This window comes from Panthera pardus, unplaced genomic scaffold (genome assembly GCF_024362965.1).
Source record: "Panthera pardus isolate Hobbes unplaced genomic scaffold, ASM2436296v1 HiC_scaffold_2, whole genome shotgun sequence".
Classification (NCBI taxonomy): Eukaryota; Metazoa; Chordata; class Mammalia; order Carnivora; family Felidae; genus Panthera; species Panthera pardus.
Window position 1 is genome coordinate 149525967 of NW_026526765.1, and position 137975 is coordinate 149663941.

The window sequence follows — 137975 nt, forward strand, 5'->3', positions numbered from 1 at the left end:
GGGGGAATGAAATTTTTCCTGAAGTCAATTCATTAATTTTGGCTTCTTCCTTAGTGTGGAGATTCTGTCTATGCCCTGAGCTCATTATGAGCTGGATTAGGTGTCCTGAAACATCTGATATGCAACTAGAGATATAAACCTGGGACATGAGCTCATTGTCAGTTTTATGAGAAACAGAAGAACATCTTGGATGGTTAGTTCCATAAGTTTTTATTTTGGGGCCTTGGAGTTTGGAGGAAAGTGTGTGTAAAGCCTTTCCCAAGCCACCATTTGGTCACACATTGCCCTAAGGATTAGATATTTGCATGGTTCTTGGGTCTGGCACATCTCAGCTGAGATTCACAAGGTGGAGCAGAAGGTGAACTGTGGTGAACTGAATGGGGTTGGGAGGTGCTGAAGGGTGTGAGGGAAGACCTGACAGATGAGATACTAAAAGTGACCAAGAAGTGGGAGAAGTTCTTCTGACTTCAGTCTTCAGCCTAGAGACTTACACTGGACACAGATACCTCCTTGATGTCAAGTGACAAAAGTTGTTGGCATCAGAGACCAGATAGATGGTAATCTAGTTTAACTGGGCAAAATTGTGTCCTTGTTTATCCATTCTCTAGTCTCTGGACTGAGCTCCACAGTCAGCAGGCAGACCTGTTGACCCTTCCCACACATGTGCCCATGCCACTCTGGTGACTGTGGCTATGTTCCTTTTCTGCCTGTGCTGATCTTGGAATCTACATCCCTGAGATGTGTTCTGGCTCCGTTTACTGGAATGTCTCTGTAACTTGCTATGTCTTATGACTTTCCTATCTACTGCCATGATCTGACTCTAGACAGCTTTCTCACCACTTCCAAAATAAAGCCAGAGTTATGCACACAGATGGCCCTATTCCAGTGCATGTAAACCTATTTCCCCATCATAATCACCTGGAAGGCTTTTCAAAATCCACATATAAGGGACCTTTTTCATACTCAGTGACCCAGAGACCCAGGGGTGGTATCAAGGCATCTTTACTTAATAAATAAATTTTAAAAAAGGATATCCCCTGGAGTTCCACCATTTCTGGAGTGAGCACTGGCTGTTCCTTCATTAGTAAATTCAGTAAGAGTGTCTTAGAATATTCAGTGGTTCTAATTAGCTTAGTACTTAACCTAGGTTTGGCACTATGTGAAGTGACTGGTGTACAACCGGGAGATAGGCATATTCCAGTCTCTTCTCTACTTTCCAAGGAAGAGAGTGGTGGATATGTCCAGAGAGGCATCATGAGATTCTCATGATACATTTGACATCAATATTCAGCTCTGTTTCAGTACCTGTATTGGAGAAACACAATAAGTAAATCACATAAATAAATAAGGAAACAAACAAACAAATAAAATGAAAATCTTCTTCCAACATAGAAAACATTTTTATTGTTGAACAAGCATTAAACCAGAATGTGATGCCCATTACTGAGGTAATCTGCTGAGAGAATGCAAAACAGAAGAAATATCACCCTTTTATAGACAGGCAGTAACAACCCATTACAAATATGCTTTTGAGATAAACAAGAACTGGTCTTCAAGTAAGAGGATTTGACAGTACCATTTGTGACACGTAGCTCATCTTAGATTCACCTGGTAAATGGGGTTGCAATCTGTGTTAGTTAATTGGATTTATCCAAAGGAAAAATAAACTTCTCACACTTTATGACAAGAGGTGGTTTTGCCACTTAGAGCATGGTGCCTGCTGAATTAGGGTCCTACTCTCCCACAGAGCCTGGGAGATAGGGGCACTACCTTCCTTGATGATTACATTTCAAAGAGATGGATCCTAGGTCCTTAAGAAAGACATTCCTTGATCAGAAAGCTGGCAAGAAGCTTACTTAGTTTTTAAAAGTTTTAAATAAAAGGCAGAAACAAGGAGGTTACAATGAGAAGTTTTCTAAAGTAAATGCTCTAAGAGGGGGTAATCACTTCTTTTATTTTTTTATAAATGTTTATTTATTTGTTTCTTTTAATGGGGAGATGGGGCATAATAAGAATCCTAAGCAGGCTCTTCAGTGTCAGCGCAGAGCCCCCAACGTGAGACTCAATCCCACAAACAGTAGATCATGACTTGAGCCAAAATCAAGAGTTGGGAGCGTAACTGACTGAGCCACCTAGGTGCTCCTAATTTTTAGTTTGCATTTATCCTTACACCTGTCATCCCTTTTCTCTCCTCCTTTCTCTTTCTTGTCTCCCAATACCTCACTTCCCCTCTTAAACCCATGTCTTAAATCTACAGCTATTCACCTGTCATTTAAGCCCCTTATCTCTATCCCTTGCATTCACTGGCTCCCTTCCTCTGGGGTTCTGCTCCTTGTGTTTTGAGAGAAGTAAGGATAAAATCTTGGTACATAAGGATCTGAGGGAAGCTGAAGAAAAAATGGATTTTCACTGCAGGAGGAAAGGGTGGGGCCATGTCAGAGGGTCAGGCTCTGTCTTTTAGAAGAAAAAGGAGAAATATGGTTATTTGGAGATGCCAGATTAGTAGTTTCATTTGTTTGCTCCTTTGTTTGTTCTCAGCATCTCAGCCATAGATCTCTGGAGCCGCACCTCCATATCAGACTTCATCCTTTTGGGACTGTTCAGTTACTCAACATGTGATTTCCTCTTTTTTTTCCCCTTATCCTTCTGGCCTTTGTTGCTGCCCTGGTTGGCAACATCTTTCTCCTGCTCATCCAGGCTAATAGGCACCTGCACACTCCAATGTACTTTTTCCTCACCTAACTCTCCATCATGGATCTGATCATGATGAACACAGTGGTTCCCAGATGGCAGCTAATCTCTTGGGCCATAAGTTCATCTCTTGGGGTGGCTGTTCTACTCAGGTCTTCCTAGTGGTCATGGTAGGAGGAGCAGAGTGCTTCCTCTTGGCAATCATGGCCTATGACCGGTATGTGGCAGTCTGCCACCCCCTGAAGTATCCTGTGCTTATGAACTGGCAGGTTTGCTCCCTCCTGGCCCTGGCATCCTGGATGGGTGGGGTGGCTGACAGTGTTATGGATGTGGGCATGGTCTTAAGTTTCCTCTGCTGTCACTCTCTGGAGGTGGATCACTTCTTCTGTGAGGTCCCTTCCTTGCTGCACCTCTCATGTGTTGACACCTCGCTCTTTGAGGATCTCATCTATGCTTGCTGTGTGGTCATGCTGCTGCTGCCGCCCCTTGGTGTCATTGTGGCTTCCTATGCCCTCCACTGAGGGTAAACAGAAGGCTCTGACCACTTGTTCCTCCCACCTGGCCGTGGTGGGTCTGTACTATGGAGGAGCCATGTTCAGCTACATGCAGTGGGCCTCCACTAAAACACCAGCGAGAGAGAGACCAAGCCACCTCCATCTTCTACACCATCCTCACTCCAATGCTCAACCCACTCATTTACAGTCTGAGGAACAGGGACTGTTTTAAACAGGGACTGTTTTACTTTTAAAAGTAAAAACTCTGATTTGAATTTTGGCATGACGAATCACCCATGGTCTCTTGCCCTTTAAGGAATACCTGGCTCCCTTTTTCTGGTCCGCAGGGCCTCCCAGTCTGGCCTCCAAGCCACCTCCAGTCACGTATTGTACCCCAGCCCTGCTGCAGTTTTCAGGTTTTCAAAGGATTTCTTGCTTTTGTTGCATGAACTGTGCCTTTTCCCACTCTGTGGTGCTTTCTTCTGGGGATCGAGCTAACTCCTCATCTTTCAGGCCTCTTTCCTCCCAGAGACCTTCCTTGTCCCCACCTTATCCCCTGCTCAGGCAGGGACCCCATCATACACCCACTTCACTCCACAGTTTCTCAGTTCCCAGCCCTCATGCTCCTGCTACATGTAAGTGGTCGATGCCTTTACTCCCTGCTAGGCCATAAAATACAGCCCCTGGTGCAAGGCATGACACCTTCTAGGCTTTAAGCACATTGGCCATATCCACAATGGATGACTTTACCAAGCACCTGATGCCAGGTGAAGCTTCTTGTTCTCTGAAAAAGGGACCACAATGGTCCCAGTCCCAGTCCACCTGAGCTTCTGCTCTGTCTGAGGTCTATGCAGTTCAGCACCACTCCATGTCTGCCCTGCCTGACTTTTACAGAGGTCTTTTGCTACCACGTGGGTCTCTACTGTTTCTTTCTTTCTTTTTTTTTTTTAAATTTATATCCAAGTTAGTTAGCATATAGTGAAACAATGACTTCAGGGGCAGATTCCTTAATTCCCCTTACCAATTTAGCCCATCCCCCGCACAACCCCTCCAGTAACCCTCTGTTTGTTCTCTGTAGTTAAGAGCCTCTTATGTTTTGTCCCCCTCCCTGGTTTTTCTATTATTTTTGCTTCCCTTCCCTTGTGTTCATCTGTTTTGTCTCTCAAATTCTTCATATGAGTGAAATAATATGATATTTGTCTTTCTCTGACTGACTAATTTCGCTTAGCATAATATCCTCTAGTTCCATCCACGTAGTTGCAAATGGCAAGATTTCATTCTTTTTGATTGCCGAGTAATACTCCATTGTATATGTATATACAATATGTATATGTGATATATATATGTCACATCTTATTTATCCATTCATCCATTGATGGACATTTGGGATCTTTCCATACTTTGGCTATTGTTGATAGCACCGCTACAAACATTGGGGTGCATGCGCTCTTTTGAAACAGCACACCTATATCCCTTGGATAAATACCTGTTAGTGCAACTGTTGGTCATAGGGTAGTTCTATTTTTAATTTTTTGAGAAACCTCCACACTGCTTTCCAGAGTGGTGGCACCAGGTTGCATTCCACCAGCAGTGCAAAAGAGATCCTCTTTCCCTGCATCCTTGCCAACATCTGCTGTTGCCTGAGTTGTTAATTTTAGCCATTCTGACAGATGTGAGGTGATATCTCATTGAGCTTTTAATCTGTCTTTCCCTGATGATGAGTGATATTGAGCATTTTTTCATGTGTCTATTAGCCATCTGGATGTCTTCTTTGGAGAACTGTGTATTCATGTCTTTTGCCCATTTCTTCACTGGATTATTGGTTTTTTGGGCGTTGAGTTTGATAAGTTCTTTATAGATTTTGGATACTAACCCTTTATCTGATATGTCCTTTGCAGATATCTTCTCCCATTCTGTTGGTTGCCTTTTAGTTTTGCTAATTATTTCCTTTGCTGTGCAGAAGCTTTTCATTTTGAATATGTCCCCATAGTTCATTTTTGCTTTTGTTGCCCTTGCCTTTGGAGACATGTTGAGTAAGAAATTTCTGTGGCTGAGGTCAAAGGGGGTTTTGCCTGCTTTCCCGTCTAGGGTTTTGATGGCTTCCTGTCTTATGTTTGGGTCTGCCATCCATTTTGAGTTTATTTTTGTGTATGGTGTAAGAAAGTGGCCCAGGTTCATTCTTCTGCATGTCGCTGTCCAGTTTTCCCAGCGCCAGTTGCTGAAGAGACTGTCTTTATTCCGCTGGATATTCTTTCCTGCTTTGTCAAATATTAGTTGGCCATACGTTTGTGGGTCCATTTCTCAGTTCTCTGTTCTGTTCCATTGATCTGAGTGCCTTTTTTTGTACCAGTACCATACTGTCTCAATGATTACAGCTTTGTAATACATCTTGAAGTCCAGGATTGTGATGCCTCCAGCTTTGGTTTTCTCTTTCAGGATTTCTTTGGGTATTTGGGGTCTTTTGTGGTTCCATACAAATTGTAGGATTGTTTGTTCTAGCTCTGTGAAGAATGCTGGTGTTATCTTGATAGGGATTACATTAAATATGTAAATTGCTATGGGTAGTATTGACATTTTAACAATATTTATTCTTCCATTCCAGGAGCATGGAATATTTTCCCCTTTTTTTGTGTCTTCAATTTCTTTCAGAAGTTTAATATAGTTTTCAGTGTATTTATTTTTCACCTCTTTGGTTGGGTTTATTCCTAGGTATTTTATGGTTTATGGTGCAATTGTAAATAGGATCAATTCCCTGGTTTCTCTTTCTGTTGCTTCATTATTGGTGTATAGGAATTCACCCCATTTCTGTGAACTGATTTTATATTGTTATTTTGCTGAATTCATGGATCAGTTCCAGAAGGTTTTTGGTGGAATTTTTGGGTTTTCCATATAGAGTATCATGTCGCCTGCAAAGAGTATCTTGCTGATTGTCTGACTGCTAAGGCTAAGACCTCCAATACTATGTTGAAAAACAGTGGTGAGAGTGGACATTCCTGTCTTGTTCCTGACCCTAGGGGGAAAGCTCTCGGTTTTTTCCCCATTGAGGATATTAGTGGTGGTTCTTTCACTTATGGCTTTTATGATCTCGAGGTATGATCCTTGTATCCCTACTTTCTTGAGGGTTTTTATCAAGAAAGGGTGCGTATTTTGTCAAATGCTTTCTCTGCAGCTATTGAGAGGATCATGTCGTTCTTGTCCTTCTTTTATTGATATGATGTATCACACTGCTTGTTTTGCAGATATTGAACTGGCCCTGCAACCCAGATATAAATCCCACTTGGTGGTGGTGAATAATTCTTTTAATGTACTGTTGGATCCGGTTGGCAAGTGTCTTGAGTATTTTTGCATCCATGTCCATTAGGGAATTTGGTCTGTAGGTCTCCTTTTTAGTGGGGTCTTTGGTTTTCCAATCAAGTTAATGCTCGCTTCATACAATGAGTTTCCAACTTTTCTTCCATTTCTATTTTTTTGGAACAACTTCAAAAGAATAGGTGCTAACTCTTCCTTAGATGTTTGGTAGAATTTCTCTGGAAAGCCATATGACCCTGGACTCCGGTTTTTGGGGAGATTATTGTTTACTACTTGATTTATTTTTTTTAAATATGAAATTTATTGTCAAGTTGGTTTCCATACAACACCCAGTGCTCATCCCAACAGGTGCCCTCCTCAATACCCATCACCCACCCAACAATTTCTTCTCAGTTTTTAAGAGTCTCTTATGTTTTGGCTCCTGCCCTCTCTAACCTTTTTTTTCCTTCCTCTCCCCCATGGCCTTCTGTTAAGTTTCTCAGGATCCACATAAGAGTGTAAACAGATCCACATAAGAGTGAAAAGTCTGTATGACTTTTTTCAATTAACATAACAGTCTTCAGTTCCATCCACATTGCTACAAAAGGCCATATTTCATTCTTTCTCATTGCCAAGTAGTATTCCATTGTGTATATAAACCACAATTTCTTTATCCATTCATCACTTGATGGACTTTTAGACTCTTTCCATAATTTGGCTATTGTTGGAAGTGCTGCTATAAACATTGGGATACAAGTGCCCCTGTGCCTCAGCACTCCTGTATCCTGTGGGTAAATTCCTAGCAGTGCTACTGCTGGGTCATAGGGTAGGTCTATTTTTAATTTTTGAGGAAACCCCACACTGTTTTCCAGAGTGGCTGCACCAGTTTGCATTCCCACCAACAGTGCAAGAGGGTTCCCATTTCTCCACATCCTCACCAGCATCTATAGTCTCCTGATTTGTTCATTTTAGCCACCCTGACTGATGAGAGGTGGTATCTGAGTGTGGTTTTGATTTATATTTCCCTGATAAGGCGCGACGTTGAGCATCTTTTCATGTGCCTGTTGTTGGCCAGCTGGATGTCTTCTTTGGAAAAGTGTCTATTCATGTTAACTTCCCATTTCTTCACTGGATTATTTGTTTTTCCTGTGTGGAGTTTCGTGAGTTTGTGGTTCCATATGAATTTTAGGATTGCTTGTTCTAGCTTCGAGAAGAATGCTGGTGCAATTTTGATTGGGATTGCATTGAATGTGTAGATAGCTTTGGGTAGCATTGACATTTTGACAATATTTATTCTTCCAATCCATGAGAACAGAATGTTTTTCCATTTCTTTGCATCTTCTTCGATTTCCTTCATAAGCTTTCTATAGTTTTCAGCATACAGATCTTTTACAACTTTGGTTAGGTTTATTCCTAGGTATTTTCTGCTTCTTGGTGCAATTGTGAATGGGATCAGTTTCTTTATTTGTCTTTCTTTTGCTTCATTATTAGTGTATAAGAATGCAACTGATTTCTGTACATTGATTTTGTATCCTGCAACTTTGCTGAATTCATGTAGCAGTTCTAGCAGACTTTTAGTGGAGTCTATTGGGTTTTCAACGTAGAGTATCATGTCATCTGCGAAAAGCGAAAGCTTGACTTCATCTTTGCCAAATTTGATGCCTTTGATTTCCTTTTGTTGTCTGATTGCTGACGCTAGAACTTCCAACATTATGTTAAAAAACAGCGGTGAGAGTGGACATCCCTGCGGTGTTCCTGATCTCAGGGGGAAAGCTCTGAGTTTTTCTCTATTGATGATTAAAGTAGCTGTGGGCTTTTCATAAATGGCTTTTATGATGTTTAAGTATGTTCCTTCTATCCCAACTTTCTCGAGGGCTTTTATTAAGCAAGGATGCTGTATTTTGTCAAATACTTTTTCTGCAGAGATTGACAGGATCATATGGTTCTTTTCTTTCCTTTTATTAATGTGATGTATTACATTGACTGATTTGCAAATATTGAACAAGCCCTGCAGCCAAGGAGTGAATCCCATTTGATCATGGTGAATAATTCTTTTTATATGCTGTTGAATTCAATTTGCTAGTATCTTATTGAGAATTTTTGCATCCATATTCATCAGGGATATTGGCCTGTAGTTCTCTTTTTTTTTTTGCTGGGTCTCTGTCTGGTTTAGGAATCAAAGTAATACTGGCTTCATAGAATGAGTCTGGAAGTCTTCCTTCTCTTTGTATTTTTGGAACAGCTTGAGAAGGATAGGTATTATCTCTGCTTTAAATATCTGGTAGAATTCCCCTGGGAAGCCATCTGGTCCTGGATTCTTTCCTTGGGAGATTTTTGATGACTGATTCAATTTCTTCACTGGTTATGGGTGTGTTCAAGTTTTCTATTTATTCCTGTTTGAGTTTTGGAAGTGCATAGGTGCTTAGGAATTTGTCCATTTCTTCCAGGTCCAGTTTGTTGGCACATAATTTTTTATAGTATTCCCTGATAATGGCTTGTATTTCTGAGGGATTGGTTGTAATAATTCCATTTTCATTCATTATTTTATCTATTTGGGTCCTCTCCCTTTCCTTTTTGAGAAGCCTGGCTAGAGGTTTATCAGTTTTGTTTATTTTTTCAAAAAACTAACTCTTGGTTTCATTGATCTGCTCTACAATTTTTTTTAGATTCTATATTGTTTATTTCTGCTCTGATCTTTATTATTTCTCTTCTTCTGCTGGGTTTGGGGTGTCTTTGCTGCTCTGCTTCTATTTCCTTTAGGTGTGCTGTTAGATTTTATATTTGGGATTTTTCTTGTTTCTTGAGGTAGGCCTGGATTGCAATGTATTTTCCTCTCAGGACTGCCTTCACTGGATCCCAAAGGGTTTGGATTGTTGTATTTTCATTTTCATTTGTTTCCATGTATTTTTAAATTTCTTCTCTAATTGCCTGGTTGACCCACTCATTCTTTAGTAGGGTGTTCTTTAACCTCCATGCTTTTGGAGGTTTTCCAGACTTTTTCCTGTGGTTGATTTCAAGCTTCATAGCATTGTGGTCTGAAAGTATGCATGGTGTGATCCCAATTATTTTATACTTATGAAGGGCTGTTTTGTGACCCAGTATATGATCTATCTTGGAGAATGTTCCATGTGCACTCGAGAAGAAAGTATATTCTGTTGCTTTGGGATGCAGAGTTCTAAATATATCTGTCAAGTCCATCTGATCCAATGTATCATTCAGGGCCCTTGTTTCTTCATTGACCGTGTGTCTAGAAGATCTATCCATTGTTGTAAGTGGCGTGTTAAAGTCCCCTGCAATTACCACATTCTTATCAATTAGGTTGCTTATTTTTGTGATTAATTGTTTTATATATTTGGGGGCTCCTGTATTCGGTGCATAAACATTTATAATTGTTAGCTCTTCCTGATGGATAGACTCTGTAATTATTATATAATGCCCTTCTTCATCTCTTGTTACAGCCTTTAATTTAAAGTCTAGTTTGTCTGATATAAGTATGGCTAGATACCCCAGCTTTCTTGTGACTTCCAGTCAGTAGCATGATAGATAGTTCTCCATCCCCTCACTTTCAATCTGAAGGTGTCCTCAGGTCTAAAATGAGTCTCTTGTAGACAGAAAATAGATGGGTCTTGTTTTTTTTATCCATTATGATACCCTATGTCTTTAGGTTGGCGCATTTAGTCCATTTACATTCAGTGTTATTATAGAAAGATATGGGTTTAGAGTCATTGTGATGGCTGTAGGTTTCATGCTTGTAGCGACATCTCTGGTACTTTGTGGTCTTTGCAACATTTCACTCACAGAGTCCCCCTTCAGATCTCTTTTAGGGCTGGTTTAGTGGTGATGAATTCTTTCAGTTTTTGTTTGGGAAGACCTTTATCTCTCCTTCTATTCTGAATGATAGGCTTGCTGGATAAAAGATTGTTGGCTGCATATTTTTTCTCTTCATCACATTGAAGATTTCCTGCCATTCCTTTCTGGCCTGCCAACTTTCAGTAGATAGGTCTGTGACTACTCTTATGGGTCTACCTCTGTAAATTAGAGCATGTTTATCCCTAGCTGCTTTCAGAATTTTCTCTTTATCCTTGTATTTTGCCAGTCTCACTATGATATGTCATACAGAAGATCAATTCAAGTTATGTCTGAAGAGAGTTCTCTGTGCCTCTTGGATTTCAATGTCTTCTTCCTTCCCCAGATCAGGGAAGTTCTCAGCTATGATTTGTTCAAGTACACCTTCAGCCCCTTTCTCTCTCTTCTTCTTCTTCTTCTGGAATTCCTATGATATGATTATTGTTCCCTTTGATTGCATCACTTAGTTCTCTAATTCTCCCCTCATACTCCTGGATATTTTTTATCTCTCTTTTTCTCAGCTTCCTCTTTTTCCATAATTTTATCTTCGAATTCACCCATTGTCTCCTCTGCGTCTGTGCTGTGGTCGCCTCCATTTTATTTTGTGGTCGCCTCATTTGTAGCATTTTTTAGCTCCTCCTATTACTTAGTCCCTTGATCTCTGTAGCAATAGATTCTTTGCTCTCCTCTATGCTTTTTTCAAGCCCAGTGATTAATTTTATGACTATTATTCTAAATTCTTGTTCCGTTATAATGCTTAAATCGTTTTTGATCAATATCTTAGCTGTCGCTACTTCCTGGAGTTTCTTTTGAAGAGAGTTCTTCTGTTTAATCATTTTGGGTATTCCCTCGGGTGGCTCCAAACTTCAGGGCACTTCTCCTCTGCTGTCTGGAGTTAAGTTGTGTTGGTGGGCGGGGCCGCAGTCAGACCGATGTCTGCCGCCAGCCCACTCCTGGGGCCACAGTCAGACTGGTGTGTACCTTATCTTCCCCTCTCCCAGGGGCATGGCTCACTGGAGTGGTGTGGCCCCTGTCTGGGCTATTTGCACACTGCCGGGCTTGTGGTGCTGCTTCAGTGGGATCTGGCGTATTAGCCAGGGTGGATCTGCAAGGTGCAAAGGGGCAGGAGGGGCAGGCTTAGCTCGTTTTGCCATGGGTGGTCCCCTTTGAGAGGGGCCCTGCAGCACCATGAGGGAGGCAGACCCATCAGAGGGATGGATCCAGAGAAGCACAACACTGGGTGTTTGCGCAGTGCAAGCACATTTGGTGATGGGAACTAGTTCACTTTGTGGTTTCAGCTGGGGGGTGGGAGAGGGAAATGGTGCTGGCCAGCACCTTTGTTCCCCTGCCAAGCAGAGCTCTGTCTCCCAGGGCTCAACAACTCTCCCTCCTGGTGTCCTCTTGCCCTCCCCGCTCTCCAAAAGCAAAGCTGTTGACTTTTAACATTCCAGATATTAAGTCCGGCTGGCTGTCAGAACTCACACAGTCCAGCCCCTGCTTTTGCAAGCCAGACTTCATGGGCTCTGCCTTGCCAGGTGGGCTGCCTCTCCACCGCCCTGGCTCCCTCCCACCAGTCCGTGTAGCGCACATGGCTTCTCTGCCCTTCCTACCCTCTTCCATGGGCCTCTTGTCTTTGCTTTGCTCTGGACAGTCCATTCTGCTGGTCTTCTGGCAGTTTTCTGAGTTATTTAGGCAGATGTGGGTGGAATCTAAGTGATCAGCAGGACGTGGTGAGCCCAGCGTCCTCCTACGCCATCATCTTCCCTTCCTCCATCTATTTTTTTTATTTTTTTAAATTTACATCCAATTTAGTTAGCATATAGTCAAACAATGATTTCAAGAGTAGATTCCTTAATGCTCCTTACCCATTTAGTCCATCCCCCCTCCACACCCCCTCCAGTAACCCTCAGTTTTTTCTCCATATTTATGATTCTCTTATGTTTTGTCCCCCTCCCTGTTTTTATATTATTTTTCCATTGATGGAAGAATGGATAAAGAAGAAGTGGTATATATATACAATGGAGTATTACTCGGCAATCAAAAGGAATGAAATCTTGCCATTTGCAACTACATGGATGGAACTGGAGGGTATTATGCTAAGTGAAATTAGTCAGAGAAAGACAAAAATCATATGACTTCACTCATATGAGGACTTAAGAGATAAAACAGATGAACATAAGGGAAAAGGAACAAAAATAATAGGCTATGTTTTTTTGTACCTGAGGTTCCCTCCCAAGGTTGCCAGCAGAGGGAGTTAATTTAACTTAAATAATCCATTTTCTTGTATTGACCTTGTTTAGCTTAATACAGTTGGTCCCTTTTCTTTCTTCTTTGACATACTGAGGACAACTTGTCCATCAGGAAAGTGACAGTTTAAAAATGTGGTCAGTACCTGATCCTACAATGAGGTTGTGAGCTCCCAGGTTAGTAGATGTCAGATGACAGATGGGCCCCCGTCTGTGTGGGGTTCACACTTCCAAAACCAACTTCAGGCCAAAAAAAAAACCTCTCATCAGTGCCCCCATGCTAACCAACTCCACCCACTACTTCTGTTTCCAAGTTCTAGGTCTCTCCCAAATCTCTTGCTGACCAACTCTTTTCCAAGATCACTTTCCAGGAGAGGTTTGGAGAACATATCAGGGAGGCAAGCAGCCATGACAGATACACACAGCCCCACAATGGCATGGCTTTGGGCCTTGGTCTACAAAATCATCTCCAAATTGTTGCTGGGAGAGAGGAAGACAATGAGAGTTCCTCAGCCTGATGCCAATTGTGGCAGCCAGTACACAGGGGTCTGCTGGCTGGAGGAAGAGCCTCCCAAGTCTCCTCAGTGTGTGGAGGGGCCATGAATCTTGGTGTGTGTGGGAACAAGTTCCAAGCCAGGACTTTGGAAGCAGGCACAGTCACCAGACACAATGCTGCCTGGATCCAGAGTGGAGGAGCCAGTGGAAGAGCCTGGGAAGGAAGCACATGGAATGATGGGAATGGGGTGAAGTTCAGACCCAAGGTTGTGGATACCAAACCAAAGACCCCCATGATGGAGTTAAGTTGGGAGAATGCCAGCATCGTTAAGTTTGCAATAATCCCTTTAAATTATTTTTGAAAAAAAAAACCTTTTTTTTTTTAACACTTAAGAGCCAGATGGTTACATTTGGAATACTTTCTGTAACAGTTAGATTTTACATGTTAGAAACTAGTACTGCAGCCAGAGAGGAGGCTTAATTCTGGAAAATATATCTTTTACAATAGTTTCAATATAAAAAGCATTTTTAAAAACAAATTTTGGCTCATGTGTGAACACATAATAATAAGCTTAGGCTTTCTACCTCTGATGTGGCCATAGTCTTTAAGGGGAAGAACAAGCATTGCTATCCTCTGAAACAGCATCTACTGGATCTTATGTTGCTGTGTGTGTATGAATGAACCTGCTTTTATGCTTGTATTTTTTGTGTTGAATACTTATTTTGAATTTTAATATTTATGCTTTGATTACTCATTATAGAATTGATTTGCATTGACCATAAACTAATTTAAAACGTGTGACATAAATAGGTGGCTAAAAGAGGAGCTCATTTGTTTTGTGTGGGGCAGAGAATGGGAAAGATACTGGAAAGGGGTAGTCACCAAAGCCTTAGGAGTGGAATGTTCATGGTGAGAGGCAATTCCCTATCCTCCATGGAGAGGAGGGTGGGGGTACTTGCCACTCTCCTAGACCAACCCTACAAAAATTATATATAATTTTGTGGTGTGTACCACCCAATGTTTTGCATCTTACGTGATGGGATTGTTGGTCTGCCCAGAGAAAGAGAAAACTGAAGGGCATGGTCCTTGGAAACAGCTTGCCCAACTCCTGCTTTAACACAGCACACACACACAAGGTGTGTGTTTCCTCTGTCAAAAAAAATATCTGGAAAGCTATCTAAATTGAGCCAATTTGATGCACTATCCATCCCAAGAATGTAGTCTCCAAGTGAGCGGACCCAATATCACAGGAGCATTGGTATATCCTGGCATGAACAAATGGAGCAGAGGTTAGGGATTCAGCCCAAGCTGGGACAACTGAGGAATGGGGAGGACCCAGGGGAGGTATGGCTGCACTGTTTCCTTCATCTCTCCTTCTTGCCTCATTATTGAGAGAACAGCAAAAGCTGTCAGAGGGAGGAAGAGAAGGTCTCTAGAAGCAGAACAGCCCCCTCCCAGAGCAGGCACACAACCTGTCAGATGTCAGAGTTGGATAGGAGACCAGAGTTTGCAAACTGGACACATCACTTAATAAAGTTATATGAACATTGTGGGCTCTGCCATTGAGGAACAAGAAAGAAGGGCTCTATCTACAGAGGCAATCAAAGGCAGTGATTTGAAAACTATGACAGACACGAAAACATGTCATGTCACTACCTTGTAGTGTTAAGACTATCCAAGCAGATGGTTTTGACTCACAATTATATATTTTAAAAATATTTTCTTGTAGGGGCACCTGGGTGGCTCAGTCAGTTAAGCGTCTGACTTCAGCTCAGGTCATGATCTCACAGTTTGTGAGTTCGAGCCCCGTGTCAGCCTCTGTGCTGACAGCTCAGAGCCTGAAGGCTGCTTTGGATTCTGTCTCCTTCTCTCTCTGCCCCTCCCCACTTGTGCTCTCTCTGTCTCTCAAAAATAAATAAATGAAAAAAATTTTAAAAATGTTTTCTTGAAATTGTTTCCATTTGCATGAAGCAGATGGAAAAAAGCATTGGCTTACTTTTTAAATTATAAAAGCAATAACACACACCCCCTGTAAAATTTATGGTGCAACAGTACCCATAGCATATACAGACCATTTTTATCTGTTCTCCTAGTAGCAAGTATGTGGTATTCCACCCTTGTTTTCACTGCTGCAGTGAACATCCTCTTATATATTTAGGTGCTGGTATGAATATTTATGTAGATCAGATTCTTGAAATGGAACTTTTCAGTCAGAGGATGCTCACATTTAGAAATTGGTAAACATTAGCAAAATTGACCTCAAAACTTTCCAATTTATAAACCCACCAAAATGTGTTGAAGTGCTCAATCCATGGGAATATGTGTTTCCCCTGTAAGATTCCCACAGTGCCAATAATAACTTTATTCCCATCCTCTGTTAAGGTTAAGGCCCTCTCTCAGCTCTGCCCGCACTTGTGAGTTAGCCAGGCCTGGGCTGTCTCAAGCAAGGGAAGCCTCACTTCACAGTTGTATTTTTACACAGCATTGGGATACACACAGAAGTTCTGTGTTCACTATTTCCCAGTTTTGAGGAATAGCTACATGAAAAATGTAAACAGTGGACAGAACTGAATATATCATGTCCTATTTTTAGAAACTTTCAAGAGGGTCATGGTGTTTGACTGGAAGGAGACTTGGGTTTCTACTCTGAATATTCCAGCCTCTCAGGTGGCCTCCAACATGGGCTCTATGGTTCACAAAACATGTAGCTGACTGTCTAAGATCCCTTTCAACTTTAAAGCTAGGCTTCCCCATTACTGAAAATGCACTGGTAGAGCTATCAGTTATTTAAAAATAATTTAACTTGCCTTTTGTATCAGCTGTTTGTTTTTATTATTTAATGCATAAAAACAATATTAAAGGAATGGATAATCATTGTATACAGTCAAGGAACATACTTCTAATGTTATCATACAACATTTGTGAGTAGGACACCAAAATATTTGCACACTAATACAAATGATTATACATAACCAATTTTTTCTGAATATCATACGTAGTATGTTAATAAGGCTATAACTTTTAGAAAGTTTTTACTTTAATTCTGGTTAGTTAACATACAGTGTTATATTAGTTTCAAGTGTACAATATAGTGATTCAACAATTCCATACATCACCCAGTGTTTATCATGACAAAAGCACTCCCTGATTCCCATCACCTAGTTAATCTATGTCCTGACTGACCTCCCCTCTGGTAACCATCAGTTTGTTCTCTACAGTTAAGAGTCTATTTCTCTTTTTTAATTATGTTTATTTAATTTTTTGGAGGGGAAGGGGCATAAAGAGAGAGGTGGGCAGAGGATCCAGAGTGGGGTCTGTGCTGACAGCAGAAAGCCAGATGCAGGGCTCAAACTCATGAGCCCTGAGATCATGACCTGAGCCAAAGCCAGACACTTCTTAATCAGTTGAACTACCAGGCACCCCAGGAGTCTATTTCTTGATTTGCTTCTCTCTCTCTCTGTTTTTCCCTGTTTCCCCATTATTTCTCTTAGCATTTTTTTAAGTTTTTATTTTATTTTTAAGTTTATTTTTAAGTCTTTATTTAAATCCAGTTAGGTAACATACAGTGTAACATTAGTTTCAGGTGTACAACTTAGTAATTCAAAACTTACCTACAACACCCTGCACTCATCACAAGTGCCCTCTTTAATCCTTACAATTTATTTTACCCATCCCCCCACCTCCCCTCTGGTAACCATCAGTTTGTTTTCTATAATTAAGAGTCCGTTTCTTGGTTTGTCTCTCAATCTCTTTTTTACCATTGCTCCTTTGGTTTCTTAAATTCCACATATGAGTGAAATCATATGGTATTTGTCTTTCTCTGACTTATTTCACTTAGCATAATACTCTCTAGCACATCCATGTCATTGCAAATGGCCAGATTTCATCCTTTTTTATGGATGATTAATGTTCCATTATCTATATATCATCTATCTATTTGTCTATCATCTATCTATCTATCTATCTATCATCATCATCTCACTCTCTCTCTCTTCCTTATCCATTCATCACTCAATGGGCCCCGGGCTGCTTCCATATCTTATTGTAATAACGCTGCTATAAACATCAGGGTGCATGTATCCCTTTGAATTAGTGTTCTTGTAATCTTTGGATAAATACCCAGTAGTGTGATTTCTGGATCATAAGGTAGTTCTATTTTTAATTTTTTGAGGACCCTCCATACTGTTTTCCAGAGTAGCGGCACCAGTTTGCATTCCGACCAACAGTGCAAAAGCATTCCCACATTGTCGCTGACACCTGTTGTTTCTTGCATTGATTTTAGCCATTCTGACAGGTGTGAGGTGATATCTCACTGCAGTTTTGATTTGCATTTCCCTGATGATGAGTGATGTTGAACATCTTGTCATGCTTCTTGCTAGTCATCTGGATGTCTTCTTTGGAAAAGTGTCTATTCATGTCTTCTGAACAAGGCTATAATTTTATAATAACAGGTAGCCAAGCATTTTCATAAACTCAAAAATGAACTTATTTGATTTTTTAGAGAAACAGTCACATAGATGACCAAATGCTCTATGTAGAATCACAGAAAATCAGTGGTATGCTGGAGCTGGTGGCTTGAGAGCCAGTTGTGGGCATTTCTTCCCAAATCCATCACTGATGTCGCATCAATGGCTTGAAATCAGCCATAGTAGTATTTACACCATGGAAATGAACAAGTGTTACAGTTTCTTCTTCCCAGAAAGCCAGTTATTTAGCACTTATATGATACCACTGCATTCATTTATCATTCTCTCTATATATTACTCTATTGCATTAGCCATCCTCTGTCTTTAGTTTCCTTCTATCTGAAATAATTCTTTAGTCTTGCCTTGTTTTTAATGACCTTGACAGTTTTTAGGAGTATCAGCCAGCTTGTCTATTTCTTCATGATTTATGAATTTTGGGGGCAGGAATACCTCAAAAGTGATGCTGTTGTTCTCTCTTCACTGCTTTGCATCAGGAAACACATGGTATAAATTTATGTCATATCTGGTGATGTTAACTCTTGTCACTCTGTTATTGTGATGTCTGCCAGTCTCCTCTGTAAAATCGGCAAGTGTATTGTGCTTCTAAATTAATAAGTAATTACTATTTTGTGGGAAATACTTTGAAACTTCTGTTGTAGAGTTGAATTTTCTCTTCTCCCCTATTTGGGTATTCATTTATTTATGTATATCAGTGTAGATATACATATGCTTGGATTCCTATTTTTACTTATTTGTAAGTTCCATTAATTACTGTGATCAAATTTGGCTAGTAGAGTTCCTTTAAGCTGACTTTTATGTCAAATTGACATCTCCCCTTCATTCTTTTTTTTTTAACAGAAGCTCTGTGAGAGATTCTTTCTACATCTGTTAATTCTCAATTGCCTTCAGCTCAAAATAATTTTCATTCCAAAGTGGCAGATATTGGGGTGGCATATTATAATCCCCTTCAGTGTTGTTCAAAATTTTGTTTTTTGGGCTGAAGGGTAGCCAAATATGCCACCCCAAAATATGCCCCTTTGGCATGCAGATCATTCTGAGCTGATTTTTTTTCTTTCTCAGTAAACTTTATTTTTTTAATATGAAATTTATTGTCAAATTGGTTTCCATACAACACCCCAATTTGACAATAAATCCTCTTCATTCTTTGAGTACTTCCTTACTTTCTAGTACAAGATCTTTTATTTATTTATTTATTTATTTATTTATATTTTTAATGTCTATTTATTTTTGAGAGAGAGACAGAGAGTGAGCAGGGGAAGGACAGAGAGAGAGAAGGAGACACGGAATCCTTAGCAGGCTCCAGGCTCTGAGCTGTCAGCACAGAGCCTGACTTGGGGCTCGAATTCAAGAACCACAAGATCATGACCTAAGCCGAAGTCAGATGTTCAACTGACTGAGCCACCCAGGCACCCCCTAATACAAGATCTTTTAGACCCATCTGGTATATTTTTTTGACACCAAGCTGTTAATTCTGACACTATTTACCTAGAGATAGTGTCATATTCCAAAAGTTAAGGACTCAGTCCTATAAGACTGCCCCTCATTTCACACACCCTTGCAAGTCCAGGTTGTTACCTGTGCTTCTGACAGCTATAAATTGGAGGTTCCCACAACCTTCAGAGGTTTAGTAATTTGCTAGAGCACCTCACAGAGCTCAGGAAAACAGTTTATTTACTAGATTACTGGTTTATTATAACCCAGGAACAGCCAAATGGAAGAGATGCAAAAAGCAAGGAATGGGGTAAAGTGTGAGGCTTCCATGCTTTCTGGGTGCACCACTCTCTCTCCCTCTTCAAGAGTTCACCAACCTGGAAGCTCTTTGAACCTGGTCCTTTTGAGTTTTATGTAGGTTTCATTACATATATTCTGTTGATTAAGTCATTGGCAATACTGGTGATTGCACTTAATCTCCAGCCTCTCTTCACTGAGTTTGGAGGTGGAGGTTGGGAGATGGGTCTAAGTTTTAACCTTTTAATCACATACTTGGTTCCTCTGATAACCAGCCCCATCCTTAGGGGGCTTTCCAAAAGACCTATCATTAACATAAATAAGATATGGTTGAAAGGTGCTTGTTATGAATACCAAAAGCCACCCTAATAGCTCTTACCATTTAGGAAATTCTAAGGGTTTCAAGAGCTCTGTGTGAGAGTCTAGGTGGAAGAGCAAATATATACTTATTAATCATAATATCACACCTATTTTGTGTTTTCCCTGCCTCAGCCCTGGAGTCCACCATTTCTCAAAGGAACCTTCATTCCTTTTGTGGAAAACAGTACTAAAAGCTAAATTCTGGGTTCTAAGTATGTTATTGTTTCTAAGCTGTCAAAACTGACAGAGCTAGGAACCATATGCATGCAGACACACATCTATCTACTTACCTACATACCTACCTACCTATACCTATCACATGTGTGTGTGCTCCACATATCTGTACATATTAAAAAAAAACGTGAGTTCATAGAGTTACCTTTCATTTTCTTCTTTCCTTTTTCTGCATTTTTGTATTTATTTTCTGACTGAGAAACCTCTCGGCACACTTAGGGAATTTTCTTATTTGCTCAATTCCTTGTTGATCAATTCTTGTCATTATTCATTATAATGTTCAAGCTGTCTCATAACTGGCTAGTGGAGCCTCTTCATCCTAGTTCCTATGTCCCCATCAGTTTCTGAGCACATTTGAATACACAATGTTCCAGATTCACCTGTACTTTCTCCGCTCCAACCCTGGAATCAGCCATTTCTCCAAGTTCATTTCAGTGAGAAATGCCATTTAACACTGGGATCTAAGCCCTAAGTGAACTCATTGCTTATGAAGTGTCATTGCTTCTAGACATTTTAGAACTAGAAAACATACACAAAAAGTATAAAAAATATACAAGCTAACAGATTTTTCTTATCCAGTCCAGTAAGATTTCCCTCCATCTTTCCTCCATTCCAGTTTCTTTCTGGTCTTCCACAGTGCATACTGTGGCTAATGACAGCATGAATTTATTATTATTCATTTGCTTTTTCTTACCATCCACACAAACAAGCTTTGGAATTGCCTCTTTTTCTTAAAGAAAATCGTGTGTGTGTGTGTGTGTGTGTGTGTGTGTATTTATATGTATATATGTGTATACACACACATATAAACAAAGGTTCCTCTTTTTGTTCCCTTTCTGCTGTGCTGAGTCTTTAGCCTTTGCTGACATTTTTGTGATGCTTCCTCCGTAAAAGGGGGAGAGCAAAAAGTATCCAGGAAGCCGCCAAAGACCCAGACCCGCAGGCAAAAGAGTGCCTCACTCTAGGCCCAGGGTGGGATTTGTGGGCTCATAGGGCTGTAACCAGGTGTCACGGTCATCCTCTTCCAGGTCTTGTGTCCCCCTAATAGGCAATGGACAGATGGTTAGGGGATCCGGGTGTTCACCACCGTCGTGAGCTCTGGGCCTGAAATACGCACAGAGCGTGCCTGAGAAGGTGTCGGTAAAGGTGAAGATGTGGGAGCCGTCGGACACGTTGAAGAAGGACAGTTTTCCTGCCTCCCAGTCCAGGAAGATGCCCACACGCCGGGGCGGCACGCGCAGGGTGAGCGCGATGCGGTGTGGGTCCAGGACGAAGTACTCACAGTGGTTCCACAGCCCCATCACCCAGTAACCGCTGGCCGGGCTTAGGCGCACTGGCCCCAAGCGGGGAACTGCAGCCAGACACACACCCAGGAACCAGCGGCTGCGCCGTCCCACATACACTTCCCAGTAGTGTCGGCCAGTTGAGAAGCGCTCACAGCTCAGCACGCACGTCTGCTCAGAGAACCGCTGCTGGTCCCCCGCCACAGAGCCGGACACTGCTGCGCAAGAGGACACGCTCTTGCCATCCCCGGAGACCTCCAGGCTGCGGTGCGCCGAGGCCGGATCAAGGGTTACATGCACTGTGCAGAGGCACGGGTTTAAGGTTTGTGGAGGACGGTTCTGGGCCCTGCCTGTCCCCTTCCCTGACAAGTAAACCGTAGTGCTCCTGGTGGTCATTCCCACCCTAAAACCACCCCTGTTTACTGAAGCAGCTTGCAAGTCACTCCTGAGCACCTGAAAGCCGCAGGAGGAATCATATTTCTTTCCTGAAGCTTCCTGAATGCCATACTAGGTGCCACGGAGAGCAGAGATAGAAAACAAGATAGATTCGTGGAGATGGAGGCAGGCTCACTTCTCCCAACTCCTGGTCAAGGTGAAGAGGCTCCTGGCTGGTCCAATTCCTGGATGCCACCACTCTGTGTGACCTTGAGATCATCATGTGAACTCTGAGCCTCAGTTTTATAGCAATGTTAGGATTTTAAAATGGAAAGGGACCTCTGAGATCATCTGGTCCAGTGCCCTGCACTTCAACACCTCACCCCTCAAAGCACACCCATTTGATAGATGAGAACCTTAAGGATCTCTTCTTTCAGATAAGAGGTTCCTACAAACAGGCCCTAGCAGCCTTCCTGCCAGATGAAAACAAATCTGGTAAAACACAGAAAATGATGTGCTTTTAAAGAAGATATGCGCATGTATGAGTATAATGTGCATGCACAAAAATGTGCATGTGTGAGTATAATCAGATGTGCACATGCAGTCATGTGTCATGTCGTATGTGTGCAAAGGTAGGATTATGCTGTATGTGTGTGTGTGCATGCAGGCTCCATACTTGGCTCTTGGACAGACCCTTCCTCTAATCTCAGATCTCTCCACCTCCCTTGTGTTTAAAATCCAGCCAACCCAATCACAAGTTACAGTCCCTTGACTTCAGTTACCTGCATATTGTTGGGCTGCTCTCCACTCTGAAACCAAGCAGAAAGGAAAACAGGTTTAGAGATCTGAGCCAGTAACTCTAGAACGTTGAGGGAGACTCAAGATACATGAGAAATGACACAAACCCAATGATCTCCTTCCTACTGTGACAGGTAGAGTCCAGACTGGTCTGGGTTCACCATGGCATTTCTCTGGGAATTTAGAATTGGGTAGGTGGGTGGTGTCAGTGCTGGGTTATACCAAATCCGTATGCAGTCTAACCTTGTGCTGAGAAAGGCAGGAGAACAAAGGATGTAGGCAAAGAGAACCAATACAGGTGGCTGAGATGCCCTGAAAGTTGCACATGAAGTTTCAATCTGACCAGCAGGCTCAGCCCAAGGGGGCCTGGTTGAACATGGCTCCTGTCCTAACATGTCCTTGAGACATTCTGTCTTGCATCCTTTCTTAATATGAACAATTCTGAGTTGATTTCTGTTTTGTTTTATCTTATTTTGCTTTACAACAGAGAAATCAAATCACAAAATAGCAAAAGTAATAGAAGTTTTCAGAGATTCATAAATTTATAGCAGGGCCTTTCAAACCTGTTTTTACATCAGAATAACTAGTAGAACTTTATTTTTTTTAAGTTTATTTATTTTGAGAGAGCAAGCTAATGGGGGAGGAGCAGAGAGAGAGGGAGAGAGAGAATCCCAAGAAGGCTCAACACTGTCAGTGCAGAGCCTCATGTGGGGCTCGAACTCCCATGATGTGGGACATCATGACCTGAGCCAAAGTCAGACGTTTGACTGGGCCACTTAGGCACTTTGGATTTTTTAAAAGGATTTTGTAAATTTAACCTAAAATTTAAAATGGACCTAAAAATGTCCGTTCACTTTTAAAAATGTCCATTCACTCCCAGAAACGGAGAATAACTTGTACTTTTGGGTACAAAAGCCATAGCAGTGAAAACAATGAAGTAATAGGTGGTCAAAATATAGTCCTATCTACACATGGGAACCAAATATTAACTAAGAGCAATACCCACATCAATGGGGAAATCACAGATGATGTAGTAGATGGCAACCTTCAGATGGATTAAAGACATACACATAACACATATAAAGTGAACAGAAGAAAGCGGAAGAGAGTATCTTTGTGACCTAAGTGTGAGGAAGTTTTCCTTCAGTAGAATTTCAAAAACACCTGACATAAGGTAAAAATTTGATGAAGATATATCTGCATAAGAATATTAATCCCTCACTGGTATTAAACATTGTAAATTCCTTCTTTAATCTGTCACCTGCTATCAGCTATGTCCATGGTTTCCTACTGAAAAGAAATCATTAATTTTGATAAAATCTAATTCATCAAATTTTTATCTTATGACTTGAGTTTTTTAAACTTTGTTGGTGATATGAGTATGTATGTACACATGTCTCCTTGAATCAATAAAAGAGAGATAGTAACCTCATACTAAAAATAGCCAAAGGACATGAACTGGCAATATTAAAAAAAGGAAGCCCCGAAAGTCATCTAGCATATGAAGAGATGCCCAAACTTCTTAGTGTCCAGAGGAGGACACACTGAAAGAACAATGAGCAATCACTCATCTCCATTGACAAGCTAACTTAGAAAGCTGGCTCATATGGGATGTAGCATGTGGAACCTCCATGCACTGCCAAGGCAGGATGATGATACTGCCTTTGGGGGATCCCTCTGTCCCACTTAGTGACATATCCCCTCCCCCATGGACCAGCAATTCCCTTCCTGGGTACACATCCCAGAGAAATATCCACATAAAGCCAGAAGGCAACACATTTGAAGCTATTCAGTCAGCAATCTGTGTGGTGGTATGGAGTTAGAGGCAGGCTGGATGTCTGTTCCAAGAAGGTGGCTGGCTAAAATGGAGTACTCCACAGCAAGGAGACACAGACCAGATGTGGTGGCAGGGACGGGTATTAAAACACAGTGATGAGTGAAAAAAGCAAGGAACAGCACAAGACTGTAAATATCATTTACAGAAACTAAAATGCTTGTGCACAAAGAAGAAATTCGCCTTTTGCAAGAATACACACAAAATAAAGCTACACATTAGACTGCTTTATGTAGGGAATGGAAGAAGGTATAGGGGAAAATATTTACATATAGGTCAACATGCCCATTCTAGACCCACAAGTCACAGTCTTTGAGGGTCGGTACCAGGATCTAGATGATTCTGATGTGCAACCATAATTTTCACCAATGGCTTACAATATGCTTACACCTCAGGACGATATGAAAGAGCAAAACTAGAATATAACTTCTATTAAGTGACATACATTAATGCATGCCATGTGCCTGTGGAATAAACCAGAATGAAGCGTGGTTGGTTAGTCAGAGTGAGTGACTGGGATGTTGAGATGTAAAGTGGACAGTGCGAGGGAGACAGATTTCACTCACCAGCCTGGCCTTCAGCCCTTCTCCAGTCTGAAGCAGTCATGGAAAAATGGAATCAGAACATCAGGTCAGTGCTGCTTCCCTGCTCACACACTGCATTTTGCACCCACCCCTGCCATTCTCCCCTTTCTCCTGACACCCACATTGCTATCAGCATTTTCTCCCGCCACCCACATTGCTATCAGCATTCCATACTGGGCATCATAGTTGGTTGGGATATGAAAAGAACATACATGGAAAATCAGATGCTAAAAGATAGACAAGAAGAAATAATCCCAAAAGGGGTCACTTACCAAGCTCTTTCTGAAGCTTCCCTGTAAGCAAAACACACAGAGAAAACATCAGTCTTTGGGTAAGGGGAACTACCTTCCCAAGGTAGTTAGGCCACTGGGAAGAGGTTTCTTAGTCTTAAACCACTGCTCACCACATCTCATCTTAGTCTCTGTACCACCAATCTACGGGATTCTTATGCTTCATCCTATTCTTTGCTTTAAGGCAAAAATCTGCACAAGGCTGGAAAAGAAAAACAGGTCCTGATACTAAGGGGCTTCTTTCCAGGGCTCATGTCTGGTTTGAGGGACTACTGCTCTTTTGCCCTAAAATCAGAAACTTTTCCTAGGGAGGAGGTCCTTCATAAGTCCAGGCATTGAACACAGCCTGTGTAAGCCTCAGGGTCACTTACTAGGTACACTATTTAAAAGACTGGGAAGACATCACACTCAATTATTTCCCCTGGCCAGATATTAAGACCTTGATATTTTACCACTACAAATGCATTCCTTTGACTTCTCCACCTTATGTCTCATTTTAAAAGTAAATCATTCTAGCAAGAAGCTTGGGAAGATGGCAGAGGTGGAGGACCCTGAGTTCACCCCATCCCATATTTTCAACTAGACATCATCTACATCAAAGTTAATAAACTGGACAGCAATCTGAAGACTAGCAGAACAAACTCCACAACTAAACACAGAGATGAAGCTGCATCTGAAAGGTTAGGAAGGTCAGAAAGGTAAGGGAGGCTGTCTGTAGGAGAGAAGGAGCTGCACACATGGAAAGAGCAGAGAAATGGGCCCTTACACCAGGGTGTTCACACATGGAAGAGTGAACCATATTTTAAATATTTTATTTATTTTTAATTTTTAAAATATTTTATTTTAAATTAAAATATTTTAAATATTTTAAAACCATAATATTTGGTTTTAAAAACCAGAGTGACTGAATTCTTTGAGTCTGTAAAACCAGTGGGACTTGGAGTCTGGAGTTTTAAAAGTCAGCTGACTCAGTTCTGGGCAAGTCCAAGGGTGACTGATAGTTGGGTCACTGACCTTAAGGAGACAGCAGCCCACACAGAGAGGCAACATAAAAATCACAGTTTACACAACACTGGAGACAAGCAGGAGACAGAGCTGTTCATACTGATTTCAGAGCATGTTAGGGGACTTCAAAAATGAGAGAGCTGGAAGATGCCATTTTCCTTCCCCAAACCCCAGCATAAACACAGAGCCACCTATGGGAGACAGGGCTGCACACTTTCTATAAAACCCACTAGCAGTATGCCATGTCCACAAGTTCTCCTGGGGACTAGCACACACCAACCAACTTACTAGCTTTGATCCTGGGCTCAGGGAAAATTTTGTTAAGCCATGTCACCTCCAGCCATACATCCCCAACCACTGTTGAGCACAAGTACCAGCCATGCCCAGCCATCCTTACTCTCTTGCCCAGGCTTTTGCCCCTCGAAACCCCATAACATAGCCACCAGCCCCTGGAGTGTTTCAGGGCATCTGGCATAGGATTAGTGATCCAGCACAAACTTTGCTAGCATTGTCACCCGGCTCCCAAGTTCCCCAGCAGTCATGCCCCCTTAGAGTTGACCTGCCTGGGTCCTACTAACATCACAGAGAGCAACAACAGCCCACAACAGGCAGCTAATTAGAGAAGACAACTACACTGAAAGGAAAAGTGACTCAAGACACAACAGCAGGACATAAACAACACATATTGGATACTCTCATGAACTGCCAGGTGTGGTGAAGAGGGGACAATGTACTGCAGGACACTCCAGGACCCCTTCTTCATAAAGTCACTACTTCCAAATTCAGAAGACACAGTTGAATTTCTTGAATAGAAGGAGAGATAAAGAATCTCCCAGACACACAAAAACTAAAGGACTTATGGCCACTAAACAAGTTCTGCAAGAAATATTAAAAATGAATCTTTGAAGATGTGGTATATATAAAATGGAATATTACTCAGGCATAAAAAGTGTGAAATCATTTGCAATGACATGGATGGAGGTGGAGGGTATACCATATGATTTCACTCCTGTGTGGAATTTAAGAAACATAACAAAGAAGGAAAGGGAAAAAAATAAGAGAGATAAAGGCAAACCAAGAAACAGATGTTAATTATAGAGAATAAACTGATGGCTACCAAGGGGAAATGGATGGAGGAGGGGTTAAATAGGTGATGGGGAATAGGGGATGTACTTAATATGATGACCACCAGGTGTTGTATGGAAGTGTTGAATCTGTTGAATCACTATATTCTTCAGCTGAAACTAATATTACAACATATGTTTACTAACTGAACCTAAACAAACACAAAAACAAAAAGACATAAGATGACAGAATGGTTAAAAAGGAAGACCCATCTGGGGGCATCTAGGTGGCTGAGTCGATTAAGCATCTGACTTCAGCTCAGGTCATGATCTCATGGTTCATGGGTTCAAGGCCCATGTTGGGCTCTGTGCTGACATCTCAGCATCCATGTTCATTAGGGAATTTGGTCTGTAGTTCTCCTTTTTAGTGGGGTCTTTGGTTTTGCAATTAAGTTAATGCTGGCTTCATACAATGAGTTTGCAACTTTTCCTTTTATTTCTATTTTGCTATTTATGCTTTGCTGTGCAGAAGCTTTTTATTTTGATGAGTTCCCAGTAGTTCATTTTTGCTTTTGTTTCCCTTGCCTCCATAGATGTGCTGAGTAAGAAGTTGCTGCGGCCAAGATCAAAGAGGTTTTTGCCTGTTTTCTCCTCAAGGATTTTGATGGCTTCCTGTCTTGCATTTAGGTCTTTCATCCATTTTGAGTTTATTTTTGTAATACACATTCTTTTCAAGTCCGCACAGGATATTCTCCAGAATAGATCACATATTAGCCCACAACACAACCCTCAACAAATTCAAGATTGAAATCATACCGTGCAACTTTTATGACCATAATGCTATGAAACTAGAAAACAACCACAAGAAAAAATATGGAAAGACTGCAAATACATGGAGGTTAAACAGCATGATACTAAACAATGAATTTCTGGTCAACCAGAAATCAAAGAAGAAATTTAAAAAGTACATGGAAACAGATGAAAATGAAACCACAATGGACCAAAACTTCTTGGATACTGCAAAACTGGTTCTAAGAGGGAAGTTGAGAGCAATACAGACCTACCTCATGAAGCAAGAAAAAGCTCAAACAGCCTAACCGTGCACCAAAGAGGTTAGAGAAAGAACAACAAACAAAACCTAAAACCAAAAGAAGGAAATAAATAATAAAGATTAGAAAATAATTAGGTGATATAGAAACTACAAAAACCATAGAACAGATTAATAAAACCAGAAGCTGGTTCTTTGAAAAAAAATCCATAAAATTTATAGCTCTTTATCCAGACTTATCAAGAAAAAAATAGAAAGGACTCAAATAAATAAATCACAATTGAGAGAAGAGAAAGAACAACCAACACCACAGAAATACAGTCATAAGAGAATATAATGAAAAATTGGACAAACAACAAATTGGACAACGTAGAAGAAATGGATAAATTTCTAGAAATATATAAACTACCAAAACTGAAACTGAAGGAAATAGAAAATTTGAACAGACTAATAACCAGCAAAGAAATTGAATCAGTGATCAAAAAAAATCCCAACAAATAGAAGTCCAGAACCAGATGGCTTCACAGGAGAATTCTACCAAACATATAAAGAAGGGTTGATTTGGCCATACTTTTGTGTGTCCAATTCTGGGTTCTCTATTCCATTCCATTGGTCTATGTGTCTCTTTTTGTGCCAATACCATACTGTCTTGATGATTACAGCTTTGTAGTACAGGCTAAAATCCGGAATTGTGATGCTTCCAGCTTTGGTTTTCTTTTTCCACATTACTTTGGCTATTCAGGGTCTTTTGTGGTTCCATACAAATTTTAGGATTGCTTGTTCTAGCTCTGAGAAGAATTCTGGTGCTATTTTGATTGGGATTGCACTGAACATGTAGATTGCATTGGGTAGTATGGACATTTTAACAATATTTGTTTTTCCTGTTCATGAGCATGGAATGCTTTTCCTTTTCTTTGTGTCTTCTTCAATTTCTTTCATAAGTTTTCTATAGTTTCCAGGATACAGATCTTTTACATCTTTGGCTAGGTTTATTCCTAGGTATTTTATGGTTCTTGATGCATTTGTAAATGGAATTGGTTCCTTGATATCTCTTTCTTTTTTTAATGTTTATTTATTTTTGAGAAAGAGAGAGACAGAGAGCAAGCAGGGGAGGGACAGAGAGAGAGGGAGATACAGAATCTGAATCAGGCTCCAGACTCTGAGTCATCAGCACATGCCTGATGTGGGGATAGAGCCCACAAACCATGAGATCATGACCTGAACTGAAGTCAAATGCTTAATTGACTGGGCCACCCAGGTGCCCCCCCCCCTTGATATCTGTTTCTGTCACTCCATTATTGGTGTACAGAAATGCAACTGATTTCTGTACACTGATTTTACATCTTGAGACTTTGTTGAATTCATGTATCAGTTCTAGCAGTTTTTGGGTACAGTCTTTCAGGTTTTCCTGAAATGTAGAGTATCATGTAACCTGTGAAGAGTGAAAGTTTGTCTTTTTCTTTGCCAATTTGGATGCTTTTTATTTCATTTTGTTGCCTGATTGCTTAGTCTAAGACTTCCAACACTATGTTAAACAAAAGTTATGACAGTGGACATCCCTGTCATGTTCCTGATCTTAGGGGGAAAGCTCTCAGTTTTTCCCCATTGAGGATGATATTAGCTGTGGGCCTTTCATATATGGCTTTTATGATGTTAAGGTATGTTCCTTCTATCACAACTTTCTTGAAGGTTTTCATTAAGAAAGGATACTGTATTTTGTCAAATGCTTTTTCTGCATCTATTGATAAGATCATATGGTTCATATCCTTCTATTAATGTGATGTATCACATTGATTGATTTGCAGATATTGAACCAGCCCTGCAGCCTAGTAATGAATCTCACCTGATCATGTGCTATCAACAACAGTCAAATTATGGAAAGAGCCCAAATGTCCATAAACTGATGAATGGATAATGAAGATGTGGCATATACATACATACAATGGAGTACTACTTGGCAATAAAAAATAATGAAATCTTAACTTTTGCAACAACATGGATGGAACTGGAGGGTATTATGCTAAGTGAAATAAGTCAGTCAGAGAAAGACAGATATCATATGTTTTCACTCATATGTGGAATTTGAGAAACTTAACAGAAAACCATGGGGGAAGGGAAGGAAAAAAATAGCCACAAACTGAGACAGGGCCAAACCATAAGAGACTCTTAAATATAGAGAATAAACTGAGGGTTGACGGAAGAGGGTAGGGTGGAGGGTAAAATGAGTGATAGGCATTGAGAAAGGCCCTTGTTGGGATGAGCACTGGGTGTTGTATGTAGGTGATGAATCATGGGAATCTATTTCTGAAGCCAAGAGCACACTGTATATTCCGTATGTTAGCTAACTTGACAATAAATTATACTTTTAAAAAAGTAAAAAAAAAAAGAAGAGTTAATACCTATTCTTTTCAAACTGTTCCAAAAAATATAAAAGAAAACTTCCAAATTCATTCCATGAAGGCAGTATTACCTTGATGCCAAAACCAGATAAAGACACCACGGAAAAAAAGAGAGAGAGACAGAGACAGACGGAGAACTACAGGCCAATATTTCTGATGAACATAGATGCAAAAATCCTCAACAAAATCCTAGCAAACCAAATCCAATAGTACTTTTAAAAAATCATTCACCATGATCAAGTGAGATTTATTCCTGGGCTGCAAGGGCGCCATATTCACAAAGCAATCAATGTGATACATCACATCAATAAGAAAAAAGATAAGAACCATATGAGCCTTTCAATAGATTCATAAAAAGCATTTGACAAAGTACAACATCCACGCATGACAAAAACCCTCAACAAAATAGGTTTAGAGATAACATGCTTCCACATAATAAAGGCCATCTATGAAAAATCCACAGCTAATATCATCCTTAATGGGGAAAAATTGAGAACTTTTCTTCTACGGTCAGGAACAAGACAGGGATGTCCACTCTCAGCACTGTTATTTAACATAATCCTGGAAGTCCTAGCCTCAGTAATCAGACAACAAAAAGAAATAAAAGGAATCTAAACTGGTAAGGAAGTAGTAAGACTTTACCATTTGCAGATGACATGGTACTCTATATAGAAAACCCAAAAGACTCCACGAAAAAACTGCTAGAACTGATAAAAGAATTCAGTAAAGTGTCACAGTGTAACAAATCAACACATAGAAACCTGTTGCACTTCTATACACCAAGAATGAAGCACCAGAAATAAATTAAGGAATCAGTTCCATTTATAATTGTGCCAACATCAATAAGATACTTAGAGGGGCATCTGGGTGGCTCAGTCAGTTGAATGTCCGACTTCGGCTCAGGTCATGACCTCACAGTTTGTGGGTTCGAGCCTTACATCGGGCCCTGTGCTGACAGCCCAGAGCCTGGAGCCTGCTTCCGATTCTGTGTGTGTCTCTCTCTCTGCCCCTCCTCTGCTCATGCTCTGTCTCTCTCTCTCTCTCTCAAAAATAAATAAACATAAAAAAATTTTTAATAAGATACTTAGAAATAAACCTACCCAAAGAGATAAAAGAACTGTATTCTGAAAACTATAAAACACTGATGAAAGAAATTTAAGATGACACAAAGAAATGGATACACATTTCATACTCATGGATTGGAAGAACAAATATTGTTAAAATGTCTATACTACCCAAAGCAATCTGCACATTTGATGCAATCCATGTCAAAATATCAACAGCATTTTTCACAGATCTAGTACAAACAATACTAAATTTTGTGTGAAACCATGAAGAATAGCCAAAGATATCTTGAAAAGGAAAAGCAAAGCTAGGTGAATCACAATTCTGGACTTCATGTTATATTACGAAGCTGTAGTAATCAAAACAGTATGGTATTGGCACAAAAATAGACACACATAGATCAATAGAACAGAACAGAAAACTCATAAATGAACCTACAACTATATGGTCAGTTAATCTTCAACAAAGCAGGAAAGAATATCCAATGGGAAAAAAACAGTGTCTTCAACAAATGGTGTTGGGAAAACCAGACAGCAACATGCAAAAGAATGAAATGGACCACTTTCTTACACGATACACAAAAGTAAATTCAAAATGATTGAAACACTTAACTGTGAGACAGGAAACTATTAAATTCCTAGGAGAACACAGGTAGTAACATTTTTGACATTGGCCACGGCAATTTCTTTCTAGATACATCTCCCAAGGCAAGGAAAACAAAAGCAAAAATAAACTATTGGGACTTCAGCAAAATAAAAAACATCTTCACAATGAAGGAAACAATCAACAAAACTGTTTCGTGAATCTGATAAATTACTCACACTTCCTTGCAAATTAGTATCCAAAATCTATAAAGAACTTATAAAACTCAACAACCCAAAACCAAATAAACATGAATAGACATTTTTTCCAAAGAAGACCAAGACATGGCCAAAAGACACATGAAAATATTCTCAATATCACTCATCATCAGGGAAATACAAATCAAAACCACAATGAGCTATCACACCTATCAGAATGGCTAAAATCAACAACTTAGGAAACAACAGGTGTTGGCAAGGATATGGAGAAAGCGGAACCCTCTTGCACTGTTGATGGGAATGCAAACTGGTGCAGCCACTCTGGAAAACAGTATGGAAATTTATCAGAAAGTTAATAGTATAGACCAATTATGATCCAGCAATTGCACTGCTAGGTAGTTATCCAAAGAATACAATGAATACAAAGAATACAATGCTCATTATTGCAGCATTATTTACTATAGCCATGGAAGCAGCCCAAATGTCCATCAATTGATGAATGGATAAAGAAGAAGTGGTGTGTGTGTGTGTGTCTGTGTGTGTGTGTGTGTGTAATGTAATATTATTTAGCCATAAAAAGAATGAAATCTTGCCATTTGCAAGACATGGATGAAGCTGCAGAGTATGATGCCAAGCAAAATAAGACAGAGAAAGAGAAATACTGTGTTATTTCACTCATATGTGGAATTTAAGAAACAAAACAAACAAGCAAAAGGTAAATGTAAGAGAGAAAGATAAAGACAAATCAAGAAATAGACTGGAACAAACAGAGGGGAGGTCGGTGGGGGTGGGTTAAATAGGTGATGGGGATTAAGGAGTGCACTTGTCCGTATGAGCATTGGGTGATGCATGGATGTGTTGAATCACTATATTGTACACCTGAAATGAATATAACACTATGTTAACTAACTGGAATTAAAAACTTTTTAAAAAAGTAAATCCTCCTAAGGGCGCCTGGGTAGCTCAGTCAGTTGAGCATCTGACTTCAGCTCAACTCATTATCACCCAGTTCATGGGTTCAAGCCCCACATCGGGCTCTGTGCTGAACTCTTGCTCAGAGCCTGGAGCCTGCTTCAGATTCTGTGTCTCCTTCTCTCTCTGCCCCTCCCTTGCTCGTGCTCTCTGTCTCTCAAAAATAAATAAATGTAAAATTAAAAAATTAAAAAGTAAATCCTCCTAGGAAAGGCAACACTATACACTAATTTAGACCAGCGTGTTAATTACTTACTATAGTTGCCCTTCCACAGGACTAGGTGGACTACAACACAAGATTCTGGAACCTCATAATTTTGCCTGGAGTTTTATTGCAGCATGCAAGGTGGTTCCTGAGGTCTTCCCCCCACCCACCCACCCAATCCCCACACCTATTGTGGCTTTCTCCTCCATCTCCCTCTTCCTTTGGATTCACTCTACCCTCCTCTGTTCAGGCACACAGCCCATGGTGCTGAGTTCCTTGGGGAGAAAAGTGAATCTGATAAATTACCCACACTTCCCTGCAAATTAAACGTGCCTCCTTTCTCAGTATCATTTGCATTAAAAAGAGAAAGATATCCTAGGAAGATGAACGTTTAATGGTGGAATTGTAACCGAATCCTATAATTTGCAGGAGAGGGGCTGGCAGGGTTTGTCTGGGGGCGGGTCTGAAGTCAGACATACTTCACTGCTGCACGCGAGTTATTTGGGGGTGGAGAGGTGGGCGGAGCAGAAGGATGGGTTTAGAATTAGATTGTTGCGGTCCATCACTCTCCACAGGGAGCCTAAACTACTGAACACCTTCCACCCCGCACGCATCGGGTTACCCCACTAGTCGGTAGCCTCACTGTGGGCGTGGTACCCAGAACTTACCCAGCTCTTCTGTGAGTCTCCCTAGAGAAAAAACGAAGAAAAGAGGAAAATCTCAATTGATGTACACTGAGGCTTCACTTCTCTAAAGTGCACAGACTCGGCCCCAGTGCGTTCTGAGGAACCAAGATGGGCTACACGCGAGGGAGGAGCGGGCTCCGTGGCAGGGGAAGTGGCAAAGCAAACCTCCGCCACCACGTTTCTGTCTCACTTCCAAGCGCCCCGGGTCTTAAGTACTCGCCTTCCTGAACCAGCAAATTCCCCCTGTCCCCACCACCTTCAGCTAGTTAAGGGTGCGGGCAAAGAGCGCGCCTCTTTCCGTGCTTACCTTTGTCCTTCTCAGCCTGCTCCTTCAACTTTTCTGAAAAGAGGAAAGAAGGGGAGTGCACGTGACGGTACACACTCGCCTGCTGTTTCCAAGGCCCACCCCAGCCCCGCGTTTTCGCAAGACCGCACCTCTTCGGTGCCCTCTCAGCGGGCCTCCTCCTCCACCTTCCTTCCAGCAGAGCCTGAGCCTGGCGGGAGGCCCCACCCTGCCCCGTACCTTGGGACCTACGTTGCTTCTGAAAGAAGTACAGGGCCAGCGTCGAGAGAAAAGCCAGGAGGAATGGCAGTCCCACCAGAGACCCCAGGAAAGCTCTCTTCCAGGGTGAGGTTCCGGGTAAAAATGCATCTGGAAAACACCCCACAAGGAGTTGTTTCGCTTTAGGCACCACTAAACACTAAGTGAGAAGACTATTCTGGACCCAGCGTGCCGGAAATCCTTCCAAGTTGGCAGGCGTTAAACCTTCTGGGCAGCACCATAGCAATCTGTGAAAACGGGCATCGACAGCGGCCACACCACGCTCTCCCCAGGTAGGACCCTGAGGAATAGTGGCCAGCTCGAACTTGCTTAGTGGAAAAGGGAAATTGAAGGATGTGGAAGGGAGGTAGTGATGGACCCCACCTACTCTCCCAGCTTAGCACTTCTGTGACCATGGCTCTGTCCTCCCTCTACTCTCCACAATTGTCTTATATCTGAAGAACTTGAAAATCCAAGGTGTTGGTATCCAAAGAACAGTGAATTATTGCTCTCTACTGCTAGGGTCAACTCCACAAGTCATTTCATTTTGCCAACTTCTTACAAACACTTGCTTTTACTTCTCATCACACCTTTGGAAGAAATGTTAGCAAAATTGCTTAAGGGTTGACTACCAGTTCCCCCTTGTCCTCCCCAGGCTCACTGAGGAGGCTCTGCCCTGAAGCAAGATGTGGCCCAGGCCCACTCAGACAGGGGCTAGATGGCAAAGAGATACATGAAAAATGGAAGGTAACTCTTTCAAAATTTTTGTGGCAATTTAATGGAATAATTTGGTGTCTGTTAAAGATAATTATTTTTCAAGTGATGATTTTAGTTCAGTGGTCTTTTTAAAAATACACTTTTTTTTTATTGTGGTAAAATGTATAACATAAAATTTACCATCTTAACCATTTTTGAGAGTACAATTCAGTGGCATTAAGTTACTTTCACATTATTGTGGATCATCATCATCATCCATCTCCACAACTCTTTTCAAATTCCCAAACTGAAATTCTACTCGTTAAATACTAACTCCCCATTTACCAGCCACCCCAACCCAGTCTCTGGCAACTCCTATTCTACCTTCCATCTCTAAATGAATTTGATGACTCTAGTCACCTCACTGTAAGTGAATCAAACAATATTTGTCCCTTGGTGTCTGGCTTATTTCACAGCATGGAGTTTCCTCAAGAGTTAAAAATAGAACTACCTTATGATCCAGCAACTCACAATTAGATATTTACCCAAGGATACAAAAACAGAATTCAAAGGGATTACATGCACCCGTATGTTTATTGCAGTATTATCAACAATAGCCAAGATATGGAAGCAGCCCAAGTGTCCATTGTCTGATGAATGGATAGAGAAAACATGTATACATATACAATGGAATATTACTCTGCCATAAAAAGGATGAAATCTTGCTATTTGCAAAGACATAGATGGAGCTAGAGAGTATTACGCTAGGTGAAATAAATTAGTCAGAGAAAGAAAAATACCATATGATTTCACTCATGTGTGGAAATTAAAAAACAAAACAAAGGAACAAAGGGAAAAGAAGAGAGAAACAAACTCTTAACTATAGAGAACAAACTAATGGTTACCAGAGGGGAGGTTGGGTGAAGGATGGTTAAATAGGTGATGGGGATTAAGGAGCGCACTTGTCATGATAAGTACATCATCACTGGGTGATGTTTGGAATTGTTGAATCACTATGTTGTACACTTGAAACTAATATAACACTGTATGTTAACTAACTGGAATTAAAGTAAAAACTTTAAAAAAGTTATAGCCTTATTAATATACTATGTATGATATTAAAAAAAGTTGATTTTGTATAATCATTTGCATTAGTGTGCAATATTCATTTTTACTGCTTTTGTGTTTCCTACCTTTATACTGTCATTTTTGATCTCTTCTTTCCACACAAAGAGTCCCTTTTAATATGTCTCCCAGGGCTGGTTTAGTAGGTCATTAACTCCTTAAGTTTTTGTTTGTCTGGGAAACTCTTTATCTTTCCTTCTATTCTTAATGATAGCCTTGCTAGATAGTGTATTCTTGGCTGCAGATTTTTCCCATTCAGCACTTTGAATAATCATCATTCCCTTTTGGCTTGCAATGTTTCTATTAAAAATCTGCTAACCTTATGGGCTTTCCCTTGTAAGTTATTGACTTCTTTTGTCTTGGTGCTTTTAAGACTTTTTATCACTATTTTTTGCAAATTTATTTTTTATTTCTAAAAAAGTTTTTTAATTTTTGTTTATTTTTGAGAGATAGAGAGACGAGCATGAGCGGGGGAGGGGCAGAGAGAGAGAGAGAGAGACAGAGACAGAGACAGAGACAGAATCTGAAGCAGGCTTCAGGCTCTGAGCTGTCAGCACAGAGCCCAATGTGGGGTTTGAACCCATAGACTATGAGATCATGACCCGTCTTGATCAGTAATGTCCTTCAGTCTTTTCTCAAGTCCAGTGATTATCCTTATGGTTATTGCTTTAATTTATCTATCAGGTATGTTACTTATTTCTGTTTCACTTAGATCTCTTTGTGATAATTTTCTCTGTCATTTTGTCTGCCTCTCTGTGTCTGTTTCTCTGTGTTAAGAAAGTTAGCTATGTTTTCTGCTTTTGAAAGTTACTTTATGAAGAATCGATCCTGGAGTGCCCTGCAGTACAGTGTCCCCTGTTTACAAGGAACAGGCACTTCAGGAAAACATCCTATGTGTTTTGCTTATGCCTTGCTGTTGAGTTTGAGTCAGTTTTCTTTTCAATGTAGTTGTCTTCCCTCACTCTTCTCTTGTTGTGGGCTATGCTTGCTGTCTGTGACATTAGTGGGACCTAGGCATGCTAGCTGTGATGGACACTTGCGAGTGTGGTGGAGGTGTTAGCAATATTTGCATTGGACCACTTCTCCTATGCCAGATCCCCCGGAGCACTGTGACAGCTGGGAGCTTTCACCAGGCTGGTAGGGAAATGAGGCTGGTCACAGCATTCAATGATGGCTGAGTGTGACTGAGTATGGCCCATGATGGTGGCTTGTGGTGCAGGGCTGGGCACTGCACTGCAGCTGGGCAGGGTAGGCTGTGGAGCTGTGCACCTGTCAGCTGGGTGGGATGCATGTGCAGCTTTAACAAAATTTGCCCTGAACTCTGGGTCAAGACTACAAGTGTCTGTGCAGCCTCACCTCCCACAGATGGCTCTGTGTTTATGCTGGGAGGTGGTGGAGAAAAATGTGCCTGCTAGCTCCCTCATTTTTGGAGAATTCCCCCAACACTCTCTGAAATCATTATGAACAGGTCTGACCTCTGTTTACCCCAACTTTGTGTCAACTGCCTTTTTTTATGTTGCCTCTGTGTGCAAGCTGCTGTCTTTTTAAGTGACCCAGCTGTCACACTTCCAGCTCACCCAATGCCAAATCAGCTGACTTTTAAAGCTCCAGGCTGCAAATCCCACTGTTTTTACAAACTCACAGAATTCAGCCTCTCCAGTTTTTAATGGCAAACATTATGGGGAATAGTCTTCCCCATGTGAAATCCCTGGTGTGAGGACTTGTTTCTCTGCCCTCTCTATGTGGGTAACCTCCCTTTGCATTTTTGACCTTCCTAACCTTTCAGCTGCAGCTTCTTCTCTATATTTAATTGTGGAGTTTGTTCTGCAAGTCTTCAGATCACTCTCTGGTTTGTTGACTTGGATGTGGATGATATTTAGTTGTAAATGTGGGATGGGATGAGTTCAGGGTCTTCCAACTCTGTCATTTTCCCAAGTTCCTCTCTTCCTTATGGGTTTCTTAATAACATTTTCTTTTTTCTAGCTTACTTGATTGTCAGAATACAGCATATAATACATATAACATACAAAATGTATGTTAAGCTCCTATTTGTGTTATAAGTAAGGCTGCCAGTCAACAGTAGATTATTAATAGTTAAGTTTTGGGGAGTCAAAAGTGGTCAGCACTCTTAACCCACTGAATTGTTTAAGGTCAACTGTAATATAACTTTATTTATACCAATGAAAAATGCTCCATAGGTTAGGTTTATCCTCAAGACTTAAAACAATTGGTCATGAAAATTAAAACCTTCAGTGTGTGCCTTATAATAAAATTTTGGCCCTAGATAATGGCCTCACCCTTCAGCTCATTGCCTAACCATCTTCTTCCCTGACCTACCACTTTTAAATCCACATACACACCCTACCATGCCCTAGCACACTTCCCTGCTTCATTTTCTGTACAGCACCTAAAATACTTTTTTTTTAGCACCTAACATCCTCTAACCTTACAATATAATTCACTCTTTTATTTGTATTTTCTCCACAGGAATGTGAACCTGAGTGCAAGAGTTCGATATTTATTGAGGGCTCTCAATAAATATCATTTAAGGGATGAAATTAGGAACACATGGGATCTCATGATGACCTCTAATTAATAGTTTCTGGATTTTAGGGCATGGACTTTAGTGCATAAGTTGGTTCCCTGGGGCCTCCCCTGCATACTGTTTGGGTGAGTGGTAGCTGTTGTACTCTTAGTAGGTTCCTGATATCCAAATCACTAACTTTTCAGGTGTCAAGACCAGCCCACCCCATAGACAGCCAGGCCCCAGTACCACTGTGCCCTTTTAGATGGCCTTTGGAACAATGTACAGGGAGAACATGATGAGTAAGAAGATGAGGGTTAGTTGGCACCAACTGACCTGCTATCTGGATGGTGAACTCTTTCTTCTGTATCAGGAGAGAGTTCTGGATGGAGCAGGACACATTACTGTGGGCACCCCCTTGAACAATCACAGATGTCTCCAGATTGAACAGGCCCTGGGCATCCTGGACTATGGCTTCCATCTTTGGAGGCAGGCACTGTCCTTTATGATCTTTCCACTGAGCCTGGGGCTTGGGGTACCAGCCACTGGAACTGCACTTCAGCTGAATGCCTCCCTCCTTGAAGCCCTCAAGGGAGATGTGAGGGTCTGAGCCCATCCCTGGGAAAAGCAAGAAGAGTGGGAAAGATCAGGCTCCTTCCCAGAAGTTGTACATGATGTTCATGCCACCACTCACCATCTGCAGTCATTATAAGGAATCATGACTGTGACTGCTCTTAACACACATGTGGGCTCACAGCCCCCACCTGTGGAATGTAAATTACAGTTTATTTTTAAGTTTATTTATTTATTTATTTTGAGAGACAGAGTATCTGCATGTGCAAGTTGGGGAGGGGCAGACAGAGAGGGAGAGAATTCCAAATAGGTTTCATGTTGTCAGTGTAGAGCCCCACATGGGGCTCGATCCCACAAACCATGATATCATGACCTGAGCCGAAATCAAGAGTTGGATTATTAACCTACTTAGCCACCCAGGTGCCCATAAATGATATTTTAAATTTGTGGTGGCATGTGGGACATGGGAACAGTAGTACCCATGAAGGACATTTGGAAATATTATGGGGGGCTATTTGGCCAAGAAGAGCTGCTGGAATTTAGTCATATTACATAAGGGACAGTCCCTTGAAGTAAAGAAAAATCCCACCCCAAATTTCAATATATTGTCCTCTGTCTCTCTTGAATCCCACCAGCATTCAAGTGCCTGTGTCACATGCACTCCTTTATTTCTCCATCCTGAGGAGCTAACTTTATATTTTGAATATGCAAAACATTAATATGTTTAGCAACATGCAGAGAATGAAACTAGACCACTTTCTTACACCATTCACAAAAATAAACTCAAAATGGAAAAAGGACCTGAATGTGACACAGGAAACCATCAAAACCCTAGGGGAGGAAGCAGGAAAAAACCTCTCTGACCTCAGCCGCCACAACTTCTTACTCGACACATCTCCAAAGGCAAGGGAATTAAAAGCAAAAATGAACTATTGGGACCTCATGAAGATAAAAAGGTTCTGCACTGCAAAGGAAACAATCAACAAAACTAAAAGGCAACCGACAGAATGAGAAAAGATATTTGCGAATCACATATCGGAAAAATGGTTAGTATCCAAAATCTATAAAGAACTCACCAAACTCCACACCCAAAAAACAAATAATCCAGTGAAGAAATGGGCAGAAAACATGAATAGACACTTCTCTAAAGAAGACATCCAGGTGGCCAACAGACACATGAAAAGATGCTCAACATCACTCCTCATCAGGGAAACACAAATCAAAACCACACTCAGATACCACCTCATGCCAGTCAGAATGGCTAAAATGAACAAATCAGGAGACTATAGATGCTGGAGAGGATGTGGAGAAACAGGAACCTTCTTGCACTATTGGTGGGAATGCAAACTGGTGCAGCCACTTTGGAAAACAGTGTGGAGGTTCCTCAAAAAATTAAAAACAGATCTACCCTATTAACCAGAAAAAACACTGCTAAGAATTTACCCAAGGGATACAGGAGTGCTGATGCACAGGGGCACTTGTACCCCAATGTTTATAGCAGCACTTTCAACAATAGCCAAATTATGGAAAGAGCCTAAATGTCCATCAACTGATGAATGGATAAAGAAATTGTGGTTTATATATACAATGGAATACTACTTGGCAATGAGAAAGAATGAAATATGGCCTTTTGTAGCAACATGTATGGAACTGGAGAATGTTATGCTAAGTGAAATAAGTCATACAGAGAAAGACAGACAACATATATTTTCACTGTTATGTGGATCCTGAGAAACTTAACAGAAGACCATGGGGGAGGGGAAGGGGAAAAAAAAGTTGGAGAGAGAGGGAGCCAAACCATAAAAGACTCTTAAAAACTGAAAATAAACTGAGGGTTGATGGGGGAGTGGGATGGAGGGGAGGATGGGTGATGGGCATTGAGGAGGGGACCTGTTGGGATGAGCACTGGGTGTTGTATGGAAACCAATTTGACAATAAATTTCGTATTAAAAAAATAAAAATACATTAACATATTTAAAGAGCCATACTGTAAAAAAAATGTGTACCAGGAAAGCCCCAAACCTTTCTCCATCCTTTCCATCCATTGCACCTTCCCCCCTCTCAGGTAACCAGTTTCATTAGTTCCTAGTGTATCCTTCCTGTGTTCCTTTTGTGCAATGTTTATTTTTCCTCCCACAAAAGTTTATTTTTCCTCCCACAAAAAAGAGTGCTATAGAACTCTTTTGCACCTGTTTTTTTCTCTTGCCAACAACCTAGAAGTCACTCCACATCAGTTCATAGAGCTCCTCCTCATTTTTTCAGCTGCATACTGTGGATCATTCCAATGTGTGACATAGTCAACACCTACGCTTAGATACTAAGGTAGTTTCCACTGTTGTACAATTACAAATGATGTTACAAAGATTAAATTTATATGTATGCCTTTTTCATATTGGAGTTGTAGGAGGTGTATCTTCAGGGTAAACTCCTAGAGATGGGGTTGCAGTTTAAACGGTAGATGTGCAAGCTATCCTGTTAACTATTGCCAAATCCCCCTGCACTGGAGTTTTGCTTTCAACTTCATCATCAGGGTACAGAGCAGAAAGCCTGCTTCCCCTGTATGGTCAAACTGTTGAATTTTTGCCAATCTCTGAGGTAAAATATTGCGCATCAGTGTAGCTTTAATTTACCTTTCTTTCATGATGAGTAAAGGTGATCATCTTTTTATATGTTTAAGGGCCATTTGTATATATTTTTTGTGAACATTTATTTTGTTCATTTGCTAATGAATCTTTCTTTTTAATAGTTTTTTTTAATTAGATATATTTTCCCTTTCTCCATGTTTCTCTGTCTACTCTTGAGCAAAGCAAATCTGTCCAAATGGACCCCTTTCTCTGTCTCTCCTACTGGGGCTTGGCTAGGTCACATACCTGCTACCTCCAGCTCCCAGACTGCTTCCCTAGAGAAGTTGCTGGAGAGGAAACGGCACCCATACAGGCCCTCATCAGCAGGAATGATGCCAAGGAGTTGCAGGTTCACACTACCATCCATGATATCATCTTTGAGGAGTTTGGTCCTGTTCTGGAACCGCACCATCTGCTGGCTGTAGAGCTCCTGCCGCCCCTGGTACAGGTGGACCACTTCAGAGGTCCGACTCCGGAACCAGCGGATCTCCATATCCTCAGCATCCAGGTATGGTGACAAGTGGCATGAGAACTCCACTTCTTCCCCCACAAGTGCCAGGATGGATTCCCCAGGGCCTACCACACTGACCTCCTCTAGGATGAGAAGCCAGAAAAACAGCCCAAATCAGTTCTCATCAAAGATAAATTTTTATCACATTCCTTTGCAGCTCAGGAATCTATAGTAAAAAACTCAAATGACAAAAGTAAGACACTTTACAGAACAATGGTCTTGGCTTCTTGAAGAGATAATTGTCACAAATAAGCCAAGTTAAAATATACACAAGGGATATTACAACCAGATACAATGTGTGGTTCTGGAGTGGTAATTTGTTTGAACCAACCCGTTGCAAATGTTGTTTTGGGGACAGTTATGTAAATATAGCCAGGACATTACATGAAAAGAAATCTTTGACCAAAAAAAAAAAAAGAGGCAAGTTTCAGAACCATATGTACACTACTCTTTTATTTGATTAAAAAGTGACGTTTGCATAAAAACATGTGCAGGAAAAAAAAGGCCTGAAATGAGATATACCAAATGGTTGATGGTGATAATTTCTGCATGATGGGAATAGATGTTTTCTTATTTTTTCCTTCTCTGATTTTCTAATTTTTTATAATGCACATGTACAGCTTCTCTAATAACAAAGGTATTAAAATAATCTATGGGGGGCTCCTTGCTTCATGGATTTTCCTATCTAAAGGCCAAATCTTGCCTTCAAGATTTTTATTTATTAGAATTTTTTTATTTGATCACCCTCGTAAATGGTGTCTCCATGTGGTTCTTTTACTCCCTGTTTTTTGAAATTTCCATGAGAATTGCCATTCCTGTAGCAGTCCCTTTGCATATTGTTTCCTGCCACTCAGCATGCCCTCACTCTTCTTTCTGGCTTCACCTTTTCTCATACCTCTTTTTCTTCCTTTGAAGCTCAGCTAAAACCCAATCCCAAAGCTCTCCTTTCATGGATCCTTCCCATCCTTCACTTTGCTCATAGAATATAGTGGTGATTTTTTTTGTTCGTCCCATTTGAGACTCCTTCCTGCCCTCTGGGAATAGCCCTAACACACTTCCTACTAGCTTCCCTTTTCAGATTCTCTCAAGTTGTCTCTTCACCCACACCTGATGCCTGGCCCTCCCCTTGGGGCATGACCTGCCTCAGTTAACACTCCATCTGTCATCTTCTTGAAAAATATATGTCCTTAAAGGGTCCACTCAAACAGTACCTTCTCTCTAGGGTTCTTCTTGGCTTTTTGGAAAAGACAGGTTTGTCTCTTACCTCTCTTACCTGTCTCACAAATCTTTGGGTATGTTTCTCTTGCAGCCTTGTTCACATCCCTGAACAGATTTTATGTCACATCTGTCCCCCTCCCTTGACCTTCTTAAGGACCTGGGATGTGCCTCATCATTTTGGTATCCCTGGTTTCCAGCTCAGGGAATTCGAGAATTATGTTTGCATAATTAGTGTATCATCTCTGTTGGCTGCTTCTTTCATGAAAGCTGTTAAGCCTGAGGGCCTTCCTGACCTTCAAAAGCTATGGCTTATATTTGGGAGTGGAGCACTTGGCATGGCCTGGTAGGGTATGGATTTCAGCTCTGGAAGCACCTGGCAGGAGGGGTGGGCAGAAGTGGAGGTGCACATGGCCTGGCTGGCTGGGCTGCAAGTTTGACACACTACCTGAGTTCATCTCTCCAGGCCAAAGAAGAAGAAGGAGATGTGTGAATAAGAAGAGATTGTTGGTCAGAGGTACTTGCTGGGAGAAGTCTGGCAAGACTGGGAAATCCACCATTTCTTCTTGGCAGTGGGGGCCACCTGGAGAGAAACAAAGAGATGCTGGAATGGATGCAGAGGAGCTGGAACACAGCCCAGCAGGCCTGAGGTCTGTTGCTGCCTCAATTATTTTTTATAATTATTTTTTATAATAGTTCTTATTAATCCCAGTGCTTGGCTTCTTTTAAACCATAGTCGGATGTGAGAGCTGTTTCTAATTTTACCAGGTATCACTGCTAGTGGTGTTCCTGGCCGTCCTTGGATTCATGGAGCTGCAAGGAGGCAAGGCCAAAGGGTCCCAGAGGAAGCAGCTTCTCAGGTTTTCATTGTTTAGAGTCAGGAATAGAGCCACACATTGTGTGTGAGCTCAGCTGGGACTGAGTGACTTTCCCCAAACAAAAGGAAATCTATAAGGACTCTCAGAGGCATTTTCATTCTCCCCGCCCTACTTCCCTTTGGCCTAGAACATCAGGTCCACAAACAGAGGAACAAACAGAGTTCTGATTGTTCAGAAGTGGGATGCATGCCTGACAGCAGCCTGCCAGCTCCAACCACAGCTGAGACACCTTCCTCCAGTCCTAAAACCTCAAGTGAAGCCTCCATGAGGTCAGCTGGTGACTGTCTCTGTCCCTGAAAGATGTGTCTTCTAGGCCACATTAATGGAGTCATCCCATATAGCCACACCCCCATTAGGGGTCCAATAGACTCAGCCCTAGCATAGGCAAGGGATGTCCCCTTTCAGTCCTGAAACTCCCATGGGACCTGTGGTAACATTTCACAGTCTGATAGCCAGTGAGTGTGGGCAGCCCATACATCTTGGGAGACATACAAGCCTTTCCACATCTCTCCTCAGTTTAGTGGTGGGACTTTAGGCAGGTTCTATAGCTGGCTGAACCTTGATTTCTTTGCCTGAACAATGGAAGAAACCAATGCTGACTCAGGGGTCATTAAGCCTTCCATGGGAGGGCTAGATGCTCTTTAATAAATAAAAGCCAGCACCTCCTCTGTCTCTGCCTCCACTTTCCAAACTTCTTGTTCTCCATCTTCTTTTAGAGACTGCACCCTTCTCCTTTCACTCCATCATAATACCCGCAAGGGGAAGGAAGCTTTCTTCAGTCCCCCAGTCTCCCCTTCTCCTTTTTCTGCCACCCCACCCCTTTGCTTTATTCTCCTTCTCCTGAAAACATGTTCTTGGTGTCCTGTGGCTGCAAAACACTACCCACACAGCAATAGCATCATCAGGGTGTAAAGACTTTAAAAGCTGCTGGATCCTATAGCAGAGGAATGGTCAGAGGAGGTATATAAGCAAGTTAATGGTGTGTGTAAGTTGGGGGGAGAGGGAAATCCCTGAACTGGAAGGACCCAACCAATGGGAATACAACAGTGAGTGGGCAATGGCCTGTGAAGCCCTCTCCTCCTGGAGCTCACATGCAGGTGGGCAGGCAGAAGGGCAAGTTGGAACAGCTCCATTAATGCTTCAAAAGGGACCCTTCAGCAGGGAATGTTAGATCCCCCAGAGAGGGCTGGACTATTTTCATGGCCAGTAGCTATTGGAATCACTAGTTATAGAATAGCCAGCATAAATGGGGGCTGTGGGCTGAGGTCCAGGATCTTGCCAGACAGTCCAGCCTCTTCCCCTTTTGGTGATGACAATAAACTGGCAGCAAAGGATTCCAGAAGAGGAAGATCACCCTGGCTTTACATTTTCTCTCCCTCTCCCTGTTCCCTTCTCTTGTACTTTATGGCTCAGTGTTTCCTGGACTCTCAAGATAGAACCCCATGAAGGCAAAGCAATGAGGGTATATCAGCACCAGCTAGTACTTTGCAAAACATGAGGGGTTCATAGACTATTTATGGATCCATTTAGATGAGTCAGATTTTGAGGAATCAGTCAAGACTTGTGTCAGGTGGTAACTCTGGTTCTCCTACCACACAGAGACAGAGCATTAGGCTCATAGTTATGGGCAGGTGGGCCTCAGAGGAAGAGCACATGCCTTGCTTTCCCTACTTCTTGGGGGGCAGTCAGTGTTCCAGGCCCAGGAATGATTAATGTGACCACAGTTCTCTGTTGTGATATACCCATGTGAATTCCATCACTAAGGCTACAGGAGAAGGAGGTCATACACACACACACACACACACACACACAGACATACATGTGCACCATAATAAAAACTAATATGAACTGAACACTTACTATCTACCAAGCACTTACCTACACAAGGAGTATTTATTATTATTATTATTATTATCACTAATAAGTCTGAGTCAAAGACAAGTTAACTGAAGCACAGGAAGTTTAGGCAATTTGCCTTCACACACAGCTAGGAGGTGGTAGAATTGGGGGGAGACAAGCCCTCACTTGTCTGGATGCAGATTCCTCACCAGCTGTGTTGTTTGCCAGGGCTGGATGCACCCTCAGTTTTCCTGTGCCCCGGAACATGGCTCCTGTTAGGGACAACCTGACTACAGCACTCACAGCATCTCACATGCAGTGAGGAAGCAGACTGAGTCCCCAGGTGTCAGCCACAAGACCAAGCAACCAAGCATGAGCAACCAAGCAACTAACGAATAAAACCCCAAATCTCCCACTACTCATAAAACAACTCAAAACTGGAGTCTTCCTCAGACCTTGCCAAAAGCATCTTCTTGGACAGGAGGGACATGCCCTGTGATCACTTTGTTCCCAATGCACAAGGCATTGAAAAGCCTTAAATTGGAGGAAGACTGGTGACTTCCTGAACGGACTTCAGAGGAGCTGAATGCCACTTAGTGCCCTAAAGGGCCCCACTTCTTCCACCTCCTGCCTGAAGTTCGCCCTTTCTGAACTCACTGTCCAGCTTAAAGGCTCTAATCCTCACAGGAGTGCAAGTACCCTGTGAGGGGAGACACTTTCGGATCTCAGCTATTCACACCACAGTATAGATTGCAGACTATTTCTGGTGAGGAGGTTTTGCTGGGGACAGAGTCTGGAGACATAGGATATCGGAGGAAGATTGAGGACCCAGGAAAGAGAAAGACAGCCAGAAAGAGTCTTGGTCTGGAGCTAATCTTTGCAGGTGGGGCATATTCTCTATATTCTCCTGGATCTTCTGGGATGTCTCCTGAATACACTTGGAGGAGTAAGGGTTGCACACACTGAAGATAAAGAAATGCCACCACCCTCCACCCAGGGAGGCAGCCCATTTCTCCCCTTCCTTCTTTTCTTCTCATTTTCTCCCTGGCCTCACCCAAACCCCATTCCAGTCTCTTTCTGCATCTCCAATTCCTAAACAATACTTGATGTTCTCTTAGTTTGCATTCCCTCAGCTCTTAAGTATCTCTTTAAAGATTATTTTTTACTTTTACCACTCCCATGAGCTTGGGCTGTGTAACAGCAGTGTGTTTGTCCTTCTCCCATTCCTGCATCTCAGTCTGTACACCTTGAGGGGTAGAGTACTCTCTCACCCTCTCCCCCTCCAGTACCCACTGCAATGTTTTCCCCTCCACAAGCTGTCAATTAATGCTCACTGGCTTACTCTGGTTTGATTTCAATTGAACCACAAGATTTCCACCCCTTGTCTCCAAGGTAGATGAACTGCCCCAAGAAAGGACCTTAGGGAGGCTGGAGGGGGGAATGGAGACCATCAGAATCCTACCTCCTCAGGTGGACCTGCCTGAATGAATATCTCCTCTTAGCCACACTTGAAACAACCCATCCTGCAGCCAGGTTCAGTCTATAAGATGGTGTCAACTCATCTTGTTCTCTCTTCAAAGCCATCATTTTCTTCTTTCCATTTCTGGAAGGTGGGGGTTTAGATAGGTGTTGAGAATGAGCCACATACCTGGCAGGAAGCAGCAAGGGGTCTGAAATGGCAGATGATTCCTGGTGATCTTAGCGCCCTGCAAAAGACATGACTGTAGTAAAATGTCTTGGTCTCAGATACTAAGGTCCCCTGGACATAAGCTGGTAGCTAAGTTCAGGGGACCAACTCATCTGTGACAGAATTACCCACCCACCCACCTTCTACCTTAATATACATGCTGCTTGCTCTTCTCTTTGCTATATAAAAAGATAGAGAGAACAAAACGAGGAAGTCTCTGTCACATCCTGTCTCTGTGAGAAAAAATCATGAGTTGAATTTCCATAGACAATATCTCCCTAAAGTCTTAGAAGGAGGGGAAAGGTAGCTGGAAGCTTTGCAGAGACCATGAATTGCAGAGACTCAGAGCAGGGAGAAAATACTCCAGTTGGTTGCCTGAGATTTTTGGGGCCCCACGGAGAGAAGATGGCCATCCTCAGCTAGCCCCTCTCTGCTCAATGGCACAAAGATGCAGAGACTGGACTGGACTATGCACTAATGGCTGGTGCCCAACTCTTAACCAGCTATACCCTTCTCTGCATGGCAAGGGCAGTAAAGAAGATAGACTTGGAGAAGTTGCCATAAGTAAAACCTGCAAGAGCTATTCACATACAACTTGGAACTAGATTTCCAAGGATTTCTGGAACTGGGATTTCTCCAATGGAGTGGAGCTCAACAAAGAAGAAGCAAGCATACCTCACCCTACCCCATTACCATAGGCCACAGTGCAGCCACCTGGATGTACGCCTCCCTGATATCTTTCCTAAGGGGCAGGTCAGAGCTGGGACATAGGGTACCTCCAGTACAGGCGGGATGCTCTCAAGGATTCCCAGAAATGCCTGATGTTTGGGGAGGGGCCTGTGCAGGAGCCAGGGCTTTGAGTAAGTGGAAGTGAGAACAGTGGAAGTGAGCTGAAGGTGACATTCCATGTGCAGGCTGCTGGATGCATCATAGGCTTATGAATACATAAAAATGTCCTAGGATGGCAAAGGGGCTGTGCAGCAAGCTCAAATGGTGGGTCCATGTCCCTGGAGCTGGAGAAATAGAGGAGAGCTCAGGAATAGATTAAACATAAAATGAACACTAAACAAGATCAGGAGCAGGAGCAAAATAATGATGAAGACAAGGGGAAGGGGACAGACATTCTGAGTGGAAAGAGGTGGTTAGCATGTATGGGTAGGAAAAGGCTATGGGCTTGCTCTGACAGTTTATGAAACTCAGCAGTAGAAGGGAAGGCTGACCAAAAAATATGAAGCAAAGTAATATGATTTAGTTCATATGTGGAATTTAAAAACAAAACAAACAAGCAAAGGGAAAAAGTGAGAGAGAGAATCAAAGCAAGAAACAGATTCTTAACGTAGAGAACAATCTGATGGTTACCAGAGGAGAGGTGCACCTAAGGGGCGCCTGGGTGGCTCAGTCAGTTGAGCCTCCGACTTCGGCTCGGGTCATGATCTCGCTGTCCATGTGAGTTCAGCCCCGGATCGGGCTCTGTACTGACAGGTCGGAGCCTGGAGCCTGTTTCAGATTCTCTGTCTCCCTCTCTCTCTGCCCCTCCCCCACTCACACTCTGTCTGTCTCTGAAAAATGAATAAACCTTAAAAAAAGTGCACTTGTGATGATGAGCAGCTGGTATTGCATGGAAACGTTGAAATGCTATATTGTGCAACTGAAATTAGTGTAACACTGTATGTAAACAAACTTTAAGTTTTTGTAAATAAAAACTTAAAGAAAAAAATAGATGGGATCAAGTTGCAAAGGATCTTTCCTGTCACACGGTGAAACGGAACATTGGTGAAACGGAACATTGTTCTACGGACAGCCAAGAGCTATTTTGAAGTTGAAAGGACGTGAATTGATTCAGGCTAGAGAAGAAAAATGGTGACCACACTGACAGGCTATTTGGCAACATTTATCTTGACCTTTTTATTGTCCTTCCCCTGGGGTCCTCCACAGTGCCTGGGGAAAAAAGGAACTGTCACAGCAGAAATGCCAAGGCCACAGGCAGAGTCCACTTGTGTGACTCTGGATACAGCCCTGCTGAGATGTGGAAGGCAGACACCACCTGCTACTCTCTGCACATCAGGGTGCATCTCCAGCAAGGACAGGGCCCCGTGCCCCATCCACCGGCTGCATATGGGTACCTCCATTTGAAGTCCTCGGGAAGCACATAAAGGCCTGTATCCAAAAAAAGAATGACCTCTGTACTCCCGGAGGCTGTAAGTGGGGAGGGAAGAACTTCCACCTGCCCTTAGACAGTGAAGAACCCACCTCCTTAGAGCTTCTCTGTCAGTTCATTTAAACCAGTTCTCTTTGGTGTACCCTGGCCCTCACCAGGGGTTGTCTAAGGGAACTTGGGGGTGGGCCAGAGAATCCCCTCCACAGCACAAAGGCCACTCTCCAACACCACAGTGGGGCACTGGAGGAGATGCAACAAAAAGTCTTGCTGAATACACAATGAGATGAATTAATCCTCCTCTTTCCAGGAAAGACAGCAAAAGAAATGACAGTAAGAGGGGCTTATGATGAATTTGTGAGCACAGAGGCAGGCTTGGGAAGGATGGGGAGTCATGTCTTCTCCTTAGTTTGAAAAAAATCTGTTTTCCCTCATCTTCAGAGTCCATGCAGAAATGTGTGTCACCTCTATCTCCACCTCTCAGACTTCTCTCCTTTTATTTTTGGCCCCTAATCTTCACCAGTCAGCACCTGCTGCCATCATGCTTTTTCACATGGCATTCTACCACCTCTTCTCTCTGCCAATCCATGCTCTTTCCCCAAGACCCTGCTCATAACTCCTTCTTCCAGTATCTTTGTGGGTGAACTCTACCTCTCTTTGTGTACAAATATCTTCCTTCTCACTCTTCAAGTTGCCCCTCATAGTTTGAACTTGTATAAATGTCTCATAGGGACACATTTGTGTGTGTCTTGATGTGGCTCTATTTTCATCTATAATTCTGGCCCCTGGAGTTTAGGGACCAAGTCTCCTTGGCCTTTGCCATGTTCTCATACACCAGCAAATTACTCCTTACAAAGGAAGCTAGTCAGTTGTGTGGATTGACATATGAAAGAAGAGACAATTATTAACAAAGAAGGATTTTGCTCTGTACAATTCAGGGGCAGAAAGAATGGATTTGCTAATTTCTCATCGCTTGCTCCCTCCACCCCGCTCAGCCCAAAGCATGGCCCCCTGAGCTTTCCTCATTACGTAACTTCCTTTGTTGTTTTCCAAAAGCTCAGACTGAAAGTCCTGTGCCTGTCAGCCAGCATGAACCTGATGAGGGAAACAAAGGCAACAAAAATGTAGCTTGAATTAAATCTCCTTACAGCTTGCAGCCCACTAATAGACAACTGAAACATGCAGAGTGTGACCTTGCTCAAGCAACTCATGGCTGTCTTACCTCCTTAACGTTTTTGTTTTATCAAAGACTAAAAGTAATTCTATTTTAAAAGTAGTTAGCCTCTCAAGGTCCTGAAAGTCTTGTGTTCAAATTCCTAAGTGACTTAACACTATCCCTAACCCCCACTAACTTAAAAGTATACAATCAGTCACTCCTCACAACTCCAGTGCAGTTCTTTCTGCCCACAGATCCTGTCCTTGTGCTTTAATAAAATCACGTTTCTTGCACCAAAGACTTTCAAGAATTTTTTCTTAGCCTTTTGCTCAAGAACCCCATCATACCACTGTACATTTGTCATACAGATGGTAAAGCGCGCACACACACACACACACACACACACACACACACACACAGTGAGAGAGTGGGATAAGTACACTGTCTGCTCTCTGAGTTGCAGGCACACATCCTTAGCTGGGTCCTGGGAGGAGGGAGGGGTTTGGAGCAGCAAGGGCTTCACACACTGCACAACAAGCCTGAAGTCTACAAGGTCAATGGACATTTCTGGGATAACTTGAAGAGTGTTGCCCTAAGGCATCAGCATTAGGCACTCCCACCTCAGAAGACTTTCTTTGCAGTAGAGTTAGCCAGCATCCTCTCATAATATGCAGAACTGTGTAGAATGAGAATTGGTTGTAAAGAAGCTACCAGCTGAATGCAGGCCCTTTGAGAACAGCATTCACATGAATCCTTCCACTTGAAGGAAGGAAGTGGATGAACTCTGGTTACTATACTTTGATTATGCTTTTTCAGAGAGTTGGTCCAAACTTAGAGTTGGACAGAGACTGAATTATATAAGGAAGTTGTAATGAAAAAAAAAAAAAGATCTGATCTTAAAGATGGTGCTCCACATTCATGGACATCAAACCTGTGATTCTTTCTGCAGTAAAGAGAGAGCTCTATTATGTCATCTACACCAAAGCTGAAGAATTCTTGTATTCCTAGAATAAATTCTACTCAGTCCTGGTGTAGTACTTTTACAATATTCTTCTCTGTATACTAATATTTAATATCAGCTTTTCTTCTATATTCATTAGTGAGGTAGGTATGTAATTTCCCTACATTTAATTCTCTCCCCACTGCCACCCCCAGTATTATTCTCATCAATTTGAAGTAAAGATTATGTGGCTGGGGCACCTGGCTCAGTTGGTGGACCATGTGATTCTTGATCCCAGGTTGTGAGTTCAAGCCTCACCTTGTGTTTCTTAAAAATAAAATTATAAAAAAAAAAAGATTGCACAGCAATCTTAGAACAAATAATGAAACTTTCCATCTTCTTTGCCAAGAATTTTTTTTTTTTATGCACCACAGAACTGTTGGTTTTCTAGCATTAACTCAGGGAACCATCTGGACAAGAGCTTTGGGGACAAGTGATGCGTAACTATTATAAAAATATATTCAGTATCTGAATAGACCAGAATTGACAAATAAATCAATTTTCGTCATTTATATTTTCCTGTAAAATTATTCACCTTACCTGTATTTTCATATTATTGGTTTAAGTCCTCTGCAGAGCTCATCCTTGCTTGCAGTGGTGGAGTGTTTGGACCTTTAACTAAGTCTGATTTGATCTGTTTGTTGAAGTAAACTTGGAAAAAATGGGTGGAGCATGATCTCAAAAAAGGAGAAAAGGAAAAGGAACATTAAAAAAAAAGAGAATAAAAAAATATAAGGCTTATTCCAAAGAAAAAGAAAGGAAAAACTAAGAAGAAGAAAAGAGAAGAAAAGGAAAAAAAAAAAAAGGAAAAAGAACAGAATAAAGTGTGGTCAAAAGAGAGAGAGAGGGAGAGAGAGAAAAGGAAATGGAAAAACAAAAAGAAAGAAAGAAACATGATCCTGATTCCAAAAGAAAAAAAGAAGGTGGAAAAATAGGAAAAAAAAAAGAGTTGTCTGGTTTTTGTGCATGGGTGTGGGAGGCGGGTGCTGGCTGTGCTAGTTTGGAGATGAGGCCAGCTGCGATGGCTCAGAGTCAGTCTTGCCCCAGTAAATAAGCAGCTGCCAGGTTAGGAGGGGCAGGTAAGTGAGTCCTGCCTCCAGTGGGGGCTGTTTTGCTCTCTGAGGTCCCACCATGTTGGTGTTGGGGGAAAAATGCCACCATCCCAATCTTTCACCCCTAGACCAGGATTTTCAAACCTGCTGTTCAGGCAGCCCTCACAGAATAGTGAGGGCAGTCAGCTCACTCTGCCCCACAACTATCCTGTATTTTATCTTTGGCATATGGCTGAGATTCAAAACCTAAATTTTTAAAGGACCCAGCATGGCATGGATCTTCTCCCCTTGTTCAACATAGAGTCTCTCCACCTTGTTGATGAAAGGCCTTTGCCTGGCACCTGCAGGGTCTTTTGTCCTTGTGGAGTCAAGAAACCCTCTTCCAAAAGTACTCAACAAAGGCGACGGTTCTCTCCCAGTGCACCTCAGAGATGTCTACACCTCATTATGCACTCTGGGGCCAGCTCCCTCCTCCCCAGAAGTGCACACCACAGCTCCACTCCTGAGAAAGTCACACACTTCCAAAACCTCAGAGTTTGAGCTCCAAAAGCTGTTTGAAAAAAAGAACTGGAACACTCAGTACTTCTCCCTCCCCAGTCCATGGTCCAGAGAGGTTTTTCCTCTTGTGCTAACTCATTGCCACACTCTCTCAACCCTTCTCTCTTTCTAGCCCTTCTATCTCTACAGAAACGGTTCCCTCCCCTTTGTGGCATGGCCATTTTTCTCTCCCCCAATTCACTTCCACATACCTCACACCTGCCAAGCTGTCTCCCTTCCACTGTGGAGATCATTCTACTAGTCCTTAGATCAATATCCTAGGTGTTCCAAGTAATCAGACCACGGTAATCAGACCAGTTCAATAGAACTGTGTTTGAGGGATGAAGAAAGCCCAGGGTCCCCCTACTTTAGCGTCTTAAGCCTTCTCCTGTATATTCTATATATATTGTGTATATAACCCCTTATCAGAAATATAATTTGCAAATGCCTTCTCCCATTTGGTAGGTTGTCTTCTTGTTTTGTTGATGGTTTTCTTTGTTTAGCATGAGCTTTTTATTTTGGTGTATTTTCAATAGTTTGTTTTGCTTTTGTTTCATTGCCTGAGGAGACATATCTAGAAAAGTGTTGTTGCAGTCAGTGTCCAAGAGATTACTGCCTATTTCTTTTAGAAGTTTTATGTTTTCAGTTATCAAATTTAGCTATTTAATTTTTTTTTTCAGTTACCACAAAGGTATTTTTTTTTCTACCCAAGTTTAGGCATTTCATCCATTTTGAGTTTATTTTTGTGTATGTGGTTTTAGAAAGTGGTCCAGTTTCATGCTTTTGCATGTAACTCTAGTTTTGCCACCCCAAATTTATTGAAAGTACTGTTTTTTCATTGTATATTGTTGCCTCCTCCTTTTATATAAATTAAATAATAATATAAATGTGGAATTTTTCTGTGTTCCACCGATGTGTCTATTTTTTTGCGAGTAGTATACTGTTCAGATTTCTATAGCTTTCTAGTGTACTTTGAAATCTTGAATTGTAATGCCTCCATACTTTTTTCTTCTTTTTCAAGATTGCTTTGGTTATTGGAGATCTTTTGTGATTCCATATGAATTTTAGGATTTTTTTTTAGTTCAGTGAAAAATGTTATTGGTGTTTTGATAGGGATTGCACTGAATCTGTAGGTTGCTTTGGGTAGTGTGTACATTTTAACAATCTTTGTTCTTCCAATACATGAGCATGAAATATATTTTTATTTGTTTGTGTTATCTTCAATTTCTTTTATCAATATCACATAGTTTTCAGAGTATAGGTAATTCACGTTCTTGGTTAAATACATTCCTAAATTCTCTTTCTGCTACTTCATTATTAGTGTAGTGATATTCAATGGATTGCTGTACATTAATTTTATATAATAAAACTATTAATTTTTCAATTCTAATATTTTGAGCGGATTCTTTAGAGTTTTCTATACATAGTGTTGTGCCTTCTGCAAATAATGATGGTTTTACTTCTTCCTTAGCAATATGGATTAATTTTATTCTTTTTCTTGTCTGATTGTTCTCGCTAGGACTTCCAGTACTATTTTCAACAAAAGTGATGAGTATGGACATCCTTACTTTGATCCTAATATTAGAGGAAAAACTTACCTTTTTTCACCATTGAGTGTGGTGTTAGCATGGGCTTGTCATATATTCCCTTTATTATATCAATCTATGTTTCCTCTAAACACACTTTGTTGAGAGTTTTTATTATAAACAAAGGCTTTATATTGTCAAATACCTTATCTGCATCTATTGAGATGATCATATAATTTTTATTTTTCCTCTTGTTAATGTTATATATCACACTGATTGACTTCTGAGTATTTAAGCATTCTTGCATCTCTAAAATAAATCCCATTCAATGGTGGTAAATTATTTTTTAATGCAGTGCTGAATTCTGTTTGCTAATATTTTTTTGAGGATTTTTTTGCGTCTATATTCATCAGAGATTTGTGGCTATAGTTTCCTTTTGTTTTTGTAGTGTTTTTGTCTGATGTAGGTATCTGTAATTTTGGCCTTGTAGAATTAATTTGTAAGTTTTCTTTCCTTTTCTATTTTTTGGGATAATTTGAGAATAATAAGTACTAACTTGTCTTTAAATGCTTGTTGGATGGGGCACCTGTGTGACTCAGGTGGTTAAGCATCCAATTTCAGTTCAGGTCATGATCTTGAGGTTTGTGAGTTGGAGCCCTGCTTCAGGCTCTGTGCTGACAGCTCAGAGCCTGGAGTCTGCTTTGGACTCTGTCTCCCACTCTCTGCCCCTCCTCCACTTTCTGTCTCTCTCTATCAAAACTAAAAATAAACATTTAAAAAAATTTAATGTTTGGTAGAATTCACCTCTGAATCTACATCGTCCTGGAGACTGTTTTTTGAGAGATTTTTTTATTACTGATTCAATTTCATTATGAAAAAATTGAAGTTTTCTATTTTTTTTCCTGATTCAGTTTGGAAGATTATATGTTTCCCATAATTTATCAATTTATTGCACATTGTTCAATTTATTTACATATAATTTTTCATGTATTATGAAAGGAGGAAGGAGGAAGAAGAGAAAGTGCCACAGTATGTGTTGGAAGACTTATTTGGACATTCTTTTTTCTTTTTTTTTTTTTGTCAATTTATTTATTTATTGTCAAATTTACTTACATACAACATCCAGTGGTCATCCCAACAAGTGCCCTCCTCAATGCCCATCACCCATTTTCCCCTCCCCCTGCCCCCCCCCCCATTCACCCTCAGTTTATTCTCTGTATTTAAGAGTCTCTTGTGGTTTGCTTCCCTCCCTCTTGGACATTATTTTTTTCTTAATTGTCTGTTTTGGTGATTTTTTTCCCCAGTAGCATAAAGTTTACTTCAGTTCAACTATACAAACACCTATGAGTCCTTTATATGGCCATTACTATTATTGGTGCTGAATATAAGATAGGCTAAATTATGATATTTACAGAATAGTAAAACAAAACACAGAACAGTAAAACAAAAAGAAGAGGAAGAGGAAGAAGAGGAAGAAGAAAAAGAAGGAGAAGAAGAAGAGGAGGAAGAAGGAGAAGGAGAAGGGGAAATGCATGTATCACGGGAGTATGGGAAATGGGTACACATTATTACATTATTCTGGCATGATTGAGAGTATGTTGTGTGAGATTTCTTGATGATGATGATGATGACGATGATAGATGATAGATTGTAAATAGATACAGATACTCAATTTTATGTAGAAATAATGTTGACACTGTATTTCTAAGACTTTATACAACATAGGTTTACTGATTAACTGGGTGAAATAAAAAAAATGGTGATGATTTTGACTATAGCATAAATAACATGGATGGTGTGAGGTCTTTTTTTCTAGATGTACAAAATTCATTTCTTCTTTTCCACTATGATGATTGCACTTTCCATGCATGTTACTATTGAATTATGTCAATTTTTACAAGTTGGCATTGGAATCTTAGCCAACACCTTCCTCCTCTTCCACATCTTCACATTCCTTCTGGATCACAGACCTAAGCCCACTGACCTGATCATCTGTCACTTGGCCTTTGTCCACATAATGAAACTCTTCACTATGCTGTTTTTGTTGTCTAGAGCTGTTTGAATCACCAAACTTTCTGAATGATTTCAAATGTAAGGCTTTATTCTACATGAGCAGATTTGATGAAAGTTCTCTCCATCTGCATCACCTACCTCTTGAGCATAATCCAGGCCATTACAATCAGCCCTATCACCTCCTGGTTGGGTAGATTTAAACATAAATGCACAAATAACATCTTCCATTCCTTCATCATCTTGTGGTTTCTCGGTTTGTCTCTCAGTATTAATCCCATCTTTTTTACTGTTGCATCTTCTTTAAAATTTTTAAATATTTTTTTTTTTTGAGAGAGAGAGAGAGAGAGAGAGAGAGAGAGAGAGACTGAGCACGCGTCTGGGAGGGACAGAGAGGGAGACACAGAATCCGAAACAGGCTCCAGGCTCTGAACTGTCAGCACAGAGCCCAATGCGGGACTTGAACCCATGAACTGCAAGATCATGACCTGAGCCAAAGTCAGACCCTTAACCAAATGAGCCACCCAGGTGCCCCTACTGTTGCATCTTCTAATATGACCCAGACCAGTCTACTGAAAGTCAGTAAATACTGTTCACTTTTCCCTATAACCTCCAGCATCAAGGCACTGTTTTTCACTTTGACATTATACAGGGATGTCTACTTCATAGGAGTCATGCTTCTCTCAAGTACATACATGCTGACTCACTTGTTCAGGCATCAGAGGCGGTGCCAGCACCTTCACAGCACCAGCCTCTCCTCAAGAGTCTCCCCAAAGGAAAGAGCCAACCAGACCATCCTGTTGTTGGTGAGTTTCTTTGTGATTGTGTACTGGGTGGACTTCATCATCTGTAATCCTGTTAGGGGTGTGTGTCACCATCATCCTAGATTGCCAGAAGATTTGGGACAATGTCTATGCCACTGTCAGTCCTTTGGTACTAATTAGTTCTCACAAAAGAATAAAAATATGTTGCAAAAATGTGGGAAAATTACAATCAATTTTAAACAACTTATTCATGAAATAATTATCCAAAAACTTATTTTCTCTTTAATAAATTTTTATTTTATACACTAAATTCTTTGGTATTTTGTCTATGTGTATATGTTTAGATATTGCCTAACTCATGTGTAATTGTTAAGCACTCTAGCTTTTTAAATTTTCATATCACAATATCACAATATTATTAATTTCACAATGCCATTCTTTATTTACTATGCCATTTTTATATAATTATATTTAAACTCATTTTTGTGCCCTAACTATTGATGCAAAAAAGAAGGTAGAGTTAGTCCACAGTCTTGATAAAATCCAAAATGAATGGGATATTTCCCTATTTGTTTTATTCTGTACTTTCTTTGTCCCAAACAATAAATATGAGTAGTAATTACAGAAGTGATAGGTATATGGGGCGCCTGGGTAGTTCAGTTGGTTAGGCATCTGACTCTTGGTTTCGGATCAGGTCATGATCTCACCGTTCATGAGTTTGAGCACCACATCGGGATCTGTGGTAATAGTGAAAAGCCTGCTTGGGATTCTCTCTCTCTCTCTCTCTCTCTCTCTCTCTCTCTCTCTCTCTCTCTCTCTATCTCTCTCTCTTTCTCTCTCTCTCCTGCTCTCTCTGCCCCTCCTACGTCCTCTCTCTCTTTCTCTCAAAATAAATAAATAAATAAATACACTTAAAAGAAAAAGGAGTGGTAGGTATATTCTTCTTCCTACAATTTTATAATCTGTGACAGTGGTACTCATAAACTGCCCCCAAAGTCTCATTCTCCTACATTATTACTCTTTGTTTCTCCATCTCAATTTGCATGGAAACTTAGGAACAAAGAATACTACCAATTAGAATTAAATTCCTACATAGGTACAAATAATCTAAGTAAACTCGGGAGGGGATAGAAGACATGAATAGACCTGTAGCAAGTAAAGAGATTAGGGAAATATTTCACAAAGAAAAACCCAGACGCTATGGGCTCACTGATAAAGTTATCAAACATTTAATAAGGAATATTTACCAGCCCTTTATAAACACTTCAAAAGTGGGGAAGAACTGGGAAATTTACCAATTCATTTACCAGTTTATTTTATGAGGCCAGTTATTATCCAGATAATAGAATGAGCAACACCATCACAAGTAACCTACAGACCATGTATTTCATGAACATAGGCACATCCACTTTCCAAAAATAATGTGTAAACTGAATCCACCAGTGTATAAAAATAATTACACATTATGAACAAGTAGGATTATCTTTAAAATGTAAATTTGGTTTAACATCCAAAACTCAATTAATGTAATGCATAATATTGGTAAATTATAGGACTAAAAATAATTATTTCAATAAATATAAAATCATTTGACAAAACAAAGACCTGATCATTTTATTTTTATTTTATTTTATTTTTCCCCAAGTTTTTATTTAAATTCCAGTTAGTTAACATACAGTGTAATATTAGTTTCAGGTATAGAATTTAGTGATTCATCACTTACATACAACACCCGAAGCTGATCATTTAAAAACCCTCAGATAACTAGCTGTATAAGAGAACTGTTTATATCTACCAAAGCACATCTAAGAATCATGTACAGCTAATGTCATATTTAATCATGAATAAACAGGTGTTTTATTTTTTATTTTTAAAGCTTATTTAAATATAGTAAATAAACAATGTTACATTAGTTTCAGGTGCGTAACATAGTGACTCAACAACTGTATATGTCATTATGCTGTGCTCACTACAAGTAGTTACCATCTGTGACCATGCAATACTATTAAAATACAATTGACTGTATTCCTTCTGCTGTAACTTTTATTCTCATGACATTGTGTGACCGGGAGCTTATTTCTCCCACTTCCCCTTCACCCATTTTGCTACGCCCCAACTATCTCTGTCTTGGCAACCATCACTTTTTCTCTGTATTTATATGTGTAATTCTACTTTTTGTTTATTCATTTGTTTTGCTTTTTAGATTCCACATATAAGTGAAATTATATAGTGACTTATTTCATTTAGCATAATACCCTCTGGGTCCATCCATGTTGTCACAAATGGCAAAATTTCATCCTTTATTATGACTGAGTAGTATTCCATTGTATATCATGTGAAATGAAGATCTATATTACATTTCCCTTCCCTATATCACATTTCCCTTCCCTATATTACATGTCCTTCCCTAAGGACATTAATGTCCTTAAATGATGGACATTTGGGCTGTTTCTGTTAAAAGGATTGCCCACCACAATCAAGTGGGACTTATTCCACAGATGCAAGGATGACACACAGTCACAAATCAATCAATTTGGTAGAGCACACTAAAAAAAAACAATGATAAAATCATATGCTCATTTAAATAGATGCAGGAAAATCATTTGACGAAATTCAAAATAAGTTTATAATAAATACTCTAAACAAAATAGGTTTGGAGAGGAAATACCTCAACATAATAAAAGCCATATACAAAATACCCACAGTGAAAATCATCCTCAATGGGGAAAAACTGAGAACTTTCCCCTAAAGTAAGGAAGAAGACAAGGATGTCCACTCTCACTACTTTTATTCAACATAGTACTGAAGTCCTAGCCACAGCGAAAGGCACCCATATTAGAAAAGAAGTCAAACTGTCACTATTTGCAGATGGGATACTATAAAACCATTAAAAATAACAAGTGCATGTATTTTATGCTACAGTTTATGACCAAGAGAAGAATGTCCAATTACACCACTTCTATCCAAAATTATACTGAATAGAATACCATGTAACATGAAGAAACAAATGGCTTCCAGATTGGAAACCTATGCAGATGACATTATCTTTTACATACTATTTGCAAGGTTAATCAGGAAAAACCCACTAAAACTAACAAGTTAGTTGTACAAATTGGAGTATAGAAGAGTAACATACAAAATTAGTAGAATTATTATACACTAAGAATAAAAAATCTCAAAATTGTATATTTTATTTAAATTGTAGTTAGTTAACATACACTGCAATATTGGTTTCAAGAGTAGAATTTAGTGATTCATCACTTACATACAACACTCAGTGCTCATCACAAGTGCCCTCCTTAATACCCATCACCCATCTAGCCCATCTCCCACCCACTTCTCTCCATCAACCCTCATTTTTTTCTCCATCACTAAGAGTCTCTTGTGGTCTGTATCACTCTCTCTTATTTTTCTCCTTCCCATATATTCACCTGTTTTGTTTCTTAAATGCCACATGAGTGAAATCAGATAGTATTTGTCTGTGAGTGGCTTATTTCACTTAGCATAATACATTCTAGCCCTATCCACATCATTGTAAATGGCAAGATTTCCTTCTTTTGGTGGCCGAATAATATTCCATTTTATATGTATGCCACATCTTCTTTATTCATTCATCAGTCGATGGACATTTAGGCTCTCTCCATTGTTTGGCTTTGTTGATAATGCTGTTACAAATATCAGGGTGCATGTACCCCTTTGAATCTGTATTTTTGTATCCTTAGGGTAAATACCTAATAGTGCAATTGCTAGGTCATAGGGTAGTTCTATTTTGAATTTTTTGAGGAACCACCATACTGTTCCTCAGAGTGGCTACACCAGTTTGCATTCCCACCCCAGTGTTAGAGGGCTCCCCTTTTTCTGCATCCTCACCAACACCTGTTATTTCTTGCGCTGTTAGTTTTAGCCATTCTGACAGGTGTTAGTCAGTATCTCATCATTGTATTGATTTGTATTTCCCTGATGATGAATGATGTCAAGCATCTTTTCATGTGTCTGTTAGCCATCTAGATGTCTTCTTTGGAAAAATGTCTATTCATGACTTCTGCCTATATCTTAACTGAATTATTTGTGTTTTGGGTGTTGAGTTTAATCAGTTTTTTATACATATTGGATACTAACCCTTTATCAGATATGTCACTTGCAATTATCTTCTCCTATTCTGTAGGTTGTCTTTTAGTTTTGTTGATTGTATCATTTGCTGTGCCGCAGCTTTTTATTTTGATGAAGTACCAATAGTTCGTGTTTGCTTTTGTTTCCTTTGCCTTCAGCGAGATATCTAGTAAGAACCTGCTATCACTGAGGTCAAAGAGGTTGCTACCTGTGTTCTCCTCTAGGATTTTGATGGCTTTCATCCATTTTGAATTTAGTTTTGTGTGTGGTGTAATAAATTGGCCCAGTTTCATTCTTCTGTGTGTAACTGTCCAGTTTTCCCAATACCATTTGTTGAAGAGACTGGCATTTTTCCAATGGATATTCCTTCCTGCTTTGTCACAGATGAGTTGACCATATAGTTCTAGGTCAATTTCTGGGTGCTCTATTCTGTTCCATTGATCTATGTGTCTGTTTTTGGGCCATTACCATACTGTCTTGATAACTACACCTTTGTAATATAGCTTGAAATTTGGAATTGTGATGCCTCCAGTTTCATTTTTCTTTTTCAGGATTGCTTTGGCTATTCGGGGTCGTTATGGTTCCAAAAAAAATTTAGGATTGTTCTAGCTCTGTGAGAAATTCTGGTGGTATTTTGATAAAGATTGCATTAAAGCTATAGGCTGTTTTGGGTAGTATAGACATTTAACAGATTTATTTAACATTTACCTATCTGTCTATCTGTTTATCTCTCTATCATCTATCTATCATCTATTTATCTATCATCTATCTATCTATCATCTATCTATCACATGTCTATCTGTGTTTGTTTTGCCAATACATGAACATGGAATACTTTTTTATTTCTTTGCATCCTCTTAGATTTCTTTCATTAAGTTATAGTTTTCAGCATACAGATCTTTTACTGTTTTAGTTAGGTTTATTTCTAGGTATCTTATTGTGTTTGGTGCAATTGTAGATGGGATCAATTCCATGATTTCTTTTTCTCCTGCTTCATTATTGGTGTATAGAAATGCAACACATTTCTGCATGTTGATTTTATATCCTGCGACATTGCTGAATTCATGTATTAGTTCTAGCAATGTTTTGGTGGAATCTTTTGGGTTTTATACACAGAATATCATGCCATTAGCAAGTAGTCAGGGTTGACTTCTTCCTCATTGATTTGGATGACTTTTATTTCTTTATGTTATCTGACTGCTGAGGCTAGACTTCCAGTACTATGTTAAATATGAATGGTGAGAATGGACACACTTGTCATGTTCCCGACCATAGTGGAAAGGCTCTCAGTTTTTCCCCATGGAGGATGACATTAGCTATGGGTCTTTCCTATATGGCCTTTATGATGCTGAGGTATGTTCCATCGATCCCTACTTTGTTGAGAGTTTTTATCAAGAATGAATGCTGTATTTTGCCAAATGCTCTTTCTGCATCTATTGAAAGGACCACTTATGGTTCTTATCCTTTCTTTTATTAACGTGGTATATCACTTTGATTGGTTTGCAAATATTGAACCAGCACTGCAGCCCAGGAATGAATACCACTTGATCATGATGAATAATTCTTATAATGTACTGTTGAATTCGATTTGCTAGTATCTTCTTGAGAATTTTTGCATCCATGTTCATCAGGGATACTGGTCTGTAATTCTCCTATTTAGCTAGGTTTTTGGTTTTGGAACCAAGGTAATGCTGGCTTTGTAGAGTGAGTTTGGAAGTTTTCCTTCCATTTCTATTTTTTGGAACATTTTGAGAAGAATAGGCATTAACTCTTCTTTAAATATCTGGTAAAATTCCCCTGGGAAGCCATCAGGCCCAGGAATCTGGTTTGTTGGGAGATCTTTGACAACTGATTCAATTTTTTTGCTGGTTATGGGTTTTTTTCAAATTTTCTGTTTCTTCCTGTTTCAGCTTTAGTAGTGTGTGAATTTCTAGGAATTTGTGCATTTTTGCCAGATTTCCCAGTTTATTGGCATATAATTTTTCATAGTATTCTCTTATAATTGTTTGATTTCTGTAGTGTTGGCTGTGATCTCTCCTCTTTCATTTGTGATTTTATCTATTTGGGTCCTTTCTCTTTTCTTTTTGATAAGTCTGGCTAGGGGTTTTTCAGTTTTGTTTATTCTTTTGAGGAACCAGATCTTGGTTTTATTGATCTGTTGTACTGTTTGTTTTTATTTCTATATCATTTTTTTCTTCTCTCATCTTTATTATTTGCCTTCTTATGCTGGCTTTAGGCTTTATTTGCTGTTCCTTTTCTAGATCCTTTAGGTGTAAGGTTATACTGTGTATTTGGGACCTTTCTTGCTTCTTGAGACAGGCTTGAATTGCAATATACTTTTCTCTCAGGACTGCCTATGCTGCATCCTAAAGGGTTTGGACTGTTGTGTTTTTATTTTCATTGGTTTGCATGTATTTTCAAATTTCTTCTTTAATTTCCTGGTTAACCCACTCATTCTTTAGTAAGATGTTCTTTTACCTCCATGTATTTGAGTGTTGTCCAAATTTTCCTTGTGGTTGACTTCAGCATTTATTGAACTGTGATCCTCCAAAGTAGAGCCTCTCCATCCTGCTGATGAAAGGCCTTTGTCTGGTACCTGCAGCATATTTTATCTTTGGGGAGGCAATAAACTCTTCCAAAAGTACTTCTGGAAGGGGACTGTTGTCTCTCAGAGCACCCCAGAGGTGTCTACACCATGCTATGCACTCCAAGACCAGTTCCCTCCTCCCCAGGAGCATACTCCATGGCCTTGCTCCAGAGAAAGTTGAGCACTTCTAAAACCTCAGAGTTTGAGCTCCAAAAGCTGTGCATGGTCCATAAACATTTCTGCAGCCATGGGTCCCAACTCTCAGCACCACCTCTGTCAGTGCCATCTACTTTCGTGCCCCCGCTCACTTTACCTTGGGTTCCACCAACCACTTAATAATCAGATCGGGGGGCAGGCTTAAAAGCAACAAAAATGATAATCTCATGATTTTTAAAACTCTATAACTGTTCCTTTTGTCTCTAATATTAATGTGCCACCCCCTTTCTTCCTTCCTTCTCTCTTTCAAAGTATTGCTAAAAAGTTTATTTTATTGGGGGCACCTGGGAGGCTCAGTCAGGTAAGCATCTGAGTTCAGCTCTAGTCATGATCTCACTGTTCGTGGGTTCGAGCCCCACACCAGGCTCTGTACTGACAGCTCAGAACCTGGAGCCTGCTTCAGATTCTGTGTCTCCCTCTCTGTCTGTCCCTCCCTTACTTGGCTCTGTCTCTCTCTGTCTCACAAAAATAAATAAACATTTTAAAAATTTTATTTTATCGGCTTTTTTAAAGAAAAATCTATTGTTTTATTGAAATTATTTCCTATTTCTTTGATAGCTGTTTTTATCTTTCTTGAGATAGGCCTGGATTGCAATGTATTTTCCTCTCAGGACTGCCTTCGCTGCGTCCCAAAGCGTTTGGATTGTTGTATTTTCATTTTCGTTTGTTTCCATATATTTTTTAATTTCTTCTCTAATTGCCTGGTTGACCCACTCATTCGTTAGTAGGGTGTTCTTTAACCTCCATGCTTTTGGAGGTTTTCCAGACTTTTTCCTGTGGTTGATTGCAAGCTTCATAGCATTGTGGTCTGAAAGTATGCATGGTATAATTTCAATTCTTGTAAACTTATGAAGGGCTGTTTTGTGACCCAGTATATGATCTATCTTGGAGAATGTTCCATGTGCACTCCAGAAGAAAGTATATTCTGTTGCTTTGGGATGCAGAGTTCTAAATATATCTGTCAAGTCCATCTGATCCAATGTATCATTCAGGGCCCTTGTTTCTTTATTGACTGTGTGTCTAGATGATCTATCCATTTCTGTAAGTGGGGTGTTAAAGTCCCCTGCAATGACCACATTCTTATCAATAAGGTTGCTTATGTTTATGAGTAATTGTTTTATATATCTGGGGGCTCCGGTATTTGGTGCATAGACATTTATAATTGTTAGCTCTTCCTGATGGATAGACCCTGTAATTATTATATAATGCCCTTCTTCATCTCTTGTTACAGCTTTTAATTTAAAGTCTAGTTTGTCTGATATAAGTATGGCTACTCCAGCTTTCTTTTGGCTTCCAGGAGCATGATAAATAGTTCTCCATCCCCTCACTCTCAATCTAAAGGTGTCCTCAGATCTAAAATGAGTCTCTTGTAGACAGCAAATAGATGGGTCTTGTTTTTTTATCCATTCTGATACCCTATGTCTTTTGGTTGGCGCGTTTAATCCATTTACATTCAGTGTTATTATAGAAAGATACGGGTTTAGAGTCATTGTGATGTCTGTATGCTTTATGCTTGTAGTGATGTCTCTGGTACTTTGTGTCACAGGATCCCCCTTAGTATCTCTTATAGGGCTGGTTTCGTGGTGACAAATTCCTTCAGTTTTTGTTTGTTTGGGAAGACCTTTATCTCTCCTTCTATTCTAAATGACAGACTTGCTGGATAAAGGATTCTCGGCTGCATATTTTTTCTGTTTAGCACACTGAAGATATCGTGCCAAGCCTTTCTGGCCTGCCAAGTTTCAAAGGAGAGATCAGTCACGAGTCTTATAGGTCTCCCTTTATATGTGAGGGCACGTTTATCCCTCGCTGCTTTCAGAATTTTCTCTTTATCCTTGTATTTTGCCAGTTTCACTATGATATGTCGTGCAGAAGATTGATTCAAGGTACGTCTGAAGGGAGTTCTCTGTGCCTCTTGGATTTCAATGCCTTTTTCCTTCCCCAGTTCAGGGACGTTCTCAGCTATAATTTCTTCAAGTACTCCTTCAGCACCTTTCCCTCTCTCTTCCTCCTCTGGGATACCAATTATGCGTATATTATTTCTTTTTAGTGTATCACTTAGTTCTCTAATTTTCCCCTCATACTCCTGGATTTTTTTATCTCTCTTTCTTTCAGCTTCCTCTTTCTCCATAACTTTATCTTCTAGTTCACCTATTCTCTCCTCTGCCTCTTCAATCCGAGCCGTCGTGGTTTCCATTTTGTTTTGCATTTCGTTTAAAGCGTTTTTCAGCTCCTCGTGACTGTTCCTTAGTCCCTTGATCTCTGTGGCAAGAGATTCTCTGCTGTCCTGTATACTGTTTTCAAGCCCAGCGATTAATTTTATGACTATTATTCTAAATTCACTTTCTGTTATATTATTTAAATCCTTTTTGATCAGTTCATTAGCTGTTGTTATTTCCTGGAGATTCTTCTGAGGGGGATTCTTCCTTTTGGTCATTTTGGATAGTCCCTGGAGTGGTGAGGACCTGCAGGGCACTTCCCCTGTGCTGTGGTGTATAACTGGAGTTGGTGGGCGGGGCCGCAGTCCGACCTGATGTCTGCCCCCAGCCCACCGCTGGGGCCACAGTCAGACTGGTGTGTGCCTTCTCTTCCCCTCTCCTAGGGGCGGGATTCACTGTGGGGTGGCGTGGCCTGTCTGGGCTACTTGCACACTGCCAGGCTTGTGGTGCTGGGGATCTGGCGTATTAGCTGGGGTGGGTAGGCAAGGTGCACGGGGGCAGGAGGGGCAGGCTTAGCTCGCTTCTCCTTAGGTGATCCACTTCAGGAGGGGCCCTGTGGCAGTGGGAGGGAGTCAGATCCGCTGCCGGAGGTTTGGCTCCGCAGAAGCACAGAGTTGGGTGTTTGCGCTGAGTGAGCAAGTTCCCTGGCAGGGACTGGTTCTCTTTGGGATTTTGGCTGGGGGATGGGCGGGGGAGATGGCGCTGGCGAGCGCCTTTGTTCCCCGCCAAGCTGAGCTCTGCCGTCCGGGGGCTCAGGAGCTCTCCCTCCCTTTGTCCTCCAGCCTTCCCGCTTTCCGAGCAGAGCTGTTAACTTATGACCTCCCAGACGCTAAGTCGCGCTTGCTGTCGGAACACAGTCCCTCCGGCCCCTCCGCTTTTGCCAGCCCGACTTGGGGGCTCTGCTTGGCCGGCGAGCCGCTCCCTCCCGCCAGTCCGTGGAGCGCGCACCGCCTCGCCGCCCTTCCTACCCTCTTCCGTGGGCCTCTCGTCTGCGCTTGGCTCTGGAGACTCCGTTCTGCTAATCCTCTGGTGGTTTTCTGGGTTCTTTAGGCAGGTGTAGGTGGAATCTAAGTGATCAGCAGGACGCGCGGTGAGCCCAGCGTCCTCCTACGCCGCCATCTTTCGGAACTCCCCGATAGCTGTTTTTATCTTTAAGATTTTTTTCTTTCATACTTTTGGGGGAAGACATTTTATTATCCTTGTTCTGACATTTTGATTAATATGCCTGTGACCTCATTTATTTTGTATTTCTCCTGCTTTCTAAAAATGAAATGTAAGTCTAGTCATTATTCTCTATGTATCCTGTAGACCATATCCCACATATAGTTTATTCATTGCTGTTTATTATCAGTAGTCTGTAATTGTAGTTTTGTTTTCCTCTTTAATGGAAGAATTATTTGGAAGAATACTTTTTGATTGCCCACCCCTTTGTTTATAAACTTTCTCTGTGATCTTGTTTTAGATATTACTCTAAATAAGTTACAATATACTTTTTGTTTAATGTTTATTTATTTTTGAAAGAGAGAGACAGAGCATGAGCAGGGAAGGGGCAGAGAGAGAGAGAGGGAGGCAAAGAATCTGAAGCAGGCTCCAGCTCTGAGCTGTCAGCACAGAGCCTGATGTGGGGCTCAAACTCATTGACCATGAGATCATGACCTGAGCCGAAATTAGATGCTTAACCGACTGAGCCACCCAGGCACCCCTTGTTTGTTTGTTTAAATTCAAGTTAGTTAACATACACTGTAGTGTATTTTGAACAGTGTCTGGCACATAATTGGTGTCTGCTATTTCCATCATTATAATGATCTATTATAGAACATAAGATTTTTTTTCTGCCACAAGATAAAGTCGTCATATTTTAATAGAACTTAATTTGTCACATTTACTGTGGTTACCGATTTTCTTTGACTTATTCTCCCCTATCTTACATCCCTATGAAACACGCTTTCTTCTTGTCTATTTTCTTTCCTGACTAGATGGGTCATGGAGTTTTTCTTCCTTCGTGCCCCCTCTAGTGGTTTGAAAGCTCTATAACCTATTTTTATCTATAATTACCCTTAACAATTTATACATCTATACATATTTTTTCTCAATGTCTAGAAGTGCTGGTCACTTCTGAATGAGAAAAAAATATTGAGCTTGCCTTTATTTAGCTTCCCCTCCTTTCTGCTTTTTCTCCTCCAAACTCCCAGGTTTGGTTGAAATCATCCAAAAGTTTTATTTCAGATGATTTTACAATTTTCCTTCCATTGTAGAAACTTGTTTCTAGAAATTACACTAAAAATTACAGGTGCATTAGCAGCAGTTATAGTAATAATCACCATTTTGGTAAATTTTGTTCATCTCTGTTTCTTGTGTTACATGTCTCATCTATCTTTTTTTTTTTAAGTTTATTTATTTGTTTTTTTTCCAATATATGAAGTTTATTGTCAAATAGGTTTCCATACAACACCCCGTGCTCATCCCAAAACATGCCCTCCTCAATACCCATCACCCACTCTCCCCTCCCTCCCACCCCCCATCAACCCTCAGTTTGTTCTCAGTTTTTAAGAGTCTCTTATGCTTTGGCTGTCTTCCACACTAACCTCTTTTTTTTTTCCTTCCCCTCCCCCATGGGTTTCTGTTAAGTTTCTCAGGATCCACATAAGAGTGAAAACATATGGTATCTGTCTTTCTCTGTATGGCTTATTTCACTTAGCATCACACTCTCCAGTTCCATCCATGTTGCTACAAAGGGCCATATTTCATTCTTTCTCATTGCCACATAGTACTCCGTTGTGTATATAAACCACAATTTCTTGATCCATTCATCAGTTGATGGACATTTAGGCTCTTTCCATAATTTGGCTATTGTTGAGAGTGCTACTATATACATTGGGGTACAAGTGCCCCTATGCATCAGTACTCCTGTATCCCTTGGGTAAATTCCTAGCAGTGCTACTGCTGGGTCATAGGGTAGGTCTATTTTTAATTTTCTGAGGAACCTCCACACTGTTTTTTTCTGTTTGGTGCAGAGTGGCTGCACCAATTTGCATTCCCACCAACAGTGCAAGAGGGTTCCCGTTTCTCCACATCCTCTCCAGCATCTATAGTCTCCTGATTTGTTCATTTTGGCCACTCTGACTGGCGTGAGGTGATATCTGAGTGTGGTTTTGATTTGTATTTCCCTGATGAGGAGCGACATTGAGCATCTTTTCATGTGCCTGTTGGCCATCCGGATGTCTTCTTTAGAGAAGTGTCTATTCATGTTTTCTGCCCATTTCTTCACTGGGTTATTTGTTTTTCGGGTGCGGAGTTTGGTGAGCTCTTTATAGATTTTGGATACTAGCCCTTTGTCTGATATGTCATTTGCAAACATCTTTTCCCATTCCGTTGGTTGCCTTTTAGTTTCGTTGGTTGTTTCCTTTGCTGTGCAGAAGCTTTTTATCTTCATAAGGTCCCAGTAATTCATTTTTGCTTTTAATTCCCTTGCCTTTGGGGACGTGTCAAGTAAGAAATTGCTACGGCTGAGGTCAGAGAGGTTTTTTCCTGCTTTCTCCTCTAGGGTTTTGATGGTTTCCTGTCTCACAGTCAGGTCTTTTATTCATTTTGAGTTTATTTTTGTGAATGGTGTGAGAAAGTGGTCTAGTTTCAATCTTCTGCATGTTGCTGTCCAGTTCTCCCAGCACCATTTGTTAAAGAGACTGTCCTTTTTTCCATTGGATGTTCTTTCCTGCTTTGTCAAAGATTAGTTGGCCATACTTTTGTGGGTCTAGTTCTGGGGTTTCTATTCTATTCCATTGGTCTATGTGTCTGTTTTTGTGCCAATACCATGCTGTCTTGATGATGACAGCTTTGTAGTAGAGGCTAAAGTCTGGGATTGTGATGCCTCCTGTTTTGGTCTTCTTCAAAATTACTTTGGCTATTCGGGGCCTTTTGTGGTTCCATATGAATTTTAGGATTGCTTGTTCTGCTTTTGAGAAGAATGCTGGTGCAATTTTGATTGGGATTGCATTGAATGTGTAGATAGCTTTGGGTAGTATTGACATTTTGACAATATTTATTCTTCCAATCCATGAGCACGGAATGTTTTTCCATTTCTTCATATCCTCTTCAATTTCCTTCATAAGCTTTCCATAGTTTTCAGCATACGGATCTTTTACATCTTTGGTTAGATTTATTCCTAGGTATTTTATGCTTCTTGGTGCAATTGTGAATGGGATCAGTTTCTTTATTTGTCTTTCTGTTGCTTCATTGTTAGTGCATAAGAATGCAACTGATTTCTGTACATTGATTTTGTATCCTGCAACTTTGCTAAATTCATGTATCAGTTCTAGCAGACTTCTGGTGGAGTCTATCAGATTTTCCTATTTATTTGTTTTGAGACAGAGACAGAACAAGTTGTGGAGGTGGAGGGTGGGCAGAGAGAGGAGGGAGAGAGAATCCTTCATCACTGCCAGTGCAGAGCCCAACATGGGGCCCAAACTTACAAAACCTTGAGATCATGACCTGAGCTGAAACCGAGAGTTGGGTTCTTAACCGACTGAGCCACCTAGGTGCCCTAACATCTGTATTTTCTTGGGTTTATTTTGTTTGAAAATCCCTCACACATTTTATTTCAATAAATTTCTTTTGGAAATATATTTCTCTGATTCTCTTCATTTCTGAAGATTTCCTTTCACTTTCTTAACTGAAAGGTGATTGTCTAAAAATGTAGATGTGACCATGGGAGGAAATAGGATCATAACAGAGTCAAGTGGGAAGAGGAGTGGGAAGGTACAGGGTGGGATAAATGAGATGATCCTGATCCTTCAGAGCAGTCAATGGACAGGGTGTGGTGATATAAACACATCGTTTAGACATGTGAGAGGTAAAATGAAATGGAGTCACTTATATCAAGGGGTTTTAAAAGAGAGCCAGAGAGGCCATTAAGGAGCTGGGCTTTATGCACATTCTCATCAGATGAAACCAGAAACTTTAAACTGGGCTAACCTGAAAATATTCCAAGGTCTCTGTCCAAACACCTGCAACTTGCTACAGTAAGAGATTTTGTTTAGTGGCAGCCAATTATATTCAGTCAAAATTAGTTTTCTGCTGCCAACACCAACCAAAATTCTTTGGTAAAAACCCATACAAACACTTCATCTTTTGATACCCTTGACTTTTTTCGCTAGAGGGACACAATTTCTGTTGCTCCCCAAATCTATGCTCCTCAAATTTTAATTCTGAGACCTCAAATAAATGTTTTTGCTTTATTTCAGCCCTTCCTTTTTTTCTCATTCAACAGACATAAGGAAGTAACTACAGAACAACCTAAACCAAAAGCCACAAAGTTCTCCTTCTGGGCAAAAAGACTGGGAAGGGTAGTGAAGAGATGAAGGAGATAAAGAGGTTAGAGGACTGTTGCTTTTTATTACAATGCCTTTTGTCCAATTTCACTCTTTAAACATGACCCTGCATTACTCTCATTAGAATAAGTTAGTTTTTTCAATACAAATAAAATACAAAGGAGCTTCTTAGCTCCAACCAGATCTGGAATGTAAATTCAGATTTTACATGTGAGTGACTTAGCTAGTGACCCCAGCTGCACAACTTTGAAGACTTTGTCTTCATTCTTGATTTACTGATTGGGAATCTATTGGTGAGTCTAACTCCTGATCCAGTGCTCTGAAATACATGTTTGTTGACATCAGTAAGGGCAGATTTTTTACTCTTAAGATTCTAAGTATATTCTACAAGCTAAATTAGAATTATAGGCAAACGGAGCCTGGGTTAGAGTCTCAGACTTCCCTGTTCATAAGACATAAAGTCTGTGTTAAAGGCAAGTTTCTTTGCTTGCAAGATACCATTAAGAACATAGCAGCTTTTCAGTCAACTGAAATCCCTCTTTCCCAAACCCTCACTAACTGTAATGCTTTATCAGTATGGCATTCATTCTGTTTACTTCCTTTCCTGTTGGGGTGGTTTTACTAGGGATAATTTGGTATTTCAATGGCTTCTTTGAGAAACTTAACATCTCCCTAAACCATCTCATCTAAGATGTATCCTCTCCGATCTCCTTCACACCTCCATCCTTTTACTACCTCCAACCTTCCCTGTGGCTCCCTGAGATCTTTTGATATGTCACTCTTCATACCCCTACCTCTTGCATCCTTCTGCTCACCCCTGTAAGATCTTCCTTTCCCATTCTATCCCCTCAACTCCTTGTAGTCACTCAAACTCTGTGCTCCCCTGTAAGGGTTCCCTGTAAGGGACGCAGAGACTCCAAAAGCAACCACTTGAAGTTGAAAAGGGGAAAAAAAAAACTATTTGGAGGTAGACTGGCTATTTTACCCACTCATATGGGCTTTGGAGAAACCCAAATGTCCAGTGTCTCCTCAACCCCTCAGTCCAGATGTAATCTACAGCCTCTGTGACATTACATACCAGGGCAAAGACAATCTTAAAAGTCTCCTCCCACAAATATGGTGAAAAGTTTATCTTGTTGGAGAAGTGGATAAAGTACACCAAAGATGGCTGATTGGACTAAAACAAACTCTGGTCTCTAGCTTAGAGACCCCTCCTCCAGGTTCGTCTTCCTTTGCTGCATGCGCAAAAACCACCCCCCCCACACACACAAATATGGAGGCTGATAACTATAAATTACCCTTCCTGCTCACATTCGGGGCTCAGATCTTTGGAGAAACAGTCTCCTCTGAGCCTCGGGTGTTAAATAAATCTCCAATCCACCAAGATCTCAGAGTGCCGCTTGGTTTTTCCACCAGTGTTCCAGCCTGGTTCCGTAACAAGCTCCCATATTGATCTGGTAACTATAACTTCTTCCATCTAGCAGAAACACAGTTCTTTCTTTCTTTCTTTCTTTCTTTCTTTCTTTCTTTCTTTCTTTCTTTCCTTTTTAATTTACATCCAAGTTAGCATATAGTGCAATAATGATTTGGGGAGTGAGACTCCAGTGATTCATCCCCTACATATAACACCCAATGCTCATCCCAACAAGTGTCCTCCTTAATGCTCCTTGCCCATTTAGCTCACCCACAACCCCTCCAGCAACACTGTTCTCTATATTTAAGAGTCTTTTATGTTTTGTCTCCCTGCCCATTTTTTTTTTATTATTTTTGCATCCCTTCCCTTCTGTTCATCTGTTTTGTATCTTAAATTCCAAATATGAGTGAAGTCATATGATATTTGTCTTTCTCTGACGGACTAGTTAGCAGAAACATATTTCTGATAAAAATATAAAGGACAGAAGTGAGTACCAATGCTTATACACACTATTGAGTTTTGTATTCTGTGTTTACACCTTACTCATGGCTAAAATTTTAGAATGAAAGCCATAAAATTTCTATTTGTGCCTGCCTGTTTGTTTATGTATGTTCATTTGTATGTTATGTATATGTGAGATTTTCCCACCTCCAGATGGTATTACCAAATTAATTTATTAAATCCCTTAAAGAAACTATATTCTGATTGGCTTGGATAAAAATAAGTGCTTATATAATTACATGTTCCTGAAACTCCAAGAAATATAGAAATGTCTTTCAAATTCACTTGATTTGAGTAAATTTGATTTGATAACATTATGTTGATACTATAAGTTTCATAAAGAAACAGCCATGTCTTCTGTATGTATGTATTAGCATTAAATGTAATATATACATACATTTTTATTCTAGTTGAGTTTACAAATCATATTAACTAATATATTTGTTAGATGTATAAGATTCTAAAAATTTAAATTATATTTTAATCAAAAAAGTCATTCTGGAAAACTTTGTTTCAACAATAATTGTTTTACAATATATCCACTTAAAAGTAGTTTACAAAATATTTTTTATTATTGAAATATAATTGACATATAATATCATATTAGTTTCAGGTGCACAACATTAAGTTACAGAGAGGGAGGGAGGCAAACCATAAGAGACTCTTTTTCTTTTTTGAGGACCTCTTTTTAAATTTTAGTTCCAATATAGTTAACATACAATGTACCATTAATTTCAGGTGTACAATATAGTGTTTCAACAATTCTATATATTACCTGGTGCTCATTATAGCCAAGTGCACTCCTTAATCCCCATCACCTATTTAACCCGTCCCCCCACCCACCTTCCTTCATGCAAACTTCAGTTTGTTCTCTATAAGTAAGAGTCTGTTTTATGATTTGCCTTTCTCTTTCTGCAACCCCCCCCCATGTTCATCTGCTTTATTTCTTAAATTCCACACATGAGTGGAATCATATGGTATTTGTCTTTCTCTGACTGACTTACTCTGCCTAGCATTAGCTAAGCTCCATCCATGTCATTGCAAATAGAAAGATTTAATTTGATTTTTATGCTGACTAATTTTCCATTGTGTGTGTGTGTGTGTGTGTGTGTGTGTGTAACTTTTTTATTTATAAGTCAATGGAAATTTGTGCTCTTTCCATAAATTGGCTCTTGTTGATAATGCTGCTATAAACATCAGGGTGCATGTGCCCCTTTGAATCAGTATTTTTGTATCCATTGGGTAAATACCTACTAGTGCAATTGCTGAATAATAGCATAGTTCTACTTTAAAATTTTTTTTAATTTACATCCAAATTAGCATATAGTGCAACAATGATTTCAGGAGTAGATTCCTTAATGCCCCTTACCAATTTAGCCCATCCCCCCTCCCACAACCCCTCCAGTAACCCTCAGTTTGTTCTCCATATTTATGAGTCTCTTCTGTTTTGTCCCTCTCCCTGTTTTTATATTTTGTTTCCCTTCCCTTATGTTCATCTGTTTTGTCTCTTAAAGTCCTCATATGAGTGAAGTCATATGATATTTGTCTTTCTCTGACTAATTTCACTCAGCATAATACCCTCCAGTTCCATCCACATAGTTGCAAATTGCAAGATTTCATTCTTTTTGATTGCCAAGTAATACTCCGTGGTATGTATATATATATATATATATATATATATATATATATATATATATATACCACATCTTCTTTATCTGTTCATCCATTGATGGACATTTGGGCTCTTTCCATACTTTGGCTATTGTTGATAGTGCTGCTATTAACATTGGGGTGCATGTGTCCTTTCGAAACAGCACACCTGTATCCCTTGGATAAATACCTAGTAGTGCAATTGCTGGGTTGTAGGGTATTTCTATCTTTAGCTTTTTGAGGAGCCTCCATACTGTTTTCCAGAGTAGCTGCACCAGCTTGCATTCACATAAGAGAATCTTAAACACTGGGAACAAACTAAGGGTACATGGGGGTGGGGGAGAGGAGAAAGTAGGTGATGGGCAGGAAGGAGGGCACTTGTTGGGATGAGCATTGGGTGTTGTATAGAAAGCAATTTGACAATAAATTATATTAAAAAAAATAAAACAAACAAACAAATAAATAAATAATTTTTAAAAATCAATCCAAAAAAATCAGTCAGGTGCACAACATAGTGACTGGACAATACTGTATACTGCATTTAGCATAATAACTTCTAGATCTATCCATGTTGTCACAAGAGAGATTGAATTCTTTTTTATGGCTGAGTAGTATTCCTGTGCGTGTGTGTGTGTGTGTGTGTGTGTGACATCTTCTTTATCCATTCATCTATGTATGGACATTTAGGTTGCTTCCATATCTTAGCTATTGTAAATAATGCTGTGATGAACATAGGGGTGCATATATCTTTCTGAATTGGTGTTTTCATTTTCTTTGGGCAAATACCCAGGAGTAGACTTACTAGAGCATATGTAGCTCTATTTTTAATTTTGGGGGGGACTTCCATACTGTTTTCCACAGTGGCTGCACAAATTTACATTCCCACCAATAATGCATGAGGGATCCCCTTTCTCCACATCCTCACCAACGCTTGTTATTTCTTCTCTTTTTGATACTAGCCATTCTGACTGGTGTAAGGTAATATTTCTTTGTGATTATGATTTGCATTTCCCTGAGGATGAGTGATGCTGAGCATCTTTTAATGTGTACTTCTTCTTTGAAAAAATGTCTATTCAGGTCTCTTCCCATTTTTTAATCAGGTTATTTGATTTTTTTTTTTTTTTGGTGTGAAGTTGTACAAGTTCTTTATGTATTTTGGGTATTACCCCCCATCAGATATATGATTTGCAAATATATTCTCCCACTAACTAGGTTACTTTTTTGTTTTGCTGATGGTTTCCTTCACTGTGAAAAAGCTTTTTATTTTGGTGTGGTCCCAATAGTCTGTTTTTGCTTTGTTTCCCTTGCCTGAAAAGACATATCTAGAAAACTATTGCTAAGGTTGATGTCCAAGAAATTACTGCCTATGTTTTTTTAGGAGTTTTGTCATTTCAGTTCTCATATTTAGGTCTTTAATCCATTTTTGAGCTTATTTTTGTGTATCATGTAAGAAAGTGACCCAGTTTAAAAAAAGAAAGAAAGTGGCCTGGTTATATCCTTTTTGTATGCTGCTGTCCAGTTTTCCCAACACCATTTATTGAAAAGACTGTCTTTTCTCTGTTGTACATTCTTGTCTCCTTTATTGTAGAACAATTGGCCATATAGACATGGGTTTACTTTTAGGATCTCAATTCTGTTTTATTGATCTATGAGTCTATTTTATACCAGTGCCATAATGTTTTGATTCCTATAGCTTTGTAGTATATCTTGAAATCTGAGATTGTGATACCCTCTCATTTTGTTCTTCTTTCTCAAGCTTTCTTTCTTTCTTTCTTTCTTTTTTTTTTTTTGTAACGTTTATTTATTTTTGAGACAGAGAGAGACAGCATGAACGGGGGAGGTTCAGAGAGAGGGAGACACAGAATCCGAAACAGGCTCCAGGCTCTGAGCTGTCAGCACAAAGCCCAACGCGGGGCTCGAACTCACGGACCGCGAGATCATGACCTGAGCCGAAGTCGGCCGCTTAACCGACTGAGCCACCCAGGCACCCCTCTCAAGCTTTCTTAGGCTATGTTTCAATGAACATGTAGGCAATGAAATTTAAAATACAACACCACTTACAACTGCTCAACAAGAGAGAAATACTGTGAAATAAATCTCTCAAAACAGGTACAGACCTTATCTTCTATATAAGATTTGTTTTGGCATTCTTGAAATATCAATATTACAGTAATGGAGAACATTTTAATGGTTGCCAGTTGCGAGGGGCGTGAGGGTCGGCAGGGAGGTATGTGTAGCTTAAGAAGGGCAACAGGAGGAATCCTTGTGATGATAGAACTATTCTGTGCTTTCCCTATATCAGTGTTAATAACCCAGTTGTGATATTGTACTTGGATTGAGTACAATCACTCTAAAATGTGATTGAGGCCTTTCTCATTTAACACACCCTCTGAAGCTCCTGCACTTAAGAAAGGCTTTCTCCTTCATCATTACCAGATTGGAATGTCCTGAACTATGCAGCCTCCCTCAGCTGATGTGACACAGTCCAAGTTTTGCAAGATGTTACCATTGGGTTAAACAGATAAAGTGTATATGAGATATTGCTGTATTATGTTTTACAACTACATATGAATCCACAATTGTCTCAAAATAAAAATATTTTTAATACAAATTTTAAAAAATACATATGCATGTAAACACCATGTCTCCACCTTTTTATTCCACTATCATGTTGAGGGTCTTGAGAATGCCTCGGGATACAGCAACAAGCTGTTTCAGAAACTAATATCACTGCACTTCACAGAAATGGAATAGGAGTCTTGACCTTGGCTGCAAATTTATTCTCACACTTTCTACAGGATGTTTTGATGGATTGCATTTGGGGTAAGAGAGAAAGAGAGGAGTTCATGTTTGTAGCCTGAGCAACTGGTTCAACAGTAGTGCTGTTTACTGAAGCCTTGGGGGAAGCAAATAGACAAACATCTGATGTGATGTCAGGTGTTGATACGTGCTAAAGAGAAACTAAAGCAGAGTCCTAGTCTGGATTGTGGCACAGTGGGATTGAGGAGGTGGTTTTAGATAAGAAACCCATCAAGGTAAAGAGATATTAATAAGTGCCCCATGCAAAAGAGGTTTCCATGGGGGAAAAATTGGAAAAGAGTTAAATAAAATTATAATTACTGCAGGATTCTCAGAGCCATGACTAGTCTAATGACACAGTGAATCTGAGAGGGGGTACAGAACCTGTAAAGGCCATGCTCCTGTGATTGTATGTCCCTTCTGGGAATAGGAAGACCAGTGTAGATTGAAGAATGTGGTTGTTGGGAGGTAGGAAAACTGAAGGGACTCCATTTTTAGAAAGGCTGTCTCTTTGCTGTTTCTATGTGAGGTTCTATTTACTCGTGTTCTATATTTTACCTTGCATCTGAATAAACCAAAGAAACTATGTTCCTACTCCAAGGGGAAAGCAAGAAAACTAACATTCTTTGAGTTTCATCCTAGCCCCCAAGCACCTAACATCTAAGAACTGGACCCCAAATATGTTCCGGGACATTAGCTTTCAGCAAACCTCAGCTGACAACGCCATCAGCACCCCCTACCTTCGCTGATTTATAAAGTAACACCTGTTGTTCACCTGTCTCTTTGCCCTTGATTGGAACCTACCCTAGATTCCTGAAGGAACACGTACCCTGGACTCCTTTCCAATATAAACCCCAAGTGACAGAGACACTTATTCTCCTTTCCTTTCTGAGTCTTCCAGACACTCCGCCAGCTATACTCTATCGCTTATGCTGTTCAATAAACTCTGCTTTCACTTCTTCCTGGCTCAAGTTTGATTTCTATCCTAAGCGAAAACAAGGACCCTCTTTGCTAGTCCTGTGTGACCCACTCTGTGTCCTCAGACCAGTCCTGCCTGCATCAGTTATTCTAAGGTCTCTGCACGAGAGACATGGGACTCTGCTCTGAGAACCCCTGTGGCACCTCAAGCCATTCATCACCTCTTGGTGTTTTCCCTCCTGCATAGATGTGGCACCATCTGCCAGCTGAAACCCTGAGAGTGATAAAGGAAATTTTCAAATTTTAATGTTTGTGGGCCCTGCTCCTGGGCTCCCAGGGAAGCTATACTTTTAACAAGATCAGAATGACTTCACCAAACTTCAAAGCATGGGCTCTATTTCTGCCCTGAGCACACATTGTCCATCTGCTTCATTAGCCAATAACCTAAAAGAAACATTTCAAACTAAAGATAAGAGTAAAAATCTTTGTAAGTTCTGTTCCATACCTCAGAAGCTTACAACTTGCATATACGAAAAGCATAAAATAAAGTTTGTAATTTTCTAAAATGTCCTTCATCATGATGATTTGTAATTCTTGATGTAACAAAAACGTACATAACCCTGTATTAAATACTACTTCTCTGGAGCACTTTCTTCTTTGTTAAGGTCGTGGATCCTCTACAGGAGTGCTGATGCATGGGGGCACATGTACCCCAATGTTTATAGCAGTGCTTTCAACAATAGCCAAATTATGGAAAGAGCCTAAATGTCCATCAACTGATGAATGGATAAAGTAGATGTGGTTTATATATTTAATGGAATACTACTTGGTAATGAGAAAGAATGAAATCATGTCATTTGCAGCAACTGGAAGAAAGAATCATGCCATTTGCAGTGGATGAAACTGGAAGAGATTATGTTGTGTGAAATAAGTCAGTCAGAGAAGGACAGATATCATATGTTTTCACTCATATGTGGATCTTGAGAAACTGAATAGAAGACCATGGGAGAAGGGAAGGGGGAAAAAATGGTTACAGAAAAGGAGGGAGGCAAACCACAAGAGACTCTTAAATACAAAGAACAAACTAAGGGTGGATGGGAGGGGGGAGAGGAAAAATGGGTGATGGGCATTGCAGAGGGCACTTGTTGGGATGAGCACTGGGTGTTGTATGTAAGCCAATTTGACAATAAATTATATTCATAAAAAAAGATTATGTATCTTCGGCAGCTGGCATCACTTGGGCTGGAATAAAACTCTTTCTTTCTCTCTTTTTTCTGTAGAAATTGTAAAAGCTTTGTTCATTTTGCATCAGCAAGAGTACCCCTTGCTGTGAACTTGAAAAGGGCTGTGAAAGCAGAGGCCCAGAGGCCTACCCTGGAGGATGAAGCTGCAGGGTCCATCTGTGAACCCACCAAATACTTTCATTTCATTTCTTTCTCCTCTTTCCAAAATGTGATTGAGGCCTTTCTCATTTAACACACCCTCTGAAGCTCCTGCACTTAAGAAAGGCCTTCTCCTTCATCATTACCAGATTGGAATGACCTGAACTATGCAGCCTCCCTCAGCTGATGTGACACAGTCCAAGTGTGTGTTCCTTCCCTAACCACACCTTCCCTCAGCTTCTGTTTAACTTTCACTTTGGAAATGTTAGAACATATGCAAAGTAAAGTATAATGAACCCCAATGTATCTATCCATCACTAGCTTCAAAAAATTACCAACTCCTGGGCATCTCCTGTCATCTAAATTCCCATCTATTTTCCCTCAACCCTCCATGTAATTTGAAGCAAATTTCAGACATTATTTTACTTATAAATACTTTAGTGCATATCTCTAAAAGATGATACTGTTGCAGGATTCTTTACCTCAAAACCCAGGGTTCATTGTCTCTCCACTCTCAACAATGAAGAGATGGACACAGAATAAAATGAGCAGCAGGCAAAAGTTTATTAGAGTATAAGATGGGATCAGAAAGAAAGAATAGTATGAAAGCTCTCTTTACAGAGAGGGGACATTTGAAAGTGAATGTCGGAAACTATAGGCAAGGGTCCTTGTTTTTAAGGTTCTCGCTGCCCCCCCCCCACCAATCCCTTCCTCCTCATTCTTCTCAAGTCTACCTTTATTGGCTCGATAGCTCTAGGTGCTGGGTTGTCCATTCCTGATTGGCTCCATTCCATTTTGTGAGGAGTCACACTAGTCATACTGTCCCTCATGTAACATAAGTTTTATGGTTTACTTATTTCAGTTAAATATTTTGATTGTCAAATTTTTGAGGGGAACCTGAAGAGGAGTAGGTGGTGTCTGTTACATTCTTAAGAGGACCTTAACGCCTGAGGGAGTTTGCTCGAGGTCAGATGTTCCCAGAAGAAATGTTTTAAAGTATGTTTTTTTCCCCACCAGGGACCTTCAAGTCTTAGCCTCTCCCTTTCTCCTATCTTTTTCTATCATAATACTCTTTTAGAGTATCATCTTTTAGAGATATAATGTGATAGTAATCATAACTGTTATCATCTCTTGAAAAATTAATAATACCTACTTTTTTTAAGTTTACTTATTTATTTTGAGAGAGAGAGCAAGTGGGTGAGGGGTAGAGAGAGAAGAGAGAGAACCAGCTGCAGGTCTCCAACCCACAAAATGTGAGATCATGACCTAAGCCAAAAACCAAGAGTCAGTCGCTTAACCTATTTAGCCACCCAGTTGTCCCTATAATACCTACTTTGTATCATCAAATATCCAGTTATTAGGATATTTGCTTGCTCTGCGCTAACACCCAGTGCTGTGCTTCTGTGGAGCCACCCCTCTGGCAGTGGGTCTGACTCTGTCCCCCTGCCACAGGGCCCTACCTGAAGTGGATCATCGAAGGAGAAGCGAGCTAAGCCTGCCCCTCCTGCCCCCGTGCACCTTGCCTATCCACTCCAGCTAATACGCCAGATCCCCAGCACCACAAGCCTGGCAGTGTGCAAGTAGCCCAGATGGGCCACGCCACCCCACAGTGAATCCTGTCCCTAGGAGAGGGGAAGAGAAGGCACACACCAGTCTGACTGTGGCCCCAGCGGTGGGCAGGAGGCAGACATCAGTTCTGACTGCGGCCCCCCACACCAACTCCAGTTATACAACACAGCACAGGGGAAGTGCCCTGCAGGTCCGCACCACTCCAGGGATTATCCAAAATGACCAAATGGAAGAATTCCCCTCAAAAGAATCTCCAGGAAATAACAACAGCTAAAAAACTGATCAAAAAGGATTTAAATAATATAACAGAAAGTGAATTTAGTATAATAGTCATAAAATTAATCACTGAGCTTGAAAACAGTATAGAGGACAGCAGAGAATCTATTGCTACAGAGATCAGGGGACTAAGGAATAGTCAGGAGGAGCTGAAAAACGCTTTAAACGAGATGCAAAATAAAATGGAAATGACCATGGCTCGGATTGAAGAGGCGGAGGAGAGAATAGGTGAACTAGAAGATAAAATTATGGAAAAAGAGGAAGCTGAGAAAAAGATAAAAAAATCTAGGAGTATGAGGGGAAAATTAGAGAACTAAGTGATGCACTAAAAATAAATAATATACGCATAATTGGTATTCCAGAGGAGGAAGAGAGAGGAAAGGTGGTGAAGGTGTACTTGAAGAAATAATAGCTGAGAACTTCCCTGAACTGGGGAAGGAAAAAGGCATTGAAATCCAAGAGGCACAGAGAACTCCCTTCAGAGGTAACTTGAATCGATCTTCTGCACGACATATCATAGTGAAACTGGCAAAATACAAGGATAAAGAGAAAATTCTGAAAGCAGCGAGGGATAAACGTGCCCTCACATATAAAGGGAGACCTATAAGACTCGTGACTGATCTCTCCTTTGAAACTTGGCAGGCCAGAAAGGCTTGGCACGATATCTTCAGTGTGCTAAACAGAAAAAATATGCAGCCGAGAATCCTTTATCCAGCAAGTCTGTCATTTAGAATAGAAGGAGAGATAAAGTCTTCCCAAACAAACAAAAACTGAAGGAATTTGTCACCAGTAAACCAGCCCTACAAGAGATCCGAAGGGGGATCCTGTGAGACAAAGTACCAGAGACATCACTACAAGCATGAAACCTACAGCCATCACAATGACTCTAAACCCATATCTTTCTATAATAACACTGAATGTAAATGGACTAAATGCACCAACCAAAAGACATAGGGTATCAGAATGGATAAAAAAAAAATAAGACCCATCTATTTGCTGTCTACAAGAGACTCATTTTAGACCTGAGGACACCTTCAGATTGAGAGTGAGGGGATGGAGAACTATCTATCATGCTACTGGAAGTCACAAGAAAGCTGAGGTAGCTAGCCATACTTATATCAGACAAACTAGACTTTAAATTAAAAGCTGTAACAAGAGATAAAGAAGGGCATTATATAATAATTACAGAGTCTATCCATCAGGAAGAGCTAACAATTATAAATGTCTATGCACTGAATACAGGAGCCCCCAAATATATAAAACAATTAATCACAAAAATAAGCAACCTTATTGATAAGAATGTGGTAATTGCAGGGGACTTTAACACGCCACTTACAACAATGGATATATCTTCTAGACACATGGTCAATGAAGAAACAAGGGCCCTGAATGATACATTGGATCAGATGGACTTGACAGATATATTTAGAACTCTGCATCCCAAAGCAACAGAATATACTTTCTTCTCGAGTGCACATGGAACATTCTCCAAGATAGATCACATACTGGGTCACAAAACAGCCCTTCATAAGTATGCAAGAATTGAAATTATACCATGCATACTTTCAGACCACAATGCTATGAAGCTTGCAATCAACCACAGGAAAAAGTCTGGAAAACCTCCAAAAGCATGGAGGTTAAAGAACACCCTACTAAAGAATGAGTGGGTCAACCAGGCAATTAGAGAAGAAATTAAAAAATATATGGAAACAAACAAAAATGAAAATACAACAATCCAAATACTTTGGGATGCAGCAAAGGCAGTCCTGAGAGGAAAATACATTGCAATCCAGGCCTATCTCTAGAAACAAGAAAAATCCCAAATACAAAATCTAACAGCACACCTAAAGGAAATAGAAGCAGAACAGCAAAGGCAGCCTAAACCCAGCAGAAGAAGAGAAATAATAAAGATCAGAGCAGAAATAAACAATATAGAATCTAAAAAAACGGTAGAGCAGATCAATGAAACCCAGAGTTGGTTTTTTGAAAAAATAAACAAAATTGACAAACCTCTAGCCAGGCTTCTCAAAAGAAAAGGGAGATGACCCAAATAGATAAAATCATGAATGAAAATGGAATTATTACAACCAATCCCTCAGAGATACAAACAATTATCAGGGAATGCTATGGAAAATTATATGCCAACAAATTGGACAACCTGGAAGAAACGGACAAATTCCTAAACACCCACACTCTTCCAAAACTCAATCAGGAGGAAATAGAAAGCTTGAACAGACCCATAACCAGCGAAGAAATTGAATCGGTTATCAAAAATCTCCCAACAAAGAAGAGTCCAGTACCAGATGGATTCCCAGAGGAGTTCTACCAGACGTTTAAAGCAGAGATAATACCTATCCTTCTCAAGCTATTCCAAGAAATAGAAAGGGAAGGAAAACTTCCAGACTCATTCTATGAAGCCAGTATTACTTTGATTCCTAAACCAGACAGAGACCCAGTAACAAAAGACAACTACAGGCCAATATCCCTGATGAATATGGATGCAAAAACTCTCAATAAGATACTAGCAAATCGAATTCAACAGTATATAAAAAGAATTATTCACCATGATCAAGTGGGATTCATTCCTGGGATGCAGGGCTGGTTCAACATTCGCAAATCAATCAACGTGATACATCACATTAATAAAAGAAAAGATAAGAACCATAAGATCCTGTCAATCGATGCAGAAAAGGCCTTTGACAAAATCCAGCACACTTTCTTAATAAAAACCCTTGAGAAAGTCGGGATAGAAGGAACATACTTAAAGATGATAAAAGCCATTTATGAAAAGCTCATGGCTAACATCATCCTCAATGGGGAAAAACTGAGAGCTTTCCCCTGAGATATGGAGTACGACAGGGATGTCCACTCTTGCCACTGTTCTTTAACATAGTGTTGGAAGTGCTAGCATCAGAAATCAGACAACAAAAGGAAATCAAAGGCATCAAAATTGGCAAAGATGAAGTCAAGCTTTCACTTTTTGCAGGTGACATGATACTATACATGGAAAATACGATAGACTCCACCAAAAGTCTGCTAGAACTGATACATGAATTCAGCAAAGTTGCAGGATACAAAATCAATGTACAGAAATCAGTTGCATTCTTATACACTAATAATGAAGCAACAGAAAGACAAATAAAGAAACTGATCCCATTCACAATTGCACCAAGAAGCATAAAATACCTAGGAATAAATCTAACCAAAGATGTAAAAGATCTGTATGCTGAAAACTATAGAAATCTTATGAAGGTAATTGAAGAAGATATAAAGAAATGGAAAGACATTCCCTGCTCATGGATTGGAAGAATAAATATTGTCAAAATGTCAATACTACCCAAAGCTATCTACACATTCAATGCAATCCCAATGAAAATTGCACCAGCATTCTTCTCGAAACTAGAACAAGCAATCCTAAAATTCATATGGAACCACAAAAGGCCCTGAATAGCCAAAGTAATTTTGAAGAAGAAGACCAAAGCAGGAGGCATCACAATCCCAGACTTTAGCCTCTACTACAAAGCTGTCATCATCAAGACAGCATGGTATTGGCACAAAAACAGACACATAGACCAATGGAATAGAATAGAAACCCCAGAACTAGACCCACACAAGTATGGCCAACTCATCTTTGACAAAGCAGGAAAGAACATCCAATGGAAAAAAGACAACCTCTTTAACAAATAGTGCTGGGAGAACTTGACAGCAACATGCAGAAGATTGAAACTAGACCACTTTCTCACACCATTCACAAAAATAAACTCAAAATGGATGAAGGACCTGAATGTGAGACAGGAAACCATCAAAACCCTAGAGGATAAAGCAGGAAAAAAACCTCTCTGACCTCAGCCGTAGCAATCTCTTACTTGACACATCCCCAAAGGCAAGGGAATTAAAAGCAAAAATGAATTACTGGGACCTTATGAAGATAAAAAGCTTCTGCACAGCAAAGGAAACAACCAACAAAACTAAAAGGCAACCAACGGAATGGGAAAAGATATTTGCAAATGACATATCAGACAAAGGGCTAGTATCCAAAATCTATAAAGAGCTCACCAAACTCCACACCCGAAAAACAAATAACCCAGTGAAGAAATGGGCAGAAAACATGAATAGACACTTCTCTAAAGAAGACATCCGGATGGCCAACAGGCACATGAAAAGATGCTCAATGTCGCTCCTTATCAGGGAAATACAAATCAAAACCACACTCAGATACCACCTCATGCCAGAGTGGCCAAAATGAACAAATCAGACTATAGATGCTGGCGAGGATGTGTAGAAATGGGAACCCTCTTGCACTGTTGGTGGGAATGCAAATTGGTGCAGCCACTCTGCACCAAACAGAAAAAACAGTGTGGAGGTTCCTCAGAAAATTAAAAATAGACCTACCCTATGACCCAGCAGTAGCACTGCTAGGAATTTACCCAAGGGATACAGGAGTACTGATGCATAGGGGCACTTGTACCCCAAGGTATATAGTAGCACTCTCAACAATAGCCAAATTATGGAAAGAGCCTAAATGTCCACCAACTGATGAATGGATCAAGAAATTGTGGTTTATATACACAATGGAGTACTGCGTGGCAATGAGAAAGAATGAAATATGGCCCTTTGTAGCAACGTGGATGGAACTGGAGAGTGTGATGCTAAGTGAAATAAGCCATACAGAGAAAGACAGGTACCATATGTTTTCACTCTTATGTGGATCCTGAGAAACTTAACAGAAACCCATGGGGGAGTGGAAGGAAAAAAAAAAAAAAGAGATTAGAGTGGGAGAGAGCCAAAGCATAAGAGACTGTTAAAAACTGAGAACAAACTGAGGGTTGATGGGGGGTGGGAGGGAGGGGAGGGTGGGTGATGGGTATTGAGGAGGGCACGTTTTGGGATGAGCACTGGGTGTTGTATGGAAACCTATTTGACAATAAATTTCATATATTGAAAAATAAATAAATAAATAAATAATAAATACAAATCCAGTTATTATTCTCATTTTCCCCAACTGTCTTACACAGACAACATATAGATATATTTGGTCTACGTGTTTAATCAGCAGGCAAATAAATTCCAAATATTATAATTAGTTGATATATCTCTGGAGTATCTTTTAATTTGTTCGTTCTCTCTCCTTTTATTTTTTCCTTGCAATTTTTTTGTGAAAGAAAATGACATTTTTCTGGTAGTCTCCTAGTCTGTATGTTACTGGCTGAATCTCTGTCTTTTTTTTTAACGTTTTATTATTTATTTTTGAGAGAGAGTGAGTGTGAGCAGGGGAGGTGCAGAAAAGAGGGAGACAGAGGATCCAAAGAGGGTTCCATGCTGACAGCACAGACTGGCTGAATCTCTTTTAACATGCTTCTCTGTTTCTATATTTCTTGCAAATTGGTAACTGGGACTAGTGGGTTGACAAGATTCAGGGTTTCTCTGTTTGGTTAGTCGTTTTTTTGTTGGTTTGTTTTTTTTGTTTGTTTGTTTTTACTTTGCCTACATCCATCCATTTATTAGCAGGGCAATGACATCCTGTTAGCTAGGATACAATGGGAGGTTACTCAGATCAGAGGGCTGTAAGCTATCTGCAGAGGGGAGGAGGGGGAAGATACAGAAACAGGTAAAGAATATCTCTGTTTTGCAGAACAAATAGCTGCTACCAAGGTTGGCCAGGTTTTCCAACCCATACATTTTTGGAGCTAGTTTCAGCCAGATTGGAGCTGAGATGCTGCACAGAAGGCCCCTTTAACTCATTATAATACTAAGATCTCCTCCTATGGGTAGGATTTTCTGCTATTTTTTGAACATACAATATATGCACTAGCATGTTGACATGCTAGTATGCAGTTGAACCAAAGTGGCTAAGCAACAAAATAGTTATTAATTTCCTAATGTATCAAACACTCTGCCCCTGCACTCTCGCACATTGGATAAAAGCTTCAGTGTTTTGAGAAATATCTCCCTGTCTCCTTACTTACTGCAAGTAATAAAAAAGTTTCTGCCCCAAACTTGGGCTGGTCTATTGGCTGATGCACCCTAAGCAGCAGATCCTTTGTGTTCAATGGCAATCCTAACCCCATCCTCACCCCACTGATTATAAGTTAAGTATTATAAAGGAAACTTCTCGTTAAGTATTTGAGTATACTCATATACAGAACATATGTTGATTTTCTCTCTCTTTATTTACCAGTTTTCAAAACAATGACGTGGGTCCCTAGCACCAAATGAAGTTTTGCGTATTTTTTAGTGCCCTTATCAATTGGTAGATTTAGTATTTCAGTCCATTGCACTTATAATTGTCACCGAAGCTCAAATCAGTTCCCCCAAAAAGAGTTGCTTCAGGTTGACCCTAATTCCTCTTGTTGGGCCAGGCGTGTGAGGCTCACTCTCTCCCAAATCAGTCATTTCTCCAGTTTGTGCACAGAATGGGATTTGTATGACTATACAAATTCTTAACTACAAACCTTTTATTTCTCCATTCCTATTTAATACATTACCATTCCTAACAGTATTACAGCCGCCCTACGTTTTAGGTTTAACTCTAAGACATCCTAAACTAAGAGCTCCAACCAAGAACCTCATTTCTCTGCGTCAAAGGGCAGCAGGGCCGCCAGAACCAGTGAGATGCGGTCCGCCCGGCCTCCTAGAGCGGAATCCGAACTGCGCTGGAGGGCCTTGCGAGCGCTGCTCCTTAGCATCCCCTCTGCCTTGGTTCCGGGGGCGCAAAGCCAGGCCAAGGGACCACCGGTCGTCCGAGGCGGAGGCAAGGGCTACGTGGCTGCAGGGGGAAAAGGACGGGCACTTGCCTGCCGGGGCGCCTACAAGTTCTGCAGGTTGCGGACCCACGCGCAGAACGCGAGGTGGCTGGCCCGCCTAACCCTAAGGTGGAGTAGAGGGGAAGTGGCGGGAGTTTGGCCGGAAGGCTGACTGCCCTGTCCTCTCTGCGGCTCCCTGGTTGGGATCCGAGAAGTTGCACCTACAGTGTGAGCTCCGCGGCGTCCTTTTCGGAGAAGAAAACTTTCCATGGTGGCAGGGTGGAATTTTGCTTTATTTTACCCTTTGGAAAGTTGAAGGGTTGTTTAAATGGGGGAAGGAGGTAAAAAGAAGAGATTATTGAATTTCGCATTCTTCATGTGGCCATTTCAGCCTCTGAGGGGAACCAGAATGTGCCACCCTTAAATATGGCACTTTGGCATAAGGATTGTTTTGAACTGAAGTCACTTGAGAATCACCAGATGGAGAAAGAGTTCTGTGCCCACATGCACCTAAGAGCAGGGCATAAATTTCCTCCCATGAAGGTGTGCCGCTGTATCAGGAAGAGTGCCTCTTACCAGAGGTGGAGTAGGAACCTCAGATAAGTCTGCATAAGCAAGCCTGGCCCTTATCTTCATCGGTTCCTCCTTATATTTCCTAGTTATATCCCTTGAAAGCGAAAACATCTTTCCTGTAAGAAAGTTACATAAGCTCTCGAATCTAACATTGCAATTGAACTTTTCCCTGTACTCCTCTGTGAAATTTGAATAAAATTGTATGCCGTTTTCTCCTGTTAATTTGTCTTTTGTGAGTTGACTTCACATGCTACTAGTCACTAGACAACAGAGGAAAGGTTTTTCTCCTTGACACCTGTGATGCATAGTTACCAATTCAAAGTGAGTCATAAAGTCCTTTTAAGCTCACAAATCCATCCCTTTTAGAATGCTAGAGACCCCCCCTACTATCTGCAAAGTCTGAGTAGTGTTACCATGGAAAACCTGGGTCTGTTCTCCCAACACTTTATATTTCTGTAGCTTTAATATTTCTATGTACATTTTATCTTTGCATCAGTGGAGAATCAGGCTTACCCTACGTAGTAGAGTTCTCCAGAGGAACAGAAACAAGAGGAGAGAGAGACAGATAAGAAATTGGCGTATGCAATTATGGAGGCCAGGAGGTCTCAAGATCAGCACAAGTTAGCACCCTTGAGACCCAGAAAAAGCCACTGTTTCAGTTCCAATCCAAAGATAGACGAAAAGGCTAATGTTCTAGTTTGAAGGCCATCAGGCAGGAAGAATTCTCTCTTATTTGCAGGAGGGTCAGCCTTTTTGTTCTGTTCAGGCCCTCAATTAATTAGATGAGTGCCAGCCAAATCAGGAAGGGTAATCTGCTTTACTCAGGCTACCAATTGAAATGTGACTCTCATCCAGAAACACCCTCACAGACATGTGAGTAATGTTTGACCAAATATCTGTGCACCCCATGGCCTAGTCAAGTTGCCACAAAACTAACCACCACGCCCCAATTTTCTGCTCTGCCATCACCAGCCAGTTGCCTTTAGATCCTCCTATGTGCTGCTTCATGGTAACAGCAAGACAGGAGGAGCTCTAGTCATCATATGGACCTTGAAGCAGGAAGAAGAGGGAACAGGCAATATCAACCAGCTCCTGTGCTGGTTTCCTTTTTTTTTTTTTATTTTAAGAAAAATCTTTCCTGAATCCACATCAGACTTCCCCCCAACCACCTCCATGGCCCACAATGCTCACCTTGACCTTTGGCTGCAAGAAGGTGGAGAGGTGGTGGGGGTTGGTTGGGAAATTAAATATCAAGAAAAGCAGAATAAGAATCCTTGTGCTTGGCTATCTTATATGAATCATAATTGATCTGAGCTAATAATCTGGGGGCTCTTTTAGCCAAGAAGGGAGATGGAATGCCTAAGGGATACAACAGTATCAGGCATAGTTCACAAAATCCCCATCTAGCCCTGCCTCTCTCAGACTGCACCCTTTGCATCTTTGGGGTTTGGGATGGTTACAAACTCAATCACATTTGTGTACACAATTTATTGGCTTATCTTTTAAAACTTGATTCTCTTTATTATGCCTGAACTTTAATACTTTCATTCCCAGATGACAGACTTTCTTATCCCATTTCTGTGTCTCTTGGGGTTGGGGGGAGGATGCATTGCCATGGACTCTTTGCATGGTTGAATCGAAACTTCTCAAGGTGGGGGATGGTGGTCCTGGTACTGACATCAGTCTTGGTGGCTATGTGGATACGCCCAGATCCTGGGGGGAAACCACTCATTTCAAGAGCAGGTCCCCTCCCTGTTGCAATCAGAGGACTCACCTTACCCTCCTACACTGGTTCTGGCCAATGTCCTGGATGTGCTCACAGATGATGCCTGTGCCACCCCCTGCCCTCTACCAGCCCATCTTCTGACCTAGTGTTCAATGCAGTGCCCTGTCTTAGACTGGACCAAGGGCCATTTCTGTGGGACGCAGATGAGACATTGCTGTTTTCATGATTCACATGTTTTATGATTCCCCACGCCTGAAGAATGAAGTCCCAGGACCTGAAGTTTAGGATTTCTAACCAAAGACGGGATCCAACTGCAATTTTTCCTGCCGCCTCCCCACAGTCTGATCTATCACTAAGTCCTGTACGTGGAACTCTTCCTTCAAAACATAGGCACATGCACAACACACACACATATACACACACACCTGGTTTATGTCATCCTGGGCATGATCACTGCCTGCCCTGCTCTAGTTGCTACTCCCACAAGGATAGATGGCATTAACTTTCTCTCCTGGGGATGCTTTCCTATCCACTTCCCCCTTTTTCCCATGCTACCACTTTGCTTTTGCACTGAATACTGTGTCTAGAGCAATCACTTATATGTCTAAATCTTAGAATACTAAGAATTCATGGTCTGGGTTAGTTGTAGGACTGCTGCAATAATTAATGCTACTTGGACATGAGAATGGTAGACAGGACAATGCCCATAACAGAACCTTTTCTAAATCATAATTTATATGGTAAAATAAAGTATTGCAAATCAGTAGGGGATATAAACAATGAGTAAGTAGTAATGGGGCAATCAGCTCTTTGAAGGGGAGGGAAATTCATGTTCTAAAATGAATTCTAGGAAAACTGTTGTGGTTTTGAAATATGTTCATAACTTATTTTATATTCGTCCTTTCAAGATATGGAGCTTAATTCCCCTCTCCTTGTGTGTGGGCTGGACTTAGTGATTTGCTTCTAACAAATAGCATAGGGGAGCTTCAGAGACTAGGGCATAAAAAGCACCATGGCTTCTTCCTGGCTCTCTCTCTGATCACTTTCTGCCATGCCAGGGGACACTCTAACAGGGCTGTGGAGAGAGACCCGTGGTGAGGAACTGAGGTCACTTGCAAACAGCCATGTGGGGAGCCATCTTGGAAACATCCTTCAACCCCAGGCACACCTTCAAACTGATGCAGCCCTAGCCAACATCTTGACCACAGTCTCATGAGACACCTAAAGTCAGAACCACTCAGTTAAGATGTTTTCAAATTCTGGGGCACCTGGGTGGTTCAGTCAGTTGAGGATCCAACATTTGATTTCAGTTCAGGTCATGATCCCAGTGTGGTGGGATACAGCCCTGCATCACAGGCTCTGCCCCGAACATGGAGCCCTCTTGGGATTTTCTCTCTCTCCCTCTGCCCTTCCCCCAAGCATGCATGTGCTTGCTCACTCCTCTCTCTCTCTCTCTCTCTCTCTCTCTCTCTCTCTCTCTCTCAAAAAAAAAGGTGTTTTCAAATTCTGACCCAAAGAAACTGTGAGATAATGTTTGTTGTTTTAAGCCACTAAGTTTTGAGAAGTAGTATGTTAAACAGCAACAGATAACTAATACAAAGATTAAACAGTAAAATATAAAGAAAATAAATTAAAAGACAACATAAGTGGGTCTTGGAGGGGAAAGGACTCTCTAAAGTTTAATGAAAGATTCCTGAGCTACCTGAATATAAATGTCACCAGTCCATGTAATAGATGAGGCCTCACTGGCCACCCCATTTGGTGATGACAGCTTGTGGTGCAAGAGTACAGTGTGGCCATAGGGCCTCTCTCTTTCCCACTTTTTGGGATTACCTGACTGTGGCAAGACTATTAGTGTTCACCAAATACCCACAAGCTCCTCCACTTCCCAGCCAACTTTGCAGTTAGAATGGAGCTTTGTGACTTGGTTCTGGCCAAAGAGACATTGGCCTCAGTGATATAAGGCACTTCTAGGCCTGCCCCTTAAAAATATCCCATAGTTTCTTCAAGTTTTCTATTCCCCTATACTGACAATAGTGAAGTCCACATATTTTAGATGTTACGGCTGGAAGATGGAGGAGGACAGTCTGGTCTGCATAGAACTTTACATGAGTAACAAATAAACATTCTTGTGTTCAGTCACTGAGATGGAGGGTTTATGTGTTACTGCCACCTAGTCTATCCCATCCTGACTAAACCATTGCCTCTTTCTAGTTCTTGTCTCTGGGTCATTGAGGTATTCCATATATTTCCCAGGACCAGTCCAGGTTGTGTGCATTTCTACACTTCTGTCCCCTTCAGCTTAGTTACAGTGCTTTGAATAGACAGATTATCACCAGAGTTTTAGGGACTGTGATGCCCACCATACAGGTACAAAAATGGACCTGAGCCTTTCCCACAATTTTCTATGGCCCATCCAAGACCAAGCTATCACATTTCACAAGACTTCAGTATTTTTTTTTTTTCAACATTTATTTATTTTTGGGACAGAGAGAGACAGAGCATGAACGGGGGAGGGGCAGAGAGAGAGGGAGACACAGAATCGGAAACCGGCTCCAGGCTCTGAGCCATTAGCCCAGAGCCTGACGCGGGGCTCAAACTCACGGACCGCGAGATCGTGACCTGGCTGAAGTTGGACGCCCAACCGACTGCGCCACCCAGGCGCCCCAAGACTTCAGTATTGAGAGAACAACCTACCACTGGCTACAGACCCTGGGCCCCTACCAGGTACCTCCAGCTAGCTCCTGGCCTGCTCCCCAAGTGCTTCTCTGGGCTACAAAAGAACCAGATCCCGGGAGAGGAAGAAGTCAACCTATGACCCAGCATAAAGTCTCACTTCCAAAATCCTCGGGTCCTGCCTCTTCCCCAGTGAATGAAGGGGGATGATCCACTCCCTTCAGGTCCCAAAGTCTGCAGGAGTATGACCACAGTAACAATGCTAGTTAATACTGATATAGTGTTTAGCGTATGGCAGGCCTTAGGGTATGTTCTAAGTGCTTTACATATAATAATTTAATTTTCACAACAACCCTATAAAGTAGGTACTCTTACTACCTATTTTCCTCATGAGAAAGCTGAGAAGTTAAGTACCAGAGCAGATTTACATAGCTACCTAGTTCCATAAGAAACCCCGAGCCCAATACTGATTGGAAGAGAAGCACCTTAGAGCAGGATGTCATTTTCCAAGAGCTCACCCTCCAAATTAGAAAAACGAAGCACAGTTCCTCTGGTTTTCAACTTCCCCAAGGTCTCATATAACTAAGTTAGTCCATGTGTACAACATGGAGTTGAATTCTGTTTCTTTTTAAAAAACATTTCCTTCCTCCTACCAAGTTGGCATAGGCCTCGGTGGCATCTCAGTGACCTCTTACTTGGTCTTGGTGCCCTCCAGTCTGTGAGTGACAATGGGAGAAAAATGGCATCTCCAAGAGGAGACCAGGAAGTTGGGCTTGGACCAGAAAGTGCCAAAGACATTCTCAGGACAGAGCATTTCAAAGATGTTAAAGATCCCAGCTTCAAGACTGCCCAGTTGTGTGTCCTTGGGCAATCACTTACCTTCTCTGTTTCCTTACCTGTAGAACAGTGTTATATATACAGTGCCTGCCATATATATAGTTGTTAAGAAGCAGTATATTGTTGTAGGTTGCGATCACTTATGAACTCTGGACAGCAAAAACAGGATCAAAACAAATTTATTACGGCCGGGCCAGACGGGAAAATACAACAGGTCCCGAAAGTCTGGCCCCGAACAAGCTTTGGGAATGTCTTATGTAGGCTGTATCGACTACTCGGGTTGCAAAGGGTGGCAATTTGAAAGGGCGGGCACCAATCACACAATCCTGAAGAATTGTAAAATATAACTTGTTGACTCTAGCTAGTTGAAAGCTGAATCATGTTGTTTACAATATTAGTCTTTTATCTAGTTCAAACAGGATGAGGGGCCCGAGAATGGGGAAGGGTGTTTACGCCAAGCAGGTTTACAGAAGCTCAAACAAGCAGTTAAGAGTGAGTTTTATCTCTCGGTAACTCAGCAAATGTGGTGTTTTTTTTTTTAATTTTTTTTAATGTTTTATTTATTTTTGAGACAGAGACAGAGCATGAATGGGGGAGGGGCAGAGAGAGAGGGAGACACAGAATCGGAAGCAGGCTCCAGGCTCTGAGCCATCAGCCCAGAGCCCGACGTGGGGCTTGAACTCACGGACCGCGAGATGGTGACCTGAGCTGAAGTCGGATGCTTAACCGCTTAACTGACTGAGCCACCCAGGTGCCCCTCAGCAAATGTGGTTTTAAGCAGAACTAATATTTAGGGAACAGGAGCAGCACTTCTATGAGAGCCCAAAACAAACACTGGTTCAGCATCTCATACTCTGGGGTCCTTCTAAGCTTACATAAGTCATAGTTTACTCTTGGGCTACAGGAGGCTAGCTATGTTTGCCCTTTACAATATCAATATATGCAGACTACTTAGAACAGAACCTGCCACAAAATAAGCACCATAAAAGTGCTCACTATTGTTAATTATCATTATAGATAATATTATCATTGTAGTTTCAGTCAGGACTTCTGGAACAAAGACACACCCCCTTTTGCACAGGACCCAAAAATGAGAATGGTAGTTGGGCTACTATTACTTCTAGATCTTTTTCAGGGACTGTGAGTAATCCCTAAGAACCTCTGATAATTCAGGTATCTCCAGGTTCATTCCTATCTCTCTGGCAGCTCAGCAGTGTACCTGCACACACACATTTTATGCATCCATTTAAATCTTCCATCTGTGAAAGGAACTCACTGACATTAAAAACATTAGCATTATTTATGGCAAGTTCAAAAGGTGAATTTCTTTGATACAGAATATGTTCCTATGGTAAGCAAAAATTCCACAAAAGATTTTAAGATGACACTAGATCTAAGGAGGGGAGGTGGTCTCTGGATATCACTGAAAGGATAAGCAAATTCAACCACCAAATATGATTTTTTGTTTTGCCTGCAAATTTAGGAAAAAACAAACCTCCTAAAACCTAATTCTGAGGAGGCAAGTGTGTAAAGAGCTCTATACTTATGGTTGTGGGCTTCACACTCTCAAAAAACAAATAAACATTTAAAAAAAAAAAAGACTCAGACACTTAACTGAGCCATCCAGACACCCCTACAATAATTTATTTTATAACTTCCTTACTTTGGCCTTCAGGTTTTTGTTTTTCAATCTTTTACTTTTAAAAATGCTGCAGTGAATGACATTTTCATACAGCATTTCATGGGTGTGTAATTTCTAGAGTAGAACTGATGCAGCAAAGTACCACACTGCCAAGTACCTCTTTGGAGGTTGAGAGGGTCTGCGCTCCCAACAGCAGGGCAAAGTGAGGGCTTTCCCCCCTGTTCTTATGCTCACAATCTGTTATCAAAGTTTTTGATACTTGCTATTATGATAAGACAAAAATGGTATATCTGTGTTTTTAGGGTTTGCATTTTTAAAATGTTTTTTTTAATGTATATGTATTTTTGAGAGATAAAGAGAGACAGAACTTGAGTGGGGGAGGGGCAGAGAGAGAGAGACACACACACGTAATCTGAAGCAGGCTCCAGGCTCTGAGAAGTCAGCACAGAGCCTGACAAGGGGCTGAAACCCACGAACTGCAAGGTCATAACCTGAGCTGAAATCAGATGCTTAACCAACTGGGCCACCCAGGTAACCCTCGTGTATAGCACTTTTAATATATCATGCCACTCCCTTCTAGCTTACCAAGTTTCTGTTGAAAAATCTCCTGTAGGTTTATGGGTTTTCTGTTGGTAGTTGCTGATTTTTTTGTCCTGTGGCTTTTAAATTTTTTTCTTTATCACATTTTGCAAATTTAATTACAAATATTTTGGTGTGGGTCTGTCTTTGTTCATTCTGATGGGAGTTCTCTGTGCCTTCTGGATCTGGATATCTGGATCTATTTCCTTCCCTGGATTAAGGAAGTTTTCAGCTATCATTTGTTCAAATAAATTTCCTGCCCCCCTTTCTCTCTCTTCTTCATCTGGGACTCCTATAATATGAATATTATTAGGTTTGATGCAGTCACTGAGTTCCCTAGGTCTATTCTTGTTTTTGCACAATTCCTTTTTCTCTCTTTCATTCAGCTTCATAACTTTCCACTATTCTGTCTTCTCAGTCATTAATTTGTTTCTCTGCTTCTTAGCCTGCTGTTCATTCCATCAAGCATGTTTTCATTTATTATGCCCTTTATCTCTGCTATGTTATTCCTATCTCTGTATTAAAGGGTCCCACTCACGTCTTCCACTTTTTCCTCAAGTCCAGTGAGTTTTCTTATGATCATTGCTTTAAGTTCTCTATCAGGCATCTTACTTACATCTCTTTCACTTAGATCTCTGGCCATGCCCTTGTCCTGTTCTTTAATTTAGGATAAATTGCTCTTTCTCCTCATTTATGTGTCTGTTTATGTAGATTAAGAAAGTCAGCTATGTTTTCTGCTCTTGAAAGTAGTGACTTTACGAAGAGGTCCTGGAGTGCCTGCCCTGTAGTATAGTGTCTTCTGTTCACCAGAACCTGGCACTTCAAGTGAATATCCTATGTGTAATGCTTATTGCCCTATTGGGTCTCAGTCACTTTTCCTTCAGTGCAGTTGTTCTTTGCTGACAGTCTTCCTGTTGTGGGCTATGCTTAGTCTCTATAGTGTTAGTAGGACCCAGGCAGGCCAGCTCTGAGGGGGTGTGTCTGCTGTGGAATTTGGGAGTGGGGCAGAAATGTAAGCAAAATTTGAATTGGGCCACTAGTCCTATGACAGATCCCTGGAAGTGTTGCAGTGGCTGGAGGCTAAGTGCCAGGGCAGCCACTTGCACAAGGCTGGGTATGGCGCATATCAATGGCCAGGTATGGTGTGGGACAGTGGCTGGAGAGGCTCAGCTGGGCGTAGCATGGAGGCTGGGCAGGATGTGCTGTGGCATCTGTGCACCATGTGACTGGGTGAGATGCTGGCATGGCTTTAATAAAATTTACCCCAAGCCCAGGGCCGAGGCCAGCAGGCTTGGAGTGGGCTAGTCTTTAGGAGAACTTGTGGGCTTGGCACACTGCTGGAAAGTTAGGTAGCAAGTGTTTGTGCAGCCCTGTCTCCCACAGGTGACTCTGTGTTTATGTTGGGGCTGGGGAAGAAAAATGACACCTGCCAGCTCCCCTGTTTTTGGAGAAATCTCCTAACACACTCTGAAAGCAGTGTGAACATATCTGTCTCCCATTTGCCCCTGGTGTTGCGATAACTGTTGTTTTCATGTTGCCTCTCCACACAGGCTGCTGTCTCTTTAAGGGTGGCAACCCAGCTATCACTCACCCTCCCAGCCTGCCCAGTGTTGAGAGAGCTGACTTCAAGTTCCAGGCCCCAAGTCCCACTGTTTTTACAAACTCAAGCAATTCTGCCCCTCTGTGTTTTTTTGTTTGTTTTTTGTTTTTACTTTTTATTTAAATTTTAGTTAACATACAGTGCAGTATTGGTTTCAAGAGTAGAATTCAGTGATTCATGACTTTACATACAACACCCAGTGCTAATCACAAGTGCCCTCCTTAATACCAATCACCCGTGTGGCCCATCCCCCACACACCTCCCCCATCAACTCTCAGTTCTCTGTCGTTAAGAGCCTCGTTTGTTTCCCTCTCTTCTCTTTCCCCCCCTTCTCCTATGTTCATCTGTTGTTTCCTAAATTCCACATATGAGTAAAATCATATGGTATTTGTCTTTCTCTGCTGACTTATTTCACTTAGCATAATACACTCTAGTGTGCCCCATGTGAGCTCCTGCTGTGAGGGTCCATTTCTCTGCCTTTTCCATGCACATAGCTCCCTCACTAAGGGCAGCCTCCCTCTACCTTTCTGAATTTCCTAACCTTTCAGCTGCAGTTTCTTCTCCATATTTGGTTGTGGAGTTTGTTCTTCCAGTCTTCAGATTGCTCTCTGGTTTATTGACTTGTATGTGGATGATATCTGGTTATAAGTATGGGATGGGGTGAGCTCAGGGTCCTCCTAGTCCACCATCTTTCCAAGCTCCTCCAATTTACCCTTTTTGATATAAAAAAACAAATATTTTTTCCATTAGTCATTTCTTTTTTTTTTTTTTTTTTTTACTTATGGTGGTTTTGCCATACAAAAATATTTTATTTCTATGTATATGAATTACTCTTTATTTTTATGATTTCTGGATTTTGTGTTATGGTAGAAAAGAATACAAAACAAAACCTTCTCCACTCCAATATGATCAAAGAAATCTCCTGTGTATGGGTGTGTAGTGTGGTCTTGTTTTGTTTTTCCTTCTGTTGGTTAACAACAGAAGAGTTAAGGAGATCATAGTTCAGTGGAATATCACAAAGAGTTGTTACATGGAAAATTGTATGGTATAATATTTGTAAAAACACTATAAAAATTGCATCTATAGTGCTATTACAACCATCTGAAAAAGATCTGCAAATTGGCAATAGAAAAGGAAGTTAGACATTAATAGTGGTTGTCACTAGGTAGCAGGATTAAAAGTAGTTAGTTTTCCTAATTTTTCTTTCTTTTCCAAATTATAGTGAGCTCGGTACATATGTTAAAATGGGAGGGGAACTTTTATTTTAATAATTTGTGACCCAATTCAATGACTAAAAATGGAGTTGGAAGTAAGCCCCTGTGGGCATAGCTTAACATTAATCTGTACTTGAACTACTTCAAAGGAGACAGATGAGCTGGAAAGCAAGAGCAACCTCAGGAGGTCATAGCTGTACCTATTGGGTTCTTAGAGCCGCGTTGTCAAATAGAACGTAATGTGAGTCTTGTGACTTCCAATTTTTTGGTATACACATTTAAAATAAAAAGAAACAGGTGGAATTCATTTTAATTATATATTTATTTTACTTAACCCAAATAAAACCAAAATATTATTTCAGCATCTAATTAACATTAAAAATATCATTTTACATTCTCTTTTTCTACTAAATCTTAGATATCAGATGTGGATTTTATTTTATTTATTTATTTATTTTCAATTACACATAGGTTTTAAATTTTTATTTTATTTTTTATATTTTTTTTTATTTTTTTTTATTTTTTTTTATTTTTTAATATATGAAATTTACTGTCAAATTGGTTTCCATACAACACCCAGTGCTCATCCCAAAAGGTGCCCTCCTCAATACCCATCACCCACCCTGCCCTCCCTCCCACCCTGCCCTCCCTCCCACCCCCCATCAACCCTCAGTTTGTTCTCAGTTTTTAACAGTCTCTAATGCTTTGGCTCTCTCCCACTCTAACCTCTTTTTTTTTTTTTTTTCCTTCCCCTCCCCCATGGGTTTCTGTTCTGTTTCTCAGGATCCACATAAGAGTGAAACCATATGGTATCTGTCTTTCTCTGTATGGCTTATTTCACTTAGCATCACACTCTCCAGTTCCATCCATGTTGCTACAAAAGGCCATATTTCATTTTTTCTCATTGCCACGTAGTATTCCATTGTGTATATAAACCACAATTTCTTTATCCATTCATCAGTTGATGGACATTTAGGCTCTTTCCATAATTTGGCTATTGTTGAGAGTGCCGCTATAAACATTGGGGTACAGGTGCCCCTATGCATCAGTACTCCTGTATCCCTTGGATAAATTCCTAGCAGTGCTATTGCTGGGTCATAGGGTAGGTCTATTTTTAATTTTCTGAGGAACCTCCACACTGCTTTCCAGAGCGGCTGCACCAATTTGCATTCCCACCAACAGTGCAAGAGGGTTCCTGTTTCTAGATGTGGATTTTATATTTACAGCACATCTTAATTTAGATTAGCCACATTTCATGTGCTTAATAGTCATATATAAATGATGGCTTCCATATTGATCTGTGCAGATCTACACACTCTGCTCTGATTTGTAGATACCCATAAAACACAGGTACTGGAAAAGGGTAGTGTGTGTGTGTAGACACAGGCCAAACAAAAGGTGTCTAAAGTGTGACAAAGCTCATGGAGGAAAAACCATTAAAGTAAAAATCACCTTAATTAAGATGATTTATGTGGCTTCCCAATGATCCCCCCACCCCCCACCTCCACCCCCCACTACCTTTCATTGAGCAAAACCTCCCAACCTGGACATAAACATTAGGCACCTTGCTGCCTAAAGAGAAAAATCCAGTCTTCCCTGCCATGGGTGGCAGGCTAACTAACACCGACAACCTTTAACCTGGTTATGTGAATTCTTCTGGCGGCACTGCCTGCAGCAACTTCTACAGCAATGCTGTCCAATACAGAGGACATTAGCTACGTGTGGCTATTGAAATTAAATGTGATTAAAAATTCAGATCTTCAACGACACTAGTCACATTTCAAATGCTCTGTATGTTGGCCAGGCTATACCGATTGGGGTAGATGTAGGGGAATCAACTCTCAATTCTTAACTCCAGCAAGTGCTTTTCCCTAAACCTGTGCTGCGTTCAGAAGGGCCTGGGGCCCTGCTCCTTCCTATGGTCTCCCTTCTTCTCTAACAGAACACACCTCACACTGGCCCAGACTCACTCTGAGTTGCGCCTTCTTGCATGGAGCCGAAGCAGATCAAGAACCCATTGCTACAAGGAAGCACCTTCTATTCCATTTACCTTGCACCTACATAAAGAATAAAAACTGGACACAGAATTGATGCTGAATACCGGCTCACTACAGCGATAAGTGAAATTCACCCAAGTACTTTGCATAACTTGAACTGTTTTCAAATACCGATCTTATTAAAAGTTTGCTTCCAAAACATTTTACCTTTAGTCTAAGAACTGATCATTGAAATTTAGCAATACATATAATTTTGCTAATAATCCAGAAAACAACACTTGAGTGAGAAAAATACGTAAACTTCTGATTCCGTTACGAAGATGGATGCTAGAGAAAACAATGCAATTTAAAGCATTTAACTTTTTTACATTAGGCTAACAGAATGAAAATATTTCAGGTGAGAATAAAAATCTCATGAGGGACATAAAATATAGGTTCAAGGAAAAATCTGAAATGATGTAAATTTTCCGTTAAAAGCGAATGATAGTAAATTGTGGATTCAGAGTCCATTGTATTCGTCTAAAATAAGAGGTTTTGTTTTTTTAAATGTCAGCACAGTGTGCCAAAAATTTTTCTTTGCAATTACGTAAACCTAAGATGAAAAATATGCAGATGTTACTTAAAAAAAAAAAAAAAAAAAGGATCTCTTTCAAAAGTCCTTCCAGGCCGGGGTTCCAGCCCGGTCCTGGGGCGCTTCCGCCGCGCCCAGCGTTCCCAAAGCCCAGGCGCTTCGCAGGACGCTCTTCCGGGCCGCCGCGTCTGCCCCCGGCCTACCTCTCGGAGGGGGCGGACGGAGCCCACCGACTCGACGCTCAGCTCCGCCTCCTCCCGGGGGCGGCCCTGCGCCTCACTCTGTAAAGTGTTCCGTGTTCAGGTAGAGTCGTTAGGTGTTTATTCTACCTAGCCCCTCATTTGCCTTACTGTCATCCCCACCCTGGAATATGAAGTCCACAAAATCTGGAAGCGTCTCCTCCGGTCTCCCGGCTGCGGCCTCAAACGGGCTACAAAGCAGTACAGAAACTAGCTTCGCCCCGCGCCCACGCCCTCCGAACGCACCACGGGTCACGTGCCCGAACGGAGAAATATCATCGAGTCCGTCCTCCAGCCTCCCAGAGAGGACTCGGAAGTGCCCTAGAGCCAGCGCGGGCCCTTCCGGCCGGGCCGTCCGTGCTTTTGTCCCGCCGGCGGCCGGGCTCCCGCGGAGCCGCTACACAGCTAGTACGTGAGTTCGCGGCTGCCCGCGCTTCCGCCCCGGGCCCTCGCCTGCCACGCCCTTCCCTTAGTGGCCAAGTCTTGGCTGCCCCTTGGGTCTTGGGCGGGATATGGAGGGAAGCGTTCCCCCTTCCTATACACACCTCAGAAGGCAGGTTCCGGGGGGAGTGGAGCGGAGGGAAGACCTCAGGCCAGCCGAGGGGTGTGGGGCGTGCCCCTGGAACAGGCTGGTCTCTCTCTGGGCCCCAACTCCGGCCGTCCGAGCGGCCAGAGCCGGGTTGGGGTTGCCCAGCGTCCGGAGAAAGACTGGGGCCTGGCTCTTGTCTTTCTGTACTATTCGCTGCTTTCTCGGGCCGGAGGGGAGTCCTGGACATGAGCCCGTTAAAATAATTCCCCTGGTGTGACTCCCCCTTACAGTTAAGTTTGGCCCTAGGACGTGAGAGTGATTACGAGCGTTAGAGGGACCCCTAGGGGTGATCTGCTTCAGTACTCCCCTCCCCCCTCCCCCCCCCCCCCCCCCCCCCCCCACTTCCCTTGGTTGGGAAGTTGAGAGGTTGCAGCCACAGGTGCGGATCCAGCCCCGGGGAGGAGCTTCCAGACCCTTGCTCTGGGGAAGCTCACCCGTGTACCGACTGGGGTACGACCAGAGGAGGTGGCTTGCCGTCGACTCTGAAAGTTGAGGAGTTGACTAGGTAGGGGGAATATGGAAGAGGCTTCTAGACTCAGGGACAACCGGGATGTGAAAGATGAACGGGAAGTGCCAGGGCTGGGTGTGCTGCTCTAAAAACGTTTAGACTAGGTGGCCACTAGGTTGTTTTCTATTTGAAAGCCCGAGGGTTTTGTTTTGTTAATAATTTTCTAAATATGTTTACTAATATATTTAATACTCCTATGGTTTAGATGTTTAATATAAGCAGTTATCAGTGACAAGGTTTGCTCCCGCTCAGTCATCTTCTCATGCCCAAACCCCTAGACAGTTACATTTGTTAGAGTGTAACCAACCAGTTTGTTTATGCAAATACTGGGCAAATGTGAATGTAGTTAGTTCCCCTTTTTTCACAGAGGTGATAGGGTATGCTCCAAAGTTCTGTCCCCTTGCTTTTTTCCTTCTACTGTATTTTAGGCATCATCAGAATACAAAGAGCTTTGAAAACAACAACAAAACAGCACTGTGGTAACAGATTGACTATTGTTTGAGTGTTTTTAATATTCTATAATTTTTTAGATCTGTTTGGAGCCATTTGGGTTGTTTTCAATTTTTTGTTACTTCATCAATGATGCACTCAATGAGGTTCTACTAGGACATACTTTAGCAAGGGTTTTTAAAGAAGAGATCAGTCAAAATAATTTTTGTTTTACATTAACTCAGCCAGTTACTGGTAAATTGTTAAACATGCCAAATCATTATTATAACAGTTCGTGTAGAGTGCTTAAAGAACAAATAAGACCAAGTAGGTTTTCTCTCCTGATCTCGTGTTTATGATGCTTATTAGCTTTATGCTAGCCTAATAATCTAATTCTGTTAATGACTCCCTTCCAGCCAGTCTCTGCCCATTTAGCTTCAGAAAATCTCTCAGTCTCCCTTTCAGAATCTCCTCTGCTTACCTTTTTCCTCAGGATGACTAGAAATCTCTTCACCACTACCAAGTATGAGAATGTTCTATTTCATTTTTTACTTTAAGGAAAAATCACCTTTCATCATTATTTCTACTTTTAAGCAATAGAACCAACTCATGTTAACTGTTTACAATGCTGATATTCATAAACTAAATGCAATAATAACTAAAGCACACATATTCTCTCTATTCATCTGTATTCCTTGATTCCATCTTTCATCTGTCTCATTCTCCAATTTCCTAGGTATTCTTTCTTCTGAATTGGTAAGAATTTTGTGCTCACATGTCTTGTTTTTTTGGTCATTTCCAAGCCAAATATATAAAAAGAACTTAAGGTACAGAATCCTGATGTGACACTTGATGGCAAATAAACTTGTGGAATGTTTGGAAATCTAGAGTAGCTGCTGATGCATGGCTCATTACAGCCTGTTAATAGGCAGGACTTTTTGGCCAGAGTAAGCCACGATTCTTTTGTGAGTTGTCCAGTCTCTTTAAGAAGGGGCATCTGACTCTTTTGTGCAGGGACAGCAAGAATTAAGGGCAGGTTCTTATTATGTGCAGAGGCTTTTTTGGGCATTGATAGAGCATGAATGACAAGTACCAAGGAGTTCAGAGGTGGTAGGATGTGTAATTTGGAAGGAGCAGATGGCATTCTAAAGCTAGCACTTTTGACTGATGTTACCAGACTGTTGGGTCATGCTTCCTGCTGACAACTAGAGAGGAGTTAGAGAAGAATTTAAATTCCATTTAGTTAACGTACAGTGTAATATTAGTTTCAGGTATACAATTTAGTGATTCAGCACTTGCATACATCACCCTGTGCTCATCATGACAGGTGCACTCTTTAAGCCCCGTCATCCCTCCATTGCCCCCATCCCTCATCCCTCTCCCTTCTGGTAACCGCCAGTTTGTTTTCTTTAATTAAGAGTCTGTTTCTTGAACTTTTCTTTTCTTTCATCCCCCCCCCCCTTCTCTCTCTCTTGCTCCTTTGCCCATTTATTTTGTTTCTTAAATTCCACATAGGAATGAAATCATGTGATATTTATCTTTCTCTGACTGACTTATTTCACTTAGCGTAATACTCTCTAGCTCCATCCATGTCATTGCAAATGGCAAGATTTCATTCTTTTTTATGGCTGAGTAGTATTCCGTTTTATATGTATACCACATTTTCTTCATCCATTCATCAGTGGACAGACACTTGGGCTGTTTCCATAATTTGGCTATTGTAGATAATGCTGCTGTAAACATGGGGGTGTATGTATCCTTTTGAGTTAGTATTTTTGTATTCTTTGGGTAAATACCTAGTACTGCAATTGCTGGATCATAGGGCAGTTCTATTTGTAACTTTTTGAGGAACCTCAATACTATTTTCCATAGTGGCTGCACTAGTTTGCATTCCCACCAACAGTACAAAAGTGATCCCCTTACTCTGCATCGTCCCCAACACCGTTGTTTCCTGAGTTGTTAATCTTAGCCATTCTGGATGATGAGTGATGTTGAGCATCCTTTCATGTGTCTGTTGGCCATCTGTGTGTCTTTGGGAAAATGTCTATGCCTGTCTTCTGCACATTTTTTAATTTGATTATTCATGTTTTGGATGTTAAGTTTCTGTATATGTTTTGGATACTAACTCTTTATCCATACATAGGTAATTTGCAAATACTTTCTTCCATTCTGTAGGTTGCCATTTAGTTTTGTTGATTGTTTCCTTTGCTGTGCTGAAGCTTTTTATCTTGATGAATTCCCAATAGTTTATTTTTGCTTTTGTTTTTCTTGCCTCAGGAGACATATCTGAAAATAAGTTGCTATGGCCAATGTCAAAGAAGTTAGTACTTGTGTTCTTCCTTAGGATTTTTATGGTTTCCTGTCTCACATTTAGGCCTTTCAAATCCATTTTGAATTTATTTTTGTGTATGGTGTAAGAAAGTGGTCTACTTTCATTTTTTTGCACGTTGCTGTCCAGTTTTCTAACAGCATTTTTCGAAAAGATTGTCATTTCCCCCTTTGGATATTCTTTCCTGCTTTGGCAAAGATTAATTGACCGTATAATTGTGCGTTCATTTCTGGGTTTTGTATTCTGTTCTGCTGATCTGTGTGTCTGTTTTTGTGCCAGCACCATAACTGTTCTGTTTCCTGGAGCTTTTTAATATTCCTTGAAGTCCAGAATTGTGCTGCCTCCAGCTTTGCTTTTCTTTTTCAAAGTTATTTTGGCTATTCAGGGTCTTTTGTAGTTCCATACAAATTTTGGGTTTGTTTGTTCTAGCTCTGTGTAAAATGCTATATTTTGATAGGGCACATGAGTCTTCTTGATTGGCTTTAGTAACCTCCTCCCAGACTTCAGGACTCGGTTCTCTCTAATTCATTTGCCCACTGAAACTAGTATGAGTGATCTTTTTTCTTTTAATTTTTTATTATGAAAAAATTTAAACATACAGGAAAGTAAAATAGTACAATAAATTTCATACACCCATAGATCAGCTTCAATAATTATTTTAATTCTGCTACATTTGTTTCATCTTTCCCTTTGTACTTTTCCTTTATTAAAGTTTTTTAAAGGAAACTTCAGACATAATGCCATTACATTCTAACATACTTTCAGTCTACAAACAAAAATGACACTTCTAACAGCCACAGTGCCATTATCATACCATCCTAAATTCTGATTCCTTGATATTATCTAACAAAGGTTGGCAAACTGCTCAGTGCTGCATTCTTGTAGGCGATGTGTCCTCAGGATGTCACTTCGGGAAGCACATAATGTCAATCTGCCTCCATTGGTGATATTAATTTACCACAGTTGGCCAAGACATTGTCTAATTTCTCTACTGTATAATTACTATTTTTCCCTTTCAGTCTGGGGTGAATATTTTAAGATTGTGCATATGTACTGCACCTTCTCAAAATTTCCCGTAGATTTAGAATCCAGTGATAATTCTGCCCTGATCCAGTCTTTGCTCTGATAGTTGCAGAATACTAATTTATTTTCAACTCTACTGTTTTCTCCACATATACTAACTGGCCCTGGCATTCTCCTGTAAGTAAGCAGCTTCTCTTTCTCCCCTGTTTATGTATGGACTCACGAAATCCCATTTTCAATGGTATGTAATTCATTACTGTACATAATTATTATGGAGCCTAAAATGCGTGGCCAGGCTGGCTTGTGGTCTTATGACATGTCCTGTCATTTTTAAGCATCTCCTTACTTGTTGGCATAACAAGATGCCCCAGCTCACCTTGTGTGTATCCTGCCCTAGCCTAGAATCTGCCATTTCTCTGAGGAGCTATAGTTCCTTTTAGTAGGTAATGGTCGTAGAGACTAAGAACAGGGTGCTGGATGTGCTTATTATCACTAAGATATTTTTTACTTCTTGGCTTTTCATCAGAGAGCTAGGGAATATGTGAATTCCTGTGAATACACAGACATGTGCACACACACATATATATGTTTAGAAATCATGAATTCACACTGATCTCTGATTCATCCCTACAGGTTCTTTCTTGTCTTCCCCTATTCCATATTTTTAGGTCTCCTCTTCCTCCAGGAGAGCCTTGGCTTGCAACTAAATCAACATATTTACTCAATCCCCCACCACATCTAAAATTGTTTCAAAATTACTTTGCCAACAGGGCACCTTGGGTGGCTCAGTCAGTTAAGCTTCTGACTTCAGTGCAGATCATGTTTGTGAGTTTGAGCCCTGCATTGGGCTCTCTGCTGTCAGCACAGAGCGTGCTTTGGATCCTCTGTCCCTCTTTCTGCCCCTCCCCTGCTTGTGCTCTCTCTCAAAAATAAACATTAAAAAATTATAATAATAATTTTAAAAAATTACTTTGCCCAATCTTTGCAGAAAACAAACCTGCTTAAAAAGTGTTCAGTTGTTGACAATAAATTTCATATATTAAAAAAAAAAAAAAAAAGTGTTGTTTTCAGTGCTTCCCCACCACCCCCTCCTTCCCAAGACTGAAAAGTATATAGTCACATATTATGTAATAATTGTGTGCCTAAGTTACATGGGTTAGTTGTTTGTTTCTTTTTGTTCCCTTCCTCAGGTTACAGTTTGTTTTTGTTCCCTTCCTGTGGTTACAGTATTCATGTCAAACACAAATGAGTTCATTTGTTTCCATTTGCTTTCTGGTTTAGCTGCTTTTCCTTTTTGTAATTCTCACTGATTTAATTTTAGTCATGATAATATGCAGCATATTATCATGCTTCCATAAATAAAAACTGTGCAAAAAGCTGTTCTTAGAGTGTCTGTCTTCCCTATAATTTTGCACTGTCCTCCCCACTCCTCCATTTACAGGTAATGGGGCTTTACTGATTTCTGGCTTCTCATTACTATGAAGATAAGCAGATATATGCTCATTTTCTTATTTTTCTTCCTTATATATAAAAGGTAGCATGTATGCTTTTTTCCTCTTTACATCTTGAAAATTGCTCCCTCTCAATCAATTTATAGAGATGTTCCTAATTTTTTTTAGTACTCCATTGTGATTATGTGCCATAGTTTATTTAATAGATCTTCTATGCTTGGATGTTTAGGTAGTTTTCCAAATTCTGTAGTTACAAATAATGCTACCATGAATAGCTTTGTGCACATATGCTTTTTTGTATTGTTGGAAGTGGATCTTCAGTATAAACTCCTAAATGGGATTTCTGGATTGAAGTGTAAATGCACACAGTTGTGTTAGATATTGGCCAATGCCCCTCAACAGGGCTTATGCCAATTTGCATTCCCATTAACATATGAGAGTGCCTGTATCCACAGCAGCCTCACCAACAGAGTGTATTGTCAAGCTTTTAATACAACAGATGAGAAATGGTATCTTAGTGTAGTTCTCATTTGCATTTCTCTTACGAGTGACATTGAAAACATGTTTGCAGGACATTTTAATATTTCTTTTTGTGAATTGTTCATTCTTGCAAATTTTTCTCTTGAACATTTTTCTGTAGGAATTTTAGTCTATATTTTTCAACTTTTGAAAATTTTTTGTATGAGAAATATTAGCCCCTCTATATGATGCACATGGTAAATATTTTCTTTCATTTTTGCCATTTCTCAATTTTGCTTATAGCATTTTTGACATGTAATTTGTATTTATACAAATTTATCAATCTTCTCTTATTGCATATGAGTCATAGTTTGAAAACTTTTTCTGTAATCAGATTATAGAAACATTCACTCATGTTTCCTTCTAGTATTTGTATGGCATCACATTTTTATAATTAGAGATCTGCTGTATTTGGAGTTTATTCTTGAGTATGGTGTAAAGAATGAATCTGATTTTATCTTTTTCCAATGGTTTTATAGTTGTTCCAACACTATTCTAAATACCATCTTTGCCTCAATAATTTGATCTGACATCTTTATCATATGCTTGATTTCTGTGTGTAATTAGGACTATTTTTGGACTTTCTATTCTATTCCATTTGGCCATACACCAGTACCATGCTGCTTTATTTATAGAGGCTTTTTGGTATATTTTAATACCTAATATGGCTAGTCCCCCCCTTATAGCCCTTCCTTTTTTGTTTTTCTCTATCAAGTTTTGTGTGTTTATTTATTTTTTTAACTTTAAGTAGGCTCCATGCTCAATGTGGGGCTTGAACTCATGACCCCAAGACCAAGAATTGCATGCTCTACCAGCCAGGTGCCCCTTTTATGTTTATTTTAGAGGATTTGGCTTTATGGCTATAGGAACTTGAACATCTTTCTTTCCTGAGGGCTGAAGATGAATAGAGGTGGATGGGCCAAGGCCAAAGGGAATGATGGAGCATGGTCCCTGATAAAAGATGTGCTGCAGCTGATGATTATGGGATTCCACTGCCTGCCCTCACATTTCAGCAACATGAACTACTCTGCCCAAAGTAGTAGAGACAAGTAGAGAGTACTTTCAAGAGGAACAAAGAAGCCCTGCTTGAGCCCTAAAATCTGTTCTAGGAAGGAATTTACCTTTCCTGAGTCCTGTGCTTTATACCCAGGTTCCAACTCCAATCAAATAACCCGACCTCAGTAAGTAGTAATAATTATGCATATAGCACTCACCAAGTAGTTGGCATTGTTCACAACACTTTATATATGTTATCTCACTTAATATTCATGTCAGCCCCATTGCCCTCATTTTACAGATGAGGAAACTGGCACAAAGAGGGTAAATCACTTTCTTGAGATCATGCGGTTAAGTATTTGAATCCAGGTAGTAGTATTTCCTTTGCTTGGTGGTTTGCATTTTAGCTTCTAATCTTTGATATGCTCTGACTGCTGTTAGTCTGTTCATAAAGTAAAAATGATGCATCTTTGCCTGGCAGGCTGGATGGAGCATGCTCTTCCATGTAGAATTCCTCCCTGACTACCCACTTTCCAGGGTCAGGTTTTCCTTGGAGGGAAAGTCCAGCAGGCCAAACCAACTCCACGAAGCTGTAGTTTGCTTTCTTTCTCATGTCTCTCATGACTGTCTTCATGTTTTCATTACCGTCTCCCGAGTACCTCCACCTAGGTGCTAATTTCTTCTCTTTTTTTTTTTTAGCTTTATCTGTTTAGTTCTGCTGATTATGTATTCTTACCTTTTGTCTTATTAATCTTTCTGTTTCCTCTTATTCAGAGATTTGTTCTACCCTCTGTTTTTTCATGACTAGGTGATGATCGTCTGTGGTCCTGTGCATCATTTCAACCCATTTCATTTGCCCTCCTGCTAAACTGTCATGCAAGAATAGAAAAGCTCTTTGTTCCATTGAAAATCCAAGGCTCTAACATTTTAACATCAGCTCCACAGGGGTAGAAATCTTGGCATGTCCCTTTTTGTTCCCTGCAGTTAAAAATGGTACCTATCACACAGCATGCAGTCAGTAAATATTTGTCAAGTGAATGAGTGAATTTGGATGTAATTTTTCCAGTGTCTTCTAAACAAAGTGAACAGGTATCATTTTCGTTTTCTTGATTTAGTGTCACATTTGAAGACGAGGGGCACTGAGAATGAGGAATCACCTGAAAAGTATGAAAATGATGGAAATGCAGAATCTGTGTGGCCAAAAGTGGAAGGTTTTCACAAGGATCATATACAGGAATCTAAGGTTGGTGAAACTTGTGATTGGGATAGCAAGGTAGAAAGTCAATTGGAAAATCCGGAGGGAAAAAGGAGGATGGAAGACAAAAGTGGCACCAGGGAAAAGATTGGCAAAGCCAAGAACACAGCAAATATAAAGATGGAACAGGAAGATGAGGCATCTGAGAAAAGCTTGTATCCAAGCTCAAAACATATTACACACCAGACTGTCCCTATAGAACAGATAAGCAGTGAACAAGACAAATGTGTGGAGAACCTTAATGGAAACTCTCATCCTGGTCTACAGCAGAAAACCAGTGCTGCTAAGAAATCACACAGATGTGAGGAGTGTGGGAAATCGTTCAAATACAATTCGCGCCTTGTTCAACATAAAATTATGCATACTGGGGAAAAACGCTATGAGTGTGATGACTGTGGAGGGGCTTTCCGGAGTAGCTCAAGCCTTCGAGTCCACAAACGGATCCATACTGGGGAGAAACCGTACAAGTGTGAGGAATGTGGGAAAGCCTACATGTCATACTCCAGCCTTATAAACCATAAAAGCACCCACTCTGGGGAGAAGAACTGTAAATGTGATGAGTGTGGGAAATCCTTCAATTACAGTTCTGTGTTGGACCAGCATAAGAGGATCCACACAGGGGAGAAGCCCTACGAATGTGGTGAGTGTGGGAAGGCTTTCAGGAACAGCTCTGGTCTCAGAGTCCACAAAAGGATCCACACAGGGGAGAAGCCCTACGAATGTGACATCTGTGGGAAAACTTTCAGTAATAGCTCCGGCCTTAGGGTCCACAAAAGGATACACACAGGCGAGAAACCTTATGAATGCGATGAGTGTGGGAAGGCCTTCATTACTTGCAGAACACTTCTAAACCATAAAAGCATCCACTTTGGAGATAAACCTTATAAATGTGATGAGTGTGAGAAATCATTTAATTATAGCTCTCTCCTCATTCAGCATAAAGTCATCCACACTGGAGAGAAACCTTATGAATGTGATGAATGCGGGAAGGCCTTCAGGAACAGCTCAGGCCTTATAGTGCACAAAAGGATCCACACGGGAGAGAAACCTTACAAGTGTGAGGTCTGTGGCAAAGCATTCAGCTATAGCTCAGGCCTCGCAGTCCATAAAAGCATTCACCCTGGGAAGAAAGCTCATGAATGTAAGGATTGTGGAAAATCCTTCAGCTATAACTCTCTTCTCCTTCAGCATAAAACCATTCACACTGGAGAGAGACCTTATGTTTGTGACTTGTGTGGGAAAACATTTAGGAACAATTCAGGCCTCAAAGTCCATAGGAGGCTCCATACTGGGGAAAAACCATATAAGTGTGATGTTTGTGGGAAAGCCTATATCTCACGCTCTAGCCTTAAAAACCACAAAGGAATCCATCTTGGGGAGAAACCCTATAAATGTAGTTATTGTGAGAAGTCTTTCAATTACAGCTCTGCCCTTGAACAACATAAAAGGATCCATACAAGGGAAAAACCTTTTGGATGTGATGAGTGTGGAAAAGCCTTCAGAAATAATTCAGGCCTTAAAGTACATAAACGGATCCACACTGGGGAGAGACCTTACAAATGTGAAGAATGTGGGAAAGCCTACATCTCACTCTCAAGCCTTATAAATCATAAAAGTGTACACCCTGGGGAAAAGCCCTATAAGTGTGATGAGTGTGAAAAAGCTTTCATCACATACCGAACCCTTATAAACCACAAAAAAATCCATCTTGGGGAGAAGCCCTACAAATGTGATGTATGTGAGAAATCTTTTAATTACACTTCACTCCTTTCTCAACACAAAAGGGTCCACACTAGAGAGAAACCTTATGAATGTGACAGGTGTGAGAAGGTCTTCAGAAACAACTCAAGCCTTAAAGTGCATAAAAGAATCCACACAGGGGAGAAGCCCTATGAATGTGATGTGTGTGGAAAAGCCTACATCTCACACTCAAGCCTTATTAACCATAAAAGTACCCACCCTGGCAAGACTCCCTACACATGTGATGAATGTGGAAAAGCTTTTTTCTCAAGCAGAACTCTATTAAGCCATAAAAGAGTCCATCTTGGGGAGAAACCCTTCAAATGTGTTGACTGTGGGAAGTCTTTCAATTACAGTTCACTCCTTTCTCAACACAAGAGGATTCACACAGGGGAAAAACCTTATATATGCGATAGGTGTGGAAAGGCATTCAGGAACAGCTCAGGCCTGACAGTGCATAAAAGGATTCATACGGGCGAGAAACCCTATGAATGTGATGAGTGTGGGAAGGCATACATCTCACACTCAAGTCTTATTAACCATAAAAGTGTCCACCGTGGGCAGCAGCCCTATAATTGTGAGTGTGGGAAATCCTTCAATTACAGATCAGTTCTTGACCAACACAAAAGGATCCACACTGGAAAGAAGCCATACCGATGTAATGAGTGTGGGAAGGCTTTTAATATCAGATCAAATCTCACCAAGCATAAAAGAACCCATACTGGAGAGGAATCTTTAAATGTGATAAATGTGGGAAGTCACAGTGACACATCACAGAAGAGAACTCATGAGGGAGGGAATGCTCTGGAAGGGACCAAGATGAGCATATCTATAGGAGGCAGAGCTTACCAAGTCTCAACTCAAATGGAAGAAAAACCTTATGAATGTATGAATATCATATGAATATGAGGTATTTGTTCATGGCTTATAATTTACATAGTATAAATGAAACTGAGTACTCTTCAGTATGATCTTCAGTCATAAGCAGCAAGGAAGCCTGCAATGTCAAGGTAGTTGAGCCTTTATGGAACACAAAATAGTTGATACTGGGGATAAAACCTATCAAAGTGACAGAGTATTTGAAAAACCTTCAAAGTAAGCAGACATTTCTGGACATAAAGCACATGGATAAGGAAAGGACTTCACTTAGAAGTCATATAGTCACTATCAGAAAGTTCATATTTGGTTAAATTGTGTGAATAGAAATGGGGGAAATTCAGCTATAGCTTTGAATCCCAATTATACATTGGTCAGTGGAAAAAATACAAGAATGGCCTCCAACAGGCAAATTCAGGGAGAGATAGGCTTCAGGGAATATATATTTAAGAGGAGTGATCGTGAAGTATAAGCTTGATATAACTGAATAATTTGTGAGGGGTGATGACATTTTGAAACAAAATTGGGTTTTGTTGTAGGAAGAGTGGAAAATGTAGACATGAATCTAATAGGAAATAGAGTCATTAAAAATGCAAGCTGATTGGATTATACTGTTGTAATGTTGTGATACATCAGTTGAATGGACAAAACTTTTTAAAAATTTCAAATGAGCCCCCTCAATGAATGATGAAGTGTGAGGAGTGAAAACTTCACACATTGTGCTACAAATGAAAGGTTCTACCATAGAGAGAAATTCAGCACATTACATAACTAATGGAACAGGTCTTCATGAATTTGCACCTGCACAAAAATCATTGACTCAGGGATTCCTATGAGTAGGAATGCTGAGAAGGTCATTGTATTGCAAGAGCTAAAAAGCTGAGTAGCTGTTGATAATAGAGGGATCAGAGGAAATTCATGCTTAATAATCCTGTTAAATGTTTGATTGTTTTGGAATGTGTTATTGTAAAGATTTCATGCACTACATGTGTGTCTTGTCTGTTGTAAAATGTTATGAATACTATGTTCAGGGCTCACTCTTTCTTGGCCATGAAGAGCCAGATGGTTGTGGTGAGGTAAGATGGAACTCCAATAAAGAAATTCCTCAAAAGTAAACAGACTGTGACTGACTTCAGATGGAGCAGTATGGCAGCGAAAGCCATTTGTCATCTTTGTGGGGTAAGTTAGACCAGATCCAATGCAGGGAGGGCAGCAGGAGACTTATACCACAGGTCTAGTAGCTCAGTTTCACAAGAAATTAGGTGGTGTCTTCACCAGGAGAAGTGCAAAATGGATTGATCCTCATACTGGGGCTGGATCATAGCTCCTAAGAATGGGCAGGCTGTGGGACTGATCTGTCACCACACAGAAATAGTTCTCTTGGGAACAGATAGAAATTAACAAAATATTATTTATATTAACCAGGTAACTCAAAGGGTAAAAGGAGAGTCTTTTGAAAGTTAAGTACGCTGTTGAAGAATACTCCAGGTGGGGTCTGTCTATAGAGGCTGAATTCTAGTCCTGTCTCTCTGGCCCCAGAATCCACTCTCTTTACAAAAGCACAATCTCTAGCTAGTTTCCTGGCTTTCTAGGATTTGTCTCTAGCCCTGCTCTACCTTCACATATTTTTCCATGCTTCACTCTAAGAGTACAGTTCTTTCATTTTGTCTCCAGGCCTCCACCAGTAAGTTTTGATGGAAGGAGGGAGGATGGGTCTAGAAAAAGGAAGGAAAGACCATTTCCGCCACTCAACTCCACTTTGGAATGTCACAACCACACATGTTCTCAGTCCTTCTCTACATGGAACACTGGCAATTTATCCAGCAAATGCTCTTTGAATATCTGCCAGTTATAATCCCCTGTCCTGGGAACTAGGCAGCAGCAGTAAATAAAGGTAAGGGAGAAACTCCACAAGCAAAAACCACACTAATGGATGCTGAACTGAACCGCATTGCTCAGAGGAAGGTGACCACCACCAACGGGCAAGAAGGAGGTGGTAGTGATATTTGGGTGGGACAACTGAATTGGGTTTATAAAGAGGGAGGAATGGGATGGGGTGCCTGGATGGCTCAGTTGGGTAAGCATTTGATTCTTGATTTTGGCTCAGGTCATGATCTCATGGTTCGTAAGTTTGAGCCTCACATGGGGCTCTGCACTAATAGTGTGGAGCCTGCTTGGAATTCTCTGTCTCCCTCTTTCTCTGCCCCTCCCCCCCAAAAAAAATATTTACCAAAAAAAGAGAGGGAGGAGTGATTAAAATCATCAGAAAAGCTCACACATCCTCCAAAGTGGCTGGTGGCTCCAGGGTTGGTACATAGTGGGAGGAAAGGGAGGCCATAGAATATCAATTCCAAGGAGTCACCAGGTATCCATCTTTCACTCCCCTGAGACCACCAGTGGCTTGAGCCCCTGTCCCCCACAGACACCCACCTATTTGAGTTCCACTTGGACCTAATGTACCACCTACTATTGGGAGAGAAGTGAAATAAGGGAGAGGATGGTTACCATTCAAATGGGGATTCTGAGTGCCCCAGCCCACTAAGCACTGGGATACGCTCCTACTGAGGCCTGCACTGACTGACCCACAGGAAATGGGCTTCAGGGCCTCCTGGCCTAGGCCTTCATTCCATCTACGGCCAGATAACATGCTGCTCAAGCTCATCTCAGATGAGGAGGGGTCTTTTGAGTTTCCAGTTGTCCCAGGTGGACTTTGTGTTGCAACTGTGCCAGTTCAGTCTCACTTCAGGACTTGAGCTCATTCAGGGAACACCATCCCCCACCTCTTTCCAAAGAAAATACCTGATGTGCAAGAAGGAAATTAAACTTGCCAACATAGAGGATATCGAAAGACTAATTTTTAAGTCAGTGTCTAATTCAAAGGGCTAAAGATAGAATTGAAATGTTGGACAATAGTAGGTAAAGCTGGAAGATATGCCTAAAAGTGGCCTAAAGTGCTTATATTATTTCTGAGGAGGTCAAGATTCTTTTTAACTCTGGATTTTAAGTTAACTATGTGTGGTAAAATGTCATGGGCAAACACTAGAAGGATAGAAATAAAGTTTATAAATCTAAAGATCTGGACTGGAAAACCTCAAAGTCTGTAAGAGAAAAACTAACACTGAAAAGGCAGGGTAGTACCTTCTGGCAAAGGTAGGCTACGTTGTCTGGGTCAATTTCATACCAAAAACAATGAAAAAGTGCATTTTTTAAAGTTTACTTAGAGTGTACATGCAGGTGTAAGTGGGGGAGGTGTAGAGAGAGAATCACAAGGTGGCTTTGCACCCAGTATGGCAACCCACACGGGGCTCAGTCTCGCTAACCGTGAGATCATGACCTGCGCTGAAATCAAGAGTCAGACACTTGACTGGCTGAGCCACCCAGGTGCCCCCCAAAAATGCATTTTTTAAAATGTAGGTGGCATGCTCTCCCCTTCCCCTGAAGAAAGCATTGAGGATAAAAAGTGTAGTTTCAACAGATGGTGATTTAAAAATGAGATCTTGTCATCAGCGAAGGGAACACCAAAGCAACTTATGTGCTAAACTGTTTGCTGACGCAGCACAGCTGGATCCCGCTTACCTGGTCACACGGAGTGAGTGAGACAAGGTCAGGCCCAGACCTACCCGTGGTGGTGAATCTTAGAACTTTCTGAAGGTAACCTGGGTTCCCAATGTGCTACATCCTCAAGATAAACCCATCTCTCAGTCCCAGGAGACTATAGAGAAAGTGGCCTTGTAACTGAGCAGAGCAATAGCAAAGAAAGGGAAAGAATATATCCCTAACACCTTGTGGTCAATGACCAGCCCTTTTGCCAGCAAAAGCAAATACAAGGCATCTTTGGAAGAGGAATTGCTCAATCTAGACCTCAGGGAAACTTTTAATTTTTGGGGAGCCATTAATAAGCAAGCAGGGATAATCGGGTGTCCTAGACTCTGGGTCTGGAGTTCTCTCTTGTCCAGCAAGAAAACAGACACAAGATTAAAATGCGAGAGGGGCTAATGTCCAGGAGGAGACAAGAGCTCGGAGTAAGGGGCCTTGCTCTGTTTTTATTAGGATCAGAAGGTTTACAAGCGTAATGGACGTGCGCAAAGAGACAATGAAACCGTGAACATTAGCTCATGGGTGTGAGGGAAAGGGGGGTTTGAAGATATATGGTGTTAGGGGTTTGGGTCAATACAAAACAAAATCCTGGTGCTGGGCAGAAGGTTGTTTACCAGAGGCAAGAAGCCACATCTGTTTATCTTAGCTAGTTCTGGAGACAAGACAGCCTGTTACCTCAGGGTCAAGAAGGCACCTTTCTTTTGCTAATTAGCTCTGCTCCAAGCAACCTCACCCTGCTGTGGTTTATAGCCCTGTTTACCTGTTTACCTATTTTGGTCCTTAACTGTGAAAGCAGCCTTTTGCTATTGTACTAAATTGGGGGCTTGTACTAAATTTCCACCCTGAATACCTAATCTCCTTTTGCTAATCTTGGATGCTTTCATCCTGAGGTTTCCTATTCCTATACCTTTGTTCTATACAGGGGGTGCTTTACCTTGTTTACCTAATCTTGTTTACCTAATCTTGGATGCTTTCATCCTGAGGTTTCCTATCCCTATACCTTTGTTCTATACTGGGGTGCTTTGCCTTGTTTACCTAATCTTACTTACCTAATCTTGGATGCTTTCATCCTGTGGCTTCCTATTTCTTTATGCCTTATTAACCCATTGGTGCAAGCTCAGGAAATTCCTAAGCTTTTCCCCCAGTCAGGAACAAGGAAAAAAGGCAACATGACAAAACCAGCAAAAAGATCCACATAGACTTCACATATTATCAAGTATATATGTGGAAAAAAAACCTTTAAAATATTTAAAGATGCCTTTGGCTACAGATTGTGACAAAGTTAAAAATAGAATTAGTGAACTGAAAGATAAAGGTGAAGAAATTATCCAAAATCCAGCATGGGGTTAGAAAAAATATGTAAAAACACAGAGAAGGGAAGGTTTCATTGGGAAGTTTTATATATATATTTAATAGTAGTCTCAGAAGGCAAGGACAGAAGGGGCAAAGAAAGGGACTGAAGCTGAGTATTCTCCAGAGCTGATGAAAAATACAACTCTACAGATTTAAAAGCCCAAAGAATGCATTTACAGAAGTCATACCTACATACATCATAGTGTAACTGCAGAAAAAGAAAAAAAAATTTTTTTTCAGCTAAAGAAAAAATATTCCCTTTAAACAACAGACTTCCCAGAAACAATGGAAGACAGAGTGGAATGAAAACATGAGTATAAAGACAGAAAATAGCTGTCAGCCCAGGCTTTTATACCCACTGAAAATATCTTTTAAGAGTGAGGACAAAATAAACACATTTCAGGGCTCCTGGGTGGCTCGGTCAGTTAAGTGTCCTACTTCAGCTCAGGTCATGATCTCACAGCTTGTGAATTCGAGCCCCACATCAGGCTCTGTGCTGACAGCTCAGAGCCTGGAGTCTGCTTCCTGTGTCTTCTCTCTGCATGCCCCCTCCTCCACTCGTGCTCTGTCTCTCAAAAATAAATTTAAATTTTTTTTTAAAAAGAGTGAGGACAAAATAAACACATTTTAAGACAAAACTTGTTTCATTTTCCCCTGCTGACCATCACTAAAGGCAATTCTAAAGAACGCATTTTAATACAGAAAGAGATCCCAGATGAAGTTCTGAGATGCAAAAAGAAATGAAGAGCAAAGAGAGTAATAAGAGATATGTAGGCAAATGTAAATAAACATTTTATACAAATCAATAAAGATTTACAGTTGTTAAGATAGACTTACAACACCAGACAACAATAATATCTGTGAAGGGAGAGTAAAAAGAATTTATTGTATGAGGTAAGGTTTTGGTTAATTTCATACATATTGTAAAATCTAGGGAATCATAAAATAGAATGTATATTTTTATACTAGTAAAGCAAAAATGAAATTTTAAAAATTAAAAGGAAAGTAAAAAAATGGGTAGGAGAAGGGAAAAAAGTAGATCTTAAGGCAAAATGTTAATATTTCCATTTAATTTAAATAACAAAGATTTTCAGACAATGTCTTGGTCTGTTCAGGCCACTGTAACAAAATGCTACAGACTGGGTAGCTTATCAACAACAGAAATGTTGTTCTAGAACTCACTGTTCTAGAAGCTGGAAGTCCAAGATCAGAGTGGTTGGGGATCAGCATGGTTGGGTGAGGGCTCTTTTGCAAATTTCAGATTTCTAATTGTACCCTCACATTGTGGGAAGTTCATTGGGAAGTGGCGGGGGAGTGTCTAGTATAATAGCACTAATGCATCAGGGCACCACTCTCATGACTTAATCACTTCACAAATACCCAACCTCCTAACACTCAGACACTGAGCATTAGGATTCCAAATGTGAATCTTGGGGGAGTACAAACATTCACCCTATAGTAGACAGGACAAAAACATAAAACCCCATGCTATGCTGCATACAAGAGACTCACCTTAAATATAAGGACATACAACATTTGAAAGTAAAAGAATGGGAGGAAGTTATTTGAAATAGTAACCAATAGAAACTGCTGTAGCTCTGCTAATATTAGATGAAATACATACTTTAAGGCACAAAATATTCCTGAAGATAAAGGGAATCATTACATTAAGACAAAAGGTGGGGTGCCTGGGTGGCTCAGTCGGTTGAGCGTTCGACTTTGGCTTAGGTCATGGTCTCACAATTTGTGAGCTTGAGCCCCGTGTCAGTCTCTGTGCTGACAGCTCAGAACCTGGAGCCTGCTTCAGATTCTGTGTCTCCCTCTCTCTCTGCCCCTCCCCTGCTCGCACTCTGTCTCTGTCTGTTTTCAAAAATGAATAAATGTTAAAAAAAAATTTTTTTTTAAAAGACAAAAGTCCAGGGAAGAGAAAATGCTGGGAAGACATACAGTTGTAAGTTAGCATCTACCTAATACCATAGCTCAAGAGTTAGCAAATATATGCAGAACTGAAAGGAGAAATATAAAATCCATAATCACGATGAGAGATTTTTGATACCTCTCTCTCAGTAATTAATAGGACAAGAATGTTAAACATTAGTAAAGTTACAGATTTTAACACTATGATTTAACAAGCAATCTAATGGATATATACATGGAACACTGCACCGATGTATTAAGGATACATGTTTTTTTCCAAGCACACATTAAACTTTCAAAAATTGATCTACATGAGCTACATATAAATTTTATCTCAGTGAAGCTGGGGCAAAAAAAACTGACCATATGCTGGACCATAAAGTAAACCTCAACAAATTTTAAAGAACTGAAAACATACAGAATTTGTTCCCTTGAGTATAAATTAGAAATTAATAATAAAAAGATACTTAGGACGTCCCCATTATATTCAGAAATTTATAAATAATTTTTTAATGTTTTATTTATTTTTGAGAGAGAGAGTATGAGCAGGGGAGGGACAGAGACAGAGGAGGACAGAAGATCCAAGCAGGCACTGCACTGAGAGCAGTGAGCCCAATATGGGGGTTGAACTCAACGAGATGTGAGATCATAACCTGAGCTGAAGTCAGATGCTCAACTGACTGAGCCAACCAGGTGCCCCTATAAATACTTTTGTTAATCATGGTTCCAAGGAAGAAAATACTTTGAACTGAATACTGCATATCAAGACCAGTGGGATGTTGCTTAAGCAGGGCTTAGAGAAACACTTAGAGCCTAAAAAGATCTTTAAGAAAATCAGAAAACCTAGTAATTAATCACATAAGCACCATCTCAAACAGAACAATAAGAATAAATCCCAAAAGTGTTAAAATAGGAAAGTAATGAAAGGTAGACATTTATGAAAGAGAAAAACAAATATACAATATATAGAGGATCAACAAAATCAAATGTGTGTGTTTCTGTATTTCAGAAAAGACTAATAATAAAACTGACAAACTTCTGGTGAGACTGATTAAGGAAAAAAGAAAAATAACCAAAGTCAGGAATAAAAAGGGGGGAATAAGGAGAACTACAAAATTTTTCTTCTCTGAATCTGCACTGACCCCGTGACTCCCTGATACTGAGAGAATAACCCACTCCCTCTAAATTCCTTGAGTCAACAATTATGAGAACAGAATGTTAACATAAGATGAGCCAAATCACAAAGAAACACAACTCACTTCTGAAAGATTGTGATACCTACATGACCAAAGCCCACCAAAACTGCTGTGGACATTTGCTTTTGTTTATTTCCCCTATAAAACCCCTCTCATTCCCATGTTTGGAGAAACAGTTCCTGTAAGAACTTTCCCTGTTGCAACCATTTGAATAAAGCACCCATTTCCTTTGTAGCTTGAAGTCTCAGAGAATTACTTTTTTTTTTAATTTTTTTTCTTAATGTTTATTTTTAGGAGAGAGAGAGAAAGCAGGGGAGGGGCAGAGAGAGAGGGAGACACAGAATAAAGCAGGTTCCAGGCTCTGAGCTGTCAGCACAGAGCCTGATGCATGCCTGAACTCAGGAGCCTTCATTTGAGCTGTGAGATCATGACCGGGGCCAAAGCCAGCCACCTAACTGACTGAACCACCCAGGCGCCCCATGAGGTCTCAGAATTTCTAAAGTTTGATGTTATAAATGCTACCAGTATTAAAACAGTAAGATATTACAATTTCATTACAATAAGTTATAAATATTAACGTGAAATGAAAAAATTGCAAAAAAAAAATGTAACTTACCAAAACTTACTAAAGGTCTCACAACTTATACATGTGGGAAATTTGGGAAAGACTATGGAGTGAGTTCAGTCTTTAGGGAACTCGAAGGATGAGAAGCAAGAAGATAGAGGAGAGAGAAGCTGGGGGGAAGCAGGAAGGAGAAACCTTAATTAACAGTGAGTATGGAGGGGCGCCTGGGTGGCGCAGTCGGTTGGGCGTCCGACTTCAGCCAGGTCATGATCTCGCGGTCCGTGAGTTCGGGCCCCGCGTCAGGCTCTGGGCTGATGGCTCGGAGCCTGGAGCCTGTTTCCGATTCTGTGTCTCCCTCTCTCTCTGCCCCTCCCCCGTTCACGCTCTGTCTCTCTCTGTCCCAAAAATAAATTAAAAAAAAAAAAACAAAAAACGTTGAACAGTGAGTATGGAAAAGCCTTCCATAGACATGTACTCTCTGTTTCTATTAGTGAATTTGAAAGTGAAAGCTTGAAAAAATAATTTCATTTATGTATTTATGTATAGAGACTCTAGGGGTGAAATGGTACTGAGTACCACAGTCATGCAATGCAAGGGAACTTTTCGTTCATGGGATTCAAAAAGGAGAGAGGGTCAACTGAGGACCAGTTAGATGAGGACAGACAGTGGGGACCTGAAGTCTGCATCAGGACCTTGAGAAATTGGGTACAATTGCTTCCAGGGGATTACTTGGGCTGGGAGGTTTCTCATGCTTTTTCTCCAGCCTCAGCTGAGTGCCTCAGGATGGAGACATGGAGAAGGAAATCACAAATTTTAACTCAATTCTTCTTTCTACTGAGTGTTTCCATTTAGCCCTGGGAGTTCTTCTCAGGTTGTGGATAGTATCAGTTATGCTCAGGAAGGAGTTTGTGTGAATCCCTTGTAGAGAGACTACAAAGTGTAGTGACCAAAACATGATCTTTCAACCATGAAGCCCAGATGCAAATAAGGATTCTTTCACTTACTCCCAGATGACTTTAGGCAAGTAATTAAGTCTTCTGTTTTATGTCATGTGTCCTCAGCTATCTCTTATTGGAATAATAATAGCAGCAACCTCCTAGATTGTAATGAGGCCTGGAGAAGTTAGTGTTATTAGAGCCCTCAGAAGTGTGCCTGGAATGAGAAGCTTTAGCATAAAGGTGTGTGAAGAAAGTCTCGCCATGTGGTGGCCCCTGTCCCAGGACTCCAGCAACAGGATGCTCAGGTAGTGGAAGGCAGCCCATCTGAAAGCCAAGAAAATCTCCCTAGGACCAGCCCACACACAGATGCAACCTAAGATGAGATTCCAGAAAAATAATTGGATTTGGTTAGTCAGCAGTATCTTGCTTCTAAGCAAGCAATCCATTGTTTCTAAGCAAGCATGCTTTGCTTTTTCAAGCTGGAAAAGGGGTCAGCAGAAGAAGCCTCCAGCTCTACTCCAGTGACTAAGAGTGTTGGGTAGGACAAAGGCTGCTTCACACTTGCTTCTCCAGCTTAGGCAGCCTGCCCACTCATCTATATGCATTTTGCTCCCCCCCCCCCACCTCCCTGTGTTTTCCTAGAAATAGATGGACTAGAGATTAATGCAGAAAGGGTTGGTGGGAGCCAAGCCTCTACCATCGTAACAATGGATGTTTGGGGGTGAGTGTCCCTTAAGATCTCAAAGGCTAAGAGGAGGTCCTGGAGTTGACAGGGCAAAGCCCTGGAGGAGAGCAGGAGAAATTCCTCTGGTCTTGGATACAAACCTTAGGGCCAGTATTCCAGTGAATGCAACAATTATAATTTATTTCTTTTCCTGTCTATAATTTTCCCATCTGTAAAATGAGGAGAAAGACCCAACTCATAAGGTTGCTTTAAGGATTCATGAAAGAGCATTTTGCATTTTGCAAATCTCTATAGAAACATTATTGTTAAATTGACTAATGATCTGTTTTTTAAATTCTGTCTTTTTTTTTAAGTTAAATGAAGGAGATAACAAAAACAAGAGCAAAAATTAATGAAACTGAGAACAATACAATAGAAAGGATCAAAAGTCAAGGTTAGTATTTTGGAAAGAATGCTAAAATTGACAAATCTCTGATGTAATAAAGAAGAAAGAACAGAAAGCACAAATAGTCACAACAGATGGCATAGATTATTTAGAAACGTACTTTAAAAACTTTAAATGTACAAGGACTTCCTAGTTATAGTTTATGATTGCATTATGGTCAGAAAACAGACTGTATGATTGTTGTCCTTTGAAATTTGTTGAGATTTGCTTATGGCCCAGCACATGTTTGATCTCAGTGAGGTTTCCACTGGCACTCGAAAAGAATGTGTTCTGGAGATGCTGGGTGCACTGATCTAGATAAAGCCGTTTGATCAAGTTTGTAATGTATTGTTCAGATCTTCTCAGCTCTTAATGGATTTTTATCTGCTTGTTCTATCAATTAATGAAGCAATTGTTGAGTTATCCATTTCTACTTATAGTTCTATGAATTTTACTTTATATATTTGAGGCCATGTTACCAGATGCATGCAAATATGGAATTGTCGGGGCACCTAGGTGGTTCAGTTGGTTAACTGTCTGACTTCAGCTCAGGTCATGATCTCACAGTTTGTGGGTTCAAGCCCCAGGTCCGTCTCTGCACTGACAGATCAGAGCCTGGAGCCTGCTTCAGAGTCTAGGTCTCCCTCTCTGTCTAGGTCTCTCTCAAAAATTAAAAAAAAAAAACAAAACATTAAAACAATTTAAAAACATATAGAATTGTCATATCTTCCTGGTGAATTGAAATTTTATGAAGTAAGCCTCTATCTGTAGTAATGCCTTTTGCTTAAAGATCGGGTTAGAATTCTGTTAGGATTCTACTACAATTAGCCTATTATTCAGGCTTTCCTTCTATTGGTTTGGAAGTTACACACTTTTTCTCTTCTTTTAATGGCCAAGGAATTAGAAGATCCATTCTTGATTTATAAAAACCTAATTCTAATTGGAATTTTATCATCATACTAGACAATGAAAGGATCTTAGAATACTGTAACCTCATTTATGTCTCATTTTATATGCTATTGTTTTTGTGAATTTAATTATGTATATATAAAGTATACAGATATGTGTCGAAATACATTATTATTGTTCTCTATACCAAATAGTTATTGAGATTTATCCACATATTTACTATTTTTTTCTCTGCCTCTTCAACTTCCCATGTGGAGTTATTTTCCTGCTGTCTCAAAAAACATACTGTATGACATTCTGTCCTGTTAATGGTAACTAACACCTTCCAATTTTTGTTTGCCTAAACATAGCTTTATTCCACTTTCATTCTTAAAAGTTATTTTTTTCTGGGAATATAATTCTAAGTTGAGTGTCATATCCTTTTGTCACAGTGGAGGCATCAAGCCACCAATTTCTGACTGCTACACTGGCTGGTGAGCAGTCAGCTGCTCATCCTCCTGTTTAATGCATTCTGTTAAGTTTTTTTCTGTGTCTTTGATTTATTCCAGTTTTACTATGTTATGTTTGGGTGTGGATTTTTCCCCTAGTAATGCTGCTTCAGATTCTTTGGGCTTTTAAATTTGTGGATTTGTATCTTCAGTTTTGGTAAATTCTCAGCTGTTTGTGTGCCCAAATGTTATCTCTAATCCCTTCTCTTTCTGTTTCCTTCTGTGACTCCAATAAAGGCATGTTAGACCTTATCACCATATCTCCTATGTCTATTAACCTGCCATTTCCATCCCTCTGTCCCCCACTCCCTGCCCAGGCTTCATTCTGGATATAACTTCTATTTTAGTTCACTAAGTCTCTCATTTGCTGTGTAATCTGCCATTAAATAGATAGTCTGTTTTTCAGTTTGAGACTTTCCATTTGTTTTCTTTTTTATAGTATGCCAAGTTCTCAAATTTGTCTTTACTTTCCTTGAACATTATTTTATTTATTAATTTTTAAATATTTATTTATCTTTGAGAGAGGGAGGGAGGGACGGATAGAGAGAGAGAGAGGGAGGGAGAGAGAAAGAGTGTGTGAGGGAGGGGCAGAGAGAGAAGGAGACAGAGGATCCAAAGGAGGCACTGCACTGACAGCAGTGAACCCAAGGTGGGGTTCAAATCCACGAACCATGAGATCATGACCCAAGCTGAAGACAGATGCTTAGCTGACTGGGCCACCTAGGCACCCCTCCTTGAACATTATTTTAAAAGCTGTATCTGATGACATTTGGCAGTGGCTTTCTCTGATGCTGATCTCTGAGTGTGTCACAGATTCCCTGTGTTGGATTCCCACTGTCCAAATACTTAGAGTGGTTTCTGTTTTCCTACTTGGAGCCTGACTGATACACTGCTGTCTGCCAGTCTCTCAACCCTGGGCCTTACAACTTCCTACACAATTGTTTTTCACAGCCTACAGCTCTCCTTTATATTGTATTAACTTTCAGCAAAAGGGAACTTGGTTCAGGAGCCGGGATTCTAAAGTGAATAAAAATTGGAAAAAAAAGAATCCCTTCTCCAAGACTTCTAGCCTTAGTAAATAATTTTTTTTTGTTTCTTTAATGTTTATTTATTTTTGAGAGAGAGAGAAAGACAGACAGAGCACAAGCAGAGGAGGGGCAGAGAGAGAGGGAGACACAGAATCCGAAGCAGGCTCCAGGCTCCGAGCTGTCAGCACAGAGCCCAATGCGGGGCTCGAATTCACAAACTGTGAGGTCATAACCTGAGCCTAAGTTGGACACTTAACTGACTGAGCAACCCAGGAACCCCAGTAAATAATTTTTTGATAACATATTTTTGGGGTGCACACTGCCATCCTCCCAATTTTATTTTAGTTGGCCTGTTAGCAAGCAAGTTCATCTTCTCCTTCCACAAAACAATATCTGAGATACAGATGTTAGCTATTTACTAATAGTTAAGTCATCTTGAAACCATTCCAATTACATATTTAAAATTTTTCATTCTGAAGTCACTTATGCCAAAAAAAGTTATTTCTTAGACCTTGTCCTCTGAAGATACAATTTAAACAAAACAATGAGCACTGCAATGAGCACAATCCTTGGAGCTCCTAGGTCCCAGCTTCTTTTTCAGGAGGGTTTTTTCCTCTAAAAATAAAGATAAAATCATGTTACAATAGAAATACTATAATAGCAATACTACAACTAACATTTTCTTCTTCCTATGATCTTATCACCTCCTCCCCATAAAAAAAAAAAGTTTTTTAGCCACTTTTATGGGAAGAGTTACATCACTTCCCAGTTCTTCTCTCACTACCCCCCACATCTAGAACTTTAGATGTTAGCTTGTTTCTCTTGTCTGGATATGTTGACCAGTGAGGGCCTTCCTCATCCACCAGCTCCTTAGCTGTCTCTGAGGTTAACTGATTTGTCATGGCCTATGCACTCTCTAAGACTCTCTATGACTAACTGTGCCTCAGTGCCTAATCAGTCAGGAGCAAGGGATGGTGGACAAACACCATACTAAAACTTCTGCATAGAACACAGCCTTGATGACTCAATGGGCCCATGCCACTTGCTGTAGGGCCTCCGCCTGGGGATCGCAGCTCACCTCTCCCACCTTCCTGACACTCTTTATTTTAGCCAGTTCCAAACTGCAGTATTTCAGGTGGGCTGCAGACTTGTGGAAAGGTGCCATAAACACACACCCATTATAGGGTTAGAATAAGTTCCTCATTTAGTTATCCAGCTTCAAAATTTTGTCAGAAGCAAGACAGCATCAAAAAGAAAAAAAGAAGCAAGATGGCATCTGGGCAGAGAAGAAGCACATCACAGTGATGCTCACCTTAGTGCCCAGGGGCCCTAATGGGGTAAAATCTGACCATATCTGGAACATTTTTTTCTTGTCAGGACACAAACCATTTTAAACTCAAGGTATAACAACATGTAACATCCTCATTTCAAACATCTGCAAAGTCCCTTTTGCCATGTAAGGCAATATATTCACAGGTTCTGAGGATTAGGTCATCTTCAGAGTCCAGTACTCTGCCTACCATAGTGAAGACCAGTAGCTGTCTACCAAACTCTGTTTTCCCTACTATGGACACACAGCTAGACTACATTTTCTGTTCTTTTTGGCAGATGGGTGAGGCCACATGACTAAGGTCTTTCCAAAGGAATGCGAGCAGTATTGTGTGTTCCTTCCATACCAGGCTTGCAAGAACCTCCTATGCATGCTCCTCCTGTTCTTTCTTCATTCTCAGGACTTTAGAGGATGTGTGGAGCCTGGATAATCACTGACCTGAAAACCCATTCTGGACTGTTAAATTCAATTAAATTTAAACTATTAAATTATAGAAACTACATCATAGAGCCATTGCATTTTGGGTCTACTTGTTATAGTACTTGATCTGGTTTATTAGTCAAGCCTAACTAATACACCAACAAATGAGAATATTTCTTCATAGTCCCTTGACACTCAATGTCCATATTGCATAAGACTTAACTATACTTTCCTAAGAAGACTGAGATCATCTGAAATAGACAACCACAGTTTTTATCTCTCCCATTCAAGCATTTATTGAACAACAGGTACAGGGCAGGTACACTACTAATACCTGTGATGCCTGCTTCTTTTGTCTCTGTGGGCATACTTTCCTTTCTTTCTTGTTGCTTTTTCTAAACCAGGTCTCCTTCTTCAATTGTACTGCCCTCACCACCTTTCTCCTCTCCAATGGCATCTTAGCTTCTGCTTTCAAACATGCTGGCCTTGACCCCCAGTGTTGAGTCAGCCTTGCCTTCACTCTGCTGTGCCATCAAACAAACTACTTCTCTCTTCCTTTGCTTCTTTTCACTGTGAGACTTCATGAGAGTAGATAAACAACTGAGGCCTCACTTTGGGAGAAGTCCAGAGGTGGGAGGGAGCAGGGACTGACCTGGTCTGGGGGCTCAGGGAAAGACAAAAATGAAAAGGCAGTGTTGTAACTGAGGGCTGAGAGCTGAGGGCTGAGGCTGAGTAGGCATTACCCAGCAAAGGAGGAAGAAGAAAGTTACAAGCAGACACACTGCTAGAAAGAAGCTGAACTTAAAAGGCACCAGCAAATACAAGTGGTGAGTGGGGTGGGTCAAGGTCGTGTGTGAAAGAGAAGGAAAGTGCTCTGGGGACAAGGTAAGGATTGGAGGTGGGGTATGGAGAAGAGTTGAGGAGTGAGGTGTACTAGGGAGGGGGCTAGAGCTCCAAAGACAGCCTGAGTGGTCGCTTCCGTAAAGCTCCTTGGGGTGCCAGGCCCCGCCCTCGGGGCCACGCCCAGCGGTCCCAGCTCAAACCCGCAGCGCCCCCAAAGCTATTGGCGCTGTCAGAAGTGTGACCTGGAGCCTGCTCCCTGCTCAGCCGCTCTAGGAAGCTCGGGGACCCAGGTTGTGACTACAGGCCCATTCTAATTTGTAAAAACGTGAGGACAACCAAAATACAAAAGCCGTAAGGACAACCAAGAAGATGGGTAATGGCAACCAAGGCTCCTCTTATCCCAGCTTATGCCCAGAAAGATTTCCACCCCAGCGGGGGTGCTTTGGAGAAGGCAGGGATGTGTGGCGCTGTGAGCAGGGAAGCCCTGAATCTGATTCACTCTCCCTATTCTAAGGGCCATGCTGTTCTGGACCCGATCCCACAAAGATCCCCTGTATGGACGAGGCGTGGGCTGTCAGCGCTGCAGAAGAGCTTTGGCACTAACCACTCCGTCCAAGCCCTGCATTAAGAGACTGGAACAAACACTAGCATAGTTTCTAATAGTTCAAGGCCATGTGCTTGGGATGTCCACTCTAGCCCCCTGCAGTTCTTGCGTGGGAAAGCTTAAAGCTGCCAGAAGAATTTAGTTTCTTCCAGCCAACACTTGCAGATAAGGTCCCTGTCTCCCAGTCTCTGTAGGAGGGTAGGAGCCTTGCTTCCATAAACACCAGTTAGCAAATCCAGATGGCCTAATCCTGCTTGTGTATATCTCCATTTCCCTGATTCTGAGCACCACCCCCACCACATGTCCCCCAGTGACTGCACTCAAAGCAAGATGGGATTTTCAATCTTGGGATTCTTATTTTCTCCTGAGATTGAGAACTGTTTAGTGCTGAGTGTGGAAGAGGGATCAGGTGGGAAAGCAAATGGGCCTCCTGTGTGAGGAGGTGCAGCCTGGCTCTTTATAGTTCCCCACCTCCCTTGCCTCAGGGTCTGCTTGTCAGAATGGTGGCGGCCAGGGAGTGGAAGAACAGCTCCAAGGTGTAACAAGGTCCTCTGGCTAAAGTTATTTCACTGATGTGAGCTTCTCTTTCTACCGTGGCACACTAATCTGTAAACTGGTCTTCAAACGTTTTTGTGGGTAGAAATCCATTTTTCAGATAGAAATTTAGATAGTACTCCCAAATAGATGGAAGTAGAGGTTTTCTAGTAGAGTGGGGAATTGGGGGTTTGCCCACTGGGTCTAACAGATTCTTCTGAGAGAGTTGAATCACCTCCAAAGAACCAGGTACAGCAAAGACTACTAAGTACTCCAAGGCACCCAGTGTCTCCTTGTTCCATTTAGTAATCAGACCCCACCCAGCAGAGTTTTGTCAGGGCATATGTCCAGCTTCTCTTCAAGTTTCTGGCCAATGGGATGTGAGCAGAAGTAAAAGGGCAGCTGTCAGGTGATTCCCTAAAAAGGAAGCTCTTAGTCCTCTGCTTACTTTGCCTCTTCCACCTGGCTGGGAACGGGGACAGCTGGAGTGACATCATGAACCCACAGGTAGATATCATGCAATGGTGATGTAAAGCCACCATCTCAGCCTCATTCATTACCCAGTATGACCTTGTGGAGCAGAGCAACTATTGCCCTGGACCACCCACCTACCCACCACTGTGCTATCATCTGAAAGAGAAACAAAGGCCAGTCTTGTAAAGCCAGTGTGTTTGGGTCTTTTTTGAAAGTGGCTCAGCCAGTTGCTTAACCAGGAGACCAAGGAGCTCAAAGGAGCTGTTTGATAACTTCTGCATTACCTACTTGAAGCTCAACTTATGGAAGACCATTTCACTTTTGACACATGTTCCCATGTGGCTTTGGCCCACTTTGAAAACTTCCTCAACTCCACCCCAACAAAGAAATCTGTAGGTTTGTTGAATGAGAGGATTAGAAGAGTTGGTTCATCCAATCAGTCATAAATGTAGATGCTAAATTCTAAAATGGTGTAAGAACACAAAGGAAATTAGAAGCAAATCTGATTTCTATTTCCTTTTCTCCTTAAATCATTTCCTGCCAACTCCTACCTTTTATTTATTTTTACAATTCTTCCTGAATCCTCTTTCCCCTTGGATTTTCTGTGACATGCCTAAATAAGTTGTTCAAACATGTGACATTACATGGGTTGTCAGTGATGGGTCATGGAAAAGTAGGACACAGCTGACTGTTGGCAACTTGAGTACCAGGAGATGGTGAAACCACATGAGAACTATACACTGTGTTACACTGTGGCAAGGAGCTTCCTGTTGAGATACTGCTAAACCTCACAGGGAAAATGAAAAAGGTCAAGGGTCACCTACAAATAAAAAAGCAACTGTAAGAAGAAATGTAAAGTGTTTAGTAGACTTTTTGTTCAAACTGAAATCTTAATTGCCTTCATTTATGAATTAGCAATAGGTCTAGGTGTCTCACATACATGATATCTAATCTTTACAGATTTATTCAAGGTAAACATTCTTATTCACATTTTATAAATGAAACTGGAATTCAGAGTAAAATTAGGTATTTGAACCCAGCTTTGACCCTTACCCCCATATCACCCTGCCTTCCACTTTTGACAAGAAATATAAAGTATTAAAAACTGGCCTTGGAGCATGTGATTAGTTTTATGCATTAATTTAGCTGACCATGGTGCCTAGATATGTGGTCAAAAATCATTCTGGATGTTTCTTTGAGGGTGTTTTCAGAGGAAAGGTTAACATTTAAATTGATGGACTAAAGCAGATTGCCCTCCATAATGTGGGTGGGCCTCATCCAATCAATTGAAGGCATGCATAGACCAGGCAGATTGACCTCCCCTGAGCCAAGAGGAATTCTGCCAGCACTGGACATTCAGACTTGAACTGTAGCAACAGTACTGTTCCCTGGGTCTCTAGCCTACAGGCCCACCCTGCAGATCTTGGACATGCCAGCCTCTATAATTGCATAAGTCACTTTCTTAAAATAAATCATTCTCTCTCATATATATATATCATATATATATCATATATCTTTCTATCTATATCTATATCATCTATGTCTATATTTATCTATATATCTATCTATATCTGTCTGTGTCTCTTAAGAACCCCATCTAATGGGGTGACTGGCTGACTCAGTCAGTTAAGTGTCTAACTTTCGCTCAGGTCATGATCTCACAGTTCTGACAGTTTGAGCCCCACATGGGGTTTTCTGCTTTCCGCATGGAGCGCACTTTGGATTCTCTGTCTCCTCTCTCTGCTCTTCCTCTGCTCACATGCATGCTCTCTTTCTGTCAAAAATAAATAAACATTTTTTAATTAAAAAAAAAAAACATCTAATACAGAGGGAGAGAGGATTATAAAATAGAGGGAAGAAAACAGTGTTCCCAGAGATGAATGGTGGTATATTACAAACCAAAATAACCAGAGAGAAAGTGAAGTCAATTCACTGTTATAGGCTATTCTGAACTGCTTTCTTGCAGCTTCAGTGGTTTCTCTGGGAATGGCATAGCCACGTATACCAAGGGGTAAGGGAGTCAATCTAAAGATGCTGAGGCCACACTAGTGCCCTCTCCCAGCTTGTAATGATGCATCTGTGGCAGAATTTCTCTTCCTGGACTTATAGGAGGACTACTTTTCCCAGTCTCCTTTACAGTTAGGGGTGATGATGTGACTGAGCTCCAGTCAATGAAATGTGGGTGGTGTGATGTAAACTACTTCCTGGCTTGGCCCACAAAAATTTCTGTAATTCTCCAACTCTCTTGTCTACTGTTCCAGCAATCTGGGAAGTCCATATTCAAAATGAGTTGACTAGAAGATAGAGGAGGGCCACCAGCACCATATTAAATTTTGTATGAGCAAGAAATACCCTTTTAAAAAAAATTTTATTTACTTTTGAGAGAGAGAGAGAGAGCATGAGGAGGGGAGGGGCAAAGGGAGAGGGACACAGAAGCAGGCTGAGCTGTCAGCACAGAGTCCGACACAGGGCTCAAACCCTCGAACTGTGATATTATGACATGAGCCAAAATCAGATACGTAACTGACTGAGCCACCTAGGTGCCCCAAGAAAAAGCCTTTTAAGCACAATTAACTCCCTGAGATTTGGGGTTTATTGGTTCCCTCCTCTTACGCTATTTGGTGCTGACAAAGGCAGCATCCATTAGTCTCCGTATTAGTTAGAAAAAGAGAGGCTGCTATAACTAAGAGAGTCAATGATACAATGTTTTTAAAATATACCATGGGCACCTGGGTGACTTGGCTAAGTGTCCGACTTTGGCTCAGGTCAGAGCTGACAGCTCCAAGCCTGGAACCCTTTCGGATTCTGTGTCTGCCTCTCTCTCTGCCCCTCCCCCACTCATGCTCTGTCTTTCTGTCAAAAATAAATAAACATTAAAATTTTTTTAAATAGACTAACCAAACGATCTGTTTACACAAGCTGTGCCAGCGTGATTATTCTCACAGGTGTCTCAGTTTGATGATAACTTACATGGACACCCTACTTAAAGAACAAAGAACTTTATATCTCTCTCACTTCACAGTCCAAAGTGAGCACTCCTGCCTGGCAGCTCTGCCCTGAGTTCCTTTTATTTAATTGTGCTCTGCAGACTTCAGGACACTGTTGTCATCTGGATGGTTGAAGTGCGGCTGCTGCCATGCAGAGATTGTCATCAGTGACTTTTTGATTTTTGAATCTTTTGATTCCCATGGTTAAAGAAAGACCAAAGTGGAGCCCACAGTTTGAATATACCTCTAGCCCAACACTCTTAGTCACGTAATCAAAACATAAAACTGTCCTGATTTTTCCAAAATGCTGACTCTGACCTTAAACAAAACTTAAGCCTTCTTCATGTCAGCATAACCTATAGCTTCCTAGTCAACTACATATGAGTACGTTTATGCTGTGCTTCTACCCTAAAAAGAATATCAGTTTCTAGTAACCAATCACAGTAGAAAACAAATGTGTTTCTTCATGCTCTATAAATTGAGCTATACCCACTTTTGGTTTGAAGTCTCCCTGTTTGCAAATAGTTTGTTTCTGGCTCAATAAAATATTCATACCAAGTAAGTCTCTCTGGATTTTCTTTTGATACCATTCTAGACTGTAAGCACAAAGAGACCAAAGTCCTAGTCTTTTTTTTTTTTTTCTAACTTCTTATTTTGAGATCATTAGATTCACAAGCAGTTGTTAAGAATACAGAGATCCATGAGATTCTGGGGTGACTCAGCTGGTTAAGACTGGTTCTTGACTTTGGCTCAGGTCATGATCTCATGGTTCCTGGGTTCAAGCCCCATATTGGGCTCTGCACTGGCAGTGTGGAGCCTTCTTGGGATTCTCTCTCCCTCTCTCTCTCTGCCCCTCCCTCCCCCCTCCCTCTCTCTCTCTCTCTCTCTCAAAATAAATAAACATAAAAATAAAAGAATACAGAGATCCTTTACCTAGTTTCTTTGCAAAACTGTAATATAATATCACAACTAGTATGTCAATATTGGTGCAAGCCAAAGATCTTGTACAGATTTCCTCAGTTTTACTTGTACTCGTGTGTGTGTTATTTAGTTCTATGCAATTTTATCACAGGTGAAGATTTGTGTGAACACCACCACAGTCAAGATGCAGACTGCTAATACTTCCTCTCAGGCCTAGAGCAATGCCTGTCACAAAGAAGACACTCAGTAGATACTCACTGAGAGAATGAATGGATGCTGTACTAGCCAGGGTGCTCAGAAGCCATAACAGCAATGCAAAAATCCACCAATGTAAATGACATACATATAACAGTCCAGAGCTAGGATTGGAGGGACGGCTGTGCTGTCTACCTCTGGGCCAGGTGATTGCTGCAGCCCCACCATGTCCTCAGCTGATGGGCAGGGGAAAGTTAGGGTGTGTCCAGTCCTTACAAGTACAAGGCCTGGAAGTTGCACACATTGCTTTCCCTCACATCCCTTTGGCCAGAATTTAGTTGCAAGGACACACCAAGTTATAAGGGAGGCTGAGGTTGATTGTACTATCTGCTTCCCATTGATCTTCCCCTCCCAGCGCTTGGCAAGGTTCCTCATGGTATAGAGTACTTCCATACCCTAATGATGCCCAGGGGAATGTGGGCAGAAGTAACAGTGTGTCAGTTCTGAGCCAAGGCCATAAGTGGCCTCTTGTGTTTCTCTTTACCCCACTAGCATGGCTGTCGCCCTGCATGAGAAGAGCCTGCCCCAGGAAGCTATTGGTTCAGAGGATGAGACAAGTGAAGCCAACCCTAAATCTGTCCATGGACTGATGCAGAGCTGTCTCTGCTGAACTGAAAGAAAAATAAATGGCTTTTTTGGGGGGAGGCCACTGAGATTTTGGGGGTGCTTGTTATGCAGCATAAATGCAGCAGAATCTTAATGCAGTGGTCATGAGTTCAGCCTTAACTGAGGAGTTCTA

At 40.8% G+C, this 137975-nt stretch overlaps 2 protein-coding genes and 1 pseudogene across 7 annotated transcripts; 2 read left to right on the forward strand and 1 right to left on the reverse strand.

The window, feature by feature from the left end:
• Window positions 1–15869: 15869 nt before the first annotated feature.
• BTNL9 (butyrophilin like 9) lies at window positions 15870–48625 on the reverse strand. Its single transcript, XM_019439004.2, has 11 exons — window positions 48453–48625; window positions 44536–44670; window positions 42608–42955; window positions 39501–39782; window positions 34802–34930; window positions 34586–34618; window positions 34261–34281; window positions 25017–25037; window positions 24727–24753; window positions 22311–22337; window positions 15870–21452 (listed from the first exon to the last, which is right to left on the reverse strand). Exons 2-11 carry the CDS (start codon window positions 44645–44647, stop codon window positions 20827–20829), a joined length of 1626 nt encoding a protein of 541 aa, XP_019294549.2. The 5' UTR covers window positions 44648–44670; window positions 48453–48625; the 3' UTR covers window positions 15870–20826.
• Window positions 48626–57763: 9138 nt separating this feature from the next.
• Window positions 57764–59001, forward strand: LOC109260626 (putative vomeronasal receptor-like protein 4; annotated as a pseudogene).
• A 44974-nt stretch (window positions 59002–103975) lies between these two features.
• ZFP62 (ZFP62 zinc finger protein) lies at window positions 103976–116884 on the forward strand. 6 transcript variants are annotated; one of them, XM_019439000.2, is made up of 4 exons: window positions 104445–104461; window positions 105996–106102; window positions 111794–112082; window positions 113013–116884. In XM_019439000.2, coding segments are annotated over exons 3-4 (2784 nt in total). In that variant the 5' UTR covers window positions 104445–104461; window positions 105996–106102; window positions 111794–112081; the 3' UTR covers window positions 115796–116884. The 6 variants fall into 6 exon arrangements, with proteins under 6 accessions (XP_019294544.1, XP_053763607.1, XP_019294545.1 ...); XM_053907632.1 differs by lacking the exon at window positions 111794–112082 and having other exon boundaries at window positions 104390–104461; window positions 106073–106102; XM_053907633.1 differs by lacking the exons at window positions 104445–104461; window positions 111794–112082 and adding an exon at window positions 104991–105147 and having other exon boundaries at window positions 106073–106102.
• The last annotated feature ends 21091 nt before the right edge of the window (window positions 116885–137975 follow it).

Excerpts from the sequence above, each read along its gene's own strand:
- ZFP62 (XM_019438999.2), top strand. The coding sequence starts at position 104,185 with ATGAAGTCCACAAAATCTGGAAGCGTCTCCTCCGGTCTCCCGGCTGCG. Across the intron at positions 104,462-113,012 it reads GCGGAGCCGCTACACAGCTA|TGTCACATTTGAAGACGAGG; the intron begins GTACGTGAGTTC and ends TTCTTGATTTAG.
- BTNL9 (XM_019439004.2), bottom strand. The coding sequence starts at position 44,647 with ATGGTGGATTTCCCAGTCTTGCCAGACTTCTCCCAGCAAGTACCTCTG. Across the intron at positions 42,956-44,535 it reads GCCTGGAGAGATGAACTCAG|AGGAGGTCAGTGTGGTAGGC; the intron begins GTAGTGTGTCAA and ends TTCTCATCCTAG. Across the intron at positions 34,282-34,585 it reads GCAGGCTGAGAAGGACAAAG|GGAGACTCACAGAAGAGCTG; the intron begins GTAAGCACGGAA and ends TTTTTTCTCTAG.